A 144,179-nucleotide genomic window follows, 5' to 3' on the forward strand; every position below is an offset into this window, starting at 1 on the left:
ATAGAAGGATCACTGGAGGGGAAACTTTGGCTACAGATCAGACTTAGAATCAGTCTCCAGGGGCAAGGGTTGAAAATCCAAACATTTAACAGGTTCTCCAGATGAGTCAATGTTCTTCCCAGTTTGAAAGCCCTTACTTAGAGGGGTGAGCACCTGGCACCCAGACACTATTCACAACTGTGCTTCCTGGTGTAAATAATGCTGATGGAAGGAAATGCTAATTATTACCCAGAGCTTACCTCCGATGTGGCAGGCTCTTTTCCAAATATTTTACAGGTATTATCTCCTTTAATTCTCCTAACAAACCTGTAAGTCACTACTAATGTTATGAGGAAACTTTCCCACAATCATACCAGTAAGGGCAGTCAATGATACTGCAAAAAAAAAAACTAAATAAACAAACAGCAACAAAAAACTCATAGAAAAAGAGATCATAGTTACCAGAGGTGGGAAATAGGGCAAGTGGGAGCTGGATGAATGAAGGCAGTCAAAAGCTACCAACTTCCAGTTACAAGACACATCAGTACTAAAGTTGTAACCTACACCATGTTTAGTTGCTAAGTCATGTCTGACTCTTTGAGACCCCATAGACAGAAGCCCGCCAGGCTCCTCTGTCCACTGGCATTTCCCAGGCAAGAACACTGGAGGGGGTTGCCATGCCCTCCTCCAGGGGATCTTCCTGACTCAGGGATCAAACCCACATCTCCTGCATTGGCAGGTAGAGTCTTTACTGCTGAGCCACTGGGGAAACCCAGTATGCCAATTATCTCAATAAAACTTGAAGTAAAAAAATAGACAGAAGACTCAGAGTCCTGGAACTGGCCTGATCAAAAGGGGAAATTTTTTCTTTTTAGTCTTGAAATATTTTATAAAGAATACTTTAAATAATTGGTATGATGGTTTAATACTTTAAAAACAATGACAAATTCTTGAAAAACTACTGATTTCCATTATGTACAGCAATTCTAAGGCCCTGTAACACAAAATGTTTGGATAATATCTCTGAGTTGCTATTATAGTCAAATTGTGTTTTTGCTTTCTGAAAGGTTCCATGTGTTTCACTCTTCAAAGGGGAAATTTTTAAAAAATTGGTATTTTCCAAAAAAAATTTTTTGGAACGTCCCGGTGGGCACTTGGGCTGTAGCAGGAGGATGCTGGCAGGTGTCCGGGCCTCTTTGCCACCAGTTTCCCTCCACTGACACCAGCGTGAGTGCCTCCCAGGCAAATCTGCCGCCACGACTCAAATCTCCTGAACTTTTCCCTCTTCAGAGTCTGTCAGACAAAAGTCAGCATCTTTGAAGTGGAAACTTGTTTATAAATTCAAAATGTTTTTTCTTTGCAGAACATTTTTGGGCCTTAGCAGATTATTATTTTAACTTTTTCCCCCAAATATTTTTTCCATATTTGGGCAAGGCAAGAGACCAAGGACTCTTGGTTTGTCTTTTTCATAAGAAACTGCAGTGTCTTGGAGAATGCAGTGGGTTCTTGGGCCTTCTCTCTTTCTCATGGGGGTTTCTGCGCCGAGCCTTCAACTTCCGCTCTGCTGGCCTCTGACAAACTCCGATCTACACACCTTTGCTGGACAAGAAACGTCAGTCCATAAAAATTCCTGGAGGAACACCCCACCCTTAGCTCAAGAGTTCTTTATCTTGGGCGTTTCCTATTCCCTGGAGATAAGGATCTGTTCTTCCACTTCTTGCCAGGTCAGCGCTGAGAGGCCATCAAACCCCTGCCCTGTTTTACAGAGAAGAAACTGAAACATCGGGAGAGGGATGATGTGTTTGCGCCTCGAGAAGAGAATCTTTTTCTTCCAACATGTTCACTTTGAAAAATTTCAAATCTGTAGAAGTGTTTCAAGAAGAGTGCAGTGAATATCTCTACTGACCAGTTGCCGACGTTCACTCCGTTTGTTTTGTCTCTAACTTTCTGTTTCCTTAAATATGTGTGTTTCAGACATCGTGACACTTCGCCCACAGGAATCCAGCATGCGTGTCCCTCTGTGCTGTGTGCTTAGTTGAGTATGACTCTTTGCGACCCCATGGATTGTACCCCGGCAGGCTCCTCTGTCCATGGGGATTCTCCAGGCCAGAATACTGGACTGGGTTGCCATTTCCTCCTCCAGGGGATCTTCCCCACCCAGGGATCGAATCCAGGTCTCCCACATTGTAGGCAGATTCTTTACCGTCTGAGCCACCAGGGAAGCCCATGAATACTGGAGTGGATAGCCTATCCCTTCTCCAGGGGATCTTACCAACCCAGGAATCGAACTGGGGTCTCCTGCATTGCAGGCAGATTCTTTACCATCTGAGCTACTGGGGAAGCCTGTGTCTCCCTCTACAGAACCACAATTCAGGAAATTTATTCTCTGATCAATATCATTATCCAATACACATTCCGTAACTCAAAGTTCTTTCCCTGTCATGCTAACTCCCGTGGTGTTCATTAGAGCCTGTTTTGTTTTTCGGGTTTTGTGTGTGTGTGTCTGTGTGCTTTTGTTTTGCCATCCGCACTCAGCACGCAGGATCCTAGTACCCCGCCCCCCCCCCACCCCGGCAACAGGAAGCCTGTGCCCCTCTCAGTGGGAGCTTGGTGCCTTAACCACTGAACTGCCAGGGAAGTCCCAGAATGTCCTCGTTTTTGCTCAGGAATTCATCAAGGATCACTCAGTTCACTTAGCTGTTGTGTCTCTTTAAAGCTACAGTAATTCTCAGCCTTCTGCTTTTGCCTTTTATGACATTTTCAGAGCATCCAGACCAGTTGGTTTGCAGAAAGTCCCTCAATTTGAATATGTCTGATTGTTTGCTGTAGATTTGACTTCAGTTGGACTTTTTGGTCAGGAAATCCCAAGCTGATGCTGAGCCCTTCCCAGAGCCGTGATGCCAGCAAGCACATGAGGGCAGTCCCTCCCGTATTGGTGACATCAGTGAAAGTGAAAGTCACTCAGTCGTGTCCAACTTTTTGCAATCCCATGGACTCTACAGTCCATGGGATTCTCCAGGCCAGAACACTGGAGTGGGGAGCCTTTCCCTTCTCCAGGGAATCATCCCAACCCAGGAATCGAACTGGGGTCTCTGACATTGCAGGTGGATTCTTTACCAGCTGAGCCACCAGGGAAGCCCCAAATACTGGCGTGGGTAGCCTATCCCTTCTCCAGCAGATCTTCCCGACCCAGGAATCAAACTGGGGTCTCCTGCATTGCAGGTAGATTCTTTACCAGCTGAGCTACCAGGGAAGTCTTATTGGTGACATTAGGTCTTATTATTTTGTTAAGCTGGTGACCTTAGATTTCTTCATTTCTTCCTCCCTAAAAATATTTTACCCTATGGTTTTAACATCTGTTTTTTCTTATTGGCCATGCTGCATAGCTTGTGGGATCTTAGTTCCCTAACCAGACATTGAACCCAGGGCCCTCGACAATGAGAGCTCAGAGTTCTAACCACTGAACCACCAAGAAATTCCCTAATATCTTTTGAGATGATACTTTCTTGAATCACTTATTACCAGGATGGCTGTAAAATAGTGATTTTTGGTTTTGTCATTTCCTCTCCTTTTATTCTCTGGTGTTCTTCTTTGAAGAAGAATTTCCCCTTCTCCTTTAAAACACTTTTTAGGACTTCCCTGATGGTCCAGTGTTTAAGACTCCGTGCTTCCAGTGCAGGGGGTACAAGTTTGATCCCTGGTCAGGGAACTGATTCCACACGTGGCACAGCGCCCCCCGACCCAAAAAAAAAGCCTAAAAATACTTTTGAACGTATCAGTACTCATGGATTTGTATTTTATCCAATGGACTAAATGTGTTGCTTCTATTATTGATTTTGTGCTCAAGTGCCCCTCCCAATCTGGCCATTGGGAGCCATTTCAATATCCTCTGTCCCGTTCCCATCATTCTGCAGGAGCATCATTACTTTCTAGGCTCCTCTGGACTTTCCCTGTCTCAGCCCTGGAGTTGCCATCTCTCCAGAGTCCCCAGTGCCATTCACTGGGGAGTGGAGTTTTGGATCTAGGTAAGTTCCTTGCATCTGGCTGTCTTTACTTCTAGGTCTTCTCAGGAGACAGAGCTCAGGAGTCATTTTGTTACTGGTTCATAACAAAATTACTAATTGAGAACACCACAGAGTTCTACTCTTTCCCCCCACTCCAAATCTCCCTCATCCTGAGGTGAGAACCCAAGTCCTGACAACACCAGTCCCGGGGGGACCCCAAAGTTGCTTCCCAAATGTCCTGCCTCCCACCCCACCACTGCCTGCCTGACAAGCAAGGACCAGAGTCTCTTTGTCCTTAGAGGACTCTCCACCAAGGGATCGCAGGCAGACAAAATCCCGCAGATACAAAATCCCTTTTCTTCAAGTGGTTATGTCATCAATATCATAGATCACTAGTTACTGTTGGGTTCCAATTTACATTTTCCTCCATCCTTTTATTTCTTAAATGTAAAATCTAATATTTAAAGTGTACTGGGAGATGTGCACGATTCCTGACTCTGGAGGGAACCCTATGGTCCAGGTGATGACCCCAAGACTACTGTCAAAAGCCCCGCCACGAAGCAGGCCTTAAAACTCTGCTCCATTCCTTTTGAAACAGCCCTGGGCTGGGTGGGAGGACTCTTGCGCTCCGACAGCCTCGGGCCCACTGGCAGCCTTGGCAAGTCCCTGGCCTCCCCAGACCTTGGCCCTGCACCTATGAACTGAAAGGGTCACACCAGAGGTCTCTGGACAGCTCACACACCCAGGACTTCAAAGTTTCCACGACACCACGTTCACCCGTTAACCTGTTTCACCTTCACAAGAGCCCAGTGAGTGGCACATAGCAGGGTTTCCATAAACAGAATCAAGGGCCTCTTTACAGTGTGGAAACAGGCTCAGAGAGGGGCTGGTTTGCCCTCAAGGTCTCATTAGGTGAGAAACGCCCTGAAAACACCACTCAATCCTCAGTACAAAGCGCTTTGGTCAGGGGATGCGGGGCGGGGGGGGGGGGGCGGGGAGGGGGTGCAGGGTGGGGGGAGGTTCCGTGGGGATGGATTTGTGCCCTGAGCACCTCGGGTCCCGGTGGAGCCCGGGCGGGTTTATGCAAATATCCTGCGAGGAGGCTGAGGATTGGCTGGCTCGGGTCGGGGCGGGGCGTGCCCTTGGCCCAGGGCCGACAGGTGCGCCTGCGGGACAGGCGCGGTCCAAGCTCGCCCCCTGGACCACCGACCCGTCCTGTCGCAGCTTCTCCCAGGCGATGCCTCCGCTCTGGGTCGTGCTGGCGCTGGGCTGCCTACGACTTGGCTCCGGTAAGCGGGGAATGAGAAAGGGCGGGGTGATCTGTGCCCACCGTGGACGGGGCGTGTCCTGCGCCCCCCGATTCTCCTGAAGGATCCTGAGAGGCACCTGGATGGGAACTTGACTTACTCACTCCAGGAATAGGCGTGGGTGCCCTGCTCTGCACCAGGCCCTGTGCAGGCTCTGGGGACCCAGATAGGACTACTAATAGCTAACATTGATTATTAAGCTTTCTCTGATGGGAATTCAAGGGCTCTGTGCTGGCTGTTACACAGGAGCTGCGGGAGAGCAGGGGAGGGTCTGGACTAGATTCATGGTGATGCTTTGACTCGGGAGGGGAGTTACATTTTTAGGTGAAGGAGCAGCACGGGAGGAGGGGGGCTGTCAGGTCTACCCTGGGAACCTCCTGCCCATTGTCCATCGGTGTGGCTGGAGCATGAGGTCAGGGGATGAGCATACAGGTCAGGCTGGGGACCCATGAGGCAAGGCCCAGAGCTTCAGGGCCTCACTGCCCCTCCAGAGAGGCTGGATCGCATTGGAGAGCAGTGGGGAGCCCCTAAGCGGCCCAGCGGGAAGGGGTTGCAGTCAGCTTTGCAGGTCAGAGAGCAGAGGGTGGGGGAGGGCTGGTTACCAGAGTCCAGATGAAGAGGGTGGGCTCAGACCAGAGAGATGCACGGGAGGGGCTGTGGGGTTCTTGGCGACCAAGTGTCTGTTGGGGGGAGCGAGAGGGCAGCAGTTCAGCTGGATTGCCCGGTTTCTGCTCAGGATGGCTGGGCAGGGGGAGGGGAACAGGGACTCTCCCCACGTCTGAGACAGGCTCCTGAGATGGCCTGTGGGGAGAGGGAAACCCAGTGCCTGGCACCAGCAAGTGCGCACTGGCTGCAGGCGTGCACATGTGGGCGTGCAGGTGGCTGCCCGTGGGTGCGGGCAGTCCTGCTGGGGGTCAGCTCCCATCCTCACTGCCTCCTCCAGGTGTGAACCTCCAGCCCCAACTGGCTAGCGTGACCTTTGCCACCAACAACCCCACCCTCACCACAGTGGCCTTGGAGAAGCCCCTCTGCATGTTTGACAGCTCAGCCACCGTGCACGGCACCCACGAGGTCTATCTCTACGTGCTGGCCGACTCGGGTAAGGGTCCTGCTGCCCTCAGGCTGCTCTGAAAGGGGCTTTGACCTGTCTGCGGGGAGGAGCGGGGGAGACAAGGCAAGGGGCACTCCATCCATGCAAACCACCCCAGGCACCTCACTAACACACTCTGGTATCTGCTCTGTGCCAGCCCTGGGCTGGGAACATCTGCCCTGGAGGGACATCGAGTCTAGAGGGGGAAATAACAGCATTGATCACGGAGCACTTAGGTCCTCCTTGGTGCTTTGCAGACCTTAGAACTAATCGTTACAACCTGCCTGAAAGGTGTCTGTTAGGATGCCCATCATAGGGGCAAATAATCGGGGCCCAGAGAGGCAGAGTGACTCGTGGGAGCTCCTGAGCTGGAGAGCAAATCAAAGTCTCTGGTCCTCAAGCTCAAGTCCCTCCCAAGGCTTCCCAAGGTGGTTTGAATCCGTGTTTGGGAGATGTGCTGGCTCTGGGCCAGCCCCACCTATTCACTGGCAGTGATCCTGGGGTCCGAGAGGCGGAGCCCAATGACCGCCTCTTAGCTTTCGGCCATTTACAACAGCTCGTGTAAGGCCCTGATCTTACTGACTGCCTGCCCATGTCCAATCCCAGCCTGTGGGCACGGCAGAGTGTTTCCCTCGCATTTCACAAAGGGTCTAGAGAGATACAGTGAGTAGGCCAAGATCACCCAGCAAGTAAGGAAGAGGTCCCAAGAGCCAGCTCGGCCCTGGTGTAGAGAGGATGCTAAGGGACGTTTGTTGAATGACTGAGTGAGCGGCTCAGCCCGCACTGCCTCCACAGCCAGCCTCAGGAACGCCTCTGTGCAGGACAGCACCAAGACCCCTCTCAGCTCGACATTCCAGCAGGCCAACGGGGGGAGGACCGGGCCCTACAAGGCCGCGGCCTTTGACCTGACCCCGTGTAGCGACTCGCCCAGTTTGGATGCTGTCCGGGATGTGTCCCGGGCCTCGGAGATCCTGAACGCGTACCTGATCAGGGTGGGCGCCAACGGGACCTGCCTGTCGGACCCCAACTTCCAGGGCCTCTGCAACCCACCCCTGTCCGCAGCCACGGAATACAGGTGAGTGTGAGCAGCTGCTGGAAGACGGCACGTGAGCCCCAGCCCCGACTCGGTGTGGGGGAAGAAGGCTGCCTAGAGCTGGGTGAAGCATCAGAGGCCACATTCCTTCAGAGCCTACCACATGCCAGGACCATCCTGGGTACCACAAAGGATTCCTGGCTTCTTGGGCGGGCGACCGTGCACAGGGCCCTGTGCTCAGAGGGACTCCCTCTTGGCTTAACACTCTGCCATCACCATCTTGAAATCCTTAAATGTTTAAACAAGGGGCCACATTTTCCCTTTTGCACTGGGCCCCACAAAGTACACACCTGATCCTGGCCCATCACCCATGTAGCAGTTTGTTTGACAGGGAAGGAACAGTGGTCCAGATGCGGAAGGGGGTCACTTTGAGAAAGTTGGGGCTCAACGTGAAGGCTTCTCCCTGCTCTCCACAGTGTACCCTATCGTGGCCCACCCCAGAACCGAGGGTCCCCGATTTATTTTCACACCTATGTCCTGAGCGTCTTCTCGGGGCCGAGTTGGGGGCTCAGCTGTGACCCGGGTCCGGGGGTCTTACCCAGTGCCAAGCCTTGACTACACCCACTCCAGTGCCCATGGAGACACCTGGATGGGGGTCTCTGTACCCTTGGGGCCACATCTGGACCCAGGATGTCACTTACCTCCATCCTGTCTCACAGCCCTCTCCTCCCCTCACCTCAGCCAGCAGGCAGGACTTGAGTCCTGGATGTCCTTGCCCCCGCCCTCGACTCTTACCTCTGACCTTGTTCTTCATGGGAGAAAACCTCTCCCTCCCACTTGAGCCCACCCTACCTAAGGGACTCATCCCAGCCTCTGGAATTCCCATTTTCAAACCTGTCAAAGCAGGGGATTAAGCAAAATCCTGGATGGTATGAAGATTTTAAGGATCTTCTTTTTTTTTTTAAGTGTCAAACTAGAGGGTGTTGATTTCTCTGATCTCAGAACATTCATCCTTTTTAACTGAAGGTGAAGAAGGCCTAAGGCTCTGGGTATTCTGTACTGGTCACCTGATCTTCCTTTATGATTTGCAACACTTTTTTGGGATTTTCTGCCTATAAACTTAGCCCTTATCAGAGGGCAGCGGGGTTGCAAACAGTTATTATTCCCTTGGTTTGTTTTTTTAAAGTCACTTTTGTGAGACCAAGGACCAGGCTAGGAATAGAGGAAGGCAAAAATGCAAAGAGGACAAATGGGTCAATACTCTGCAAATTAGCTATGAGCGTCATATATGTGACAGAGAAACAGGGGCTCCCAGAGGGCGAGCGTAGGCGCTGAGGGCTTCGTGGAGGAGGTGTCTGAGCTGGGGAAGCAGCCCAGGGGGAAGGTGATGCCAATGCAAAGTCCAGCAGCAGCCTGCTGCCAGAACACCCCCTGCCACCCCACCCCTTGTGGCCACCTAGATTTTCATCTCCCACAAGTCCCGGTTCTGTCCCCAACCCCCCAGTCCCACCCCCTCCCCATGGCCAAGGCTCACAGGATGGATAGAAGTCATCCCCGCTCCACTTCTTTCCAGGTTCAAGTACGTCCTGGTCAACATGTCCTCGGGCTTGGTACAGGACCAGACCCTATGGTCAGACCCCATTCGCACCGACCGCCGTAAGTGGTGGGCCCCGGGTGGGCCGGGGGTGGTCCTCAAGGGGACCTGGGCAAGCAGACTCAAGCTGTCACTCGGAAAATTCTCCCCAGACATGGGCAGGTCACTGGATTAATAATTTTCCCCGAGACCTCATCCTTGCCCGCTCCTTCCCGCCCTTCCTCGAGGGCCAGACCATGTGACACAGGACGGTGGAGGACTTGCGGGTGTTTGGACAGCTGGCTCGGGTGTTATGGGCTTCCCTGGTGGCTCAGGGGTAAAGAATCTGCCTGCCAATGCAGGAGACGTGGGTTCGATCCCTGGGTCAGGAAGATCCCCTGGAGGAGGAAATGGCAACCCACTCCAGTTTTCTTGCCTGGAGAATCCCATGGACAGAGAAGCCTGGTGGGTTACAGTCCATGGGGTCACAAAGAGTCGGACAGGACTGAGCAACTAAGTACACACTGGTTAACTGGACAGGCATTACTGGAGATAGAATCAGCCAGCGTGTTCAGCCCTGATGATGCATTTACCTCCAAAGGGCAGGGAGCTTATCGTGCATTTAGACCCTAACCCGCCCCCTTGTTGAACCCTGCCACGACAACATCATTATCACGTAAGATGGTTCCAGAGGCATCTCAGCCACAGGGGCAGGAACCCTGGAGGCAGCAGGGTGCCATTCTCCTGGAGATCTCTGTGGTTTTTCTAAAGTGGGGCATTTTGCAGGCCCAAGCATCTGCCTCTGGTCCTGCCTGTCTGTCCTCAAACCTCCAGCTGTGTTCTCAACACAGATCTGAGGTTTATGAATTCAGAATCTTATCTGTTGAAGCTTAGGGGAAACAGAAGTGATTTCCCAGTGTAATTTCGACGACCCATGACCCTAATTTTAGACCTCCCCAGGACTTCCCTGGTGGTCCAGTGGTTAGGACTCCGCACTTTCACTGCTGGGGGCCCAGAATCAATCCCTTTTCAGGGAACTAAGATCCCACAGGCTGCATGGCACAACCAAAAAAAATCAAAGAACCCCCCTGCCACTCACAGTGATCTTGTGGGTCAATTAGGGCTCTGCGAGGTCGCCTGAGGTCACAGGGCCAGTGAGAGTGCAGATGGGCAGGCCTGGGTGCGACTGGGTGGTTCCTTCCCATCCTCTGGCGGCACGGCCATGTTCTCTGGTCCCACTGGATCGATACTGACCTGGGACCAAGAGTCCCAAGTTCAATCCTAGCTGCTGAGCCTCACTGCTGTGTGAGCCCTTCAGGATCTCAGTTTTCCCATCTGAGAAATGGGAAGGACTGTCCTTGCCCTGTTTCCCCAGAAGGGCTCCTTTGGGCAGTCCAGATGAAAGCCCCAGGCCTTGCTCTCTAAGGCAGGGCCTAGAGATCAGTCCACGTGGAGAGCGTGCCCTTGGTGACCAGACAGACCTACGGCTTGAGGCTGGAGTCCGAGCCCCGTTGAACAGGCACGCAATCTCCCTAAGCTGCAGTAAGCGATCTGCAAAACAGGGTCTCATGGGATCTACCTGGGACACTGGAAGGGAAGCGGCCAGCTCACAGGAGGACCTATAATGATTTGTCCACTTAGTTCCAATGGGTGACACTGGTCAGAGCAGAGAAAAGCCACGGTCCCCTGGCTCCATTAGATTAGGGACCTTTCAGTTCAGTTCAGTCACTCAGTCATGTCAGACTCTTTGTGATCCCATGAACTGCAGCACGCCAGGCTTCCCTGTCCTTCACTATCTCCCAGAGTTTACTCAAACTCATGTCCATCAAGTCGGTGATGCCATTCAACCATCTCATCCTCTGTCGTCCCCTTCTCCTCCTGCCTTCAATCTTTCCCAGCATCAGGGTCTTTTCAAATGAGTCAGTTCTTCCCATCAGGTGGCCAAAGTATTGGAGTTTCAGCTTCAACATCAGACCTTCCAATGAACACCCAGGATTGACCTCCTTTAGGATGGACTGGTTGGATCTCCTTGCAGTCCAATGGACTCTCAAGAGTCTTCTCCAACACCACAGTTCAAAAGCATCAGTTCTTCAGTGCTCAGCTTTCTTTGCTCCGCCTGTATTTTGTTTGTAATCTGTATCCCATCCGTCTTCACTGGAAGACTTGAGACCGTTTCTCATTTAAAATCATGCAAAAGACAGTGATAAGGGGGCGAGAGTAGACACACGCAGACAAAGCTGGGGAGTGGAATACGACCTCAGGCCCAGGCGGAGGCGCTGACCTGGCCTCGCCTCATCCCTGAGATTGTTGGCCACCCCACCCACCCCCATCCCTGGGAGGAGGCTGGGCGATGCAGTGTCTGGGGAGTGACCGCCTGCCTCCCGCAGTCACCCCGTACTCGGCGATAGACACGTGGCCAGGCCGGCGGAGTGGGGGTATGATCGTCATCACGTCTATCCTGGGCTCCCTGCCCTTCTTCCTGCTCGTCGGCTTTGCTGGCGCCATCGTCCTCAGCCTCGTGTGAGTATCTGCCAGCTGGGGGCTGTGGCCCTTGAGGACACACCCCACGGGAGGCTCTTCTGAGGTGGGGAGAGCCTGGGAGCAAAGCTGCCTTCTGCCCTGGGTGGGGTGGGGGTGTCCAGTGAGGCAGGAGCAGGGTCCCGGGGAGGCCCAGGTCAAGTCTTCAGCTGGGTAAGAGGGGCTCAGCACTGAGGCCCTGTGGGTAGACCCCAGCTCCGACACAGCGGTGGGTCCTGGGCAAGGATCGGGCTGGCCGAAAAGTTGGTTCGGGCTTTTCGTGTCATCTTATGGAAAAACCCAAACAAACTTTTTGGCCAACCTCGTATCTTATGCTTCTGTGCCTCAGTGTCCGCTTCTGGAGAATGGAGACTGGTCAACACTGTCTGCCCCGAGGAGTTGCGAGGGAGACGTGAAATAGTCCCGCTACTGTACGGCCCACTGAGCACTTAGGCAGTTGTTGTTCAGTCACTCAGTCGTGTCCGACTCTCTGTGACCCATGGACGGCAGCACGCCAGGTTTCCCTGTCCTTCATTGACTCCTGGAGTTTGCTCAAATTCATGTCCATTGAGTTGGTGATGCCATCCAACCATCACAGCCTCTGCTGTCCCCTTCTCCTCCTGCCCTCACTCTTTCCCAGCATCAGGGTCTTTTCCAGTGTCAGGACGGAATCCAGGTACTAAAAACAGGTCTTAGCTTTTGTTATCAGGATGGGGACACCGAGGTCTGTGGTGGGAAGAGAGGCCCAAGGTCACAGAACCCATTAAAACGGAGCTGGCCCCAAGCTCCCAAGTCACCTGAGTCCACTGACAACTCTGATGTGCATCTATTTAGGTTAGGACTGGAGGGTTCCCTGGGGTGTCTGGAGCAGCCTACAGAGCTGCCTGATGGGAAGACAGGCATGCAGTCACAGGGTGGAGCAGGGAGTGGATCAAGGCACCCACGGGTGCAGGTGCTGTGGGAATCCGGAGGAGAGCAGTGCAGATCCTCCCTGGAGTATCAGGGTGGCCTTCCTGGAGGAAGGAACAGCAGGAACAAATTCTTATCAGGACTGGGATGAACTGAAAATTCATGTGCGGTGCGCATCTCAGCAAGAGAGGCAGGAGATCCAGGCGGCTTTAAAGAAGGAGAGTGGGGGTGCTTGTCCCAGTGTGGGTGGAGAGGGTGGATAGAAAAGCTTCTTAGAGTGGGTGAAATTAAGTGGAGAAGTAGAAATTAGCCAGGCAGATTTAAAGACATGTGGGGTGGGTGAAGGACAGAGTAGGGAGACGGCAGTGACCTTGGAAATCAGATTGCTCTCTGACATTTAGGTTAATAAAAACAAATAGTAGATGAGATTAGCCACCAAGGGACTGGTCTGTCTGGCCAGATCTGGGAGCAGGTGGGATGTGGTCACGTCCCTCCCTCCCTTTGGGCAGCATCCTAACCACGGTCCTGTTATCTGACCTCAGTCTGGCTCTTCCATTGGTCTCTCCTACCTCCTGTATCCCAGTTCCAGCTGCCCCAGGTCCCCATTCTTGCCCCAGACACACCCCAGTCCTTCCTATCAAATGTCTGCGATGCCTTTCTGTGCCTCCACTCTCTTCCTTTAAGGCCAGACTAACTGCCCCCTCCTCCAGGAAGCCCTCCAGTAGCTTCCCTCCCTGGACTTGTCCACTCTGCCTGGTCATTGTATGCTGTGGTCTGTCTCCCATAGAATCTTAGCTCTCTGGGGACATCTGTCCAGCTCAGTAAAACTTGTAATTTGTCCACCCAGTTCCAAAACAGTGACACTTTCCTTAACTTGGGGCCTGGCACACAGGAAACAGTCCAGAAAGACTGGTCTTTTGAATGAAGGCCGAGAAAGGTCCCAGCCTAGCTGAGAGTGGGGGGTTAGCTCTGCGCCCCTAACCCCAGCTCTGTTCATCTCTGTCAGGGATAGGGGCGATGCTGATGGGGCAACAAGCCACGACTCCCAGATCACGCAGGAGGCTGTCCCCAAGTCCCTGGGGACCTCAGAGCCCTCATACACGTCTGTGAACCGGGGGCCGCCCCTGGACAGGGCCGAGGTGTATGCCAGCAAGCTCCAGGACTGAGCCCGGCACCTCTTCTGGGCAGCCACAGTCCCTCCGAGGGCCTTGCCCGGGGGTCTGCAGGGAACAGTGTTCACACCCGTACCCCACCCAAGGCGAACAAACACAGGCCTGTGGATCCAACTACAGGAAAGCGCTTAACAAAACCTTCCCGAGACTTTGAGTTCAATAAAGATGTACAGAAGGACGGAGTGAGATGCTGAATGAACGAGCGAGTCGCTGCCACTGTGGGGGTCGCACTGTTTCTCCAGGGGGCGGGGGCAGGGCTTTCAGTCAAGGCGATGGTGCAGAGGGTAAGATCAGGGCTGGTGGCACACCCTCTCCTCTGGAAGATGGGAAATCAGCGCCCCCATGGGCTCACGGGAGCTTTAGGGGCCGGCCCTATGGCAGGTTCAAGTACGTCCTGGTCAACATGCCCTCGGGCTTGGTACAGGACCAGACCCTATGGTCGGACCCCATCCGCACCGACCACGGTAAGGGTGGTCCCCAGGTGGGCCAGGGGTGGTCCTCAAGGGAACCTGGGCAAGCAGACTCATGCCGTCACTCAGAAAGTTCCCCCCAGATACAGGCAGTTCACTGGATGAATAGTTTTCCGTGAGACCTCATCCTCGCCCGCTCCCTCCCTCCCTTCCTCGAGGGCCAGATCACGTGACACAGGAAGGTGGAGGACTTGCGGGAGTTTGGCCAGCTGGTGCGAGTGTTACGGGCTTCCCTGGCGGCTCCAGGGTAAAGAATCTGCCTGCCAAGGCAGGAGACGTGGGTTCGATCCCTGGGTCAGGAAGATCCCCTGGAGGAGGAAATGGCAACCCACTCCAGTATTGTTGCCTGGAGAATTCCATGCAGAGGAGCCTGGCGGGCTACAGTCTAAGGGGTCTCAAAGAGTCAGACAGGACTGAGCGACTAAGCATGCACGCACACCAGAGGGGGCCCACGTGTGGTCATTAGATGCTGTTTGGGAATTACTGGCTTTGAGGTCCTGGAAACCAGTCTGGGCCCGGGTGCGACTCTGAGGGCAGCTCGTCCTGTCAGCACGTTCCCCTCTGTCCCCGTCAGCTCTTCATCTCTGGAGCTCAGCTTCCTCATCTGCAAATGGTTGATGCAGACAGTTAAGGGCCATGCACGCCTGGGTCCCTTCACAGCTTTCTCTGAGGACCGCCCCAGAGGTGACACGGGGGAGAGGCACCGAGTCCTCCAGGGGGCCAGACGGGCTCTGCCAGTCCCGGGTCTCCGCTCAGATGACTCAATGCTGTCTTCTGAGCCAGGTAGCAAGACTGATTGCCTTTCTGGGGTGTGCAAAACAAGCCAGCCCCACTTCCCATCACTGAAAGAAGAGGTTGCTCAGGGGACTTCCCTGACAGCCCAGTGGTTAAGACTCCCTGCTTCCGATGCAGCGGGCAGGGTTTGACGCCTAGGCGAGGAACTCAGATCCCACATGCCACGGGGTGGCCAAAAAAGAGAAGAGTTTTGTCATAGCAGGTTTGGTTAAAGCAGGAAACTACCTGACACTGTGAGAAAGCACCCCCGTGGGCTGATGGGCTGCTCTCAGGACACCGGACCGTCCTCCAGGGCCACGGATGCTAGACATGTCCAGAGGCACCAGAGGGGTCCATAGCTGACAAGGCAGGAGGCCCCCGTGGAAAAGGGGTAAACCATCTTTGGGGAGTTGGGGATTGGGGCAGTGAGCTTGGATTCAAGGGCAGAGGTCAAGCATTTGCCAGCTTCCAGCCAGTTCTAATTAATCAGCAGAACAATCCAAGCTGGGGGGTGGGGGTGGGCAGGAGAGGCTGGGCTTGGCTCCTGGGTTCTGGGCTGGACTCAGACTTCCCAGAAACATTTAATGATACATACCCACAGAAGAATGCTCAAACTACCGCACAATTGCACTCATCTCACACGCTAGTAAAGTCATGCTCAAAATTCTCCAAGCCAGGCTTCAGCAGTATGTAAACCGTGAACTCCCAGATGTTCAAGCAGGTTTTAGAAAAGGCAGAGGCACCAGAGATCAAATTGCCAACATCCGCTGGATCATGGAGAAAGCAAGAGAGTTTCAGAAAAACATCTATTTCTGCTTCATTGACTATGCCAAAGCCTTTGACTGTGTGGATCACAATAAACTGCGGAACATTCTGAAAGAGATGGGAATCCCAGACCACCTGACCTGCCTCTTGAGAAACCTGTATGCAGGTCAGGAAGCAACAGTTAGAACCGGTCATGGAACAACAGACTGGTTCCAAATAGGAAAAGGTGTACGTCAAGGTTGTATATTGTCACCTTGCTTATTTAACTTATATGCAGAGTACATCATGAGGAACGCTGGGCTGGAAGAAGCACAAGCTGGAATCAAGATTGCTGGGAGAAATATCAATAACCTCAGATATGCAGATGACACTACCCTTATGGCAGAAAGTGAAGAGGAACTCAAAAGCCTCTTGATGAAAGTGAAAGAGGAGAGTGAAAAGGTTGGCTTGAAGCTCAACATTCAGAAAACAAAGATCATGGCATCTGGTCCCATCACTTCATGGGAAATAGATGGAGAAACAGTGGAAACAGTGTCAGACTTTGTTTTCTTGGGCTCCAAAATCACTGCAGATGCTGATTGCAGCCATGAAATTAAAAGACGCTTGCTCCTTGGAAGGAAAGTTATGACCAACCTTGATAGTATATTAAAAAGCAGAGACATTACTTTGCCGACCAAGGTCCGTCTAGTCAAGGCAATGGTTTTTCCCGTGGTCATGTATGGATGTGAGAGTTGGACTGTGAAGAAAGCTGATCGCCGAAGAATCGATGCTTTTGAACTGTGGTGTTGGAGAAGACTCTTGAGAGTCCCTTATACTGCAAGGAGATCCAACCAGTCCATTCTAAAGGAGATCAACCCTGGATGTTCATTGGAGGGACTGATGCTAAAGCTGAAACTCCAATACTTTGGCCACCTCATGCGACGAGTTGACTCACTGGAAAAGACTCTGATGCTGGGAAAGGTTGGGGGCGGGAGGAGAAGGGGACGACGGAGAATGAGATGGCTGGATGGCATCACCGATTCTGTGGACATGAGTTTGAGTGTACTCCGGGAGTTGGTGATGGACAGGGAGGCCTGGCGTGCTGTGATTCATGGGGTCGCGGAGAGTCGGACACGACTGAGCGACTGAACTGAACTGAACTGAACCCACAGAAGTGATTTTTCTGGCTCATGTCTCAGATTCTGAAGGAGCCCCTCCTCCCACGACTGAGAGACCAGGGCTTCCACGCTGAGTTTTCCACCTCTGCACAGATGTGGCTTCCCCTCCCTCCCATCTCAGGCGTGGTTCATCAACGAGCTGATCACCGTAGATAGGCTGTGTGACCGGGGCACGCACATACCCTCTCTGCGCTTCTCTGACTGCCACTGTGCATAGAGAGTCAGGCTGCTTGGGAAGGTTGCTCCAAAAGAGGTGATTTTTTTCTGAAATATAATCAATCCCAAGGGAATGTCATTCAATTGAATCCACTGAAACCCTGAGTCCCAAACTTAGGAAAACTTGGAGTCACCCATCTGCTCATAATAGAAATGCACAGAGGAGTTGTCAGAGGGGAGACCCTGGACAGAGCATGGTCTGACCTTGGACACACAGGTCAGGTTAGACGTGCTGTAAGAACCAGAGGTAGGATGCCCCTCCCCACCCACCAGGGCAGGCAGAGCCAGGAGGGCTTCTTGGAGGAGGCAGTGCTTTTCTCAATTTCCTACCATTTGTAACCCAGAGCTCCTGAGGCCAGAGGTCATGTTTCATGCCCTGTCCCTGACAGACAGGTTCTCATTAAAGAGTAAAAATTTCCTGGAATGCCCTATATCTTTCTTGTTTCTTCATTTTTAAAGGAATAATTCTAAATTTGGCAACCAGTGCATCATATAGTCTGCTTGACAGAGAGAAGGGCTAAGCCGCTCTTGGACGAGGCTCAGTCGAATCCCCTGCACGTTTCTTGGGAGTGCTTCGTTTCGTCTCCTTCCAGCCCCTCCCCAGAGCCTGTGAAACCACCACCACAATTGAGATGACGGACACACGTACCACCCCGAAAGTCTCCTCCTGTTTCTTTGTACAGCCTCTCTCCTGTCCCTCCTTGCCACTCCCCCACCAACTGATTTTGCGTTCTGACGCTAAAGATTCTATAGCACATTCTAGAATTTCATATCAATGGAACCACATAGAAAGGTCTCTTTTTGTCTGGCTTCACTCCCTTCAGAATAATTATTTTGAAGGACTTCTCTGGGGGTCCCATGGCTGAGACTCCACGCTACCTATGCAGGAGACCTGGGTTCGATCCCTGGTCACGGAACGAGGTCCCACACGCCGCAACTAAGAGTTAGCATGACGCAGCTGGAAGGTCTCACATGCCACAACTAAAAAATGTCACGGCCAAAATAATTAAATAAATACCCCAAACATTATTTTGAGATGCATGATACTGCAGCTTGTACTAGCACAGGTTCTTATTAACTGCTGAGGAGGATTCCCCTATGTGAACATTCTACAGTTTGCAGATCCGTCCTTCACCTGTTGATGTGCCATCTGGTTGTCCCAATTTGGGACTGTTATGACTAAAGCTGTGATGAAGATTCCTGTACAAGTTCCTGCATGGACACATGTTTCACTTCTCCGGGGTAAATCCCTAGGGGTGGAAGCATGAGAAACCTTGTAACTTTGAAACCATTAGAGAGTCACAGGAAGTTGCCCCGAAGCCACAGAAATACAGGGAACCTGTGGCCCCTTCACCCAGTTTTCCCCAGTGTGAGCATCTTGTATAACAATAGCATCATTATATCAAAGCCAGGAAGGTAATATTGGGAAAGTCCACAGAGTTTATTTATAGTCGCCCAGTTTCACAAGCACTTGTGTCTGTGTGTGTGTCTGTGCGATGTTATCCCCGGGGTAGATTTGTGTCACTCACACCACAAGCAGTGTATACTGTTAATACTGTCAATCAGAAAGAAAGTGAAAGTGAAAGCCGCTCAGCCGTGTCCGACTCTTTGCGCCCCATTGGACTGTATAGTCCGTGGGACTCTCCAGGCCAGAACACTGGAGTGGGGAGCCTTCCCCTTCTCCAGAGGATCTTCCCAACCCAGGTCTTGAATCCAGGTCTCCCGCATTGCGGGCGGATTCTTTACCAGCTGAGCCACCAGGGAGGCCCAAGAATACTGGAGTGGGTAACCTATCCCTTCTCCAGCGGATCTTCCCAACCCAGGAATCGAACCGGGGTCTCATGCATTAAAGGTGGATTCTTTACCAACTGAGCTATGAGGGAAGCCCCTATTAGGGGGGTGGGAAAGATACAGAACTTCCTTGGTGGTCCAGAGGTTAAGAATCCACCTGTCAGTGCAGGGTTCAATCCCTGGTCTAGGAAGATCCCACCTGCCTCTGGGCAACTAAACTCAGGGACCACGACTGCTCGCACCCGGGAGCTCGTGCTCTGCAACGAGAGAATTCACCGCAGTGAGACGCCTGAGCACCGCAGCTAGAGAGCAGCCCCTGCTCGCCACCAAGAGAGAAAGCCCACATGCAGCAACGAAGACCCGGCACAGCCAAAAAATAAATACATAAAGTCAATACAATTGTTTAAAAAATAAAAGAAAGAAGATACAAAACTTTTCCATCACCGCAAGACTTCCTCCTGCTACCCCATTCAGAACCTCCCCTAAACCTCTGGTAATCACTGATCTACTCTCTCCAACTCCACAATTTTGTCTTTTAAAAAATACTGTATGAGTGGAATCATACCCTTTTGGAAAATTTTTTTTTTCTTTTTTGCAGCAGCATAATTCCCTTGAGGTCTGTCTAGGTTGTTGCAGGTATAAACAACACACTCCTTTTTATTGCTGAGTACTGATCACTCAAACTGTAAACAGATCACAGTTTGTTCATCTGTTCTCCCACTTGAAGGACAGTTTGTTTGTTTCCAGTTTTTAGTTGTTGTGAATACAGTTGCTCTGAACATTTATGTCATGTTCTTACCTGAACATAATTTTAATTTTTCTGGGATGAAGACCTAAGTGCTGTTGCTGGATTGCATGGGAAAGTGAATGTTTACTTTGAACAGAAATCACCAAACTATCTTCTAGAGAAGCTAGAAACCATTTTACAGTTCCAGCAGCAGTGTATGGGTGACCAGTTTCTGCACATCCTCACCAGCACTTGGTGTTAATATATTTTTAAAATTTTAGCCACTCTGATAGGTGTGCAGTGGCTGTACACCTCCACATTCCCACCCCCTGGTGTGAGAGTTCCTTGGCAGCACTTGGTATGGTCAGGCTTTTAAATGTTGGCTATTCTGTACAAACAGCTCATGGAGCTCAATATCAAAAAAACAAACAACCCAATTAAAAAATGGGCAGAAGATCTAAATCAACATTGCTCCAAAGAAGACATACAGATGGCCAAGAGGCACAAGAAAAGACGCTCAACATCATTAATTATTGAAAGTGAAAGTGCTAGCTGCTCTTTGCAACCCCATGGACTGTAGCCCACCAGGATCCTCTGTCCAGGGAATTCTTCAGGCAAGAATACTGGAATGGGTAGCCAGTCCCTTCTCTATGGGATCTTCCTGACTCAGGGGTTGAACCCAAGTCTCCTGCATTGTAGGCAGATTCTTTACTGTCTGTAATTATTAGAGAAATGCAAATCAAAACTACAAAGCGGTATTATCTCATACCGGTCAGAATGGCCATCATCAAAAAATCTACAAACAATAAAAGCTGGAGAAGGTGCAGAGAAAAGGGAACCCTCACACACTGTTGGTGGGAATGTAAATTGATATGACCACTGTGAACAGTAAGGAAGTTCCTTGAAAACTAAAAGCAGAACTATCTTATGAGCCAGCAATCCCACTTATATCTTGAGAAAATCGTTAATTCAAAATGACATATGCACCCTTATGTTTACAGTATCACTATTTACAATAGATAGGACACGGACACAAGCTAAATGTCCAACGACAGACCAATGGATAAAGAAGGTGTGGCACATATACACAATGGAATATTACTCAGCCAGAAAAAGGAGTGAAACTGGGTCGTTTGTAGACACATGCTTAAACCTTGAGACTGTCATACTGAGCAAAGCATGTCAGAAAAAGAATACTGCATATTAACGCATGTATGTGGCATCTAGAAAAACAGTACAGATGAACCTGCTTCCAGGGCAGGAACAGAGTTGCAGACACAGGGAACAGACATGTGGACGCAGAGGAGGAAGGGGAGGGTGAGACAAAGCTTAGCATTGACAGATACACACTCCCAGGTGTGAAATAGAGAGCTAGTGGGAAGCTGATGTATGGTACGGGGAGCTCAGCTCTGTGATGACCTAGAGGGGTGGGGTGGGGCAAGGGAGGCAGGCCCAAGACGGAGGGGGTGTGTGCGTACACGCGACTGATTCCCTCGACTGTATAGCAGAAACTCATATGCTACACTGTGAAGCAACTTTACTCCCCCCACAAAGTTGCTGGCCTTTTCATCCTGTTCACGGGGTTCTTGAGGCAAGAATGCTGCAGTGGTTTGCCATTCCCTTCCCCAGCAGGCCACGTTTTGGCAGAACTCTCCACTATGACCCGGCCGTCATGGTTGGCCGTAGCCGGCATGGCTCATAGTTTCGCTCAGTTAGACAGGCTGTGGTCCTGGTCACTAGATTTGTTAGTTTCCTGTGATTGTGGTTTTCAGTCTGTCTGGCCTCTGATGGAGAAGGATAAGAGGCTTATGGAAGCTTCCTGATGGGAGAGACTGACTGAGGGAAAACTGGGTCGTGTTCGGATGGGCGGGGCCGTGCTCAGTAAATCTTCTGAGCATTCTGGCCGCGTGCAGTGGTTTCGATTTGCATTTCCCAGTGACAATGTCTAGCCTCTTTAGAAACTGAAAGTGAGGTCGCTCAGTTCAGTTCAGTTCAGTTCAGTCGCTCAGTCGTGTCCGACTCTCCGCGACCCCATGAATCACAGCACGCCAGGCCTCCCTGTCCATCACCAACTCCCAGAGTTCACTCAAACTCATGTCCCCAGAGTCGGTGATGCCATCCAGCCATCTCATTCTCGGTCATCCCCTTCTCCTCCCGCCCCCAACCTTTCCTAGCATTAGAGTCTTTTCCAGTGAGTCAACTCGTCACATGAGGTGGCCAAAGTATTGCAGTTTCAGCTTCAGCATCAGTCCCTCCAATGAACACTCAGGATCGATTTCCCCTAGAATGGACTGGTTGGATCTCCTTGCGGTACAAGGGACTCTCAAGAGTCTTCTCCAACACCACAGTTCAAAAGCATCAATTCTTCTGCGCTCAGCTTTCTTCACAGTCCAACTCTCACATCCATACATGACCACGGGAAAAACCGTAGCCTTGACTAGAAGGACCTTGGTTGGCAAAGTAATGTCTCTGCTTTTTAATATATTATCAAGGTTGGTCATAACTTTCCTTCCAAGAAGTAAGCGTCTTTTAATTTCATGGCTGCAATCAGCATCTGCAGTGATTTTGGAGCCCCAAAAAAATAAAGTCTGACACTGTTTCCACTGTTTTTCCATCTATTTCCCATGAAGTGATAGGACCAGATGCCACGATCTTTGTTTTCTGAATGTTGAGCTTCAAGCCAACCTTTTCACTCTCCTCTTTCGCTTTCATCAAGAGGCTTTTGAGTTCCTCTTCACTTTCTGCCATAAGGGTAGTGTCATCTGCATATCTGAGATTATTGATATTTCTCCCAGCAATCTTGATTCCAGCAGTATGCTACTGGAGATCAGTGACGTCGCTCAGTCATGTCCAACTCTTTGCCATCCCATGGACTGTAGCCCACCAGAGTCCTCTCTCCAGGGTCCCCTGTCCATGGGATTCTCCAGGCAAGAACACTGGAGTGGGTGACCATTTTCTTCCCCAGGGGATCTTCCCGACTCAGGGATCGAACCCCGGTCTCCCGCATTGCGGGCAGACGCTTTACCATCTGAACCACCAGGGAAGCATCTTTGCAGGTCATTATTTGCTGTTCACATATTTTCTTTGATGAAACATATTCAGATCCTTTGCTCAGTTTTAAGTAACTGGGTTGCTTATCTTATTATCGAGTTGCTGCTGCTGCTGCTGCTAAGTCACTTCAGTCGTGTCCGACTCTGTGTGACCCCATAGACGGCAGCCCACCAGGCTCCCCCGTCCCTGGGATTCTCCAGGCAAGAACACTGGAGTGGGTTGCCATTTCCTTCTCCAATGTGTGAAAGTGAAAAGTGAAAGTGAAGTCGCTCAGTCATGCCCGACTCGTAGCGACCCCATGGACTGCAGTCCACCAGGCTCCTCCATCCATGGGATTTTCTAGGCAAGAGTACTGCAGTGGCTTGCCATTGCCTTCTCCGCCCTTAGCATATTCTCGATCGGGCCCTTAGCTGGATGTGTTTCGCAAATTGCTCCTTTTACTCTCATAGTGGTGTCTGTCCCTAACCCAGCTCCCCTTTTCTTTACAGACCCCCACCCCAACTCCGACACGGAGTTTACCACCGGTTTCCCTTCTACATCATCAGCTCCCTGAGGGCAGGGCTGTTTTCCTGATGTGTCCTCAGCTCCTAGGACAGTGGGTGTTCATGCCGGTCACCCTGGCCTTATCATGGCTAGTAGGGGGCAGGGCCCTTGACTGGTGAGTGGGGAGCAGCCTGTTGCAAATCTCCAGGCCTGTGGGGATGAGGCCTGAACTGGAGCCGGGGTACAGTGGGGGAGGATGGAACGGCAGAGAAGGGGTCCAGGGAGACTTCTCCAAGGTGTTTCTGCCAAGCTCCCCTCCTCCCTTCTCCTGCCAGCAAAGCCATCCAGCCAGAGACACATACCCCGCCTGCTGCCCAGGTTGGCATCGCGGTCCTACCTTCCAGACTGCCCAGACATAGGTACAACACCTGTAGCTTCTACAGGAAGCTGGTGTGGGGGAGGGGTGGGGAGGATTCAAAAGGCTTGTGGTTGTTCAGTTGCTAAGTCCTGTCCAACTGTTGGCCTCTTTTCCACTAGAACGTCTACAGCAAGCATGAGTCATAAGGCAATGTGCACCCAGGGTGAGGGTGTGTGCTGTGTTATCTATGCAGGGTGTGGTCCAGAGATACACGATATGCATTGTTTGCTGTTGTTTAGTTGCTAAGTCTTGTCGGACTCTTTGCCACCCATGGGCTGTAGCCCATCAGGTTCCCCGGTCCATGGGATTTCCCATGCAAGAATACTGGAGTGGGTTGCCATTTCCTTCTCCAGCGGATCTTCCCGACCCAGAGATCCAACCCACATCTCCTGCATTGGCAGGCGGATTCTTTACCACCGAGGCACCTGGAGAGCCCATGGGGAGATTAGCATGTGGCTTATGAAAGATGCTTCCCTGGTGGCTCAGTGTGTAATGAATCTGCCTGCAATGCAGGAGATGCAAGTCCCACACTTGCATTGGGAAGATCCCTTGGAGAAGGAAATGGCAGCCCACTTCAGAATTCTTGCCTGAGATAACCCATGGGCAGAGGAGCCTGGCGGGTTATAGTCCATGGGGTCACCAAAGAGTTGGGCACGACTCAGTGACTAAACAACATCAACAATAAACAGTAGTGTACAGTTCAGTTCAGTCGTGTCTGACTCTGCGACTCCATGGACTGCAGCACACCAGGCCTCCCTGTCTATCACCAACTCCCGGAGTTTGCTCAAACTCATGTCCATTGACTCGGTGATGCCATCCAACTGTCTCATCCTCTGTCATCCCTTTCTCCTCCTGCCTTCAATCTTTCCCAACATCAGGGTCTTTTCAAATGAGTCAGTTCTTCGAATCAGGTGGCCAAAATATTGGAGTTTCAGCTTTAGCATCAGACCTTCCAATGAATAGTCAGGACTGATTTCCTTTAGGATGGACTGGTTGGATCTCCTTGCAGTCCAAGGGACTCTCAAGAGTCTTCTCCAGCACCACACTTCAAAAGCATCAGTGCTTTGGCGCTCAGCTTTTTTTATAGTCCAACTCTCACACCCATACATGACTACTAGAAAAACCATAGCTTTGACTAGACTGACCTATGTTGGCAAAGTAATGTTTCTGCTTTTTAATATGCTATCTAGGTTGGTCATAGCTTTTCTTCCAAGGAGCAAGCATCTTTTAATTTTATGGCTTCCGTCACCATCTGCAGTGATTTCGGAGCCCAGAAAAATAAAGTCTGTCACTGTTTCTACTGTTTCCCCATCTATTTGCCATGAAGTGATGGGACCAGACGCCATGATCTTAGTTTTCTGAATGTTGAGCTTTAAGCCAACTTTTTCACTCTCCTCTTTCACTTTCATCAAGCGGCTCTTTAGTTCTTCACTTTCTGCTCTAAGGGTGGTGTCATCTGCATATCTGAGGTTATTGATATTTCTCCCGGAAATCTTGATTCCAGCTTGTGCTTCCTCCAGCCCAGCGTTTGTCATGATGTACTCTGCATATAAGTTAAACAAGCAGGGTGACAATATTCACCTGTTTGGAACCAGTCTGTTGTTCCATGTCCAGTTCTAACTGTTGCTGCTTGACCTGCATACAGATTTCTCAGGAGGCAGGTCAGGTGGTCTGGTGTTCCCATCTCTTAAAGAATCTTCCACAGTTTATTGTGATCCACACAGTCAAAGACTTTGGCATAGTCAATAAAGCAGAAATAGATGTTTTTCTGGAACTCTGTTGCTTTTTCCATGATCCAGCGGATGCTGGCAATTTGATCTCTGGTGCCTCTGCCTTTTCTAAACCCAGCTTGAACGCCCAGAAGCTCCTGGTTCACAGCAGCGTACACACTCACTGAAAGCATGTACACCCCAGGCACGCTGGAGCCACCGCGCAGCCCCTGTGTACCCCGAGAGCGCCTCCCGCACACAGGTGAGCGGGGTCTGTCCGGGGCAGCCGTGGCGTGTGCTTTCACAGGCACATGTGTTCGCGCCTGTGTTCAGCATATGCTGCGTGAGGGAGGCCGGGACGCGGAGTCCTGCATCCTCCAGGCCCACACCACATGACGCAGTCCTCACCCAGCACCGTGCCGGCCCCTTGCCTCCCTGTCCCGTCACTGCCTTATCTGCCCTGAGTGTGGGCAGTGCTGCCAGGCGGCAGGGCCTCCAGGTGATTTTCCACAGCTCGAGAGAAGCTGTGCGTCTCCTGGATATGGGGGAGGGGAGCGGAAGGCAAGGTTCCCAAGGTGTCCCTTCTGCTGGCTTTGTCCTTGTAAGGCTTCTTGTGGCTTCACTGTGACCCCATGTAGCCAGCCAGGCTCCTCTGTCCATGGGATTCTCCAGGCAAAAATATTGGAACTGGAGTGAGTTGCCGTTCCCTTCTTCAGGGAATCTTCCCGACCCAGGGATCATACCCGCATCTCTTGTGTCTCCTGCATGGCTGGCAGACTTTTTACGTGCCAAGCCACTGGGAAGCCAGGTAAGGCGTCCTGGCTGAGTTTTTTGGTGGAGTGTTGAGACTTCCATCCTGTGCCTTGCCTGGAGCTGAAATTATTCCAGCTCTACCACCCTGTCACGCCCTGCCCAGGACCCCAGTGAACCTTGGGTCTGACCTCTGACATACCTAGACCACAGGGCCTGTTCATTAGATCCAAGCTGGGACCTGGGACCTTAAGGGCAGCAGCTGTGCCTTAAGGACAGGGGCATAATCATATAGGGTAGGGGGTCCCTGGAGAAAGAACCAGTTGTGGCTTTCTTGACATAAGAGAAGCCATTTCTGGCTTAAACCTTTTGGGGATCTAAGCCTGGCCCTTGAACAAGTCTCAGTAATCAAGGATCTTAAGAGAAGTGAGGGAACAAAGGAACAAAGGAAAAGCTGTCAAGAAACAATAGTCGGTGATAGAACAGAGTCCCAGCTCCTCCTCGGCTTCCCTTCTGGCTCAGATGATAAAGAATCGGCCTGAAATGTGGGAGATCTGGGTTCCATCCCTGGGTTGGGAAGATCCCCTGGAGAAGGGAATGACTACCTTCTCCAGTATTCTTGCGTGGAGAATTCTATGAGGAGGAATGGTGGGCTACAGTCCATGGGGTCGCAAAGAGTTGGACATGACTAAGCGACTGAACTGAACTCAAGCCCATAATGTCTTTATCATTTGCAGGAACTAAGGACCCTGCCCAGGGGGAGGATGGAAAGATGCTGTTGACCTTCCTGACTTCAATCAACTAAGGACTTGGACTCTGTTGACCTTTGCCCCCATTCAGTGCAGAATTCTCTATCCTAGCCCCTTCTTGAAGATGCCTGTCCCCTTAGCTTAATACTTCACCAATTTTGCTGTTCGGGGAGACACTGCTTTGGAAAGACCCCTGATGGTTTTCCTTATTTGTAGCAAGTGAGAATAAATCCTTCCTTCTCCCACTGTTTGGCTTAGCTGTCTTTTGGCTTGACACCCCCCAAGAGGTGATTCCAGTTTTCAGATAACACGGGTGCTTAGGAACTGAAACACACTGCATCCCTTGTCCAGGGCAGGAGGAGCTGTATGCAGTGACTGTTAAATGTTTCCCATCTGGAACAATAATGTCGGTGACTTCCTTACCTTATTCCTAGGCCTAAAGGAACACAGGAAAGATCTCAGGTAAGTGCAGGCCCCCACGGGAAGCCCACCTCTCCTCTTTCAGTGGCCTGGGTCAGCGGGCCCCACAGTGCTCCGGACTCTGGGGCCCCCAGAGTTCACAGGCTGCTGAAACTCACAAGCAGAACTTCCCCCACAAATGGGAGGCTTCCTGTGTGGGTGGAGACAGGGTGGGGTGTGTTGCTGCTGCTGCTGCTAAGTCGCTTCAGTCGTGTCCGACTCTGTGCGACCCCACAGACGGAAGCCCACCAGGCTCCCCCGTCCCTGGGATTCTCCAGGCAAGAACAGTGGAGTGGTGTGTTAGCCAACTTTAAAATCAGCTAGGGGGTGGGGTGAGGGGGAGCAAAGAAAAAGTGCTACGGAGAGAGGAAATAGCCCTTAGCTCCGGCTGGCCTGGGTGGGGTAGGGAGTGTGGATTCAGGAACCAGGGAAGGCTGGCAAGAGCAAGTGGCTTTGGATCCGGTTAAGTCTTGCTCAGGGCAGGGAAAGGCTTCCAGGGGCAGACAAGGGAGGAGAGGAGTATCAACTGGAGACACGAAATCAGCCAGGCGTGTCCCAGAGACTCATGGACCCGAACCCTAGTCGGTCCCATTCCCGGTCTCCGGGTGAGTGTATTTCTTGATAAGAACACGGGTGGGCTCTCCCTCATTCATGGCGTTTAGGCAGCAGTCGTGTGCCCAGCATCGTTCTAGCTTCTGGTTTCTCAGGTGGAGGATGGTGGAGGGTGAGCTTCCAGGGGTGGACACGGGGAACAAGGTCCCGGCTCCCCCGGGAGGGCTGGGGAGACACAAATAACAACTGAACACAGTTTCGGGGCTGTAAGAACTCTGAAGGAAAAGAACCCAGGGTCATTGGAGCGAACCGGAGATTTTAGCCAGGCAGCGTCTTTGGCAAGCCCAGGACCCGAGATTCACCTGGGTCTGGACCCAACTCAGGTTGAAGAATTGAAGCTGTGCATGAGTGTGGTTTGGGGCCTGGCTGCAGAGAGGTGCCTCCAATCACACTTAATGGTCTCTCAGTTCAGTTCAGTTCAGTCGCTCAGTTGTGTCCGACTCTTGGCGACCCCATGGACTGCAGCATGCCAGGCCTCCCTGTCCATCACCAACTCCCAGAGCTTGCTCAAACTTGTGTCATCAAGTCAGTGATGCCATCCAACCATCTCATCCTCTGTCATCCCCATCTCCTCCTACCTTCAATCTTTCCCAGCATCAGGGTCTTTTCCAATGAGTGGGCTCTTCACATCAGAACTTCAGCTTTGGCATCAGTCCTTCCAATGAACACCCAGGACTGATCTCCTTTAGGATGGACTGGTTGGATCTCCTTGCAGTCCAAGGGACTCTCAAGAGTCTTCTCCAGCACCACAGTTGGTCTCTGTCTCTGCAAAGTGTGCCTGCGCCCATTTTAGAAACTGAGGACACACCATGAGCGCCGGCAGGTGGGGACCAGCCAGAGTCTCAGCTCCACCCGCGCTTATTTCTGCTTTACTGACCACGCCAAAGCCCTTGACTGCGGGCTTTGTTGTGCCTCTGTTGCGCTTCCACAACAAACTCTGGAAAATTCTTAGAGATGGGAACACCAGACCACCTGACCTGCCTCCTGAGACATCTGTATGCAGGTTAGGAAGGAACAGTTAGAACTGGACATGGAACAACAGACTGGTTCCAAACAGGTGAATATTGTCACCCTGCTTGTTTAACTTGTATGCAGAGTACATCATGAGAAACGCTGGGCTGGAGGAAGCACAAGCTGGAATCAAGATTGCTGGGAGAAATATCAATAACCTCAGATATGCAGATGACACCACCCTTAAGGCAGAAAGCAAAGACGAACTTAAAGAGCCTCTTGATGAAAGTGAAAGAGGAGAGTGAAAAAGTTGGCTTAAAGCTCAACGTTCAGAAAACTAAGATCATGGCATCCAGTCCCATCACTTCATGGCAAATGGATGGGGAAACAATGGAAACAGTGGCAGACTTTATTTTTTGGGCTCCAAAATCACTGCAGTCATGAAATTAGAAGACGCTTGCTCCTTGGAAGAAAAGTTATGACCAGCTTAGACAGCATATTAAAAAGCAGAGACATTACTTAGACAACAAAGGTCTGTCTAGTCAAAGCTATGGTTTTTCCAGTAGTCAGGTCCAGATGTGAGAGTTGGACTATAAAGAAAGCTGAGCGGTTAAGAATTGATGCTTTTGAACTGTGGTGTAGGAGAAGACTCTTGAGAGTCCTTTGGACAGCTAGGCGATCCAACCAGTCCATCCTAAAGGAAATCAGTCCTGACTATTCATTAGAAGGGCTGATGCTGAAGCTGGAACTCCAGTACTTTGGCCACCTGATTCGAAGAACTGACTCATTTGAAAAAAGCCTGATGCTGGGAAAGATTGAAGGCAGGAGAAGGGGACGACAGAGGATGAGATGGTTGGATGGCGTCATCGACTCAATGGACATGAGTCTGAGTAAACTCCGGGAGCTGGCGATGGACAGGGGAGGCCTGGCGCGCTGCAGTCCACGAGGTCGGGAAGGGTCGGATACAGAGCGAATAGAACTGAGCCGCGCTCCCGGCGCACTCGACCGCGCCTGCGCCGAAGGCGGGGCGGGGCCTCCGGGGGGCGGGGCCTCCGGGGGGCGGGGCCTCCGGGCGGGGCCTGCGGCTCCGGGGCCGTCGGCTTCGGGGCGGAACCTTCGCGCGGCGGGGGCGGGCGCGCGGGGGAAGGCTTTGCGGCCGAGCTGCGGCCCGCCTCCGCTGGAGTCGCGGCTGAGGGCGGCGCGCCGTCGGTTTCTCCGGCTCAGCCTCCCATTCCGCCTTCGGCTCCGGCTCTGGCGCGCGCGCTGCCGCCTCCCCGCAGACCGCCTTCGACCAGGAGATCCCCGGCGCGAGGCCGCCCGGAGCCCCCTGTGACTTGGGCCCGCTGAGCCTGAGGAGGCGCCGTGCGGTGAGCTGACTGGCGGGGGCTCCCGGGGGTGCCGAGTGGAGAGAGGCCCCCTCGAGCCCCTCAGGACCCGTCCCTGCCTCTGCAGACCCCCCGGCCACTCTCGGGACCCGCGGCCGCCCGAAGGACCCCGACGGACCTCGGTGCCCAGGACCCGCCCCCAACCCTTCTCTCGGAAACCCCAGCCCCGAAGACCCCCGGGATCCGCCCCGGCCCCTCCAGACACCCCTGGCCCCCGAGACCCTGTGGGGGTCGCCGGCCCCTTCTTGCCCTACACTTTTCAGAGGCCTCGCCCGAAACCCTTCAAGACTCTACCCCCCCAGACTCCGAGACCCCCTGAGGCCCTGCCGCCGCTTCAGGGTCCCGAGGATCCTCAGTTCCAGAAACCTCCCCAGATTCCTTCAGGACCCCTGCGACTGTCCCTGACTTTCCCTTCCCCAGGCCTCTTCAGAACCCCCACCCCCCATGCCGTCTCTCCCTAGCCCCCCGGATCCCTAGACTGCCGTCCCCACCCTCTACCTCTTGCCCTTGAGGTTCACTCCCTTTTGGCTCCCTGTCCACGCAGGTCTGGAGGCTGGGCTTCTGTGTGGACCCATTGGGCATCTGTGAAAGAGTTCCCGGGTTTTTGTAAATTCTTAATATAAAAGAAGTAGCGGAGTATAATGAGTCATCTGATGACCTTTTGTGGCCGGGCAGGGGGTGTAGCGCTTGCACTGTGTTGACTGTTGCACTGAGGCCAAAGCAGGACCGTGTTCAACTCTTAATGCCCTTTGCTGAGGCTCATACGGCCCCCAGAAGCACCTGGAGGACAGACGTGCTGTGGAGGGAGGCAGAGCTGAGTAGGTGAGGGGCTTGGGGTGGATCCGGATGCTTTAAGCTTGTGGTGGTGGTGGTGATTTAGTCGCTAAGTTGTGTCTGACTCTTGGCAGCCCCCGGACTAGCCCGCCAGGCTCCTCTGTCTGTGGGATTTCCCAGGCAAGAATACCTGAGTGGTTGGCATTTCCTTCTCCAGGGGATTTTCCCCACCCAGGGGTCGAGCCTGAGCTTGGCAGGCAGGTTCTTTGCCACTGTGCCCCCAGGGAAGCCTCTGACTGGAGGGGTAAGACCTTAATGAACAACGTCCTCAAACAATTAGAATCTGAAGTGGGAAGAATCCAGCTTTGTTCCCTGAGGCCCCATGCCCTTGGCCCTTTCCTCAATTACTGCTTTCACTGTCCCCCTGAGTGTGTTGTGGACCAGCTCAGAGCTGAAGGAAGGTGGGCATTGATCAGTGCAAGAGGAGTGAGGGAGGTGTTTGGAGTAGGGGAGACGGGAATGGAGGAAACTGGGAAGCTTAGAGTGCTATGGGGAGGGGCAGGAAAGACCTGGGCCAAAGGGCTCAGGACCAAAGCAGGAGGATCTGGGGGCTTCCCCGCTGGCTCAGCGGCAAACCTGCCTGCAATGCAGGAGACCCGGCTTCAGTCCTTCGGTCAGAGGATCCCCTGGAGAAGGGAATGGCAACCTACTCCAGTGTTCTTGCCTGGAGAATTCCTTGGACTGAGGAGCCTGGCAGGCAACAGTCCATGGGGTCACAAAGAGTCACACATGATTGAAGCAACTCAGCACAGCAGAGAGTATTTGGTACTGTAAGGGAGTGGGGGCCGTCGAGGGGTTTGAGGAGCAGAGTGAAGATAGATTTTGTGTTTTTGAACAGTCGCTGGGTCTGGTGGGGGAGAATTGGTTGGAGGAAGCAAAACCATGGGAAAGGTGGCAGGTGACCTGGACCAGGGTGTTGCCAGCGAGGACCTCACGCATGGCTGAGCTTCGTAAAGTCTAGACCCAAAGACCAGTCATGCTCTTTCTTGTTCAAGCCCAGTTTTCTGCCTGGGGACTGGCGTTGGGAACTTGTTAGTCTTTTTAGGGGAGGTTTGGTCCTTCTGCCTATCGGTCACCTAGGACTTCATCAGGGTGACTGTCTGTGTGTCAGGGTGAGTCCAGCCTCCACACAGGAGATGGACATGGGGTACAGTGGGTGGGAGGGTGGGGAGGAGAGGCTGGGTCTCACGAGTGGAACCAGATCGCGGATCTGGTTTATTAGCTGGGCTTGGGGGTCCTGAGAGTTCAGATGTCAGAACTGAACAGAAACGTCAGAAACGTCACTTTGGAGGCTGGGACCAGAGGGAGTGAAACTGGAAGCAGGGTGGCTGTCAGAAGTCCAGACGAGTTGGGAGGACCACAAGGCGTGGCAGAGGGTGTGGCTTAGAGAGCGATTCAAAAGCGAAAGGCACACTGCTTTTGTGTGTGGAGGTCTGGACTTGCGTGAGGGGCAGGGAGACTCTCCCAGTATGATAATAGAAGTCTCTGTGATGATGAAGATGTTCTGTGTTCGTGCCTTCCAGTAAATTCGACACATGGGGTTGTGTAGAGTTTAAGAACTTAAAATGAGACTAGTGTCACTGAGGAACTGAATTTAGCTGTTATTTAATTTTAATTGAATAAACCTAGGAAGAATACCCACTGCCTGCATGGGGTGTAGGGGAATCACACTGTCGTAGGCTTTGCTAATTTAAATGTTAGCATTTAACATGTTCCAGCAACCCTAAGATAAAGGAAATACACAGCTCAGAGAGGCTGAGTAACTGACCCCTATTTGAAGTCGTTCAGCTGGTACACTCGGTTGAACAGACTTCTAAGGCTGGACTCTCTGGGTTGGATCCTACTTCCTCCCGCAAAGAGCCCCAAGGTCTCTTTCCCAGGGGAGTGAAGTCCTCTCCAGAGGTGGCTTTGTTTCCTGGCTGAGCCCTCCTTATCTGTCTCTGCTAAAGTTAACACAGACAGTTGTGTGATAAGCCGCAGGCAGGGACCCAACAGAACTCTTGTGAGCTGGTTGTTTTGCCCGAGGCTGCTTCTTGCTGCCTCTCAATCTTCCTGATGGTGGCTGTTCCTTCAGCTTCCTGGAATATGAATGGAGCAGGGAAACAGGTGAACCTGCAGAGCAGCCACGCTGTGTGGTTTGCTGTTTGTAAAGTGGAAGTGTTTGTTGTTCTGTCGTGTCCAACTCTTTGCAGTCCGCCAGGCTCCTCTGTCCATGGCATTCTCCAGGCAAGAACACTGGAGTGGGTTGCCATTTCCTTCTTCGGGGGATCTTCCTGACCCAGGGATCCAACTAGGATCTCCTGCATTGCAGGCAGATTTCTTTACCATCTGAGCCACCAGGGAAGCCCTGATATTTGTAAAGGTTTGGTAGTAAAAAGAGCTACAGATTAGTGCCTTATATGAACTTTTGCGGGTCACAGTGGACCAGGTGGTGCCTGGGATTGTGGCAGGATTATGGGGCTTGGGCCAGGAGTGAGTATAGCTTGTCCCCTGACTTCCTGGGGGAGCTTTACCAAGACACTGTCTCTCAGTCTCAATTTTCACATTTGTAAAGTAGGGTATTTGACATCACAGAACCTTTAAGACTCCTCCAGCTCTTTAGTTTGTAATTTTAGATTTCACTGGAGGTTTACTTTCTATTAATAGAACATCTTTTATTCCTCTTGGGATGGATACATGCTGGTGGTTCAGCATACCTTTAGCCTCTGTTCTGGTACATTTTTACCATTATTGGCTTATTATTGAGTAACATGTCTCTTTGAGTTGTACAGCGTGTCACATCCGATGGACAGACTGTTAGCGAACACTTCAGCTGTTGGCAGTGTTCCTAGTAAAAGGTCAGGTGTATTTGTTTGCCATCTGAGCCACACTGATGTTTGGAGAAAACTGGGACGACTACTTTTATCATGGTGGTTGGCCTCTTGAAAGGATTTAACGTCAGCCTTGGCCAGGTGAGAGGTAATCAAAGCCACGTCACAGGGTCATGGGGAGCTTTGAATGAGATCGTGCTTGTAAGCGCTTAGTGTTTGCCCTTGGATCTAACGGGTGTAGACGGTGTCAATAATTAGAGCTGCTTTTTGAACTAAATGGTGACCTATACATTTTTCGTCAGTGGTGGGTTTTGTTGTTTTCGCAGTTTGAGCAGAAGAGCCCAGGCTACTCTGGAGTTGCTTTCAAGAAGCAAATGGACACGTTTCGATCACTACAGAATAAGGATTTTTTTCCACTGTAGTTTATGTCAACTGAATAAAAAGCGTTTGGTTAAGTAGCGTGTTTTCAAATTGAGGTTTTGTATTTCCTGAAACTTTGGGAAAAAACAGCTCATCCTGGAGACCTCTCATTAGTAATGGCTAGGTCAAGTTGTCAAGTTTCACCAGAGTCCAGGTTAGATGAGTATGTAGTTGTGGAGAAGTAATGTTAAAGTGAAAGGCTGCTGGTGCTGCGGGAGAGAAGCTGGCTGCCCTGGTGTTGACAGCAGTAGATAAACATCTTCAGGTTAAGTGCCTTTCAGGTCCTTGGCTCACTTAAAATCTTCAGGAGAATCCAGTCAGTGATGGGGATGATGGCATTCCCTTTTGACAGATTTGGAAACTGGGGTTCAGAGAGTGCTGGTGCTTCTGGTCTCCAGATCCCGTTTTCTGCACCGTGGCCCCGGCGTTGTGGTTTCAGGCAGGCCTCTCCTTTGCTGTTCTGGAAGCTCGGTTTTTGTCCTTTCGCAGCTCGTTTTCAGCTTGGGTGAACCTAAGTAGGCCAACCAAACTCGCCAGAAATAACCTGGCAGCCAGGTTCCAGATCGTTCGTCGGTGCTTGAAAACTGCCTCTTATCGCCCAGTGCTTTCTGCTTCTGTGGCCCCCTCCCAGGTCAGCTGGGGGAACCAGGTTGCGGCGCAAAAGGCGGTGTGTGGGAATCAGGTTAGACTGATGGGCCTCGAGGAGGGTAACGGCCAGGTGAGGCAGGTGCTCGCCAGCTGCTGACGGGGAGGGCCTGCTTTGTGGCCGGAGGCCTGCAGACCCGCCTGGGTGTAGTCACCGGGTTGGGCCTCCTGTAAGGACAGGGATAATGCTCAGCTGTCATTTCCAGGTCTCCTGTCCCCTGAGGGCAGCAGGTGTAGAAGTCACTCCTCAATGTGGATTCCTTGGGTAACAGGAGCAAGCGGGGATGTTGAGGGTAAGAGCTTGCTGTGTTACCTGTTCAGACCTTCATCTGAATCAAGTTGTTAGTAGTCAAAGGGGCATGACTTTTTCCCACAAATTCTGGGAGTGTCTTATTCCATCGCTCTATGGACTGGGAACATGAGTTCAAAGCCAGCGTTTGGAGCTTTTCATGAATGTCTGCCATGTCCAGTCCCTTGCTGGGTGAGAGGAATGTATTCTGAGCACATGTTTGCCACCTGCCCGCTTATCTCTATGCTCCTTTATGCCGCTCAAGAGCCATGTGATAATTCATTCATAGAAAGAAATTGACTTGTGCTAAGGATATTTGGCGGAGAAGGCAATGGCACCCCACTCCATGGTACTCTTGCCTGGAAAATCCCATGGACGGAGGAGCCTGGTAGGCTCCATGGGGTGGCTAAGAGTCAGCACTTTTCACTTTTTACTTTCATGCATTGGAGAAGGAAATGGCAGCCCACTCCGGTGTTCTTGCCTGGAGAATCTCAGGGATGGGGTAGCCTGGTGGGCTGACATCTATGGGGTCGGACACGACTGAAGTGACTTAGCAGCAGCAGCAAGGATATTTGAACTGCAAGGAGATCCAACCAGTCCATTCTAAAGGAGATCAGTCCTGGGTGTTCATTGGAAGGACTGATGGTAAAGCTGAAGCTCCAATACTTTGGCCACCTCACACGAAGAGTTGACTCACCGGAAAAGACTCTGATGATGGGAGGGATTGGGGTCAGGAGGAGAAGGGGACGACAGAGAATGAGATGGCTGGATGGCGTCACCGACTCGATGGACATGAGTTCGAGTGAACTCCGGGAGTTGGTGATGGACAGGGAGGCCTTGCGTGCTGTGATTCATGGGGTCGCGGAGAGTCGGACACGACTGAGCGACTGAACTGAACTGAAGGATATTTTTCAGGATCCCACAGATTCAAAACTTCTGTTTCATGGTTTGTACTTGAGTGAAGGTGTAATTTGTCACAGAAAGTGATTTAAGTTTTTTATTATGCTACTTGTAATAAAGGGCTTCCCTGGGGGTCAGTGGTAAAGAATCTGCCTGCCAGTGCAGGAGACACAGTTCTGTCTCTGGGCCGGGACGATCCCCTGGAGAATGGAATGGCAACCCACCCCAGAATTCTTGCCTGGAGAATCCCACGGATAGAGGAGCCTGGTGGGCTGCAGTCCATGGGGTCGCAAACTCAGACACGACTGAGCGACTAAAACAACAGCTTGTAATAAAATACTGTTCTTGACAAGCCTTTTCTCCATCCCCCTCAAAACTGTGACTCGCTCGCTCACTGGGCCGTGCTTTGTTTTCGTTTCTCTCTTAATCCTGATGCTCCTGTCTTCTGCCCGTCACTCTTTCTGGTGATGTATGGAGTGGGGTGTGCGGGAGTGACTGTTTCAGGGGTCAGCACCTGGGCCAGGTTCAGCTGCACTCTGGCTGGCCCAGCTGGTCTTGCTCTCCACTGGTAGCTGTCCTGGAGGCTAGACCTGGTTGAACGAGGCTGAGTTCCATGCCAGGAGGCCAGGCTCCAGCGTCAGTGCACTTATCACATACCTGCCTGCTTGTTTGCCAACATCCCGTCGGCCGGAGAAGTCATATGACCAACCCGGCGTCAGTGCGAGGGGCTGACTGTACCAGGGCCAGGGGACCAGGGGCCACAGTGAGGGGAGTGGAGTTAGGGAGCTGGGAAGCGGGGTTTGCTTTGCCAGCTCTAAGGAACTAGTTTGGTGTGTGTAGTTGTGTTTTGCGTTAGACTCAGATGAACGTTTATTTAGGGTGGAACATAGGCATTCAACGAGTAAGGCAGTCTCTGACCACTCTGAAGTTCATTCATAAAATGCTCATAATCTCAAATTTAAGCAGAAAATACCCTATTCAAGCTTCTATTCATGACTTTGGATAAAAAGGACAGGAACTGCTTATACAGATCTGTGTTGGGGCCAGATTTTGCTCTCAGAAAACGCTGTTAGGTCCTTGTAAACAGGAATGGGTTGCTGTGAGGACTGGGCTCTGGGCCTGCAAACTGCGTTGATGCCACAGTCACCAGGGAAACCGAGAGACGCGGCTTCTGAAAGGCCTCTGGAGGCTTTTGTTACCGTCGTTGTCTGGAAACTGATGGGCTTAGAGAATGGCGCTGGGGTTGGGGGTGGAGTGCCAGAGGCTTGCCGTCCTGTGGAGACTTCTAGGATCTGGGTACTCAGTGCTGCAGAGATCTCCTGCTTGGCCCTGGGTTTAAAAACAAGGCGGGATTGGGGTACTTTCTAAAGTCACTGTGGGGTTTGGCTCTGATAATCATGCTGCTGAAAGAACAGGAAATGAGGTAATGTCTTTAAACATGTAGTGTTACAATGAACTGTAAATGTCTAAATATGGGCAGCTATGCAGTTCATCACTGCATAGTTATTGTGTTGAGACTTGATGTGATCGGGTACTTCCTGTGCTGGCGGGTGTGATCCTTAAAGGTTGCCGTCAGCGTTAGAGTCTGGAGGCGCATCTGCCTGGACGTGCTGGGGAGCTGGCTCCTCTAGGAGGAGGACGAGGTTCGAGCACCTCAGCCAGCAGCCGGCTGCCCAGGAGCGCCTGCCCTCACCTGTTAGGTAAGCGCTCAGTGCCCTCAGTCAGCGAGGGCTTGTTCTCTAGGGAAACTTGGAAATCACTTCACTTTGGAGTCCAATCCAGCCCACAGGAGTGTAATCTGTTCACACCCTGTTGCAGACGTGTACATGTAGTACCTAGGTTTTCAGTTTGTATCTGTGAGCATACATGTAAAGGAGCATCTAAAGCAGCTGACCAATAATGAGAGAGATTTCTAAAGTTCTTCACAGTGGCGACAGCTTAGGGCAGTCACTGGCTGCCCAGTGACTGTTCAGACAATATTCTAAACTGCCATGTGGAGCAGGGTGAGATAAAAGACTCCATCCCAGGTGGCCAAGTGGCGTAGATTCATCAGCCGGTGAGCATCTCATATTGACTCCTCTCGTAGGATGGGCGGGAGGGACCCTGAGCTCCCTCCTGAGGGGGGAGGTTGGGAAAGCCTTTACGGTGCCCAAGCTCTCTGACTCCAGAGTTTGACCCCGGAGCACTTTTCCTCTGAGAGGTTCCTGAGCTTGCGAACCTGGTCTGTTAGCAGAGTTTCCTGTTGGGTAGCTAGTAACACTGAGGGTTGGTGAAGGGCTAGGTCAGTCACTAAAATCACCAGGCTGGGGCCCAAGGTTGCTTATACTCAGGATTATAAGGTACAGTGGGAAACTTCAATATTTCTCCTTTCCTTAGAAAATATCTAGCAGAGAAAACGAAAACGAACGACCTGACCTCTGATGACTCGGGAGTATTTAGGGCCCAGCAGCACCCTGGCACAGGGGCGGATGTCACGGGGCAGCACTGAGCTCACCTGCAGGCCCGCCTCAGCATCTGGGGAAGGTCCCTGACACCTCCGGGATGTGACGGCCCCCTGGACCCTCTCCCCTGGGTGGGGGGTTGCCCACAGGCCCCTGCACAGGTCTGTGTCCATTTTCAGGGGATATTCTTATGATCCTCTTTAAAGTCTGACGATGCTCCTAGACTGATTAAGCCTTGTTTCCTTGAAAATCGTTTTTAGTGACCCAGTTCTGAATGAGGGGGGAGGAAAAAAGAATACACATGTGGAAAGATGGTTTTCAGTTAGTACTAGTTGGGCTATGCCCAAGAGGCACTTAGGCATTCTGCTGACCACTTTTCTGGAGAGCATTTTGGCAGCAAGTGCTGAGATATTTTACAGGGTTCATACGCTGTAACTCAGCAATTCTGCTTGTCAGAAATCTCTCCTAAATAAATAATTTCAAAGTAGATAAAAACTTTGTGTGCAAAGGTGGTTGTCATAGAGCTCCAGTGATGTCCTGCCTTGGTGGGGGGTGGGGTGGGGGTGGATGAAGTGCCTGATGGCCTTGCAGTAGGACAGAAGTTCATCCATGTTGCTGTAACACTTGTATTTATGGACAGTTTTTTTTTTTCTTCTTTTTTTTTCCTTTAGTTTTTTCTCTTTATGAATAGTTGAGTAACATAAAGAAATGCTTTTATTAAAATGCATGAAAAAGTAAGATATGACCTATAGTCTCAAATGATGTAAACATTTTAAAGTAGAAAATCTAGAGGGAACTATACAAATGCTAACAGTCATTGCTTGCAGGTAGTAGGATTATGGGCGTTTTAATCTTTATTTTTCTGTATATTTCCTTCTTTACAGTAAATATTAGGTATAGAATTGGTGGAGGCAATATGATTCTGGAAAGGTGGTAGAATACCGAGATTGTTTGGCAGTAGAGACCTAGCTGGTTTGAGAGTCCTGTTTTATGTAAGTTAAGAATTGACCTTGGACTCCGACTCTTCCTTTGGACTGGGTCTCAGTGTGGCGAGGCAGAGGCCTGGCATCTTGGAAGATTTGCTGGTGTGTCCTGATATGTCTCAGTAAACCGCTTGGTGCCTTCGAGAGCGAGGATCATCCTGGGGACCCGTGTGGCTTGCTTTGTTGTCCTCTGGTGTTGTCTTCCCTCCCGTGATAAATTTTACCTGGTGTCCGTGTCCCCAGCAGTGGTCCTGGAGCAGAGTGGTGAAGGGACGGCGCAAACCCCGACCCTGGGCCGCCGCGCCACCTCCTTCCCCCACACTCCCTTCCCTGTCTTCTCCCTCCAGAGTCGGGCTTCGGGGCTCCTAGGCCTAAGGCTCTGCCTGGCCTGATAAGTCACAGGATTAGGAGTGGGGGCTTAGGAACCGTTTTGGATTGTGTTTTTGTATGTGACTGTTTTCAGTAATTCTGATTTAGAGAGCGCTCTGGGACCTTTGATTTTAATTCCAGCCTCATCTCTCTTCCAGGGTACTGATGAAAGGATTTTCACCTGGGAAGTAGAAGTTGCCTCTGAATCTCTTTAGGACTCACAGATGGATTCAGTGGGAAAGACAACAAACAGAAGTGAACAAAAATCAAGGTAAATGACGTCGACTGCGCCTTCACATGGGCGTACAGCCTCCACTGCAGAGCTCCTCATGTGTTACTGAGCACCTGCGGGGCCGGTAATGCTGGGTCAGGAGATGGTCTCAGGGCCTTTGCTTCAGTGTAAGAAACGTCCCAGGAGACAGTTCTCTCTCTGCCCAAGGAAGCCACTGTCACCCGGCCTCCGTGCCAAGCAGCAGGGGACCAGAGGGTCACCTCTAAGGCTGGAGGGTGTTGTGCTTTGCAGGAAAGAAATCTCTGACGATAAATGGGCAGGTGACGCCTCCGTGAAGTAACGCAGGAGGAAGTGCTTGCCGGGAGTGGGTCGTGGAGGACCTGCTTTTTGCCAGGGATTTTCTTTCCTGTCCCTGTAATCAGGGATCATTTATCGTCATTGTTTGTATTTACAAGCTCTTGGCAGTTTTAAAGGAATTTAAATTGCTGAGCTTCTTTGTTTACATACACACATCACTCTTACCAACACCATGGGGGACTCGAGATGGACAAGACAGTACTGTCCCCACGGCCCTTACGGAATTAGGATTGAACCAGTAAGATGGATACCCAGAAAGGGAAATGAATAGGAAGAGCAGTGCACAGGCTCGCCCTGCAGTCAGTGTGGCGGGGATGAGGCGTGTGTGCAGTGCGATTTGTGTTGGACCTGCCGCCTCACGGATGCTTGTGGGCTGCAGCGTCTCCCTCGCGGTGGCCGTGCATCCGTGCTGGCTTTCATTCTTCCCCTCTCTTATTTTTAAGCAGAAAGTTTTTAAAAAGCCTCATCCGGAAACAGCCCCAGGAGCTGCTCCTGGTCATTGGGACAGGCGTCAGCGCGGCAGTGGCCCCGGGCATCCCTGCCCTGTGCTCCTGGAGGAGCTGCATCGAGGCCGTGATTGAGGCCGCCGAGCAACTGGAGGTGCTGCACCCCGGGGACGTGGCCGAGTTCCGCAGAAAGGTGACCAAGGACAGGGACTTGCTGGTGGTCGCCCATGACCTCATCCGGAAGATGTCCCCGGTAAGTGCATTCCAGGTCAGTGCTTCTGGACTCCCTGGGGCAGCTTGGCTCGGGGCCGGGCTGGTGAACTGGGAGTCCGGGGCTTAAATGTCTCCACGAGTTGGGCTCATGAGCCAGAAGTCCTTCAGTTCATCAGAATAACATCCCTTTAAATGGGTGTCCCAGGCACCGTGTGGGCCCCGAAGGCAGTCCATGTCAGATAGAGCCTGGCGAGGGAGCTCATCCCAGGGAAGTCCGCGGGCTGCTCTGGGGACCGGCCCAGTGACCTCGTCCCTGTTCAGCGTGGGGCACGGCTGCCAGCTCTGCTTGGGCTTAAGCAGGCCAGCCGCGACTCCTCACATGACCGGTGCGTCCCCAGAGTGTCAGGGAGAGGACAGAGCGTCTTTGTCTCCTCGGGAAAGGACCCAGCAAGGAAGAGAGGTTGGCATAGGGGTGTGCACTCACTGAGTGGTGCCCGGAGCCAGTTGGGCTGGTGCAGAGGCGGGGGAGCTCCCACAGGGCGCGGCCGGGTCACCCCTGAACAGGTTGCCCTCGGGGTGGAGGACGTGGCTGGGGTCGGATGTCTGAGGCACGTCTCTTCCGTTTCTGAAGAAGTGTAGCGTCACCTCATTTGGGGCAGAGAGATAAAGGAGGAGTCAGAGGAGAAAATGAAACTCGTGCCCAGAGAGAGTGCGCGGCTTGACTCTGATGGCGCGTGCATTCTCACGTGGAAACCTGGGAGGGGCACAGGCTGCCCTGCCCTGCTGCCTGACCGTGCGGCCTCCACCTCGTGCCCAAGGCCGGCTGCCCGGCCTCTGCCTGAGTGACGCGAGTGTTCTGGCGGGGGCGGGGAGAGGGGGGCCGTGTGGCCTTCCTTGCGGGTCTGACGCGCCACAGACCAGTCACGTTGTCACGGCGTCAGCCAGAATTTGCCCTGTGGCCGTAGGTGGCTTTACCAGAGTCTGGGAAGCACTTCAGCTGGGTGATGGTGCCAGGCGTGGGGGCGGTGTTAAACACGGGGCAGCGCACATCATGGGCGGGGTGGCTGCTGCTGGTTTGAGTAAACCAGCTTCTATGTCCATTGACGTATTGTCTACGGCTGTGTTCGTGCTTCCTGACAGCTGCGTACTGGCCGCAGAGCTCGTCACCCACAGAGCCCAAAGTAGTCTGCCATCCCGAGGCCCCTCGGCAGGGAGAGGGCAGGGCTGCAGGGCTGGGACAGGGCTGGGGGGCTGCGGACAGGCCCAGAGCCTCGGGCGAGGGCATCCCCTCATAGAGGGGCAGCTCTGATGTGAAGTTAATCAAGGAGATGAGTGTTTGGGGCTTTATCATTTCTACTCATTTGTGTATTTTTGAGCACTTCCGTAAAGAGTTAAAGTAAGGCCAGTCAGAGTGGTGGTGTTCTCCCGTGTTCATCTGGTTGGGAGCGGGGACGTGGAGTGAGTGGGGAGTCAGTTTTCCCAGGGGTGGAGTTCTGCCTGGGGATTCCAACGGAGCCGGGAAGAGCTGGGAAGTTGCAGGTGTTTTCAGGAGTAATTTCCGGTCGTGACACCCTGTGGAGTCTGAGCCACGTGGTGGGGTAGGCCGGCAGGGGAGTGAGAGATGGGGTTAGTGGTGGTGGGTCCTGGTGAGGCGAAGCCTCCCGGGAGCCAGGGTGCTGAGTCGGGCGGGTGGAGAACTTCTGGAGGGCGGCCGGCTGTTGGTCCTGCTGTGGTTTGGGGTGTGGAGGTCCCTGGAGGAGGTCAGGAGGTGAGCACACACTGTGGTGCAGGAAGGGTCGCTGGACGTGACCCACGTGCGCTGACACGTGCAGCTGCGAGACAGCAGTGAGTGGGGTCCGCCAGGTCTCCACGGGGCAGGAGTGAGGTGCCAGGACGTGGGGGCCGGTTCTCAGGGGAGGAGGGGAACACTCACACGAGTGCGTGAAGGCGTGGGGCTCCTTGAGGGCAGGCCCGTGGAAAGGGGGCAGGGATCAGAGTGCCTGGCAGCAGGAGCCCAAGCTGGGGGACGGGGCAGCCTGGGGGGCTGTGGGTCCTGCGGACGCTTGTGCATGCATGCTGCAGGCCCGGGGCCAGGCCAGCTGGGGTGCCCCGGGGTCACACGGGCCTCCTCGCCCAGCACCCCCACTGCTCCTTAGGGGTCCACCCGCCTCCCTGTGGGCCCTGCCCAGCGGCTCTGCCGAGCAGCTCTGCTCATGGCCCCAGCGACCTCGGCGCTGCATTCCGGGCCCATCCCGCTCCTAACCCTGGGGGCTCTGCAGCACTGGCAGCGTGACACACTGTCCCTCACTGGACGCCTGCCACCAGCCCAGGGCCTCTGTGGCTCCCGAGAAGGGTGAGTCCAGGCTTCCCTGAGGTCTGCGGGACCCGCGGGGTGTCGTTCCGGGTCACCTGTCTGACCTCACCTGTGCCAGGTGCCCTCGCTTACCTCCTGTCAGCTCCTAGCCTTCGTGCCGGCTCATCCCCTGCTGGGCGTGCCCTCTCCAGAGGCGCCTCTTCCTCGGCTCTGGGCTCAAAGTCCTGTATCAATGGCTCTCCCGATGCTCTTTGACCCGGCCGCTCTCTCCCCCACAGGGCTGAGCCCCCTTTCTCTGCTTTGCTTTGATAGCGTTGATTGCCGTTGACATTCACTAGCATATTGGCACAGTCTCCCTCCTCCAGAGTTTTAGTCAACTCTAGAGGTGAGCAGTTTTCTTTCCTCTGTAAAAAGACTACTGTCTCTCTTGTTGTTCAGTTGCTCAGTCGTGTCCGACTCTTTGCAACCCCATGGACTGCAGCATGCCAGGCCTCCCTGTCCATCACCAACTCCTGGAGTTCACTCAAACTCATGTCCATCGAGTCGGTGATGCCATCCAGCCATCTCATCCTCTGTCGTCCCCTTCTCCTCCTGCCCCCAATCCCTCCCAGCATCAGGGTCTTTTTCAGTGAGTCAGTTCTTCCCATCAGGTGGCCAAAGTATTGGAGTTTCAGCTTCAGCATCAGTCCTTCCAGTGAATACCCAGGATTGATCTCCTTTAGGATGGACTGGTTGGATCTCCTTGCAGTCCAAGGGACTCTCGAGAGTCTTCTCCAGCTCCACAGTTTGAAGGCATCAAGTGTCTCTCTGGCACCTAGACTGTTCTCTCGTGCCTGGGGGCTCAGTGGTGGTGGGGAGACAGCGTCGTGTAACCCTGGTCCTCCTCTCCACAGCGCACGGGCGACACCAAGCCCAACTTCTTCCAGGACTGCCTGATGGAGGTCTTCGACGACCTTGAGCGGCACATCCAGAACCCGCTGGTGCTGCAGTGCATCCTGAGGCTGATGGAGCGGGGCACCATGGTCCTCACCACCAACTACGACAACCTGCTGGAGATCTTCGGGCAGCAGCAGAGCAAGCCCATGGAGTCGCTGGACCTGAAGGACAAGGGCAAGGTGCGGGCGGGTGCCCGCGGGCGGGGGTGCCGCGAGTGAGTCACGTGCTGCGATGGCAGCAGTGTCAAGTCTGTGTGTGCGGTTTTTCCTTTACTGTCGAACGGTGAGCGTTTCCCTGTCATGAAGCCGTCTTCAGAAGCATAGTTGTAGATGGAATTTCATTACGAGACGAGGTTATCATTACTGGGAGCATATTGTCACAATTATAAATAATGCTACAATGCAAATTCTTACCCTTTTTATAAGTTCCTAGAAAAATGTTAGGGTCAAAGGGTATGACTGTTTTAAAGACAGATGATATAAATTATCCAAGTGTTCTCCAGAAAGGTTCCTCGCTCACACCCCACAGCTGTGAGAGGGTGATCCATCCTCCTGATCTCAGCAGCCTGTGGCGTTGCTAAGCACCCAGCCCAGGGCATTTCTTCCATTGGCTCAGGCGCCCATGTCATGCTTTGATTCTGTTCTCCCTGCGGTTGGCCATGGTGTCATCACATCAGCTGTGTTTCCAGTGCGCGTGTGCCTGTGGGTCTGCACCACCCCTGCCTGCTCTTCCCGCATTGCGGAGGTCGCAGGGTCAGTCCCAGACCCACCCCTCATGCAGGGGCACCAAGGGCTGCTGGGCCGACGCCTCGTGGTGGGGCTCCGGTTCGCACCCTCCCCCGAATTGTTAGTGACCTGCTCCACGTCTGAGCCACGCAGTCCCGTTGCTGCTCCCTTGGTACCTGGAGCCTCTAGAAATCAGCTGCAAATGGCAAGGAGCCTTCTCTGGCTTCTCTGCCCACGAGTGTCGGTTGGTCTGCAGGGGTTAGTCCGTTTGAGGTGGTCAGTCCAGTGCGCTGACTGAAGGTCCCCGGTGTGAACATAAAAGGGATGTACACGACGTGCAGCTTCTCCAGGACTTTCGTTCTGTATCTTGACATGAAGCCAGTAGAGAGCTACTTGATAACTTTTATTTTTTATGTATGTATACATTTCAGGGTGTAAAATCAGTGTATACCTAACAGTAATTAAAATATAACGTGATTTAGAACAGAAAGCCTTCATAATCTCCCTAAAGTCATGACTCTTAGCCATTTGCTATTATATAAAATGTTAAAGATATTTTCTGTGTAACTGTCTTGGTCTCTAAATGGAGAAGTTGTTTTTAATATGGCAGGACGAGAAAAACAAGCCCTGACAGCTGAGTTTCTCTTAGGTTTAAAGAGATGATGACGCGTCAAAGCGTCTCTCTCACTTCCGCCTCAAGGTGAGTTTGAGAAACCACGAGTCCCTTCAGTGCTGTCCTCTTAGTCTGTGTGTCCTCTGCTTGCGCTTCGCCAGGTCCTTCAGTGGGCACGGGGCAACATCAGGTACGGAGTGCTTCACATCCACGGCTTATACACCGACCCCTGCGGGATGGTGTTGGACCCTTCGGGATATAAAGACGTCACTCAAGACCCAGAGGTCATGGTACGCCCTCCCTGACTTGGCCCTGGTTGTGCCCCTGGGGCTGTGTGGGGGCCGCCAGCCGTGGGTGGACTGGGCAGGGTCCAGGCCTCCTGCCCCTCGGGCACCTTGAACAGAGGCTCCATGAACTCGAGCAAGCCTCTTACCCAGGGACATGGCTCCATTTCCTGAGGGCGACTCACAGGCCCCGCCACGGTCAGAACGCTCTCCTCCCGCTGCTCCTCCCTGCTCCTCTTGTCTGTCCATCCGCGCACCTGCTTTCCTCTCTCTCCTTAGCAGCCTCTTTCAAAACCTTGTTTTCGAATTTCATTCTCTGCAAGGCTTTTGTGCTGTCGCAGACAAAAGGAGGTGTGGCGAAACTGCCTCGTGGCTTTCTGTGAACTCACTTTTTATGCACTTAGAAGCCAAGGGGGTCCTCACTGACTCGCTCTGGAGCTCATGGTCTGGCTGCTGCCCCCGGGCAAGGGGTGGTGACGGGTGTCGGGCTGGGCCTCTCCGCTGCCTTGGGATGGCTGTGGGCGGGCAGGGCAGTCCTGGCCGCCACTGAGCCTCTCTGGGTGTCTGGGTCAGCAGTGTGCCACTGTGCTCCTGCCTGACCCTCTGTGCCCACCCTCGGATGACCGTCACCGCACCCCCTGAGCTCCCTGCCCTCACTACCCAAACCAGGCCCTGCCCTGGGAGTTCCCACGCGCCATTCATTGAGACAGGTCAGTTCCAGAGATTAGGTGTGTGCACATAACTGAACTGAAGGAAAATTCCATGTTCTTATCTTATGTTTTGAACGTTCTAACCCGCGTGTGATTCTGGAGGATTTGAACTGAGAGGCCGCACTGGCTGCAGGGGCGGGGTGGGCGGAGTGGGCAGCACAGCGCTGACGGGGGACCTTGCCGACACGCTGGCTCCAGGACGAGGCCCTCTGCCTTCCTCACTTTGCTCCTCTGCGGCCCTCGGGCACGGCCTGTCAGGGAGCAGCGATGATTCAGCGTCGCACATAGGTAGCTTGATGCCGTGAGAGCTTGCTCACGGTCGGCGAGCCCAGCCCCCTCGCTGGTGCTTTTGCAGGAGGTTCTCCAGAACCTGTACCGCACCAAGTCGTTCCTGTTCATGGGCTGCGGGGAGACGCTGCGCGACCAGATCTTCCAGGCCCTCTTCCTGTACTCGGTGCCCAACAAGGTGGACCTGGAGCATTACATGGTGGTGCTCAAGGAGGGCGAGGACCATTTCTTCAAGCACCAGGCGGACATGCTTCTGCACGGCATCAAAGTCGTGTCCTACGGGGACCGCTTCGACGACTTCCCAGGGTACGTGCAAGACCTCGCCACGCAGATCTGCAAACAGCGGAGTCCAGGTACGGCTTATTCGGTTTGTTTGTTTGCTTTTTCACTTTTCAATGTATAAAACCAATAGGATTCTTCCATCCCCCCCCTTTTTATAGATAAATTACATGCCATAAAATAAAATTGAGAAGTAATTTTACATACCATTAGATTCACCAGTTTTCTACTTTTTTAAAAAAGTTTCTCTGTACTTAAAAGTGGAAGATCGGGGTTATTGGCATGGCAGTAATAGTCTGTAAATTGAGTGTTTTCGTTGAAGTGTGCGTATAGTTGTACACGGCTATTCCTGTCTCAGATGACATGCCCTGCTTCAGATTACCTTAACCGAGAAAGACAGCTGCCCGCCAGCTCCATCAGCTGTGACCCTGACAGCCTGCAGACGCAGCTGTCTCACGCCTTTACCCTGGCACACCGCCTGTTAAACCGTTAAAACCGCTGCAGCACAGAACGGTTCCACGGAGACTTTCTTTTTTCAGATAACATCTTTTCCCTGTTCTGCTGAAGGCAGCACCCCCTTTTAAGTAATTCTCCTCGGCCCTCCTCTGGGGAGCTGATCATCTACCAGGAGTGGCCACGATATGTGAGCGCTTGTTCAGCTGGTCATCTTGCCATCAGGGCAGCTCATGGCTTGGAGTTTGTATCATAAAACATGGATGACGGCAGACCTGGAGAAGGTCTGTGTGGGCTCGCATGTCCTTGTAACGGGAGACCAGACATAGTCACCCACAGGTGGTGGAAGTGGGTTAGCCACAGAGCTGCCTGGGCATGACCAGCTATGAACTTGAAGCCTAGAGAATGCGAAGATCACGCGAACATAATGCATGGATAATCTAGCAGCTTAGTTTCTTCCCACTGGCCCTTTTTGGAATTGATAGTAATTAGCAAAATGGGCCAATTTAAGTTGCATTTCCATTAATGAAAGTGTTATTAGGGTGGCAGTTTGTTATGAAGTGAAGAGCAGGGAGCTGACACTTGCCACGTTGCACTGATGTGAATTTTATGTTCTTGACCTTATTTCATTTTTAGTCACAGTATCCGCTGCTACTGGGCTTCCCTGGTGACTCCACGGTAAAGAATCTCCCTGCCAGTGCAGGAGATGTGGGTTTGATCCCTGGGTCAGGAAGATCTCCTGGAGAAGGAAATGGCAACCCACTCCATTATTCTTGCCTGGGAAATCCCGTGGACAGAGGAATCTCGCAGGGTTTAGTCGCTTGGGTGGCGGAGTCAGACAGGACTGAGTGACTAAACAACAAATCCACTGCTACTAAGGAGATGATTTGAGAGCTGCTGAGACAATCTCAGAGAGGCGACGCAGTTGCCCAGGTGTTTTGAAGCTGCGCTGGGGTCCTGGACCGACAGCAGAGTCGGATGTGCCCTCAGGGTGCCCCACACAGGCCCGCCTGCTGACGCGGGTGGGGGTGGCAGCGGCTCCTGCCTGCCCCCCCACCCCACCTCCAAGGACCTCACCTGGGACTCCCTCCCACATGTGTCTTTCTTGGCAGGGGATTCCTGTCCCCATCCAGGCCCCCTTTCCCAGACTCTAGCAGCGAGTGGCTTTGACAGGCTGCCGGGGGCTGAAGGTCGTTTGGACTTAGAATCTGTGACTGTGTCTTTAAGCACGTGCGTGGGTACAGCCTTGAGGTGTTTCTCCTGTTGGGGGCGGGAGGTGGACTGGTGACAGCAGGGAGGGGGGCAGCTGTGATGGTGCCCGGCTGGCTCGGGGGCGTCGCGTGTCGCGGGTGCAGTCCTCACGTCGGCCCCGGGGTGGAGAGGAGGCTCAGGAGTCAGCCCCAGCTGCCCCGCGTGGTGAGCACGCCTCAGGTTGGGCAAGGCCCCCCACGTCAGAGCCAGCCTCGCCCGGCTCCAGCGCGGCCCGAGGAGGGAGAGCTGTCTGGCGGCTTCCGCTGACTGTTTCCTTTTCTTCTCCAGATGCCGATCGAGTGGACAGCACCACGTTGTTGGGTAAAGCAAATCTCGATTCTCACCCGCCTGGTTTTCTTTACACATTCCGTGGTCTTCCTAGCCTCATTTATAAAATAGTCAGAGAGGTGTCTCTCACGTTAAACACTTAGCCCGTGTTGTGTCAGGACGGCCGCATCAGAGAGGACGAACAGCAGCACCTTCATGAGGGTCCCTGCCACCATGGAGGGGTTAAAGAGAAGCCCTTCAACTGCAGGGCTCAGCTCTGTCAGACAGGGGCCACCTACTGGCGCCAGGAGCAATGTCCTGTCCTAGAGCCCAGAGTCCAGGGGAACTGGAAGAGTCTGTATCATACCATTTGATCTGAGATGTATTAATAATTAATTTTTGACTCATCCTTTTCAGACATTTTAATTGCAGAGGTTCTGAGTGTTCATGTAAATTTTTCTATTTATTTACTACTTGTTTGAAATGTGAATACGCTTCTTACAGGACTCAGCTCTGCCTGTTTATGAATTGACAAGCTATGACTGAATTCGGTGCGCCCCGGCGTCCACCCCTGGGTGAATTTTGTGCCAGGCTGCCCCACCGTGGTCAGTCAGTTGGGTTAGAAGGGGGTTCTCTCTGGTCAGTGGAGCACAGGCCTTGCAGCTTTGGGCTCCTTGCCCATCTCAGCAGGGCCACAGATGCAAGCTGGTTAATGCTGGATGGCTTTGGTTTAGGAATTATTAGACAGTTACACTCAGCTTTCCATTTCTAACTTATTTCTATGTGAAAGGACCCATTTGTTTTAGTTGCTTTCTCTTGATTCCCAGAACCATCCATCTGTTTTGAAAAAAGCAGTAGCTTGATAGACATCTGTATCTAACCACAGGGATTAGTTGGTCAGCACTTCAGTAAAATCAGATTTACAAACCTTGCAGGCAGGGTGAATTCTAGAATAGATAAGTGGTTTGTAAATAAAAATTTTCAATTGAAGTATAGTTGTGACACAATATTATATAAGTTACAGGCGTACAGTATAGTGAATTCATGTTGTTTAAGTTATGCTCCATTTATAGGTATAAAATACTGGCTGTATCCGGTGTCACACATACATCCCTAGTGCTTACTTTGCACCTAACGGTTCGTGCCTCTTCATCCTCTGCTCCTGTCCTTCCCTCCCCCTCCCCACTAGTAACCACTGTGTTTTCCTTTGCATCTGTGAATCTGATTCTTTGTTGTATTACTAGTTGTATTTTTTAAATTCCATGTGATACCATACAGTATTTGTCTGACTTACTTAGCTTACTGCCCTCAAAGTCCATGCATGTTGCTGCAAATAGCAGAATTGTCTTTTTATGGCTGAGCAGCATTCCATTTATGTATGCATGCACACACACACACACACACCAGTCTTTATCTTCATCTGTTGACATTCACTTGCTTTTGTATCTTGGCAACTGAAATCCTGCTGCTGTGAACACTGGGGTGCGAGTACCTTTTCTAATTAGAGAGTTTTGGGAGGTTGTTTTGGATATATACCCAGGAGTGGGATTGCTGGATCACATGATAATCCTATTTTTAGTTTTTCGAGAAAGCTTGATCCAGTTTTCCACAGTGGCTGCACTAGATTAATTCCCACCAACTGTGTGTGAGGTTCCCGTTTCTCTCCATCCTTGCCAGTATTTGCTATTCATGTTCTTTTCGATGATAGCCATTCTTAGATAAGCTTTTTAATAAAAGTTTTCATCTTTCAGGGAATTCATGCCAGGACTGTGCAAAGAGGAAGTTAGAAGAAAATGGAATTGAAGTTTCAAAGAAGCTCAGACAGTCAGATACAGGTACACGGTCTCTCCTTTCTGGGACCCACTGCAGGTGGCCTTGCTTGCAGGTGTTGGCAGTCACCGTGCTCACCGTGCTGTGTGTCCCTTGGCTCTGGGGGGAAGGAGCGATGCGTATGTTGTTCCAGCTGCCCAGAGACCCACTTTAAACGTCTTCTAAGTTAGCGAGTTTCTAAAGAAAAACCCAAGAGAAGGACACAGAGTGTGCGGTCAGCCCCGTGAGTTTTCACAGTGACTGATAAACCCACGACCTGCTCAAATGAAGCATTGTCAAGAGCCTGTCCACCCCACTCTCCCCCGTGTTTAGTCGCCCCTCATCACTCAGGGGCGGCCACTGTCCTGGTTTATGCCACCTTCGTGTCCAGCCCTCCGTGAGTCTTTCCCTGCATCTGGGGCTGCTCGGTCGCCTGCTGGTGTGTAAGAGGGCGGCTGTTCACATCGCTCTGTGGATGCTGCTGCTGTGCATGCAAAGCCCTGCCCCCGCTGGGCCAACCTCTGAGCAGTGGTGTGTGAGCCTGTTGGGCAGCAGAGCACACTGCTTGGTGGGCTTTGCTCAAGAGCGGTGGGCAAGCCAGCTGGTGGGCTCCTTGGGGATGCCACGCCCACACCAGCAGCCTCCTTGCCAGATGGCTCTGTCCGAGTCGAGAATGCCATCTCGTCTTCCTTACGGAGAGCTTTGTCCCGCTGCGTGTGGTGAGACCCAGGTTCATGCTCCCAGAGCTGCAGGCAGCCCCGTCCTGCACACACGCTGCCCTGCCAGTGCGCAGGCTCCCGCTGGATGTGTGCAGAAATTGCCCCTCCTCCAGCCCACTAAGAAGGGGAGTGGCCTTCCTATTCCTGGGTTGAAATTTCCATAGAGCTTTGCAAATCTAATGTCATAACTGACTTTGTCCCCTGATGGTATTTATAAGTCAGAAAGCCATTTTTAGACAGTAGCCACTGTTTCCATTATGGAGGTATTTTCAAAGTCTTTAGCACATAAGAAAACCATAAACAGTTTCTGAAATAGAAATCCCATTGCAAATACTTTTTTAAGATCAGCTTTAATGTGGTATTCCTTTCTTGTTGTTGAAACAGATGACGCTGGAGGGTCTTGAAATCTTTAAAACCAATAAAAGCTGCAACTTGAAAACCAGCCTTCTGTAACCACAGTGCCATCCCCAACGAGGACGAATGTTAAAGAGAACTCCACACAGGCTCTCTCGATCCTAAACCATCAGATACCCCGAGAGCCATGCGGGTATGTGCCCTCGGAAGCTGGGTGAGGGAGTCCACTGTGTGTTGAACTGCTCGTGAGGTGACGCGTGCACACAGCAGGGATCCTGCGTGAGACTGATGAGACAGCTACCTCAGGGACCAAAGCGGTGGGCAGGGACGTACCTGGTATTCCCAACCCCCATGTGACACGCCTGTCTGTCAGGTGGTCTTTTTCCTCTAATAAAAGGGGAAGGGTGAAGACTGTCCAAGCAACAGTAGTTGCCAAAGAGAAAATAAGACACTAGATGCTTACATTTTATAATTTTTGTGTGGAAACATGTTACTGTAGAAAAAAATATTAGAAGTGTGTTTGTTACATTGTTAACTACTGAAGAACGAATGGATGCTGGAGGCACTGAGTCCACTGGTGAGGGTGGTGTTTAAGAATGCCTAGATCTGTATGGCTTCCTTGGAGTTCTGTAATCTTAGTTACCTTGTTTTTTAAAGAAGGGCAAATCTACTTACTGCTAAGTGAAAGTCTCCAAGAGGCAGAAGTTCTTTTCACAAGCACAGGGCAGTGTCCAGGTGCATCATGTTACAGATAACTGACAAATTTAAGTGGAGCACAAGACCAAGTTTTAAACTCTTAAATACCAAGCTCTCCTAGCCTTTATTCTATGGGGTAAGGTCCAGCCTTTCTGTTCTTATCTCCTTAAAATCCTCTCCCCACTGCCCATAGTCAAGGATTTGCACAGTGAAGACTTGGCAAAGACGTGTCAGAACACTAAATGTCAGGGCTCACGAGGGGCAGACGGCGTGCTGGTATCTTGCAGGCTGTGTACTTGTGCCCACCCAGTTGCTCTAACCCTGGCACTGGCCCTGCATGGCTTCTGTGTCGATGCTCCCATGTTACAGCTCCCCACAGGTTTAGAGAAAGGGAGGAACAGGAAACAGCAACTTGGGATGTGTAGGGAGTGAGAGAGAAGCCAGAGAGCTCCTTAAGACCTTCTTTTTCTTCCTTTTTGAAGCATGGAAAACAAATCTTTTATGTTACTCTGGTCAGAAATAAAGTTTTATCTTCAACTGTGTTTGCTCGTCTTTTCTTTAGTTATGACACAATGTGGTATCACGTATTTAATGAGAATTTTTACCTTGAATTGTCACTCAATTGTGAAATTACTTGGGATATTTAAATATTTTTGAAAAGCAAACATCTTAAGTTGGCTTTTAAAAAATTGATACATTTACAAAATGCAACCAGGGCAACATATATGAAAGCTGGTCAGACACAGGGTACAGCAATACTGGGCTTCCCAGGTGGCTTAATGGTAAAGAACCCACCTGCCAACGCAGGAGCTGCGGGGTTCCATCCCTGGGTCTGGGGACCTCCTGGAGAAGGAAATGGCTACCCACTCCAGTGTTCTTGCCTGGAGAATCCCGTGGACAGAGGAGCCTGGTGGGCTAGGCAATGGGGTCAAAAAGAGTTGGGCATGACTTAGCCATTGAGCACACAGCAATATTAAAGCATAGAAATGACATAAAACAGGATGTAAAACTGGAGAAGGGAGAGCCAGCTCAGGATAAGCTTTGAGCACCACACTGAGACTCAGAGGCTGCCTTGTTATAATGAATCAATGTATCTACAGCCAGTTCTGCTGTGATTCTTACTTTAAAATGAAAATTTATCCCAGCATGGTTGCTATATTAGAAGCACTCTAAGCATAACTTGTGCTTCCCTGGTGGCTCAGCACTAAGAAGTCCACCAGCAATGCAGGAGTTGCAGGAGACTCTGGTTTACTCCCTAGGTCGGGAAGATGCCCTGGAAGAGGGCATGGCACCCACTCCAGTATTCTCACCTGGAGCTCCTCACATGGACAGAGGAGCGTGGCGGGTGATAGTCCATCGGGTCGCAGAGACACAACTAAAGCGACTTAGCACAGCTGCACACAAGTGTAACTTTTTTATACTTGGGTCTCTGAGAAAGAATGGGCCAGGGAGTGGCTGAGTACGGCTTTGCTTGCTGCCTCCAGCTAGAATAGTTTTAACATTTTGTGTTAACTATTTAGTGTGTGTAGGCCCAACTATTTATGAAGCTCCTGTCTCTGTATATGGTGGGGGTCTCACTGTGTACTTCTGCACGGCATGAGGGTTTTCAGGAGTACAGGTATACTGCGTTACAACAGAACAGTGATGTACTTTGAAGGATCAGTGACACTCCATGAGTCCAAGTTATGAGAGAGAATAGCCCAGGCAGAGATCGGGGTCTACACTGAGCTCACGTGGCACCAAAGGGGCAGTTCAGTGTTAAGGTGATGTCTCTCATGGGAGAAGGCGGTGGTTTAGATGACATTACCACCACTGAAAAAGGGACAAAGGACACGCATAGTGGCACCTGCTAGCTCCAGTTCTCAGGGACCAGCTGATGGAGGACAGAAAGCAAGTGTTTTGTGACTTGACTTCTTAGGCACAGAGTGCATTTTGTTTACCTGAAATAGAGGTGATTCCATTACTTTAGGGGGCCACTCCTTGATTAAATGGCGCTTGGGGCCAAAGCAGCCTTAAATACAAGACCACCGACCACCAGTACCTTCAGTTCAGTTCAGTTCAGTCGCTCAGTCGTGTCCGACTCTCTGCGACCCCATGAATCACAGCACGCCAGGCCTCCCTGTCCATCACCAACTCCCAGAGTTCACTCAAACTCATGTCCACAGAGTCGGTGATGCCATCCAGCCATCTCATTCTCTATTGTCCCCTTCTCCTCCCGCCCCCAGTCCCTCCCAGCATCAGAGTCTTTTCCTTAGCATTCTTTAATTCCATTTTTAAATGGAAATGAAGTACTATTGAAAACTGCAACTTTCTTTCCTATCCCTAACAGTGCAGAGAGGGTCCGCTGTATCCTTGGGCTACATATCTGTGGACTCAGCCAAACTTGGATTGAAAATAGGAAAGGGAATTTCCTGGTGGTCCAGTGCTTAAGACTGTGCTTCCACTGCAGGGGGCACAGGTTCAATCCCTGATCAGGAGACTAAGATCCCACAAGCCACACCACATGGCCAAAAAAAAGGAAAATAGTTGGGAAAAGAAGATGCTGAAAAGTTCCAAAAAGCAGTACTTGAGTTTGCTGCGTACTGAGAACCAGTTACATAGTATTTCTATTGTATTAAGCATTCTGAATAATAGCAGAGATGATGTGAAGTCTATGACAGGATGTGCATGGGTTATATGCAAATATTATACCAGTCTGTGTAAGGGACTTGAGCATGCTTGGATTTTGATATCCATGATGCCCACAGATAACGGACGACTGCTTCCCTGTGAAGTCAGTGTTAACTGGGAAAGCCTGTATTCTTCAGTGTTTTCCTTAACAGAAATTATAGTCAGAGAAATTTAAATGACACAGAAGCAGACATAATTCAATTTCATCTTAAATTTTTTTGTGTTCCTAAAATTGCAGATTGTACACATTTGAAATTGAGACTTTTTTATTGGCATTTTCAATACTGACTTCAGTTCCTCTGAAATAACTTTCCATGAAACAGATTCAACACCCAATAACTATTTAAAAACCATGAGTTTCCCTTAAAGATTACTTAAACATACAAGGCAAGATCAGAGTAAAGATGATGCAGGATTCAAAATCTTCTGAACGGCTTTCAGAATACAAGTTTAAATTGTGGTGGTTTCTTTGTTAAACTCAATCAAAGTTGACTCTCATGGGACACATTACCTACTGGAGTGGGGCCTGGACACTCCGTGATGGAGGTGAGTTGCAGCGTCTTTGCCTGAAACAGTCAAGCTTTTCCACAAACGGCACACAGGCCGCCGAGCTTTTGCCCCAGAGGCAGTCTGGGTCTGAACTAAATGGACTGGCCTGAGCACTGTGTGCCTGCTCCCAGCGCACGGGCAGTCTAGTCCTCGTGGGGCTTGCGCTGTCTCCGGCTGCTTTCTCTGCCTTCATTATCTGGATACTGAGAAAGATCTAGTGTCAAAACTCGGCTGAACATGCAGTCATCTTGCTGAAATGGAGAAAAGACAGTTAAAAGTCAGTTCCAGTAGAGAGTAAGTGCTGTTAAATGTAAGAGCCATGAGTGAGTCTGGATTTGCATTTTAAAGGAACCTCCTTACAGCCATCTGAGAACGTATTACTTCTGCATTTCCATCAGCTTTATGTTTTGTTTTTGGTCAGGTTACCAGAATATGCCACCCAAAAATATGCCTGTTTTGCATGTGGGTTGTTTTGAGCCAGAGGCTACTGAGAACCAGCAGATACAGGAGAAGCTCTAAAAGCTGAGCACAAGTTTCCCTTTTGTAAAGGAAAATTACATCTATGTAAAAGGTGACATCCTCTCCACTCTGAACTCTTCCTCAGTGGAGAAGGTACTCAATCAGCAGAACAAATCTGACTGAACAGTCCTTGTTTACTGTGCTTTCTCGGGTCATTGTCCTATTGCTTGCCTTCCCTTCCCAGAAGCCCCAAGGCCCTTTTGCTTATTTTAGCCTAGGGTGGGCTACAAGTCCAAGTTCTTGCCCCCTGAGTTACTCACTGCTGGGTGTGCCCACGTGTGCGCACGATACACATGAATGGCCTGTCTGGTGTGAGACCTGGGCTCACCCCTCCAGAGTCCGCCCTCCGCTGCTCTGGTCGTGAGGACTGCCACTCCTCCGGAAGCATGCTTCCAGTGAGCCCGACATTAATTAGGCTCAGGAAGGGAAATTTATTTTTAATCTAAGCTTTTTTTTTCCCCCAGCTTTTTAAAAAATTAATTTTTATTGGCGTACAGTTGTTTTAATTTTTATCTTAAAGGAAAACTCAGGAAGTAAAACCTAATTGTCCAAGAACTGAATGATCTGAATGAGTTGCTCTGCTCCATTAGCTCAGCTAAGTACTTTCAATGGCTTAAGAAACTGATTTACAGAAATTACTATACAACTTGGAACTTTGTCACATTCTTTGTTCTTTCTTTTAGTAGCTTTGGAAGATAAATGGTTCCTTGTTAGTTCTACAACACTGCATTTGTTGTTGCTAAAACATTCAAACATTATAGAAATATGGAAGATAGTATCAACAGTTTACTCTGTGTAAGTTAATGTGCACTATTGTTTTAAAAACAAAATTATACTTATTGTTGTACAGTTTTCTATTTGCTTTTTCACTTAAAATATAACTTAAATTTCTGTGTACTTCCATAGGAAAATATCTAAGTAGTCACTATTAAGTCTCATTTGACTAAAAAAGATTTAGGCCTATATTAATAAACTACAGAAATCAAACAGTATCTATCCTAGGAGCTTGTGGTGTCAGGACACACTATAAGGCGACTTTATCTCTGTTTACTTAGCTTTACCTCTGGATAGATGCCTATGAGTGCATCAGCTTTGGAATAGAACTCCTCTTTCAGGGAGATGACTATCATCTGAAACTGCTCCTGAGTCTGCTCTTTAATATAACTTGACACCTGGAAGGAAACAGAAAGCACATGTTTCATCAGTAAGCAAAGGCCTTCTTTCTGGGGGCTTTGAAGACAGATTCTGCAGGTCTCTGCATCTGCCCATTTTAGGTGATGAGGCACTTAACTTCTCTTCCTGTAAACTTAATAAATCCACTATAGAAATGGAAATAGTTCAGACTGTAAAATAAGAGGTTAGTAAAAATATATATATAAAGCTCATTAAATCTATGATTGAAAACTTAGAAGAATATTTTTAAGAATAAAACTCTAAAGATACCATGATGTGAGTAGGCAATCAATCTTGACAATAAGATAAAACTACAATTCAGATATTTCTAGGGTAAAGGGTGGTATTTAAACTTCCAACTTCCTATATTGCCATCAAAGCCTCAAGATGAGAAAAATATGGCAATTATATATATATTCATAATCCATAATCAACTCATTTGGTTAGAGGGAAACTCAAAGACTTAATTCCAAGGAATGAGAATAAGAACAAGATAGACTGCATAGAAATGGGTCTTGGTGGACAGACTCCACTCAGAACTTGGAAAATTATGAAGAACAATTTGGACTCAAACTACAGTTTAACAAGTTACTTGCCAACACCCTGGATTTCTCTGCAAGCTTACAGTGTGTCTTCTCCTGACTGCACTCAAGATACGAAGGACATATTTTGGAAGCAGGAATGGCAGCTTCAGTTGAAGAATGAGTCAGCAGTTGAGGCCAATGATGAGAGGGAGAAAATGCTTCAGGCTAAGAGGCTGAATTCATGGAAGAACTCCCCCATTAGAGGCAATGGTAGCTACTGTGAGACAGGTCTTTAAAAAGTCTTGGGATATTGGCAGAATGGAAGAGGAGACAGGATGCAAAAATGTAAGGCATGCATTTTGCTAAGAGTCACCTGTGGTAAAGGTTGGGTACCCTGACCACAAGCGGGAGTGGAAGCTCCTTCACAGGTGCTCATATTACAACATGCTCATACTCAATTCAGCAGCTGGGTGCCAGGAATGTAAATCTCAGAGGGAAACTGGAAATTTAAGAGGCTTTTAGCACATAGGATAGGTGCCAATAGAAAAGAGTAATAAGTAAGATCTCGTTCTTGAAGATTCCACTAATACAAACATCTAAATTTTGCTAGAAGATATGGATACCTTGGGCTTCCCTGGTGACTTAGCAGTAAAAAATCTGCCTGCCAATGCAGGAGATGCGGGTTTGATCCCTGGTTCTGGAAGATCCTGGAGAAGGAAATGGCAACCTATTCCAGTATTCTTCTTTGGAAAATCCCAAGAACAGAGGAGTCTGGTAGGCTACAGTCCATGGGGTCACAAGAGTCAGACACAAGTGAGTGACTAAACAACAATGGAATACACTTCAGTTCCCCTTCAAAGAGCAGGGGAAAGTCCAAAGTCCACAATGATAGAGCCACCACCGCCCCCCCCCCCACACAAAGGATATGGGATACAAAGTGCTAAAATTAACCTCCTGAGGGGAAATTCTCCCAAATGAGTCAGTCCTTGGAGTCCAATTGGCTGATGCAGATTGGCTGGCACTCCAGAGATGAATCAAGACTTTTATTCCTGTGTTTCCTTCTCCCGTCATCTTGACATCTGCAGCAGGGCACAGAACGTGGCTCTGGCCTGTTCTCTACAAGGTTCAGGGGACTCTGGATTTAGTTCCTAACTTCTGTGGGTGTGGCATCAATGTGCTATTCTTATATATGCCGTGACATGTTCAAAGAGCAAGGCCCTAGAGAGATTTGGGTTAGATGAATACAGCCTGGGAAATGCTGGAAGATGACAATGTTGCCACCAGAAGTTACCCCGGGCTGTAGCTCCTGGAAAGTCCCTGCATCTCCCAGACATCACACGAGGCTCAACAGAAAGAAATCAAGGGAGGCCAACTTCAGAGGCGCAGGGTGGTGCCCAAGACTCAATACACCTCTCAGGGCTGGACCCATTAACCAAGTTTAGAAGACTAAAGTATAACCCAGAATGCCAACTTAACAAATTACTAGAGACCGTCTCTGTCAGCATGACCAGAGCTGCTGCTGCTGCTAAGTCGCTTCAGTCGTGTCCGACTCTGTGCGACCCCATAGACGGCAGCCTACCAGGCTCCTCTGTGCGTGGGATTTTCCAGGCAAGAATACTGGAGTGGGTTGCCATTTCCTTCTGCAATGCATGCATGCATGCTAAGTCGCTTCAGTCATGTCCGACTCTGTGCGACCCTATGAACAGCAGCCCACCAGGCTCCTCTGTCCACAGGATTCTCTAGGCAAGAATACTGGAGTCGGTTGCCATTTCCTTCTCCAATGACCAGAGCAGCCTCCTTATAAACAGCTATAAATGCAAAGTCCAGTCATTTCTGGAAAGCTGATGAACCTAGAATCAAAACCAGGAGTTTAATTCATCTCCTTCCAGAAATGAATGGCTCTGGCAATAGGACCATGGGCCAGGGTCTCTGCAGGATGGGGCCGCCCCAGTCTGGGCAGTGATAGGGCTGCCAGCGTTTGCCTCCATCCTGTGGTCACCTTCCAGTCAACCCCATTCTCATGTCCAAAATTTACAGTCAAAATGTGTGAGATGTCTGAGAGTCTGTCACAGGCAGCTTTGTCCCTCTAGGTACTGATCTTTAAGGCTGATTTTCAGTTGTGTCCTTAGTTCCCTCATGGTCTCAAATACTGAAAACAGGATTATGTGCAAATGCACTAATTGATTGGAGACATTTTAATAAATGAAGGGGAGCAAAATTTTGAACTTTAATTCCTTTGGAATTTTATTTACATATGTTATTTTGGACTTTATTAAACAACTAATTTGGTCCTATTTGCCATGTGGTCTACTTTTAAGGACCCTCTAGGTCCCAATACCTAGGTTTGGGGAAAAGCAAGTCACCCAGCAGCAGTGCTGTGGATCCAGCACAGTGATCCTTACTTGAGTCCCCTAAACCCTGAGTGGAAAGTACTACCCTGAATCATCTTATGTTTAGATGTTTAACTTAGGTTTTGCTTTTATACGGCAACTATCACACTATGTCTGTTCAGGGTAAATCACCTTCTGACTGCATCCTGATCCTTGAATTGTAAACACTGGACTGGAAGTTAAATCAGAAAGGAACTTACTTTGCCAATGTTAGTATTGTCCAGGGCTGCATCGACTTCATCTAAGACAAAGAATGGAGCAGGCCGAAAACTAGAAAAAAATCACAATCAAGTCAGTTACAACTTTGTTTTACAAGACTTGGAGGACAGGACTGAGGATATTCAGAATAAATAAAACGTGTCCTTTCGGATGCCTTTGTCTAGGTCACCAGTGGCCTCTATGTCAATAAATACAGTGCTCAATTCCCAGTCTACATCCCTTCAAACGAAGGTGGATGGAGCCAGGGTGGTCCTCCCCAACTTCCTCTGACGTCAAGGACACCATGGTCCACTCCCCGCCCCACCCACTGCTCCAGGCCCCAGTCTCTTCTGCCAGCTCCTCCACAATCTCTTCTTGACACTGGTGCCTTTGGGGCTCAGTGATCAGAGCACTCGTCTATCTAACTAGCTTCTTTGATGATTTCATCTGCTCTCAAGGTTTTAAGTATCATTCATAGATGGAATGTTCTCACGCTTCTACTGACAGTTCTGACCTCTCAAACCCTTGCCTCACTGGTCCAATGGCTTACTCAGCTCCACGTGAGTGTCTGCTCAAACTCAAGGGAAATCACACTTTTCACCCACCCTCAAACCCAGCCCTCCTGTGCTCCTCCTCCAGGTCAGTTAATGGAAGCTCTTATCCCTCTAGCTGAGTAGGCTCCCTCCTACCCCACGCCTCGTCTGCTCCCACGCTGGTACGAACCACCATCATCCTCCACCCTGATTGCTACAACAGCTCCCTAACTAACCCCGCGCCTGCTGCTGCTGCAGACACAGGCCGTTCTCTACAGGCACCAGGCTCACTCTGGCCTCAGCGCCTTTGCACTCATTTCTTACGTCTAGAATATTCATCCCTTAGAACTCTCCTCTAGAACACCCACGTGACTTGCTCCCTTAATTTCTTCAAATCTTTGCTCAAATATTACCCTTTCACAAAGCCCTTCCCAGAAGCCTTGTTAATATTGCAAACCCTTCCCTGTTACTATTGCCATTGCCTCCTTTGTCTCTATAGTATCTGTCATTTTCTGATAGTCTCTATATTAGAGAATTAGTTTACTAATACACCTTATTTACACCTTATTTATCATCTGTCTTCCCCAACTAAAATTAAGTCTCTTTGAGGCAAGGTATTTGTTTTCTTCACTGCGGTCTCTCCAATGCCCATTAACACCACTCGACACAGTAAATATTTAATAAGTATCTGTTGAATAAATGGAGGTGACACCCAGTAATAGTTGTATTCTGCTAAGATTCACTCCACACAGGCTCCTGTTTAAGTCCCTGCCGCCTCCTTTTCTCAAAGTCTTCCTGCATTAATGGCATCTTCTTTCCCTTTCCTATTATTACCAATTCTTTTTCTTTCTTGAAACCAGTAACAAACAGCTGTAAAACTTCTGTGTTGATCTTTCTGATCATGAAAATAGAAAGGCTCTGTTATCTGTTATACCATAGTTCTTCATCTAATGCTTTGAACATTGAAAAGTTAAGTGCTTTAATTTTAGCTAACATTTTTCCTGTGATTTATTTCACAAACACAAGTGTCACCATCATCAGTGGAAATGAGGAGGTTAAACTTTTTTTTTCCAGAAGAAATACTTTGCTTACCATTCCTTACTAAATAGCAGATCTCTGAATATGGACTGGAAAAATAACATAAAAGTTACGTGTTTTTATTTTGTTTGGATTTGTTGTTGGAATTTTTTTTGGCAATCTTGAATTCAAATCTGGCCATTTGATACCCCCTTTTCTCCTTTCTTTTCGATTAAGCTGGACATTAGTAGCTTTTGATAATAACAAATTGAATAAAAATCTGTCAAAGACTGAATTCTCTCTTAAATTTGCTGTCTTAAATTATTACAGGCCTATAGCATAACCTGAATTGTCTGGCTGAAAAAAATGGTTTTGTATCACATACGTTGCATAAAGACAAGTAATTAGTAGATCTTCTGTAGGAAGGGCCATTTGGTCTCTGCCCTGATGCAAAATCAGAGGGCTCACTGTGACCGTACCTGTGCACAGCGAACAGGAGTGCCAATGCTGCCACGCACTTCTCTCCCCCTGACAAGTTATCCATCGGCATGAACCGTTTGCCTGGGGCCACACAGTTATAGCTAATTCCCTCCAAGTAAGGCTCTTCTGGGTTCTCTGGGCTAAGAAATGCCTGAAACACATGTTATTTCTTTAGCAGTATCAAGAAAGCTATTAGTAAAGTTCAACTTGGAACTGCAAAATACTATTGGTTTTATTTTTCTCCATTTGATGGAAAAATATACCAATACTTATAAATAATGTATTCAGCTCTACTTGTAATCAGAGATAACAAGGTTCACTGGATAGGGAGTACAGGGAAAACATTCTAACACACGTAAAAGATCAGATCTTCCGATCAGTCTGCTGTTGAGAGCTCAGAAGCATATGCTGCAGTCTTACTAAAACAGCCTTCATTCAATTCTTCCACTGGTCCTTTCTTCAGATCTTTACTGAACACCTATTATGGGTCAAGTTCTATAGAAACAGAGATGAATTCTGCCCTCAAGGAGTGAATCGGTTTCTTCTAGTCTTACTTTATAAAAAATAAGGTAACTTTTGGAATAAAGATCTAAGACCAGAAACTATAAAACTCCTAGAGGAAAACATAGGCAAAACACTCTCTGACATAAATCACAGCAGGATCCTCTATGACCCACCTCCCAGAGTAATGGAAACAAAAGCAAAAATAAACAAATGGGACCAAATTAAACTTAAAAGCTTTTGCACAGTGAAGGAAACTAAAAGCAAGGTGAAAAGACAGCCTTCAGAATGGGAGAAAAGAATAGCAAACGAAGCAACTGACAAAGAATTAATCTCAAAAATATACAAACAGCCCATGCAGCTCAATACCAGAAAAATAAACAATCCAATCAAAAAATGGGCCAAGAACTAAACAGACATTTCTCCAAAGAAGACATATAGATGGCTAACAGACACATGAAAAGATGCTTAACATCACTCATTATAAGAGAAATGCAAATCAAAACCACAATTAGGTACCATTTCACGCCAGCCAGAATGGCTGTTATCCAAAAGTCTACAAGTAATAAATGTTGGAGAAGGTGTGGAGAAAAGGGAACCCTCTTACACTGTTGGTGGGAATGCAAACTAGTACAGCCACTATGGAGAACAGTGTGGAGATTTCTTAAAAAACTGGAAATAGAACTGTCATATGACCCAGCAATCCCACTGCTGGGCACACACATCATGGAAACCAGAATTGAAAGAGACACGTGTACCCCAATGTTCATCACAGCACTGTTTACAATAGCTAGGACATGGAAGCAATCTAGATGTCCATCGGCAGACGAATGGATAAGAAAGCTGTGGTACATATACACAATGGAAAATTATTACTCAGCTATTAAAAAGAACACATATGAATCAATTCTAATGAGGTGGATGAAACTGGAGCCTATTATACAGAGTGAAGTAAGTCAGAAAGAAAAACACCAATACAATATGAAAGTGAAAGTGAAGTCGCTCAGTCATGTCTGATTCTTTGAGACCCTATGGACTATGGCCTACCAGGCTCCTCCGTCCATGGGATTTTCCAGGCAAGAGTATTGGAGTGGGTTGCCATTTCCTTCTCCAGAGTATCCTCCCGATCAGGGATCGAACCCAGGTCTCCCGCATTGTAAGCAAGACGCTTTACCGTCTGAGCCACCAGGGAAGTCACACATATATATGAAATTTAGAAAGATGGTATCGATGCCCCTATATGTGAGACAGCAAAAGAGACACAGACATAAAGAAAAGACTGTTGGATTCTGTGGGAGAAGGCGAGGGTGGGATGATCTGAAAGAATAGCATTGCAACATGTACATTACCATATGTGAAACAGATCGCCAGTCCAAGTTCAAGGCATGAAACAGGGCACTCAAAGCTAGTGCACTGGGACAACCCTGAGGGATGGGATGGGGAGGGACGTGGAAGGGGGGTTCAGGATGGGGTACACATGTACACCTGTGGCTGATTCATGTCAATGTATGGCAAAAACCACTACAATATTGTAAATTTGCCTCCATTAAAATTAAATTAATTAATTAAAAACACCACCACCACCACCACCACAAAGTTATTCTTGGTTCAAATTCTAAGTATGTGATTCAAGATTACTTCAGTCATAACAGAATACCGTGAGAAACAGGGAAACTCAAATATACATGACCTGGTCTACATCTTTTGTCCATATCCAACTGCACAGTATTTGCTGTGGATACTGATCATGGAATGGAAAGACCAACACGACAAGGGGCGTGTCTAGACTTGACCCCTGCCTCTAGTTCCTTCCCTCTCCACAGACCCCACCCACATCAACCTCTTTCTGCTGCTGCTGCTGCTAAGTCACTTCAGTCGTGTCCGACTCTGTGTGACCCCATAGACGGCAGCCAACCAGGCTCCCCCGTCCCTGGGATTCTCCAGGCAAGAACACTGGAGTGGGTTGCCATTTCCTTCTCTTTCTGCTACATTACCCTAACTCTATTGCAGAGACCACTGACAGCTCTACAAAGTCAAATCAGTACAGATCACAGAATTCCAGAACTGAAAGAGAACTTGGAAACCAGATGATCTAACCCACTCATTGTGCAGATGAAGAAGCAGGACCAGAGATTCTGACTTGCCAGGCTGACTAGAGCTAGAACACAGGTCACTGTGATAACCAGTTTTCATGAGCTGACTTTACCCAGTAAGTGGTAAAGAGAGACTGATGGTGATTTACCACCATTAAAGAAAAACAATACAAATAACAAAGTTCCTACTCATATTTGAGGATGAGAAATACATACTTGGGCACTGTTGTTTCTGCAGAGCTTCTTGTAGATTTGATCAATTGAGATTGAGATGTGCTCAAAACACTGGTTGAAAAGATCGTATCTCCTTTTTTTCACCTGTTCAAACTCTTGCCTACATATTCTGGCTTCCTTTCTGCTGGCCTCAAAAGCTAAGAGAGAATCAATGTTTTTTATTTTGGAGATCACTGAGGGCTTTTCTTATTTTAACTTTAAAGCATAAAACATTTTTTAAGCTAGGTTTTGAGTTTGGCCATCTTGAATTAAATCTACCTTCAAAACATCTCAGCTATTATTAAGTCCAAGAAAATGACTATTAAAATTGATGAGCCCCTTTTCTGGGTAGATCTGATTTTTAAATAATAATAACAAATTCCAATAGAGTATCTAATACGCCTCTTGTGCTGGTATGAAATAACACATTGTTCAAAAATAACCAATACACCTGTTTTTAAATTAAAGCAAAACTCTTTTCAAAAAAGGAATAAATTAATAATTCAGCATTAAAAGTACATTACTATAAGATAACAGAAGAAAAAATATATACATAATCAAAACAAAGGTACAGTTCAGGGGGGATTATTGGTAATTGTTACAGAAATCAAAACCCCTAATACCAATGAATATGATCTTGCTATCAACTAAAGTTTAATTTCACCGTCTGTGGACTCCTGAAACTTGTCTCTGACAGTCTTCAGGTTCTCCACGGCTCTTAGGTTTGGGGCTGCTGTCTTCAACAGGATATCTTCTTGGGATGCTACTTGTTGTAGGAGGAGTCTAAGTTGGGCCTCAATTTCTTTATCAGATTGTAGAGCCTATTATTGGCAAAGAACAGCAATGATTAGCATGCCACTTAGACCCAAACTGCTGAGGTAAGTAGGCACAGGGCCCTTCAGGGTATGGGCCCTATTTCCCTCCCTCTGCATCCAGCCCTGCCAGCCCTCTCTGAGCCTGCAGTGCAGTTTGGGGCACTACTGTGGCTTCCTGGGTTGGCTGTGCCCTTTCATAGCTCAGGCGTCATGGATGCTGCCCTCTTGGAACACGTTTCACCTTCGAATTTCTTAACCTGGCTAAAAAAGTAAACAATTCACGTTATCGCTTCTTTAAAATTTTTAAATTGGAGGATAACTGCTTTATAATACTGTGTTGGTTTCTGCCATATGTCAACCTGAGTCAGCCACAGGTATTCATATGTCCCCTCTCTCTTGAGCCTCCTTCCCATCTCTCCCCATCCCACCCCTCTAGGCTGTCACAGAGCACAGTGTCACAGAGCAAATTCTCACAGGCCATCTATTTTATGTATGGTAATGTGTATGTTTCCATGCTATTCTCTCAAGTCCTTCCACCTTCTTCTTCCCCCACTGTGTCCACAAGTCTTTTCTCCATGTCTGCGTCTCCACTGCTGCCCGGAAAAAAATATTCATCAGTACTGTTTTTAGATTTCATATGTAGGCATTAATATACAATATTTGTCCTTTTCTTCAACTTATTTCACTCTGTATAATAGGCTCTAGCTTCATCCAACTCATTAGGACTGACTCAAATGTGTTCTTTTTAATAGCAGAGTAATATTCTATTGTATATATGTACCACAATTTCTGTATCCATTCATCTGTCAATGGACATATACTGGTTCATTAAAAAATACTGATCATCTACTATGTATGAGGATTCAATGATGAAAACTACTCTGTCCTTGCCCTTAAAGAGCTAACAGGGAAGTCAGACATGCAAACTGGCATTGATAATAGTATGAAGCCCTCCACCAGGTAAGGGTGAGTACTACGGGGCAGCAGAAGGGATCCAGCCCATCTGGTTGTTGCTGTTCAGTCACTAAGTCATGTCCAACTCTGCGACCCCGTGAACTGCAGCACACCAGGCTTCCCTGTCTTTCACTGTTTCCTGGAGTTTGCTCAAACTCATGTCCATTGAGTCCATGATGCCATCCAACCATCTCATTCTCTGTCGTGCCCTCTCCTCCTGCCCTTAATCTTTCCCAGCATCAGGGTCTTTTCCAATGAGTCAGCTCTTGGCATCAGGTGGCCAAAGTATTGGAGTTTCAGTATCAGTTCTTCTAGCGAATATTCAGGGTTGATTTCCTTTAGATTGATTGGTTTGATGTCCTTGCAGTCCAAAGGACTCTCAAGAGTGTTCTTCAGCACCACAATTTGAAAGCATCAATTTTTCGGTGTTCAGCCTTATTTATGGTCCAACTTGCACATCCATACATCGTTACTGGAAAAACCATAGCTTTGACTATATAAACCTTTGTTGGCAAAGTGTTGTCTCTGCTTTTTAATATTCTAAGCTTTTTATAGCTTTTTCTTTTTTCAAGGAGCAAGCAACTTTTAATTTCATGGCTGCAGTCACCATTCACAGTGATTTTGGAGACAAGAAAAGAAAATCTGTCACTGTTTCCACTTTTCCCCCTTCTATTTGCCATGAAGTGATGGGACCAGACGCCATGATCTTAGTTTTCTGAAAGTTGAGTTTTATGCCTGCTTTTTCACTCTCCTCTTTCACCTTCATCAAGAGGCTCTTGAGTTTGTCTTCACTTTCTGCCATAAGAGTGGTATCACCTGCATATCTGAGGTTGATATTTCTCCTAGCAATCCTGATTCCAGCTTGTGATTCATCCAGCCTGACATTTCACATGATATACTCTACATAGAAGTTAAATAAGCAGAGTGGCAATATACAGCCTTGACGTACTCCTTTCCCAATTTCGAACCAGTCCATTGTTCCACTGCTGGTTCTACCTGTTGCTTCTTGTCCCAAATACAGGTTTCTCAGGAGAAAAGTAAGGTGGTCTGGTATTTCCATCTCTTTAAAATTGTTTCAAAGTTTGTTGTGATCCACACAGTCAAAGGCTTTATCATAGTCAATGAAGCAGAAGTAGGTGTTTTTCTGGAATTCCCTTGCCTTTCCTATGATCCAATCAGTCAGTCAGTTCAATCGCTCAGTCATGTCTGACTCTTTGCGACCCACGGACGGCAGCATGCCAGGCCTCCCTGTCCATCACCAACTCCCGGAGTTTACTCACACTCATGTCCATTGAGTTGGTAGTACCATCCAACCATCTCATTCTCTGTCTTCCCCTTCTCCTCCTGGCTTCAATCTTTCCCAGCATCAGGGTCTTTTCCAATGAGTCAGTTCTTCACATCAGGTGGCCAAAGTATTGGAGTTTCAGCTTCAGCATCAGTCCTTCCAATGAATATTCAGGACTAATTTCCTTTAGGATGGACTGGTTGGATCTCCTTGCAGTCCCAGGGTCTCAAGAATCTTCTCCAACATCACAGTTCAAAAGCATCAATTCTTCGGTGCTCAGCTTTCTTTATAGTCCAACTCTCACATCCATACATGACTACTGGAAAAACCATAGCCTTGACTAGATGGACCTTTGTTGGCCAAGTAATGTCTCTGCTTTTTAATATGCTGTCTAGGTTGGTCATAACTTTTCTTCCAAGGAGCAAGTGTCTTTTAATTTCATGGCTGCAATCAGCATCCACAGTGATTTTGGAGCCCCCAAAATAATGTCTCTCATTATTTCCACTGTTTCCCCATCTATTTGTCATGAAGTGATGGGACCAGATGCCATCTTAGTTTTCTGAATGTTGAGTTTTAAGCCAACTTTTTCACTCTCCTCTTTCACTTTCTTCAAGAAGCTCTTTAATTCTTTGCTTTCTGCCATAAGGGTGGTGTCATCTGCATATCTGAGGTTATTGATATTTCTTCCGGCAATCTTGATTCCAGCTTGTGCTTCATCCAGCCCAGCATTTCGGATAATGTACTCTGCATATAAGTTAAATAAGCAGGGTGACAATATACAGCCTTGACGTACTCCTTCCCCTATTTGGAACCAGGCTGCTGTTCCATGTCCAGTTCTAACTGTTGCTTCCTGACCTGCATACAGATTTCTCAAAAGGCAGGTCAGGTGGTCTGGTATTTCCATCTCTTTAAGAATTTTCTAGTTTATTGTGATCCACACAGTCAAAGGCTCTGGCAGAGTCAATAAAGCAGAAGTAGATGTTTATCTGGAACTCTCTTGCTTTGATTATCCAGCAGATGTTGGCAATTTGATCTCTGGTTCCTCTGCCTTTTCTAAATTCAGCTTGAACATCTGGAAGTTCACAGTTCACATAGTGTTGAAGCCTGGCTTGAAGAATTTTGAGCATTATTTTACTAGTGTGTGAGATGAGTGCAGTTGTGTGGTAGTTTGAACATTCTTTGGCATTGCCTTTCTTTGGGATTGGAATAAAAACTGACCTCTTCCAGTCCGGTGGCCACTGATGAGTTTTCCAAATTTGCTGGCATATTGAGTGCAGCACTTTCACAACATCACCTTTTAGGATTTGAAATAGCTCAACTGGAATTCCATCACCTCCACTAGCTTTGTTCGTAGTGATGCTTCCTAAGGCCCACTTGACTTCACATTCCAGGATGTCTGGCTCTAGGTGAGTGATCGTACCATTGTGATTATCTGGCTAATGAAGATCTTTTTTTGTATAGTTCTTCTGTGTATTCTTGCCACCTCTTCTTAATATTTTCACGTGCTTCTGAAGCCTAGCTTGAAGGATTTTGAGTGTTACTTTGCTAGCAGGTGAAATGAGCACAGTTGTATGGTCGTTTGTACATTCTTTGGCATTACCTTCCCTTGGGATTGGAATGAAAACTGATCTTTTCCAATCCTGTGACCATTGCTGAGCTTTCCAAATTTGCTAACATATTGAGTGCAGCACTTTAACAGCAACATCTTTTAGGATTTTAAATAGCTTAGTTGGAGGTAACACTTAAACCAGAACCTAAACCATGAGCAGAACTAACTTGAGTAAGGAGAGAAGGGAAAAAGCGGGGCAGGCATTACCTTCCAGGAAAACTTTCTTGACCCTGTAGAGGCATTATTTAATATCTGATAAAGGTGTGTTTTAAATCATTGGAGGAAAGAATTTTTTAGAAGATTCTGAGTAAACTGGTTAACTTATGTACCTTTTAAGAAACAGATTCTTACCTCATACTATATATAAAAATAAATTTCAGATAAATAGGAAAAGAAAAAATCATTAACAGGAAGAGAATATTTATAAATAGTTAGTAATGTTGTAGGGAAGGACTTATTAAATATGAAAGCACTGAATAGACTATAAAATAGATAAGAGGTTATTGTCTCATTTCCCAAAGTACCACAATTAACAATAAAAGAGCCTAATAAATCTAACAAAATATATTAATATTAAAAACATGAAATAAAAAGATGTGGTAGTTATTGCTACTTGACATCCATTCTCCATTTCTTCCTTTCTAACAGAGCCCATGTTTGGCCATGTCTCCCTTCTAGGGCCGATGAACCCTGCTTTGCCTAAGCTAAGTCCAACCTACTCCAACAGTGACTAGTCAGGAGTGAACATGTGACCCAGTTCAGGACACTGTGATGGGAGGACAACTGCTGGACCTCTGTGGAAAAGCCTTTCTTCAATCTTAAGAACAGCACCACTACAAAAGGCACTCTTTCTTCTCTGAGGGTTGTGGTTGTGTTGGCTGGAAGGCAAGAAAGGCCAGAGTCATTTTGCCCTCATAAAAGCAGCAGCTTCAGGACAAAACCAAAACACAAAACAACATATGGCTACAGGGGTAACAGAAACAGAGTCAGAGCTATTAAATTAAAGAGACCATGAAACTGGATTTCTGGTCTGTGCTCCGCCACTATGAAGAACTTGTCACTTCCTGAGATACTGCACTGAGATGCCGACAGGGTGATTCAGGATGCTGGAGTGTGTTGGCTACTTTTGTGTGTTTCAGGACTTTTCAATGACTTTTTTATTCATTGTGAATCTTCAAGAAGGGAACAGCCTTTCAAAATACTGGCAGAAACTTTTCTTCTTCGACAAGATCTTTCATGGTATTGGTATTCTTCAGACTACAGAGTGAGAAATGCTGATATAAACACTTTAAATGTTTCAAGCATTTTATATGTAACCTGTTTACACTATTTCTTTAAAAACTATTAGGAAATCTACTTTCCCTCCTAAACTATGCTCTATCATCTAAAAATTATTCCGTAGGATTTAAATATTCAATAGTACCATAAGTTAGTCATAAACTACAGAAATCTCTGTTACCTTCAAATCCTCTCTTAGGGAGCTGTAGTCCACCTCAATGGCTGCTTCTTTCTCATATATATCAGTCGTTGCCTGGGTACTTTCTGCTTCAGCTCCCAACTGAAAAACACACGAGGCCCTTTCCTTGTCGTCTGAGAACGGTGCTCTCCACTCATGCGTCCGCCCCAAGCCCTCCAGGTGATGGCCACCTCACTCAGATTAGAAGACAAGAGCCTTGAGTAGGCCTGCAAGGCCACAGCGATCTGGCCTCGGCTTCCCCTTTAACACTTCGCTCTGTCTTAGTCTCCCTGCTCCAACCAACCTGGGCTCCTTGCACAGACCGTGCACACATCCACTCAGGGCTGGCAAAACGCCCTCTGCCCGGACACCCTTCCTCCACACATCTGTGTCTTCATCTTTTCCGCATCTACTAGCCAGGGCATCCGAGGCCTCGGCATCAGATTCTCTTACCTCCCTCCCTGCTTTATATTCTCTTTAGCCTGTGTCACTACCAAACACGTAAGTATTTCACTTGTCTGCCACGTTGTCTCTGGCCTGTCTCTCCCCGAGGAGAGCGCGAAGGGAGGGATCTGGGGCGGTCACATGCACTGCTGTAGTCAGTGCCTACTGCACTGCTGGAGACATGCATTTCAGTTTCAATACGTGTCACTCTCTGAATGAAGAAGGGAGGAAAGAAGGAACAAATAAAGAAGCACTTATTCAGCTGCAGGCCGGCCTTTGGTGTAATGCTGACGGCAAAAGCAAGACCTACAAATTAAGAGAAAACCGCTTTCTCACTCTTTTACAGATGTTCTCACCTGAAACAAACCAAAAAACTACTTTTGGAAGTAAGTCCACATGTTATATATTTACACTAAAACGGTTCATGCAGAAGGGGTATATTAACACAAAGGGTAACACTGAACCCCCAATCTCACAACTACTATTTATATGATTCAACACTGTACTTAGTATTAAGCTTCTATATGAGTTACCTAATGCCTTGCTATTTGAAGTGTGATCAGTGGGCCGGCAAGAGCGGGCCTCACCTGGGAAACAAGGTTCCCAGGGGCTTCATGTGCACAGTAGGGTTTGGGAATCAGTGATCTGGTACAGTCTTTCCCACAACATAAGAATTTCCTATGAGAATTCTGGCAGATGTAGGTAACTCATCCCGTGTTTGAACACGTCCCATGGAAGGGAAATCTCAGTTCTACCTTACAATAGTTGTAAGATGATTCCTACAACTGCCTAAGACAATTAATTCTATCTGGTGATCCGTGTCCAGCCTTCTGGAAAGAGGCAATTTACACCCAATGCCTTTTCTGTTTTGGGATCTAGATGACCTTGTACAGCACCCTCATTACATGGCTGCTGTCCATGAGGCCGCAAAAGAGTTGGACACGACTTAGCAACTAAATAAACAACAACTAGATGTCCTTGTAAAATTTCAAGCGGGGAACTCACCACTAGAGGCCTTCCCTCTTTCTAGTAGGAAGTGTCCCCTAGTAGAAGAAATCTGACCCTGTGTCCTCCATCCCCAACCCCAGTGTCCCCCTGAGGATTAGAAAGATCAAGTATGTTCTGTCTTCTGTGACAGACCTTATTCTACTGAAGGGGAATAACCATATTCCCCAAGACTTCTCTTCCCAGCATGACACAGTCTGGGTCTTTTCACTATCGTGGACACTTTACTCTCAGAAAAACATCTTGCTTTAGAAAGTAAATGCAATATTCCAATGTGGTTTGACTAGCACAAAGCAGAGCAGAACTATCACCTTTTAGATAATGATTCAGTACTAATCCAGCTTAAGGTATTAATACCTGCTTTGAAATAACCCACTATGAATATCAAAGTTATTCACCCTAATAAACAAGTAAATAATTTCACATTCATGGTGGGCACACATGTTGGAGAATAATTCTGAAAGTTCACTAACTGAAAAAACAGTAGGACCAAAGCAGCAGCAGGAATACTTGACCAGCAGCATTTACTTAGATGTCGGTCATTAAAGCTGCTGCTGCTTCTACACCATTCAATGACAAACCTCTTCCAAAATTACAGCCTTTTAAATAGACTTTCCATTTCTCTATTATTGTGAGTACTGCTTTTCTGCTTCCATCCACTTCTTCTGTTACAGACCCTCCCTTCCCTCTTTCTGCACGCTTAAGCATGGACACATGACCCAGAATGAACCAGTCAGAGTTCTTCCTCAGGATTTTTCTAACTGAGGGCAGAAGAGAGGTGTCTTCCCGCTCTGGTCAAAGCTGGTGGTTACAGCTGCAGCAACGTGAGGAAAGCTGATCTGAACAAATAGTCAATACACACTAAATTCTCCACGGTGTTCAAATTCCTGGACCACGTTACAGGGGAGGCAGCCTCCACTTCAGTCCTGTCCCCTTACCTCCCATTCCCCCTTTAAAGCCATCTGAGTGGGGCTCATGACATTTGTGGCCACTAAAGTGGCTTCTCCTTTCCTTCCATCTGGGATGTAATCTCTGCTAAAACAGAGAAAAAAGACTCTTTTTTAGGCTGAGTCGTGCAGCTTACAGGATATTGGTTCTCTGACCGGAGATCGAACTGGGGGCCCTGGCGGTGAGACTGCCAGGGGATCTCCCCGCTTCCCCCAGCAAAAGACTTTTGAGTATAATATAATACCAGAATTATGCTATAAGAAGTAGTCAAAATCAGCAAGAGAAAAACTGTTTCGCAGTTGCTTCATACTGAAGAAACCAAAGGACTGAACGCCTCTTCTGGAGTAGAAACTGGAGGGAAATGCATGGATTTCTGACTGGTGGCAAAGCAGAAAGGGGAGGACAGGTGGAAGGGGGACTACAGGGAAGAGATCACTAAAGATTTAAAAGATAATTTGAGAGGTAAAAGAACTATGTTCACCATCCTCTGCATTAGCTAATAGTAAGATACTCTTCTTGAACTATGTCATCATATCTTTCCTAACATGAGCAGCAGAACAAAGGGTATATAAGTGTCCCGCCGACCTCAAGAGTATTGTGTAGTATGAATGGACAAGCAAAGGAGGCTAACAGAAAAATGCCCACCATGAGGAGCCTTCAGTCTCATCTTCTGATTCCCTGGGTATCTATTATCACCTCCCCCACACTCTCATCACCTGGACAGACTCAGTGAGGCATGTTTCTATTGAAAAGGACCTCAAGTTCTTGGTGAAGGTGCAGAACAAGACCCCTCCACACACCACCGACAGTGTTCCCAGAGCACAGCACTGCTCATGCTATCAGGCATGTGCCCCTGCCTGCAACAGACTGTGGCTACCCCACCTTCCCACATGCCCCTGAACTCCCATGGCTGCAGTTCTCTGACTCCTCTTGGGTGTCTATATACAGGTAAGAAACTGGTCCTATGGGGTGAAAAGGATATGGACTAGCAAGAGAAATAAGAGAGCTATACAAAGTACCCAGTCTTCTGGAATGAGGATCATTTTGCCCTTTTCCCCTCCCAGACGAGATGTTTTTTCTGCTCCTAATAAAGCTTTAGAACAAGACTAAGAATCTGCATGGCTACAACTTCACTAAACAGACAAAGGCCTACATAAAGTCCACACAACTGCACATATTTTAAAATCACTTGCTAGAGTACCTCCACTTCAATGATGTCATCCAGCGACCCCAACAAAAGAACTATTTCAATGTCTTGAACTTTGCAGTCAAGCAACATGTTATGCTTCTCTAACCGATTGTGTTCCAGAGAACTCTGAAGGATCACAACTTCTTTTTGCCATTTTCCCACTTCCCTGCAAAAACACAGATATGAAAAAGTGATTATATTTTACTAATTAAATAAAATTCCATCAAGGAAGAAAAACATGTTTATAAACTTACATGAAAAAAATATTTTTTCTTTCAAGTGCTGTTAAGTTGCAGAGTTAGCCCATGAATGCTTGTAATTTAAACTTTAACACTCCTGACAAAGGCCATGAATATAATTATTTAATCCAAGGAACATTTCCAGTAATAAACATTATTAATCAGGCTAGCAACAATACAGTGCTCTCCAAGTTACCTTATTTTTACATCTGTACAATTTTCAAGCTGTATCTCTCTCAATATAAGTTCTACGTTTTAGAACCTCACACCAAGAGAAAGCATCTGTTAGCAAGATAAATGTCTTACCAATTAAGTCATTACACACCTAATAGTCTAAACTTTATTACTACCATCACCACCACTAATGTAAGGCCTTCTATCTTAATGAGGGCTTAGGAGTTTTACCAGTTGAAACAAAAGAGGGGACTTTAAAGAGTACCCAGAAGACTAAAAATAAAAGAAACTAAATTAAGAATTATATGGTTTTCAAGAATCTGATGATAGAGATGTGGTTCTATTTAAATTAAATGTGAGCCAAAAAAATCATGCATAAACAAACTTAATTCCACTCAAAAATCTTAGACAAAGAATTTTCTGGCAGGATCTTGAAATACCAAGACTTTGAACATTGTGACATATTCAAGTTTGAGCAAAAACAGAACTTACTGCACCTGTTCACTTAAGGTTGTATCAATCACACTCAGGAGAGCAGATATCACTGGTTCAACAGGCCAGTGGACTCAAAAGTGCTACTGATCATCATCACAGCAAAGACATGCTCATCACATGCAAGGTACTGGTCTAAGTCCCATATGAACTCATTTAATCCTTACAACTGTTCTATGACGTAGGCACTATTACCATCCCCACTTTACTGATAAGAAAATGAAGGCACCACAGACAAGCAGCACAGCTGGGACCTGGAACCATGCAGTATGGCTCCAGATTCTACACCTCACTCGCAATGCTCTGTCACACAGACTAGCAGGGTCTTCCTAACAGGAAAGGACCGGTGTCAAGGAGATTTATGGTAAGGAAGCTGAACCTCCAATCTGGCCACCTGATGCGAAGAACTGACTCATTTGAAAAGACCCTGATGCTGGGAAAGATTGGAGGCGGGAGGAGAAGGGGATGACAGAGGATGAGATGGTTGGATGGCATCACCGACTCAATGGGCATGAGTTTGAGTAAACTCCAGGAGTTGGTGATGGACGACAGGGAGGCCTGGCATGATGCAGTTCGTGAGGTCGCAAAGAGTCAGACATGACCGAGCGACTGAACTGAACTGAACTCTTTGTATAGGTCTGTTTTTACTCATTTAAAAGTGCTATTCACTCTAAACAACTAACCACCTCTCTTGTTTTTACCCCTAAGTTGTAATGCTTGATAGATGCAATAGGAGACCAAAAGCCACATAAAGGTACATATTCAAATAATAAAACTTCTATAATAAACTTCAAATTGATGGTAAACATTTTTTAAACTCCGATAAACTTTTTAGTCACCTATCAATGGCCAAAAACTTCTTTCGTTCCTCTTCAATCTGAGCTTGGACTTTCTCAACGTTGGTAGTCTGAGTGACAAATTCATCCTTAAGTTGCTGCTGTTTTTCCATGAGTTCATCCACAATTTTCAGACAATTTTCTTCAACCTGTATGGAGATGACTTACATTATAGGTTTACCACCTTTTACATTAATAAGGCCAACAGGTCATCTTATTATTAATACAACCATACCAGTCATTCCAAGATAAACCCTGTCCTGCATGCTGCCAGAGCCTCCACTGTAGAATGTGACCCACTCCTGTTTACACTCCCAGGTAATCACTACCTACCTTTCTCTTTCACTTTGGATTCATTTCCCAGCTTGCTGCCATCTGACTTCTGTTTCCACTGTCCAGTGAAAACATTCCTCCTCCCAGACTTTACCTTCTTGGCTTTAACTTTAGTCTTTTCACTTTAACTTTGCTCACTTCCTTTCTCCTCACACCCTGGGGATCACGGCTCTCTTCATAACCAAGGCAACCACTTCTTCCGGAACTCCATCCCTGCTCCACTGCTCTTCGCGGCCTACTCTCTGAATTTACACAATGGATTCAATCTACTCCCACAGACCAGTCTGGACTTCTCCTGTTATACACATGCTTGCTAACGACCTGTCGGAAACTGCTTTTTAGATGTCACACAGGGAAGTCATGCTCCACAGGTCCACAATTTTCTCTCCTTAATCTCTCCTCCTATCCACCAATCACCCAAGTGAGAATTGAGGACCATCCTCTCAACATCTAGTAATTCATGAAGCTGAGCAGATTTTACATCAAGTATTTCTCAAATCTGTACCCCTCCCCCAACCTTCTATCACTATTAGAGCTTTTCAGGAACTCAACAAATGCTTAGTCATCAAGGAAAGTCATCATTTTAATGACACTCTGGTCATGCATCATTAATTACCTTCTTTAGGTTATCAATGTCTTCTCTACCTTTCTGGATAGTTTCTTTTAATGTGTTAATCTTATTCAGTTTCTTCTTCAGCTGATTGCGACTATATTCAAGTTGAATATTAAGCCGAGTTTTTTGTTTCTCAAATTCTAATCTAGTATAATAAAGTCAAACATTACAAGTGGTAAACAGAGTCCTTTAACTTTTAAAAATTTTTTTGGTTTTTATTATGGAAAACTTCAAACAAATACAAACATAAAAAAAAGAACACTACAATGGATTCCCATACAGCTATTAGCCAACTCTAATAAGTAATTCATAGTCGATCTTGTTTTACCTATAATCCCACTTATTACTCCTTCCCATCACTAATTTAAAGCAAATTTCAGGCATCATGTAATTTTTCATCAATAAATATTTTAATATGTTTCTCTGAAAGTGAAGTGACTTTTAATACGTAATCATAAACTTCTATTATAGGTAGAAATGGTAACATCCTTAATATCAAAGTGCTATCTTTGCCAAATTTCCTGATTCTCATTAATTAAAAAAACTGGTTTGTTTGAATCAGGATTCATACACTGCATATGAATGTGTTTCTTAAATCCTTGACAATCTATAGTTTCCTTATCTTTTCCTTTAAGTTACACTTCATATGCTTATTCTGTTTAGTCAATTAATCTTTTCAAACAGTAGTTCATTCATAAACTCCAAACTTGGGAGTTCAAGAACATGTTCTTTCCTGATGTACTTTCTTACTGTGTGAGCTTCATAAACTCCCCATAAAGAAGCCCAGTATCAAAAAGACAGTTTCTTCAGTAAGTGGTGCTGGGAAAACTGGACTTCTTTTATATGTAAAGAAGAAAATTAGAACATCCTCTAACACCATATACAAAAATAAACTCAAAATGGATTAAAGGCCAGAATGCAGGATGAGAAACCATAAAACTCCTAGAGGAAAACATAGGCCGAACACTGACATAAACTGTAGCCACATTTTTTTGAATCTGTCTCCTAAAGCAAAGGAAATAAAAGCAAAAATAAACAAATGGTACCTAATTAAACTTGTAAGCTTTTGTACAGCAAAGGAGACCATTGATAAAAGGAAAAGACAACCTACCAAATGTGAGAAAATATTTGCAAATGATATAACTGCTAAGGTGTTAATATCCAAAATATACAATCAGCTCAAACGACTCAAAACCAAACAAACAACCGATGAAAAAATGGGCAGAAGATCTGAGTAGACAAATTTCCAAAGAGGAAACACAGATGGCCAACAGATAAACGAAAAGATACTCAACACTGTTAATCAACAGGGAAATACAAATCAAAGTCACCTCACACCTGTCAGAATGGCTATTGTTAAAAAGAACACAAATAACAAATGCTGGCAAGGATTTAGAGAAAAAGGAACCCTGGTACACTGTTGGCAGGGATGTAAATTGGTACAGCCACTATGGAAAACAATATGGAGATTTCTAAAAATAAAAAAATTAAAAATAGAACTACCATTATGACCCAGCACTTGCACTTCTGGGTACATAAAAAAAAACTGAATGTAAATAAAAAATATTTACATTCTAAATAAAAAAGATACATGCACCCCACTGTTCATAGCAGCATTATTTACAACTGCCAAGATAAGGAAGCAAATGAAGTGTCCATCAACAAATGAATGGATAAAGATGTATACACACAGTGGAATACTATTCAGCTATAAAATAGAACAAAATTTTGCCATTTGCAACGTGGATGGACTTGAAGGGTATTATGCTAAGTGAAGTAAGTCAGACAAATACTATATGCTATAACTAATATGTGGAATCCAAAAAATTACAACAAACTGGTGAATATAACAAAAAAGAAGCAGACACAGAAAATAAACTAGTGGCTATCAATGAGGAGAGGGATGGAGAAAGGAGCAACATAGCGGGAGGGGATTCAGAGGTGCAAATTAGTGGGTATACAATAAACTACAATGATATACTGAATAACACAGGGAATATAATCAGTATTTTATGATAACAATGGAGTTTATTCTTTGAAAACTATGAATCATTACACTGTACACCTGTAACTATATAATACTGCATATCAACTATAAATCAATAAAAGTCATATCTTAAAAAGAAGAATTCCAAGGATGAACTGTAGCTCATCCTTTCTCCATCTACCCTCCCTCACACAACCTGCTAATAGAATCATTCATATAAGAAACATTTTAAAGCACTAATTGTATCCAACACTGTGCTAAATACTACTAATACAAAGGCAACAACAGCAGTAATGACAAAAGAAGAGTAATATTTAATGTGTTGTTCACTGCTAAGTCATGTCCAACTCTTTGCAACACTATGGGGTGTACACGTCCAGGCTTCCCTGTACTTTAGCATCTCCCAGAGTTTGCTTAAACTCCTGTCCATTGAGTCAGTGATGCTGTCCAACCATCTCATCCTCTGTTGCCCCCTTCTTCTCCTGCCCTCAGTCTTTCCCAACATCAGAGGTTTTTTCCAATGAGTCAGCTCTTCACATCAGGTGGCCAAAGTACTGGAGCTTCAGGATCAGTCCTTCCAATGAATATTCAGGTTTGATCTCCCTGCAGTGCAAGAGACACTCAGGAGTCTTCTCCAATATCACAGTTCAAAAGCATCAATTCTTTGGTGCTCACCTTCTTTATGGTCCAACTCACACATCCATACATGACTACTGGAAAACCATAGCTTTCAGTCTATGGACCTTTGTCAGCAAAGTGATGTCTCTGCTTTTTAATATGCTGCCTAGGTTTGTCATGGCTGTCCTTCCAAGGAGCATACATCTTTTAATCTCATGGCTGCAGTCACCATCACAGTGATTTTTTGAGCCCATAAAACCTGTCACTGTTTCAACTTTTTCCCTTGCTATTTTTCCATGAAGTGATGAGACCAGAAGCCATTATCTTACTTTTTGAATGCTGAATCCTAGGCCAGCTTTTTCACCCTCCTGTTTTCACTTTCATCAAGAGGCTCTCTAGTTCCTCTTCATTTTCTTCCATTAGAGTGGTATGATCTGCATATTGATATTGTCATTGATATTACTTCTGGCACTCTTGATTCCAGCTTGTTATTCATCCAGCCTGGCATTTTGCATGATGTACTCTGCATGTAAGTTAAATAAGCAGAGTGACAATATACAGCCTTGACAGACTCCTTTCCCAATTTGGAACCACTCTGTTGTTCCATGTCTGGTTCTTATTATTGCTTCTTGTCCTGTATACAGGTTTCTTAGGAGACAGATAAGGTGGCGTCTGGTTGTCCCATCTCTTTTAAGAATTTTCCACAGTTTGTTGCGATCCACACAATCAAAGGCTTTAGTATAGTCAGTGAAGCAGAAGTACATGTTTTTCTGGAATTATATTGCTTTCTCTATGATCCAACTAATGTAGGCAATTTGATCTCTGGTTCGTCTTTTCTAAATCCAGCATGTACATCAGCAAGGTCTCAGTTCATGTACTGCTGAAGCCTAGTTTGAAGGATTTTGAGCATGGCCTTGCTAGCACGTGAAATGAGTGCAACTGGATGGTAGTTTGCACATTCTTTGGCAATGCCTTCCCTTGGGATTGGAATGAGAACTGACCCTTTTCCAGTTCTGTGGCCACTGCTGAATTTTCCAAATTTTTGACATATTGAGTGCAGTACTTTAACAGTACCATCTTTAAGGATTTGAAATAGCTCAGCTGGAATTCTATCACCTCCACAAGCTTTGTTGGCAGTAATGCTTCCTAAGGCCCCTTGACTTCACACTCCAGGATGTCTGGTTCTAGGTGAGTGACCATACCATCATGGTTATCTAGATCATTAGACCTTTTTTGTATAGTTCTTCTGTGTATTTTTGCCATCTCTTCTGTTTCTGTTACGTCCATACCATTTCTGTCCTTTACTGTGCCCATCCTTGCATTAAATGTTCCATTGATATTTCCAGTTTTCTTGAAGAAATCTGTCATCTTTCCCATTCTGTTGTTTTCCTCTATTTCTCTGCACTGTTCACTTGAGAAGGCTTTCTCATCTCTCCTTTCTAATCTCTGGAATTCTGCACTCAGTTGGGTCTATCTTTCCCTAGGTTTTCACCTCTCTTCTTTTCTCAGCTATTTGTAAAGCCTTCTGAGACAACCACTTTGCCTTGTTGCATTTCTTTTTCTGTAGGATGGTCCAGGTCACTGCCTCCCGTACAGTGTTATGAATTTCCATCCAGAGTTCTTCAGGCACTCTATCAGATCTAATCTCTTGAATCCATTTGTCACCTGTACCATACAATCATGAGGGATTTGACTCAGGTCATACCTGAATGGCCTAGTGGTTTTCCCTACTTTCTCAATTTGAGAAATTGAATTTCGCAAAAAGGAGCTCATGATCTGAGTCGCAGTCAACTCCAGGTTGCTTTTGCTTACTGTATAGAGCTTCTCCACCTTTGGTTACAAAAAATATAATCAATCTGATTTCAGTATTGACCATCTGGTGATGTCCATGTGTAGTCACCTCGTGTTGTTGGAAGAGGGTGTTTGCTATGACCAGTGTGTTCTCTTGACAAAACTCTATTAGCCTTTGTCCTGCTTCATTTTGTACTCCAAGGCCAAATTTACCTGTTACTCCAGGGATCTCTTGACTTCCTACTTTTGCATTCCAATCCCCTATGATGAAAAGGACATCTTTTTCTGTTGTTAGTTCTAGAAAGTCTTGTAGGGCTTCATAGAATCAGTCAATTTCAGGTTCTTCGGCATTACTGGTTGGGGCATAGACTTGGATTACTGTGATATTGAATGGTTTGCCTTGGAAACGACCGAGATCATTCTGTTGCTTTTGAGACTGCCCCAAGTACTGCATTTTGGGCTCTTTTGTTGACTATGAGGACTACTCCATTTCTTCTAAGGGATTCTTGCCCACAGTAGTAGATGGTCATCTGAATTAAATTCACCCTTTATTGTTCATTTTAGTTCACTGATTCCTAAAATGTCATTGTTCACTCTTGCCATCTCCTGCTAGACCACGTCCAATTTACCTTGATTCATCGACCTAATACTCCACGTTCCTATACAATACTGTTCTTTAGAGCATTGGACTTTCTCTTACCACCAGATACATCCACAGCTGAGTGTTGATTCCACTTTGGCCCAGCCTCTTCATTCTTTCTGGAGCAGGGATTAATTCCTCAAAAAGACATAATGATCCCAAACATGAATGTACCTAATCACAAAAATTTTAAAATCATGAAATATAAACTGAGAAAACTGGAAGAAGAGAATGACAGATCCAAAAGTACTTGGAAATTTCAAAACTCCTCTCTTAGGGAACACTAGACCAATTAGACAAGAGTTGGTAAGTACACAAAAGACACCAATCAACTTGACTTAAAAGCTACTCAGAAAATACTCTACCCGATAGAACAATGTATATTCGTTTCAAGAGCACACAGAATATTTATTAAGATATAATACATGCCATACTATCAAATAAGCATCAATCAACTTAAAAGGATTTAAATAATGCAAAATATATTCCTTATCACAATAAAAATCAGTAACAGAAACATATCTAAATCCTCCCCATCACAACAATTTCTGTTAAACAGTACTTCTAAACACCCCATAGATCACAGAACAAAACCACAAAGAATACTAACAAACATTTTAAATGGAATGAAAATGAAATAAAACATACCAGCAGCAGGATAGACCTTAAGCAGTGCTTAAAGGAAAATAAACAGCTTAAATACTTATATTATAAATGAAGAAAAGCATCAAATACATAACAAGCTTCTATCTTAAAAAGTAAGAAAAAAGAGAAGTAAATTAAACCCAAAATAAGTAGCAGCAAGGAAATAAAGACATTAAGAACAGAAGTCAACTACATAGAAACAGATAAACTATAGAGAAAAATCAATGAAGCCAACAGCTGGTCTTAGAAAGGACCATAAAACTGATACAACTCTAGCTAGACATCAAGAAGAAAAGACAAATTAGCAATATCAGGAATGAAAGGGGCATCAATCCAGATCCTATGAAACTGAAAAGGATGAAAGGGGAAATGTTAACAACTTTATACTAATAAATTTGACAACTCAGATGAAACACACAAATATTATTTTCAATACAGAAGCTACCAAAGCTCACTCAAGAAAAAAGATGTCCTGAATGGCCTTATATCTAATAAGGAAACTGAATTTGTGATTTTAAAATATTGCCATAAAGAAAAGTTGGTAGCCAGTGGCTTCACTTGCAAAATTTACCAAACTTTTAGGAAAAAAATAATAAAATTCTACAAAAACTCTCCATGAAAAACAGAGGAGAGAATAATTTCTGACTCATTTTATAAGTCTGGCATTACCTGATACAAAAATGTAAAAAAGAATATTTGCAAGAAAAATAAACTATAGACCAATACTCTTATGAATATAGATATAAAAATCCACACCAAAATTTTAACGAGTCAATCCAAAAATATTTGAAAATAATAATACATGACTCAGTGGGGTTCACCTTAGATATGCTAAGTTGGTTTAATATTCTAAAAAATTAATCACTGTAATTTAGTATATTAATAAGCCACCTCCCCCCAAACTCCAACAGTATTATTATCCCAATAGAGACCAGAAAAAGTATTTGACAAAATTTAACACTCACTCATAACAAAAGAAATTTTAGCAAGCTAGAAACAGAAAGGAATATCCTCCTCTTTTCTGGCAAGTGGCCTGAGGCTGTTTATTTATAGAAAGGTTATACAACTTTATCTACATATGTGGATATTTACAGAGAACTAGAGAATGAGATGGCTGGATGGCATCACCAACTTGATGGACATGAGTTTGAGTGAACTCCGGGAGTTGGTGATGGACAGGGAGGCCTGGCGTGCTGTGATTCATAGGGTCGCAAAGAGTTGGACACGACTGAACGACTAACCTGAACATTTTAATAACCACTGTGTGTGTAATTATTTCCCCATTCTCTTATTGTATATATTTGTGCTTTTTCTCTTTAAAAATTGTGGAATAAAAGAATTAGACCTCTTTATAAAAACAGCAATGTTTATAGCTATTTCTTGATGAACTTAAAGACCACCTCAGGCATAATTCCTTTAAATTATGAAATAATAGTTACATTTATATATAAATAATTGCTTACCAACATCTTTTAATAAAAATACCTTTTTTGGTCAGCCTCCTGTTGCTGTTTAATATGCTTGTTCTCAAATTCACGAATATTTTCTACACCGATTTCTTCACAGAAGTGTTGAAAAATATCATCTTCCACCTTTTAAATTATTTTAAAACCAAATGGTTTTAACAATCAATTTTGCAAAAATATATAGACAATCTTTAAATCTATGTTCTTCCCACCAAGATTTTCTGGATTAGGACAGACTATTTCCGACAAGCATCACTACTCTGTAAAGTTGGTGCTTTCTCTTTAATTAACTACACTTACCTATCTTCAAAGTTCTTATTCTAAAAACGAAATAAGAAAGTTCACGGTGGCCTTTTAAGTGCTTTGGCTTTATGAAGTGTTTAATACAAAATTGGAATGTTTACTTCAGCCAAACCAAAACATAACATTCTACATAAATACAGAAAATATTCTTTATGAGTAATACTATAGATTCTTAAATAATATAAAACCAAGAGGACTAAAGCATGGAATTAACACTCAGAAAATTTGGAAAAACTAGAATAAGCCAAATCCAACAAAGTAACATTTAACATTAATATTTTAAGAGTTTCTCTGGTGGCTCAGAAGGCAAAGAATCTGCCTGCAATGCAGGAGACCTGGGTTCAGTCCCTGGGTTGGGAAGATCCCCTGGAGAAGGGAATGGCTACCCACTTCAGTATTTTGGTCTGGAGAATTAATTCCATGGACAGCGGAGCCTGGAAGGCTAGCAAAGATTTTTAAAGCCCGGCATTTATGCACAATTATAGGATAAGAGAGACCTGTTTTAGCACCAGGACATGTAAAAAAGTTTCAGACTTCAGTTGAACGTAAATTAAATATGAAAGTGATATGACTACTGCAACAGTAATCTATAATTTGTATAAGGAGATAATCCAAGTCATATAAAGTTATGTTTCTGTGTGCAGAGTTTCAGGGTACTCTATATTGGTCAGAGAGTATTTTCATATTATTTTTCGTTCTAGGCATTGACAACAGAGTACCCAAAGGCTGGTTACAAGAATTGGTCTTAAATCCATAGTAAATATAAATAAATAAGTAATTAGGGATACTTAACCTGGAAAAGAGATAATTAAGGGGAAACATAAGGGTAGTTTCAAATCATGTGGTAAAAGGCAGAACTAGAGGCAATGGGTGAAAGTTACTGAGTGATGGTGTGACAAACAATTTTTTAAGGGTTAAAGATAAGCAACAGTGGAATGAATTAAGCCAGAAAGTTCCTGTTACTTTAAAAGCAGAGGCTAGATGATCATATTTTTGATACCCCAGAGCCAAGCAGCTGTGCCTGGCATATAATAAATGTTCAAGATAAAATTACTGAGTGAATACACAACCTTAAAAGATGAGACAAGGGACAAAGTTCTTTCCTTCTTAGGCAGTGGAAGAAAGAAAACGACTGCAAACTTTACAATGGACAAGGAGAGGCTGGACAGCTGAAGAGAATAACCATGTAATAGTAGTCATCGTCTCTTGAGATGAGCAATAGTGGGTCTCAAGAAATACAAGGAATACAAGGAAATTAATACAACACAAGGAAATTAATCTGGCAAACCAAGAAAACTTAGCATTTATCAAACTTTGCTTTAGCACATACTGAAGAAGCCTTAAATTTGGCATCTGGTCTAGAACCAAGCCACATGCCATTCAGTAATAAATATATCACTCATAACCTTATCTATCTTTCGTTGAAATTCTTTAATTCTTTGTTGTCGTTCTTTGATTCCTTCACTCAACATGGCACACTGAGATTCAATATTTAGTAGTTCACTTTGTAGCTGAGATTGTTCCTGATTATAAAAAAGAAAAAATGTCTTTTTAACACGACTATTTTAGCTTTATATAGTAAAGCCAAAAACATGATAGGTATCTTTCAGAAAAAAAAGAGAATCTGTGAGATAAGGTAAATTCAGGTACAACTGGATAACAACATTAAAATAAAGTCATAAAAATAAAGTAACTTAAAGGACTATAAATTACCTCAATCACAAGGGAAAGTATAAAGATTACACGGTACTTTATAAATGTAATTCCTGAAATTCTATGTCTTGGTCCGAATTTCCATCAAATTTTATGGAAATCTACATTACCCGGTAAAAAGCAGCAAGGTGCTTCTTTTTAATGATTTCTAGTTCACTTTGTGCATATTTGAGTCGTGTAGTAGTTCCTTGTATTAGAGCCTGTATTTGTTTCAAATCTGCTTCCTTGCGCACTATCTTCATTAAATCCTGAAAAGAAAGGGAAATATAATAACATCTTATAATAGACAACACGTTCACTTTTCACAGTACTTTCATAGATCATACATCACTGCTTTTCACATGTAACCATATCCACAACTCTACTTTCCCTTCTTCTGATAAAAGCCTGGGTAACTAAGTGCATAAGTCACCTGGAGTAACCAAGACGCCATACAGCCTCCTCATGTCCTCACAGGAAACAGGCATGACATGAAGAATGGGGAGTGCATGTTCTCCCAAGGCAGACAAACAGCGTGAAGGAGACCACGCGATCTTCGCTGCCTTTCTTCAGTGCGTCCTTGGCTTGCCTCATGCATTTCCTTCTCTCTTCACCTGTCCTACTGCTCAACCAAATAAGCTGCCTCATCTGTGCTCTTCTGTATTTTTACTTCAAGCCTGTATATGAAAACGTGTGTATGCGTGCTCGCCTGTATGCTTTTCTCCGTCTTGGTCTGCGATTTTGAATCACATTAGACACGCGTTTCTACCTCCTGCTTCACTCATTCAGTTACTCACAGAAGTCAGCTGCTAAAGCTCTAAATTAGTTCTTTCTACGGTTGTGTATAATTCCAGTGTGACTGTAACAAAATTATTTCACTCTTCTCTTAATGATGGGCATTCATTTTGTTTCCAGGTTTTTGCCACCACAAGCAGCGCTGCAGTAACACACTTCCGTGTGTACCTTTAAATACTGCTGTTTTTATTTCCATGCAATAGATTCCCCAGCGTGAGATCAATGGGTCAAAGGTGTTCATGTTCTTATTATACTAGCTGGTACTAACTGCTCTTCCAAAGCTTTCACCATTCATATTTCTATAAGGGATGTATGAGTATGTGTTTCTTTACAAGTCTACTAGCATATATATATTCACCAACTCTTACTGACATGCATGAAGTAACCCTGAGTACTATATTCTATATTGAACATTTTTTCAGGTTTACTGGCCACATGGATTTCTTCTATGAACTGCCTAAACCCTTCCTTTGCCTAGACGTTTCTATCGTGGCTTTTTCAAATCAATTTATAGAACTCTTTGATACTATAGAACCAACAGTCTTCATTTAAAACTTTAAAAAAGTTTATACAATGGCTTTTATCCTCATTTAAAATACTACTTTTAATTTAAGCTTTCAATCTATCCATAATTTATTTTTATATGTCATAATATGGAGCACAAAATTAACTTTCCCTAGATGTGCCAATGAAAATGAAAGTCGTTCACTTATTTCTGACTCTGCGACCCCATGGATTGTACAGTCCAAGGAATTCTCCAGGCCAGAATCCTGGAGTGGGTAGTCTTTCCCGTCTCCAGGGGATCTTCCCAATCCAGGGATCAAACCCAGGTCTCCCACATTGCAGGCGGATTCTTTACCAGCTGAGCCACAAGGGAAGCCCAATACCATTTACTAAATAATCTCTTCCTCGCCAAACTAAAATATCATTTTGCGCTGTGCTCTGTCATTCTGTCGTGTCCGACTCTGTGACCCCATGGACTGTATCCCGCCAGGCTCCTCTGTCCATGGGGATTCTCCAGGCAAGAATACTGGAGTGGGATGCCATGCCCTCCTCCAGGGGATTGTCCCAACCCAAGGATGGTACTGAGGTCTCCCGCATTGTAGGTGAATTCTTTACTGTCCGAGCCACCAGGGAAGCCCAAAATATCATCCCAGTTGTATGTTAAATTGTCAAATATAACTGGGCCCTATTTCTGAAGTTCCTGTTCTTTCTCAATTAATCTGTCCATTAGAACTTCCAATAAAAGTTCTACCACACTCTTTTGTTACATATTTTTTGACTAGTCTCAGGAAATTCATTTGTAAGAATTAGAGAATCACTTTATCAAATAAAAAATCCTTGCTAATATTTTACTTGAACTTGCATTCAAATTATATTAATTGGAGAACTTCTAACCCAAGAATATAGTAAGTCTTTTCTTTGGTGTTGTCTTATCTTTCAATAAGATTTAGTTTTCTAATAGTTACATGTCTTTATACTTACATTTATTTCTGTTGTGAGTAGAATATTTTCCCCATTTTAGATGCTCTTTTATGGTATAGAGAAAAACTAGAGTTTTGTTTCTTTATGTAGCCCTCTCATTACCTTATTAAATCTAGTAGTTTTTAAACTACAATCTTATCAGCAAAAGGTTAGTTTTTCTCCTTCTCAAAAATGTATATAAATTATTTCATTTTGTGCCTAAATATAATTAATATAACTTCCAAGACTATGTTAAAAATAACAGTGATAGCAGATATCTGTTTACTTCCTGATTTTAACTAAAATAATTTTTATGTTTCACCATTTAATCAATTATTTCTGTTGTTTTGGGTGAGAGATATTTATTTTTTTTAAGTAATTTTCACAAATTACTCTTTTACTTAGAACTTTAATTAGGACCAGCTGCTGTATCACATGACTTTTCTCCTGCCTTTAATTCGTAAATGTAATAGATTATATTGACTGATGGCAACACTGAAACACCCATGTATTCTTAGAACAAATCTATTAAATAGATGTATTTTTCTTTCACTACATTGCTAAATACTCAGTAGTGATATTTAATTTAGAAATTACACATTATGCTCACAAGGGAAGTCGGTCTTTAGTTTTATTTTTGTGGTTATCTTTATAATATTTGATATTAAAGTTATACTACCTATATTAAATAAACTGAGACTTTCCATCTTTTTCTATGATCTAGAATGGCTTACATGAGAATTATATTAGAACTCAGCTGTAAACCCATATGATCCTAATCTCTTTTGTGGCAAAATATATATTCAATTAATCATCTTTGTCATTTTACAGTGTACAGTTCAACAGTACTTAAGTACATTCACATTGTTGTGCAACCAACTTTCAGAACTCTTTTTTTTTTTTAATTTATTTGAATTTGCTCAGTCGTGTCCAACTCTTCGCGACCCCATGGACTGCAGCCCGCCAGGCTCCTCTGTCTATGGGGATCTTCCAGGCAAGAATACTGGAGTGGGTTGCCATTTCCTTCTCCATAAAAAATTTATTTAATTTTATTAAAATTATTAAAATTTATTTAATTGGAGGCTAATTAATTTACAATATTGTGGTGGTTTTTGCCATACATTGATATGAATCAGCCATGGGTGTACATGTGTTCCCATTCTGAACCCCCGTCCACCTCCCTCTCCATCCCATCCCTCAGGGTCATCCCAGTGCACGAGCCCTGAGCACCCTGTCTCATGCATCGAACCTAGACTGGTGATCTGTTTCACATATGATAACATACATGTTTCAATTCTAGAACTCATTTTATCTTATAAAACTGAACCCATACCCATGAAACAAGCTTCCATTCTACTCTCCAGGCCCTGGCAACTGTCCTCTACTTTTCTGCCTCTATGAACTTGGCTAATCTAGGGACCTCATACAAGTAGTAGTTTCATACAATATTTGCCTTTTTGTAACTTGCTTATTTCATGTGCTTCCCTGGTAGCTCAGCTGGTAAAGAATCTGCCTGCAATGCAGGAGAACCCAGTTTGATTTCTGGGTCAGGAAGATCCACTGGAGAAGGGACAGGCTACCCACTCCAGTATTCTTGGGCTTCCCTTGTGGCTCAGCTAGTAAAGAATCCACCCACAATGGAGGAGACCTGGGTTCAATCCCTGCGTTGGGAGAATCCCCTTGAAAAGGGAAAGGCTACCCACTCCAGTATTTGGCCTGGAGTATTCCATGGACTATACAGTCCATGGAGTCGCCAAGAGTCGGACACGACTGAGAGACTTTCACTTTCACATTCTATTTCATGTAGCATAACATCTTGAAAATTCACCCATTTTTGTAGCATGTGTTAGTTTTCTCCCTTTTAAAGGCTGACTAATATTCCATTATATGTACAGACCATATTCTGTTCATCTGTTCATCTACTGAACACTTGGGCTGCTTCTACTTTTTGGCTATTGTAAATAATGTTTTATGAACATGCTACTATGTTATGAATAATACTGTTATTATTTAATACTATTAACTAGTATTACCTAGACCCTGCTTTCAATTCCTTAGGGTATATACTCAGATGGAGAATTGCTGGATCATCTGATAATTCTATTTTTAATTTCTTGTGAGTTGCCACACTCTTCCATAGCTGCCTCATTAGTTTGCATTTTTGGTCTGTTTTCAATGGGAGATCATTCAACTAACAGTGAGTGGCTTAAAAAAAACGTGGATTTATTTTTCTCACACAAAAGCTACAATGATGCAGTTCCTCAACAATGGCATCTAACTTTCAGCTCTTTTTTTTTTTTTTTTACACTTTTTATTTTGTATTGGGGTATGGTGGGTGGTAGTTTAATTGCTGAGTCATGTCAGACTCTTGCAACCTCATGGACTGTAAGCCCGTCAGGCTCCTCTGTCCATCGGATTTCCCAGGCAAGAATACTGGAGTGAGTGGCCATTTCCTTCTCTAGGGGATCTTCCAGACCCAGGGATCAAACCTGTGGCTCCCACACTGCAGGCATATTCTTTACCACAGGGAAGCCCATATTGAGCTTTAAACAAACAATGTTGACTTCCTAATACACTGGCTTTCATACTCAAGCTTGCTCTCTTGGTACAAAACTGCTGCTCCACCTCCAGCCCTCTTGACTACATTCCAGTCAGGAAGGGAAAAATGCAAAGAACAATATGAACATTCCCATTTATATTGCCAAAACTGTCACATGGCCACTACTAGCTACAAGAAAACTTCAGAAATCAAATTTAGTCTTATGATTCTATAATATATGCAAGCAAGGAAGGAAAAGGTTACGGATAGGTATTGGGCCAGCCAACTACACCACTCCCTGCCACTGTCTAATTTTTCAAATATTCCACTTTTTTCCAGATCAATCTTGGCAATTTATATTTTTCTGAACATCATCCATACAAATTTTCAATTTTTTAACTATATAACTATTTGCTTATAAGATTCTCTTAAAATCTTCCCTATTTTCCCATTAATCTGTATATGATTACTTCTAACTTTTCTTCCCTTCATTAGAGTTGCAGGGTTTATCTATTTTATTAGTCTTTCAAAATAACAAGTTTTTAGATACATTTACCCTTTTTTATTTGGAGTTTTCTATTTAACTGTAGCTTTAAAAATTTTTGTTGTTTTGGTTGTTTATTTTGTGGTTCAAATTTCTTAAAGTAATAAATTCCCTTATATTTCATTTTTCTTCTTTAATAATGTATTTTCCTCTTGATATAGCCTTCTGTTCCATTCTGTTCAGTCACTCAGTTGTGTCCGACTCTTTGCGACCCCGTGGACTGTAGCCTACCAGGCTTCTCCGTCCATGGGATTCTCCAGGCAAGAATACTGGAGTGGGTTACCATTTCCTTCTCCAGGGGATCTTCCCGACCCAGGGATCGAACCCAGATCTCCCGCACTGGAGGCAGACGCTTTAACCTCTGAGCCACCAGGGAAGCCCTGATAAAGCTTTACTGTAACTCAAAGATTTTGTGTTCACCATTTTTGAGACATTTTGTAATTTTCCTCTTGATTACTTGTTTGATCCCCAAACTATTGACAGGTACATTTCTTAATTTCTATGTAGACAAAAAAAAGTTTGGTCACTATCTCTATTTCATTAAATTATGACCAAAATGATCTATAAAAATCTCAAAAAAACTACTGAGGTTTCCATTGTGGACATATGATCAGTTGTTAGTGTTTCAAAGCTAATTTAAACAACATCTCAAATTTATTGAGCACGTGATTTGTAAAGTTTATATTAACCTATTTAATCCTCTTAGCAATGCTATGAAATAGTACTATTACTATACTCATTATTATTGATGAGAAAATTAAAGCATTACAGAATTTAAGTAACTTACTCAGAGCCACATTGCTAGTGTTAGAAACAGAATCTGGATTTAAGCTTCCTGACTGAATTACCGATTCCTCTAAGCTATTGTTTTTTCTACTTCAGTTCAGTTCACTTCAGCTGCTTGGTCGTGTCCGACCCTTTGCGACCCCATGAATCACAGCACGCCAGGCCTCCCTGTCCATCACCAACTCCCGGAGTTCACTCAAACTCATGTCCATCGAGCCGGTGATGCCATCCAGCCATCTCATCCTCTGTCGTCCCCTTCTCCTCCTGCCCCTAATCCCTCCCAGCATCAGTCTTTTCCAGTGAGTCAACTCTTTGCATGAGGTGGCCAAAGTACTGGAGTTTCAGTGATGTGTCCAATTTTGAAAGACATACATACAGTGAAATGCTTCATTATAATTTCATTTCTGTTAACTAGCCTTGTTTTAAACATTTAGGTAGTATGTGCTGCAAAGAGGTTTAAAATGGAGATCTTATTTTTTAATACATAATATCCTTCTCATGGGGTGGGAAAGAGTTGGACACGACTGAGCGACTGAACTGAACTCAATATCCTTCTTTACTCACTTTACTCAATGCTTATTGGAAGCCGACTATATAGTTGAAGGTTTTCAACCTTAAAGCTCACAGTGTCTGATACTGTCACTCCTGTTCTGGTCTGCTTACATTTGCCAGGTGCTCATCCGTCATTTTCAACACTCGATTTTAAGACAATTTCTCACAAATGACATTTAGCTGAGTTTTGCCTCTTAAGCTATGATGATCTTGGTCTTTTATTTATTAACATATAAATTTTTATTTATATATTTATTTTTGGCTACACTGGGTCTTCGTTGCTGTGTGCAGGCTCTCACTAGTTGTGGGGCACAGGCTTGCCACTGAGGTGGCTTCTCTTGCTGTGGAGCGCGGGCACAAGGGCTTTAGTAGTTGCAGCACATGGGCTCAGCAGTGGTGGCGCACTGGCTGAGTTGCTCCACAGCAAGTGGGATCAGAATTCCTGGACCAGGGATCAAACCTGTGTCCCCTGCATTAGCAGGCAGATTCATAGCCACTGGACCACCAGGGAAGTCCGATCTTGGTCTTTTAATGGGAAACTTAAATCTACTCATGTTTACTGTAATGACTGAGAAGCAAAAATTTTATTTCCCCCATCTTACTTTTTATCCTTTATTCTTTTCTTGCATTACTCTTCCTATTTGTTCCCATGTTAATTGAGTGTACTTTTAAACACTCTGGTCCCACCCAACTTCCTCCACCCACCAAGATACAATCTTCAGAATATTCTTCATCTCCTCACAGGTAAGATCTCTGGGACATACTCGTTTCTCTCTCCATGTCTAGTTCCCAGGTTTTGCTGAGTTAGGTTAGCACTGTTCATTTATTACAATTAAGTCTGTTCTAACACACGTGCTGCTGAGAGCACTTTCTCTGGTGTGTTTTCATGTGGAGCATGTGGATGACATCATCTTTGAATCTGCTTATCTGCAGGTTCCTGAAATGTTCTTGGGATGTAGTGCTTTTCCCTTGATTGCCTACAGCTCTTACTCTAGTCAACTAGTTTTATAGTCTGATACAAGCTTGATTTTTTTTAATGAATAAGGATGCTGATTGCAGCCATGAAATTAAAAGACACTTACTCCTTGGAAGGAAAGTTATGACCAGCCTAGATAGCATATTAAAAAGCAGAGACATTACTTTGCCAACAAAGGTCCGTCTAGTCAAGGCTATGGTTTTTCCCGTGATCATGTATGGATGCGAGAGTTGGACTGTGAAGAAAGCTGATCACCGAAGAATTGATGCTTTTGAACTGTGGTGCTGGAGAAGACTCTTGAGAGTCCCTTGGACTGCAAGGAGATCCAACCAGTCCATTCTAAAGGAGATCAGTCCTGGGTGTTCATTGGAAGGACTGATGCTAAAGCTGAAACTGCAATACTTTGGCCACCTCATGCGAAGAGTTGACTCACTGGAAAAGACTCTGATGCTGGGAAAGGTTGGGGGTGGGAGAAGGGGACGACAGAGGATGAGATGGCTGGATGGCATCACCGACTCGATGGACATAAGTTTGAGTGAACTCCAGGAGTTGGTGATGGACAGGGAGGCCTGGTGTGCTGTGATTCATGGGGTCGCAAAGAGTTGGACATGACTGAGCGACTGAACTGAACTGAACTGACTGAATCTTTCTGAAGGAGGGTGACGTATTTGAGCATTGCCTCTATAACCTAGGACTTAGGGAATTACGACTACATCTGTGTTAATGCGTGCCTTTTCTTATTAATCCTACATGGGGCTGTGCGTGTCCTTTCAGTTGGTAAATTAAGGTGGATCCTCAGTTTAAGAGACATTTTCTAAACATTACTTCTCCTCTGTGCTCCTTTTCCAATTTCTGAAAATTTTATTATTCTCATACCAAGACTCCTGAGTCTACCTAAGTTTCTATTTTTCTCACTATTTTCTTATCTTTGCAATTTTTCCCCATCACTGAGATACTATTTCACTTGTCTTCCAGGTTATTAATGTGGATTTCAACAACGGCGATCCTATCCTTCAATCCATCTACTGCATTCCATAGTTTAGAAACACATATTTCTTTTCTTGTGAAAATATTCTTGTGTGTGGGGTTACAGAGAGGGTCAACATTACACTGTATCTCCTTGTGTGTGTTAGTCGCTCAGTCATGTCTGACTCTTTGTGACCCCATGGACTGTAGCCACCACCAGGCTGCTCTGTCCATGGGATTCTCCAGGCAAGAAAACGGGAGTGGGTTGCCATTCCCTTCTCCAGGGGATCTTCCCTACCCAGGGATTGAACCCAGACCTCCCACACTGCAGGCAGATTCTTTACCGGCTGAGCTAGCAGGGAAGACTCCGTATCTCTTTAGTGCTTCTATTTCTTTTGTTCAAATGCTGATGGCTCCTGGAACACCTTAAATGCATTTATGCATTTTTTTGCCTATTTGAGGTTCAGGTCTGGGAATTGAAGCACCCCTAGTGACAGATGCCCCAGAGATACTCTCTACGCCCAAAGGCCAGCAAATACTAGTGCCCCACTCAGAGATGGAGGAAAAGATGTCTCTCTGGTCTCCCTAGACTCCCAAAAACTCAGGAATGGGGGGGGGGCCATAACCTACTAATATTTAGCTTCATGGGGGTCAAGACTAAGCACATTCATATGGGACAAATATATAACCTTCCTCCAGGACTCCCCTGTCTTCCCTGGTGGCTCAGATGGTAAAGCATCTGCCTAAAATGCAGATCAAACCCGGGTTCGATCCCTGGGTTGGGAAGATCCCCTGGAGAAGGAAATGGCAACCCACTCTATTATTCTTGCCTGGAAAATTCCATGGATAGAGGAGCCTGGTAGGCTACAGTGCATGGGGTTGCAAAGAGTTGGACACAACTGAGCTTTCTTTCTTTTCTTTCAGGACTCCCCTATGCCCTGATTCTTCTCCCAGCTCTCTTCAAAGATCAAAAGAGAAGCCCTGCCTCAGCTTTTCCTGGTGGCCTTTCCTAGAACCCAAGATCTCATTCACACCCAACTCTCCACTAGGGTCAGGTGAGAGACACACAGGTGGGAACCTAGTATAAACATGGATAGGAAACCAGACTCATTCAAGCTGCCACCTTCCTGAAACTTCCCCTGTGCCTAGGCCTAAATTTGTAAAATCTTTAAAAGTTGAATTTTTGTATACCTTAAAGCATAGTTTGTGGTCTCATGTTTATAGAAAAAGATTAAAATTAGCTAAGTGACTTTGCCAGAACACCTCCTCGAATCAAAAATCGATCATTTGTATACACAAAAGAAGAAAGCTAAATAGGAAAAATAAATAAATATTCTAAAAGCATTTTCCTGTATCTCTTAAAGTTTACATTTCAAGTAAATTTGTGTGTGGGATTATAATATTCAAATAAATGATACTTTGGGTGGAAGCATTATTGAATTTCTTCTGTCATTTTCAGAAAGAATAATGTCTTTCTGAGCATGACATTGAAATCCAGAAGTTATAAAAGATTAATAAATTTGGTTACATAAAGATTAAAAATAAGTCTGTGACAAAACAAAGTTAAATGTCAAATAGTTGCTGAATGGTAAAAAGGAATCAACTTTTGATACACACAACATGAATTTCAAAAGCATTAGGTTAAATGAAGAAAGCATAAAACAGAAGACTATTATTGTATGATTATTCCATTTATATGAAATTCTAAGTGAGAAAAAGCTACAATGATAGAAAGTAGACTGAGCTGCCAGGTCCAGAGGTTCTATGGCGTCCAGGGGAAGGGACTGACTACAAAGGAGCCCAAAGGAACTGTGTGTGTGTGGGTATGGAAATGTTGTATATCAGGATTTTGGTGGTGAATACATACACTTAAAATTGGTGACTGTTATTGTATATAAATTATACTTCAATATAGCCAACAAAAAAAGCTGAATAGAAAGTATATTTACAACACACATGGTAAGAAGTAATTTGCTTATTATACAAATAATTCTTAAGGTAGCTAATAAGACAAACAGCCTAATAATAATAAGTTCACAGAATAAAAATTAATACATGAGTAAATAAACAAATGATAAATATATGAGTAAATGCTCAACCTCAGTTATAAGAAATGCATATTCAAACAATTAGATTATATTTTTTTCTTTACCAGATTGGCAAAGATTAAAATACTTGCTAGTATCTAGTGTTGAAATCTAGGGACATACACACTCTACTACAGGTTTTCTTTCAATGGGAATTTAGCAGCATCTATCAACTTTTTAAATACACACATCCTCAGACCCAAAAATCCCACATGTGTGAAATCATCTTAGAGATGTAAGTAAAGGTATACTAACAACAAATACTTCTATAGTGCTTACATTTTTGTCAGGCATTAAGCATTTTATCTCGAATAGCTGATTTAATCTTTAAGGTAACTCTAAAAGGCTCAAGGTACGAAAGGGATAGGGAACTTGCCCAAGGTCATACTGCTGGTAAGTGGGCAAGTCAGGATTCAAACTCAGGCAGTGTGGCCACAGGGTTTATACTATCAGGCACTGTGTCACTTTCTCTTTCCAAAGGAAGTTGAATGCTGCCTCATTTGTAATGAAAACCAAAGTGACACTAGTTAAAATCTATATAATAGCAGGAAGGACTCATTAAAAAACAAAGTAGCTCTCTATATGCTAAATGAAAACACTGTCCATGGTGTGATGCTAAGTAAAAAGCTTGTTGCAAACACAATCAATAGCGAAAGACTATTATAAAACACATCAGGAAAATAATACATAGATTTGCATATACTGAGAAAATTTCTGGAGTATATGCATCAAACTATGTTTAACAAATACCACTGAGATGTAAGGATGGGCATGGGAAAGATTTTTAGTTTTTACTTTACTCCATTCTGCATAATTTGACTTCTTTAAACTAAACGCATGGTACTTTTATTACCTAAGAAATTACCTTAAAAACACAATTACTCTATTTAGTATTCTACAATTTTTACAACATGGATTTACCTTTAATTCTTGGATTAGCTGGGTTCTCCTGTCTCTTAAATTCTTTAACTCTTTCTCATCCCAGCATCTAGCCTTGGATTTTAAGTCACTTGACCCTCCAGAGATCACTCCAGATTTTAAAAATAATGTTCCATCAAGAGCTACTGTCTGTAAAATTAAAAATATTTTACCTTGGAGAAATGTACATGAAGAAGATAAAAACAGACTATAACAAAACAATTTATACAGCTAAGAATATGGAGTTAAGAAAAACTATTTACTGAACTCTATTATAAGACAACTAGCTTATGAGGGACACCAGCCAACAAACTCAAATACCCAACTGTGTTTTCTATTTCAGGCACAAATGAGCAGCAATATAAAAAGTTCAAAATAATATTATATTTTAGTTCCAAACATATTCAGTATTGAGAAGAAAAAAACCAAGAGTGTTTGTATTTAATATCTCATACTTTGCATTATATAACACTGTATTTTAAAGACTCTGACATCACATGTCAAAGACATTCTTTGAAAACAGCCTTAGTTACTTTAGAATGTCAAAAATATCATGTACTCTAAAATGAATATGAAATTGGACCCCAAATTTTAACTGAGTCAAATTTATAAAACAGCTTGAAATTTATAGTCTTGCTTTATGGAACAAATGAAAGCAATTCTCAGTGTTTTAAAATGTTTCTAATTAGCTAGTCAAAGCAGAGGAGACAGCCTGTGGAGGACTAAAGCCACATAATCTAAACTAATTTTAAAAAAAGCCAACAGGAGCCTCATTCATTCCTAGATTCAGACACTCTGTGTGACTGCTGTGTTTGAGACATTCTATACTGGGACCTGGAGTGATCAAAAGAGAGTCCAATATGGCACTGACCCTTATAAGTCATACTAGTAAGGAAAAGAAACATATAAACATATCATTACAATGTAAAGTATGAGACAACAGAAACAGAGTAATCTGGAAGCATAAAACTGGGGTGTTCCAACCCAGCCTAGAAGGTTCGCAGAAGGCTTCCAGAGGCAGTGAAGGCTTCCACTGTGTCTTATCAAAAGTATGAGTTAGAATTAGATTAATTATATTTAACAGAAAACTTAGTTTATCTCTTTTGCAATTAGAGGTAAACATTCTAGCGTATGTATGGTGGTTGCATAGTTAACCCACACTCCTGTAATACTACTCTCCCACCCTTAGTATTTTACTTGGATTACCCCTCAGAGGAGACAGGTCTTTTATTTTCTGGAAGGCACTGGGGGCTCCCTTCCCTCCCAACTGTTAGCTTGGCAACGAGTTTTCTCATCAGGTCTGAACTCAGGAAGGACACTAGATCTCTACCAGATACCAACAGCAATGGCATGGAAACTGAACTCCTGTAGGTGGTATCTGGTCCAAAGGAAGTTTCCCTGACTAGGAAGGCCACTGTTGCATGATCACGTTACTCCTCTGACCTCTCCATGAAAGCTTCCCTCTCCTGGAACACTTTTAGCTCATGCCATTTCTGCCCAGCAAAGCACACCTATACAGAATGAAAGCTGATGAACTACACAGGCTCCACTGCTCGCTCCTCTGCCTTTCAGCTGTTCTCAATAAAGTTTACTTTTACATCCACACTGCATGTCACTAGTGATGTGTTAAGCGTCTCTTATTTGACCACCTTCAAAGTTATTTTGTAGTCCAAGATGACTCCTAGAGCTCTAGCTATTGTGTCTGTATTTCAGGAAAGAAAGAAAGAGTGAGGCTGCTAGACAGGGCAGATCACAGAGCTCTTTGTATGTCATCACAGGAAGAATGTGGATCAAACACAGCTGAGGACTGACGGGTGTGTGGAGGGGCTGGACATCAGCACTGTCTGATAGCAAATGAGAGAGATGGTGAGATGTGAACTTTAAACAGACCACTCTGGCAACCATATAGAAAATGGACTGACTGGTCCATGTGAAGCCAGAGGTGATGGTATGAAATCAGCCAATAATATCTAGGGGAAAGAAAGGGGAAAAGATTTTGAGATATATTTAGGTGGTATAATTATAAAAGTATGGGAACTGCAGAGGTTATAAGGAGATCCATGAGTAAAAACCAGAATTTCACTTGGTTAGAAGAGTGGTACTAAGAATTGAGATCAAGATTTAGAAAGAAGATGAGTTTAGTTTTATACTTGATAATTTTACACTGTCTGTGGGCTAACATTTTACCTATTGATAATGTATATCGTGACTATTTCCTAAAAGAAATTCTTTTATAGATTAAAATAAAGATTATTGTTCAGTTCAGTCGCTCAGTCATGTCCGACTCTTTGCGACCCCATGAACCACAGCACGCCAGGCCTCCCTGTCCATCACCAACTCCCGGAGTTCACTCAATTTCATGTCCATAGAGTCGGAGATGCCATCCAGCCATCTCATTCTCTGTCGTCCCCTTCTCCTCCCACCCCCAATCCTTCCCAGTATCAGAGTCTTTTACACAATAAGATAGCCACAAATAAGAGATAACAAATTAAACTAAATGAAAAAAGAAATAATTTAGACTATGATGAGAAGTCAATAAATTCAGTCAAAAAGTAGAAAAATAAAAATTATTAAATATATTGGGATAGATAATGACCCATTTGGGGGGGGAAGCTAATATTTACATCTAATAATATATATTAAAATTAATTCTAGATTAAAATTAAAATATAGAAGTGATATCATTAAAAAATATAGTAAATACGTACTTGATCTCATGGTAAAGACCCAATTATACATATATAAATATCTACAAAGGTTAAGAGTAATATAGCTGACTATCAAATATCTGGCACATATACCACAATACTCACTAGATCTTTCAAGAGTATGGTTGCCAGACTTAGCAAAGAGGAATACAGGATGCCCAGTTAAATCTGAACTTCCGATTAACAACAAATAACTTTTAAAGTTATGTCCAAATATTTGATTTGGCAACTCTATAGAACATGTTAGGGATGTTTTTCATATTCCTTTATTATGGGCGGGGGTCCACCACGTAGCATGTGGGATCTCAGTTCCCCACCAGGGATTGAACCCATGTCTCCTGCACTGGAAGTGTGGAGTCTTAACCACTGGACCACCACGGAAGTCCCGATTTTCCTTTTTGAGCTCTATTTTCCAAACTGAACATTTATTAACTTGTTTTTGAAGGTGTAAAAGTCAAATGTGACATACACACACAAGTCCATGGGCTGGCTTGGTGAGAAGAGAGAGAAGTGTATCAAGAACTTTGAATTAAGAATCTGTCATAACACATATGCTGTTCTATGCCAGCTCTCTCTTTCCAGGCATCACACTTGGCCAAGTCAACTTCCCCTCTTAGAGCAGTGGGTACTCACAATTTTCTGAGATTCTTTTCATTTTATTACTTTGTTGGCTGCTGCTGTCATTACTGTAACTATTTATCATACTGTGCTTGATATAGTGCATATATGCTATTCAATTCTATGTTTGCACCCCTTGAATAAATATGATTTCCATCTCATAGTCTGGGGCTTACAGATACTAAGAAGCTTGTCTAAAGCCATCTGTTGTTGTCTAGTTGCTAAGTCATGTTCAATTCTTTGCGACCCCATGGGCTGTAGCACACCAGACTTTTCTGTCCTTCACTATCTCTTGGAGTTTGCTCAAATTCCTGTCCATAGAATCAGTGATGCTTTCTAACCATCTCATCCTCTGCTGTCCTCTTCTTTTGCCTTCAATCTTTCCCAGCATCAGGGTCTTCTCCAATGAGTCGGCTCTTCACATCCCATGGCAGAAGTACTGGAGCTTCACTTCAGCATCAGTCTTTCCAATGAATATTGGAATATTCCTAAAGAATTCCATGGACTATTCCATGGGGTCACAGAGAGTTGGATACGACTGAGCAACTTTCACTTTCACTCAAATCCAGACTATATGGACCTTTGTCAGCAAAGTGATGTCTTTGCTTTTTAACATGCTGTCTAGGTTTGTCATAGCTTTCCTTCCAAGGAGCAAGTGTCTTTAATTTCACAACTACAGTCACTGTCCATAGGGCAGCTCAGGAAAACAGAATTTGTCACTGCTTCTACTTTTTCCCTTCTATTTGCCATGAAGTGATGGGACTGATGCCATGATTTTAGTTTTCTGAATGCTGAGTTTTAAGCCAGCTTTTTCACTCTCCTCTTTAACTTTCATCAAGAGGCTCTTCAGTTCCTCTTCACTTTCTGCTATCAGAGTGGTAAATCATCTGCAAATCTGAGGTTGATATTTCTCCTGGAAATCTTGATTCCAGCTTATGATTCATCCATTTTACATGATGTACTCTGCACAAAGCTAAATGAACAGAGTAACAATATACAGCCTTGACATACTCCTTTCCCACGACTGAACCAGTCAGTTGTTCCACGTAAGGTTTTAACTGTTGCTTCTTGACGTGCATACAGGTTTTTCAGGAGACAGGTAAGGAGGTATGGTATTCCCATCTCTTTAAGACAGGGACTAAAATCCCTAAATTAAAATTGATCAAACATCTATGTCCATGTTCTTAATAATCACCATGTTATAGACCTCCTTTAATTCTAAAAATGAAACAGGCAGCAATTCGCAGAATTATAGGGCTTTTAAAAATAGTTTCTGGGTTTACTAATTTATTTCTTTAAAAAGTAAACTTAGTATCAAACAACCTATTTTCATTTGATTGACAGTCAAAGCTATTCTGGAAGGACTACAATTTCTATTTCGAGCCTACAAATTCCTTAATTTATAGTTTACAATGGTTGCTCAGTGCAGTCATCCTATGCCTGTTTGGGGGCTTGCATTCCCAAAAAAATACCTTGGATGGCACAACTGGGATCTCATATAAAATAAGGAGTTGGAGGAATTTTTAAATATTAGTAGCATTAAATAAAAGTTCCAGAGTCCAGCTTAGGAAAAGGAGGATTTCTTTGGCATTAAAAATTCATTCGGAGGTATATCCGATCATTCCACTGAACCAAATTCAACTGTCTCAAGAATTCTGTTTCAGTGTTATACGCTGCTAAAGCAGATCCTCTGTAACTTTTGTGTTACACAGGTTATATGCATTTTTAAGCTGTCTTTCACAGGTATGGAAAATAATAAACTTCAATATTTCCTTGTATTTTTGAATGGGTAAGATATTCACATAGTTCAAAGTCCAAAAGATATAGGGCACAGAGTAAAATATTTCCCTGGCATTGCTAGCCCCCACCACCCAGTTACCCTCCCCAGAGATAATCAATGCTGTCAATTTCTTATGTATTCTTCCAGAAATATTTTTGTATAAACAAATATACATCTCCTTTTCTCATGTTTTACACAAATGGTAACATAATAAACACTAGTCTACTTACTACTTTTTAAAAAACTGACTATATCTTGGAGCAGTCATGTAAAGATTTAAGAGTTGGACTATAAAGAAAGCTGATCACTGAAGAATTGATGCTTTTTAACTGTGGTGTTGGAGAAGACTCTTGAGAGTCTCTTAAACAGCAAGGAGATCCAACCAGTCCATTCTAAAGGAGATCAGTCCTGAATATTCATTGGAAGGACTGATGCTGAAGCTGAAGCTCCAATACTTTGGCCACCTGATGCGAAGAGCTGACTCATTGGAAAAGACCCTGATGCTGGGAAAGATTGAAGGCAGGAGGAGAAGGGGACGACAGAGGATGAGATGGCTGGATGGCATCACTGACTCAATGGACATGAGTTTGAGTGAACTCCGGGAGTTGGTGATGTACAGGGAGGCCTGGCATGCCACAGTTCATGGGGTCGCAAAGAGTCAGACACAACTGAGCAAGTGAACTGAAATCTTGGAGATTATCTGACACTTGTACATAAAGAGCTTCATTCCCTCTATTTAAGGTTATATAGTGTCCCATTTTATAAATGCATTATAATTTAACTGAACAGACTTGTGCAAATTGTTTCCAAATTTCTTACTACACACAATGGTTCAATAACTAAATCTTGTATATATATAATTTCATACACATATGAGTTTATGTGTATGTAAAGTTCTGAAGAAGTACAACTGCTAGACTTGCCCTTCACAGAGCTGGCACAAATTTACATGCCCAGAGCAGTGAATCCAAGGATCTCTTTCCCCATAAAGTGTTATCAAACTTTTTGAAGTTGATCAATTTGACAACTGAAAACAGTATTTTGGTGTAGTTTTAATGGGAATTGCCAGTATTTTGAGTGAGGGTTAGTTTTCATATTTAACAGCAATTATATTTCCTTTTATGAACCTAAGTTTGCTCCTCTCCTTTGTCTATTTTTCAACTTTATTTCTGTTCTTTACCTGATTGATTTGTAGCAAATTTTCTTTTTTATGAGTAGAAAATATTTTCTCTGGTTTGCCATGTCTTTTGATTTTGCTTATAATAGTCTTTTCTATGCAGAAATGTTTATGTGTATGTAAATTTATCCATAGCCATTAATAATGGCTAACCACTCCAGTATTCTTCCCTGGAGAATGCCATGGACAGGAGCCTGGCAGGCTACAGTCCACGGGGTCACAAAGAGTTGGATATGACTAAGTGACTAACACTTTCACTTTTTCCTGGGCACTATAAAAGCACCTTGCATGTTATTACTTATTTAATCCTATAACTATGAAATAAGTACTATTATTTCTGCCACTTTAGATGAACAAACTAAAAGGTTTAGAAACTTGCCTAAATTTACATAATTAATTACTAAGTAGTATCACTGGTCTTTTTTTTTTTTTGCAAGTCACTCAGTCATGTCCAACTCTTTGCAACCCCATGGACTGTATATACAGTCCATGGAATTCTCTAGGCCAGAATACCGGAGTGGGTAGCCTTTTCCTTCTCCTGTGGTTCTTCCCAACCCAGGAATCTTCCCAGCCCAGGGATCAAACCCAGGTCTCTAGCACTGCAGGTCGATTCTTCACCAGCTGAGCCACAAGGGAAGCCTAAGAATACTGGAGTGGGTAACCTATCCCTTCTCCAGTGGATCTTCCCAATGCAGGAATCGACTGGGGTCTCCTGCATTGCAGGCAGATTCTTTACCAACTATCAGGGTATCTTTACCAGCTATCAGGGAACTGGTCTTACTCCATAGTTAATGCCCTTAGGCACTATGTTATCACAAAGTAGTTTTTTAAAAAAGACTATATCAGATCATTTGAATAATTTTACACTAATTAATTAAATACAAACTCTATTTCAATTGAGAAGAAAACAATATTTTTAAAACCTAAATTATTTGAGAGACTAATATTTAGTAACCTCATTTCAACTGTGCTATTATTTCTATATAACTTTAAATGTGTTAAAACCTTGAATGTGTAAAAGGACAGTTGGTATCTTCATTAAACTATAGAAGAATAACCGAGAATGTAAAATAAGCACCTAAATTCTTTCCTGGTATTCAGAAATGTATGTATTATATATGTAAATACAGGGAAAATCTGAGATCCAACAGGGACATTTATTGTATATATAGTTAAAAAATTAACAGCTTTAGGATATCACTACAATAAATCTAACTTCTAAAATATGATTCTGATTTGGGGAAATATTAGAGGAATTAATTTTTTGAATACTTAACATTATAAAAACTACTGCAGTCATGAACATCTTAGGTTCTGTTAGTCTCCCTCACATAGGAGAACATATGAAAGCATATATAAATATTTGTATATGCAATATATTAGTCTTACAAATACTGCTTTAAATTATCCAAAACTGTAATTTAAATCTCTTACTTTCCGTCTTTCAGGTCCAGCGAAGGCAATATGCCTTGCTTCTTCCAGAGTCTCACAGACAAGGCCGTTTCCACACACAAACTGAATTACTTTCTTCAGCTGAGGAAACTGAGTCTTTATGACATCAATCACCATTTTACAGCCTTTAATCTCCCTTAATCTTTCATTGATTGGTTTGATCTAAAAGGTTTAAATACTTGATATATTAGGTGTATTAAAATATAAACCAAATACTCAGTACATTCTTTCTCAAAGAACATATATAAACATGACGGTAAGTGATTAGTAGTATGCACTTATACACAATAAAAGTTTGATGAGAATCTGATGAACAAAACCCCTGACTTCATTTAATATTTTTTAAAAATACACTTCATCAAATGCCAGAAGATATAATTTCCAGATTATATTTTATCACTAACTAGTTGGGATTATGGAGAAGGAAATGGCAACCCACTCCAGTGTTCTTGCCTGGAGAATCCCAGGGACGGGGGAGCCTGGTGGGCTTCCGTCTATGGGGTCACACAGAGTTGGACACGACTGAACTGCAGCAGCAGCAGTTGGGATTAAGCAATAACTGAGAAACCCTTCCTGCTCTCAAAATTATAAAATCTAGTGGGAGAAAATACCTATTTATATACTTTCAAAAGAGTGGCACAATAGTATGGAACTCAGAAAACCATTTTAGGCTTAAATATCAGGAAAGCTTGTAGATCCCCTTTGACATGACTTAAGTTGGGTTGATAAAGAGATCAAAAGATATTTGCAATGTGTTACCGAAAACCAGCAAGTATAATTTCATTTTCATAAAACAAAAACCCTATATATAACCAAAATATGTGTGCACATATAAATATTATGTAAATTTTAGATACTCTTAAGACCTTTCAATACATACCTCAAAGCTCAAAATTTAGCTTGCTCCACCAAGAGCTGACACATATTTACTGGACCACACATTTACAACTGAAACTCTGGGTTAGCATTTCACTGACAGAACATACGTTTCATCCTTCTCCAACATACTATGCTATAGGAGAAAATAAATTGCTGGCTAGTGGTGCACTGCTACAGCAATGTGCTCAAAATCATTAACGTAAATCATGGCAAAACTAGATTAGGAAGAAACGATATGAAGGCAAGAAAGACAGCTGCCACTGCTGCTGTCGCTTCAGTCATGTCTGACCCTGTGCGACCCCACAGACGGCAGCCCACCAGGCTCCACTGTCCCTGGGATTCTCCAGGCAAGAACACTGGAGTGGGTTGCCATTTCCTTCTCTGGCACATGAAAGTGAAAGTGAAAGTGAAGTCGCTCAGTCGTGTCCGACCCTTAGCGACCCCATGGACTGCAGCCTACCAGGCTCCTCCATCCATGGGATTTTCTAGGCAAGAGTACTGGAGTGGCTTGCCATTGCCTTCTCTGGCACATGAAAGTGAAATGTAAAAGTGAAGTCGCTCAGCTCTGTCCAACTCTTCGCAACCCCATCGACTGCAGCCTACCAGGCTCCTCCGCCCATTGGAGTTTCCAGGCAAGGGTACTGGAGTGGGCTGCCATCACCTTCTCCGGATACTATTCTTAGCCTGTCACTATATTAATATCAGCCATTTGAATGACTAACTGGCATCCAATCAATGACTTTGTAAATTACTACCAGTCTCAGGCAATAAAGACATACTTTAAAAGACAGAATTTTATCCCTATTAAATACTAAGGATTACAAATTTCTTACATCAAGGTAATCTAGTGCAAGGAACGTCTCAGGTTCAGCTCTTTCCTCCTTCAGAAATCGAATACAATCTTTTGCTACCTTTTCAGAAGCTACAACAATGGCAACCATGTACCGACCAAAAAGTTTAGTAACAGCCAGCTGGTATTTCTTATGAATAGGATGACACAGGTCAAGTAGTCTTCCAAACTTAGCAGGTTTCAAAAAGGAGAGAAAAACAAACACATTAATGAGACATGTATAATTCATCATTTTTTAATGCAACAAAGCAGCACAGACCAAAACTAATTTTACAAAATTATAAACATCATAATTTAACAGTCTCAAATGGAAAATGGAAATAAATTTCTGGTGGCTCAGACAGTAAAGAATCCGCCTGCAATGTGGGAGACCTGGTTTCGATCCCTGGGTTGGGAAGACTTCCTAGAGGAGGGCATGGCAACCAACCCACTCCACTATTCTTGCCTGGAGAATCCCCAGGGGCAGTGGAACCTGGTGGGCTACAGTCCATGGGGTTGCAAAGAGTCAGACACGACTGAGCAACTAAGTACAACAGAGCACATTTCATTTAACAAAAGACTAATGAGGAGACTAGTCATACCAAGGTATTCCTTTACAAAGCTAGTAATTAAATAGTATCCATTCCTGACCTTATTCATCAAGTAAGAATCTGCGAGGCATGTACCGCATGCAGGTGCTGAGCCAGACGCTGGGAAAACTCGCCTGAACAAAACAGGTCCTCTCTAACCTCAGAGAGCTCTCAGATTAGTAGGGGAAGAAAATAAGCAATAACTACATGCATGAGCAGAGCAGAGGTAAAACAGACACTGTGACTAAGCACAGAGTGCTCGCCGAGAATACGTGACAGGGACCAGGCTGACCTGACCACAGAGAAGGGTTTCTGAGGATCTGAGGACTGGTCAAGAATCAGACTGAAGCTCAAAAAGTCTACAAAACATCAGAAAGCCAGCCGTCCTGTATCAGTGCTCCCTAGAAAGTCTTGCAGATTCAATTTTACATCTTTAGACTCTTCATTCGCTAGGTTCTACCTCAGAAATACCAATTTTTTTATGATAGATCATCGTCTTTAATATTTATTATCTTGCTTTTTCTTCTCAATTCAGTTATGATTAACTCAAATCTGACTTCTAGGTCAGTAATTTGATTTTTAGCTATATAACCCATTTCTTGCTATTTGCAATTTATTAGTTCAGTAATGTTTGTTTTTGTTTTCTTAGCTCTACAGTTTTTTTTTTATTCTGATATTTGAATTTGATTTTGTGAATTCAAGCTCTTATTAAATTGTCTACAGCACAAAATACTTGTGGGGATTTTGTTCTGTAACTTTCTCCCACAAGGCTCTTTGGCTTCTAAATGCCTTTCATTCTTTTTTTTTATAATCTATGTACCTATGCTGTCATACAGCTTCTCTTCACCTTTCCTATATTTAATGTGGGCAGCTCTGTGTAAACGTTTTATTTTCTGTGATGGATAACTTTTTTTGATTGTCTCACCTAAAACTGAAATGGTTATCTCCACTGAGCAACAAATGATGGATCAAGTATTTTCTGTTCTATATTCTAACGATTTTCTGATTGCCCATCACCCAAGGACTTGAACTGGAGTGGGTTACCATACCCTCCTCTAGGGGATCTTCCCGACCCTGGAATTGAATTGGGGTCTCCTGCATTGCAGGAAGATTCTTTATCAGCTGAGCTACCAGGGAGGTCCAAGGGCTTGAAAAGCAAGGGTAAATGAGAGCTGTGCTAAAGCTATGCACATATTTTACTTGAATAACTGAGTTTTGTTCTTTCTTCAATTAATATCCCATACTAAGGTTTTTCTTCTTGGGGGAAAGAGAACAAATCCCATTTTGGGGGAGAGGGCTTTGAATTGGCTTCTCAATTTAATGAAGAGCTCTAGAGCCTTCACTTCCATCTAAGAGAAGCAGAGGTCCATATTCTCCAATTCTATTTGAGTGCTAGTTTTCTACTCAGAAGGAAACAAACAAAAGTTTGCTTCTTGCTAGATTAAGGGATACTAAGTGAGAATTCTCAGGAATTAATTTATCAGTTTGCCTTCTGCAGAATTAAGAATCAGCAATGCTATAGTTTAATCTTTAAAAAGAAATCCTGGACTATTACTATTTTCTGAAGGTTACTAGAGCATGATGTATGAGCCCCTTTCTGCTTTTGGTTGTTGAACTAGTTTTTCACTAGTTTTTGTGATTTTCCTTGGTACTGGGGAAGAATTCTATGACCCAACCTTATTCTTCTATCATTATCTAGAAACGAAGAGAGTCAGAAAAGCAAAAAGGATGCTATAAACGAAATGAAGATGGGTGACCAGAGAAATAGGAAAATCAACAGAGTGTGGTATCAAGGAGGCCGACAAACAAGTGTTTCAAAAAGTGCGAGTGACTAACAGTGTCAAGGAGCACACAGTGTATACTGGTGTTAGTGACAAGAGAGTGAGATGACAGACCCCAATACCAAGAGAAATAATTCTATGAAGTGGGTACCTCACATAACAGGTTAGATATTGCTGCACTGGGGCTAATGAAACACACTAGTTATACTGGATGGACAGTCAGGTTTAAAGAATAAATTCACTGTTCAAAAGGATGCCGACAACATCCACTGAAGAAAGTACTTTTTAAAAAAACCGAAATCATGAAGAAAATGAGGTTTGAGGCTATGTGTCTACAGGACGACAGACTATTTCATATACCCATATCCTCTGGGGATATCTGGACTCTCTGGGTAATGTGTTCATATCAATGTTTCTCCCCAATAATTACTTACCTATAGACATTACTGGGGATTTTACACATTTTACCCCAGTTACTATTATGCCTTAAATATAAACAATAAAACACAAAATTTATAGGTTTCTGAAATAATAATACTTCCTAATAATTTCAAAATTTTAATCACAAATAAGAAAGCTTAGCCTTTTTATTTCAATTACCACTGAATCTGGGTAAAGTCTCTTAAGGTGTTCCAGAATCTCTGCTCTCTTTTGCTGACGTTTTCCTTCATGGGTATCAATTCCAGCATTCTGCAATTCACTTCTAATAAGATTCAACTCTTCATTAACTTCAGACATTCTTGATTTTGTTTTTTCTATTTCATTCACTAAGTTTTCCTCTTGCTCTTTTTTTTCTTTCAAGCAATTCCTATATGACAATAACAATAATACATTATACAGCAAAAACAAAAACCAAAATTTAGGAACTGCAATACACTAGCCTGGCATCGCAGGGGAATGGGATAGTGCTCTATCTATTTCAAATGGTGAAAAATACAATATAATAAACCTAACACCAAACATGAGCAAAAGATATTTTAATCATTCTTGAGTCAAAAGATACATATTTCTGGATTCGGAGAAAAAAGAATAGATCACTCACTATAACCAGAGCAATCATCATGAGCTTAACAGCAAGTAAATGTCAATTAAAAAGAAATTGTTAGTGACAGAATACTTAGATGCTGATAGTTTTCATGACATACTTTTATTATAAAATATCAATACCAAAGGAGAGTTTTAAGTTTCACCACTGTTGAAATTTACATTTTCAAAATCTCAACCTTAAGTGGTTAACTATAATTTTAAATTATCTACAATGAAGTAAAAAAACAATGGGAGAGTGAGAACATTATGATACAGGGGAAGCATTCACCACAAATATACAAGCCCCCAGAGACACAAGAAAGCTGCAAGCAACTTTATATTTACTATACCTACGTGCATGTTTTTGTATACTCCTCCAACTTCTCTATTCGCTTTTTATGATCTTCTATTTGTTCCTTTATCTGTCTTATATTTTCCTAAAATAGGAAATGAAATCTGAAATCAATTATAGCAACTCCAGTTTTTCACTAGATGCCTAGAACTTGTAACAGCATGCGTGTGTGCATGCTAAGTCACTTCAGTCACGTCCAATTCTTTTGTGACCCAATGGACCTTAGCCAACCAGGGTCCTCTGTCCATAGGATTCTCTAGGCAGGAATACTGAAGTGGGCTGCCACGCCCTCTTCCAGGGGATCTTTCCGATCCAGGGATTGAACCCGCGTTCTCCTGCTGCTCCTGCCCTGCAGGCAGATTCTTTATTGCTGAGCCACTGGGGAAGCCTATGATAGCTTAAGTTGTTCTAAATTTGAAATATACATAATATTGTTCTAAATTTGAAATATATAGATAACCATATGAAAATTCTCAGGAGAGCAAATTTTAATTTTGAAAAGAGAGTATGGTAAAGAGTTTTGAGGTTTCAGGAATCAAGGTTCAAACCCTGGCTCCATCATTTACTAGATATCTATCTTTAGGAAGTTTACTCTGGTAACTTTAAACCCCAAGGGGATTATTTTCAAATATTTATATACAGTCCTATCTCTCTCAAACTAACCCATTCAATAAATATTTATTCACAGCCTACCATGTACTAGAAACTACAGATACTATAAGGAACAAGACAGAGTCTCTGCTCTCAAGGACCAAGGTTTGGTGGGAGAAACAGACAAGTAATTCCACTAGAGTGGCTCAATACTGTAACTGTATAGGAATCTAAAAGGCAACTACAGGCTTGTGGAAGGAGGACTTCACAAGTCTTGCTCCATTCACTTTATCACTAAGTCCAAGGATTGTGGTAGTCTCTAATGTGTTCATCTTTAACCTTTTCCCTGCCTAATTCATCCTAAGTGTTACAGCAAGATTAAACTGTTTTCAGTTTCATCGCTCAGCTGTGTCTGACTTTTTGCGAACCCATGAACCGCAGCACAACAGGCCTCCCTGTCCATCACCAACTCCGAGTCCACCCAAACCCATGTCCATCAAGCCGGTGATGCCATCTAACCATCTCATCCTCTGTCGTCCCCCTCTCCTCCTGCCCTCAATCTTTTCAAGCATCAGGGTCTTTTCAGCTATTCGCATCAGGTGGCCAAAGTATTGGAGCTTCAGCTTCAACAACAGTCCTACCAATGAACACCCAGGACTGATCTTTAGGATGGACTGGTTGGATCTCCTTGCAGTCCAAGGGACTCTCAAGAGTCTTCTCCAACACCACACTTCAAAATCAATTCTTCGGTGCTCAGCTTTCTTTATAGTACAACTCTCACAACCATCCATGACCACTGGAAAAGCCATAGCCTTGACGACACAGACCTTTGTGGACAAAGTAATGTCTCTGGTTTTTAATATGCTGTCTAGGTTGGTCATAACTTTCCTTCCAAGGAGTAAGTGTCTTTTTATTTCATGGCTGCAATCACCATCTGCAGTGATTTTGGAGCCCAGAAAAATAAAGTCAGCCACTGTTTCCCCATCTATTTGCCAAGAAGTGATGGGACCGGATGCCATGATCTTAGTTTTCTGAATGTTGAGCTTTAAGCCAACTTTTTCACTCTCCTCTTTCACTTTCATCAAGAGGCTCTAGTTCTTCTTTGCTTTCTGCCATAACGGTGGTGCCATCTGCTTATCTGAGGTTATTAATATTTCTCCCGGCAATCTTGTTTCAAGTTTGTGCTTCAGCCCAGCATTTCTCATGCTGTACTCTGCACAGAAGTTAAATAAGCAGGGTGTGTACAGCCTTGACATACTCTTTTTTCCTATTTGGAAACCGGTCTGTTGTTCCATGTCCAGTTCTAACTGTTGCTTCCTGACCTGTATACAGGTTTCTCAAGAGGCAGGTCAGGTGGCCTGGTATTCCCATCTCTCTCAGAATTTTCCACGGTTTATTGTGATCCACACAGTCAAAGGCTTTGGCATAGTCAATAAATAATCTGTCTTACGCCTTTACGAAGTGATCTAGAACCAGGAGTTGCCACAAAGCAAGTTGCAATAAATTTAAGAAAACTAAAACCATATCAAGCATGCTTTCTGACCACAACCAAGGGTAGAAATCAAACAGAAGGAAAAAACTGCCAGAAAACAAATATGTGGAGACTAACAATTATTAAACAACCAATGGATCACTGAAGAAATCAAAGAAGAAATTTTTTTAAAACACCTAGAGACAAAATACAATGATCCAAAACCTATGGAATGCAGCAAAAGTAGTAAGAGGGAAGCTTATAGTGATTTAAGCTGAAGTTGCAGCTCTAACGGAGAAGGCAGTGGCAACCCACTCCCGTACTCTTGCCTGGAGAATCCCAGGGACAGTGGAGCCTGGTGGGCTGCCGTCTATGGGGTCACACAGAGTTGGACCCGACTGAAGCAACTTAGCAGTAGCAGCAGCAGCAACAGCTCTGAATGGGAGAGGTTTGCAAACACTACACATGGTAAGCGGTTCACATCCAAAATGTACAAAGAACTCATACAGCTCAACATAAAAACAAGAAGTAACTAAAATATGGGCAGGTTATCTGAACAGACATTTTTCCAAGGAAGACATACAGATAACAGGTGCATGAAAAGATGCTCAACATCATCAGAGAAATGCAAGTCAAAATCACAATGAGATATCATCTCACCCCTGCCAGAATGGCTGTTATCAAGAAGAAAATTACTGGCAAGGATATGGAGAAATGCGAATTTCCATGAACTACTGGTGAGGATATAAATTGGTGCAGTTACTATGGAAACCAGTATGGAGATTCCTCACAAAATAAAAATAGAACTACCATGTGATCCAGCAATACCAAGCCTAGATATTTTTGTGAAGAAAAGAAAAAAAGTAATTAGAAAAGATATGCACTCCCATGTTCACTGCAGTACTATTTACAATAGTCAAGATATGGAAGCAACCTAAATGTCCATCAATAGATGAATGGATAAAGAAGATGTGGTATATTATATATATAATGGAATATTACTCAGCCATAAAAAAGACAAAAGACCCCAAAAAGACATTGTACAAATGAATAAATCAAAGTTCAAAGAAGTGAAATGATTTAGCTGCACCAACGCAGTCAGTGACAGGACAAGACTGGATGGAAGCCAAGTCTCTCTTACTCTAAGGCAGAATAGTATAATGCTGTCTTGATGGTTACCTCTCATAGAGTATTAAGCTCCTCTTGGGCTATGTCCTTAATGTTTTCAAATGACCTTTCACTTATGCTATTTGTTTTTTTTCCTTTAGTTATACCCCTCCTAACCTCAATGGACTAACCTACATGTAAGAACAGACAATAGCATCTGCCCGTGCCTATCATTGTGTTGTTGTTCAGTCGCTAAGTTATGTCTGACACTTTGTGACCCCATGGACTGCAGCACACCAGGCTTCCTTGACCTTCACTATCTCCCAGAGTTTGCTTAAACTCCTGTCCGTTGAGTCGGTGATGCCATCCGACCACCTTATGTTCTGTCGCCCCCTTCTACTCCTCCCCTCAGTCTTTTCCAGCATCAGGGTATTTTCCAATGAGACAGGTCTTCACATCAGGTAGTCAAAGTATTGGAGCTTCAGCATCAGTCCCTCCAATGAATATTTAGAGTTGATTTCCTTTAGGATTGGCTGATTTGATCTCCTTGCTGTCCAAGGGACTCTCACGAGTCTTCTCCAGCACCACAGTTCAAAAGCATCAATTCTTTGGAACTCAGCCTTCTTTATGGTCCAAATTTCACATCTGTACATGACTACTGGAAAAACCATAGCTTTGACTATATGGTCCTCTGCTAGTAAAGTGATGTCTCTGCTTTTTAATATGCTATCTAGGTTTGTCAAAGCTTTCCTTCCAAGGAGTAAGCATCTTTTAATTTCAAGGCTGCAGTCACCATCCACAGTGATTTTGGAGCCCAAGAAAATAAAATCTGCCACGGTTTCCACTTTTCCCCTTCTATTTGCCATGAAGTGATGGGACTGGATGCTATGATCTTAGTTTTTTGAATGTTGAGTTTTAAGCCAGTTTTTTCATTCTCCTCTTTCACCTTTGTCAAGAAGCTCTTTAGTTCCTCTTTGCTTTCTGCCTATCATTATACAAGTATGCATAAAATGCTTACTGACTATATGAAGGAAGACACTATTTTTATATGTTATTTTTATCAATTTCTTTACACTTTTTATTTTACTTATTTGGCTATGCTCAGTCTTCGCTGAGGCACATGGGCTTCTCTCTTAAATTTGGTGCACGGGCTTAGTTGCCTCACAGCATGTGGGATCTTAGTTCCTCAACCTGGGATTGAACCTGCATCCCCTGCATTGGAAGGCAGAGTCTTAACCACTGGACCACCAGGGAAGTCCCTATACTGTCTATATCTTAGACTATGAAAGAGCACCTAAATGGTACTAAGCAGTCTAACAGGTAATCCAGAAATTTTAATTAATTCCTTATATCTGATGTAAAACCATTTATATACTGAAAAACAAATATAAAAAGGGAATAAGATTCCATGAAAAGTGATTCTAAACCATTTACTGCACAAACCAAGGTACCTGAACTTCCCCATGCCTCCTCTTTTCAAATGCCCGTCTTTCTTCGTCAGATCTCTGTTCCCACTGCAGCTTTTCCAACTGTTGGGTCATTATAGCCACTTTCTTTCTTACCTGTTCCTTAAGTTCTTTATATTGAACCAGCTGTACAAGAGCATTTAAACATTGATAATTCATTTAAAGAAGTGTGAGAGGAAATTCTTTCTGTGATATTCTTTACTAGCAGATAATTAAACTTATCAAAAATGTTTTATATAAATTATACCATAATTAGCCATCTTCTCCAGCTAAGATAGCATGAACACAAAATGAACATCTTATTTAAAACTGTTTACATAGATCAACAAGTTATTCAAAATCAACTCTATAAGGTCTCTGTAAGAAATTCTGTAAAAGAAAGCACATTAAAACTTATTAATGGTCCAGAAGTAAGAGGAGTTCAGAGAAAATTATGTATTTTTCTATTTATACAGTCACAATTATTTTAGCCTATATATTGTGAAATAAAGTTATCATAAAATTAATGAAAGAGATAAAAGAAATTTAGTTGAAAGAATGTTTGAAAACTCTGAATTATAAATTTCTGGATATTACTGACATATCTTATATACTAAATTGGATATCCATTAATCACTTAACATTTTAAACAATCTTAACCAATTTCCCTCCTGTCAATTAAATGATCATGTCTCTTCAAGACCATATATAATCTGACTTTTAAGTTTTTAAAATATTCATGAGGAAAAAATAATTACCTTAAAAACATATGAATATAATTCAATAAAATGAACCATGTAATCTTGCTGGAGTATTTTCTATGACTTTAGCTAACTCACAAATGTTATGATGTCACCTACTTTTATAAAGGAAAAATAGGCTAGTGTAAAGATTAAATTCAGATTCTCCACATAGGCTGAAAAATCGAAATCCCTATAATTTAAATTCTGCGGACAATCCCTTAAAATAATCAGAAAGAGAAGTCATCCTTTAAATTCTAAAAGAAGCTGAAACAATTGAAACAAGTGATTTCCCACATGCCAACGTTTTCACCTGACCAGCCTCTAGTTCAACGTCTCGCCCTTTACGTAACATTTCTTCCTCAATCTGCTTTTCAAAACTTCTCCATGCACCATCTAAATCAACCAGCTCCGTCTCTAAGGCTTTTATGTCATCTTCCTGTTTAGAACGTTGTTTTTCACTGTCCTTTATTGATTTTTTAGCCACATCTAATTTCTTGAGGTGGTGAGAAGTGTTTTCTTTAGCTTTAATGTATTGAGGCCTCTTCTGATTTAACTGTGCTTCAAGAGATCTAAAAAAAAAATAAACTTTGCTTTAAAGGAAAATTTTATATAAAGGCAAGAGGCTCTTCTGATCAAATTATAAATACTGACTTTCAGAGACTGTAAGCAGATCAGTGTATGATACCTGCAGTGATGGACTTATGACATCATGCATTTGTCAAAACCTAAAGAAATTTACAGCTCCAAGAGTGAACTTTAATGTACAAATTTTTTAAGAATTCACTTAGAAGGCGAGGGATCCCAGATAAAATATAGAAAGTGACAAAAGAATCTAACTGTAGTACAAATGTATGAAACAACCTTACTGAAGAGGGTAAGGGGAAATGTGTTAACCTAAGTGGTTCCATCACTTCATGGGAAATAGATGGGGAAACAGTGGAAACAGTGTCAGACTTTATTTTTTTGGGCTCCAAAATCACTGCGGATGCTGACTGCAGCCATGAAATTAAAAGACGCTTACTTCTTGGAAGGAAAGTTATGACCAACCTAGATAGCATATTAAAAGGCAGAGATATTACTTTGCCAACCAAGGTGCGTCTAGTCAAGGCTATGGTTTTTCCAGAGGTCATGTATGGATGTGAGAGCTGGACTGTGAAGACAGCTGATCGCCGAAGAATTGATGCTTTTGAAGTGCGGTGTTGGAGAAGACTCTTTGAGAGTCCCTTGGACTGCAAGGAGATCCAACCAGTCCATTCTAAAGGTGACCAGTCCTGGGTGTTCATTGGAAGGACTGATGCTAAAGCTGAAACTGCAATACTTTGGCCACCTCATGCAAAGAGTTGACTCACTAGAAAAGACTCTGACGCTGGGAGGGATTGGGGGCAGGAGAAGGGGACAACAGAGAATGAGATGGCTGGATGGCATCACCGACTTGATGGAGGTGAGTTTGAGTGAACTCAAACTCCGGGAGTTGGTGAGGGACAGGGAGGCCTGGCGTGATATGATTCATGGGGTCGCAAAGAGTCGGACACGACTGAGCGACTGAACTGAACTGAAGTAATGCTGGAAATGAGCAGAGTCCATAAAATTAAAAGCAAAAATAATTATACACAAGCCTTGTATTCTAGTTGATAAATCTGCTTCCCACAAGGGCATGGTTTAATAATTCTGGTACTGCCATACATAATTACTGAAACTGAACAATTAAGCAAATGGATATAATGTGGGACTAATGGATATAATGTGGAACTTCCCTCATAGTCCAGTGGTTAAGACTCCACGCTCCCTCTGCAGGAGGCACAGGTTCAATCCCTGGTCAGGGAATTAAGATTCCATATGCTATGTGGCACAGCCAAAAAGCCCCCCCAAAACCATCAATAATGATGGCGGGCTGATACTATATTAGATAGATGATTTAATAATAAAACACATATATTTTAAAAATTTATGGTAGAGTCACTTTATTTATTTACTGGCCACACCATGTGGCTTGTGGGATTTTAGTTCCCCAACCAGAGCTTGACCCCTGGCCCTCAGCAACAAGAACACAGAGTCCTAACCACTGGACCACCAGAGAATTCCCTGTATATGATACGTTGACATTCCTGATGTATTATGATAATAATGGCATTTTACCTCTGTGGTCTTCTTCCCCAAAACCCATAAACTTGTCTAATTATGAGAAAAGTAACTAATTGAGATACAGTCTACAAAAAGCTTGACCAATGCTTCTTAAAACTGTAAAGAACACCGATAACAAGGTTTAAGTCTGAAACTGTCACAACCACGAGGACCTTAAGGAGACATGATGACTAAATATAGTATGGCACACTGGATCAGAAAGAGAACATTAAGTAAAACATTAAAAATGAATCAAGTATGGAATTTAGTTAATAATAATGAATAAATATGGGTTAATTAATTCTGACAAGTGTAGCGTACTAATAATGTAAGATGTTATTTGTTGTTCAGTCACTAAGTCATGTCTGACTCTTTGCGACCCCATGGACTGCAGCACGCCAGGCTTCCCTGTCCTTCACTATCTCTGGGAGTTTGCTCAAGCTCATTTCCATTGAGTCGGTGATGCCATCCAACCATCTCATCCTCTGTAGGCCCCTCCTCCTCCCCTCCTCCTGCTACAAATGAGAGAAATTGAGTGTGGGGAATATGGGAACTCTCTATACCATCTTTAACTTTTTTATATATCTAAAAGTATCCCAAAGTAAAAAATCTATTTAAAAAATCAGTTTTCAAAGCATCACTTAATATTTCTGTCAATCTAAATAAAATCCAACTGTTACTAATGATTTTGAAAACTCACTTTAATTCTTTTTCTGTTTGTTGTAGTTGTCTGCTCAACATTCCATGTTCCTTTTTCTTGGCTTTAACTATATTCTCATGATGAGAAAGAGACTCTTTTGTGACACTCAAACTCTTATTCACACGCTCTAACTCAGTGTATAAAAAATTATTTTTTTTCTCATTGTGATACAGTCGGAAAAGCTGCAGTTGTATCTTGTTAATTTTCAGTTCTTCAAGGAGATTCTGGTAGCGGTCTGCCTGCAACAGTGAAATCCAACAACAGTTAAGAGGGAGTATATTTTACACTGACTTTCATAAACTCAGCTAGAGCACTAATAAATGATCTCTAATGAATTTTCATTTATGTCATTAACAAATGATATTCTTGCCCAAAGTAACATTACTGGGAGAAGGCTTCTGCATATACTTCTGTAATAAACCAGTAAAGGATTTTATATTCATGCACACAGTGGTATGGTGGTAAGAACCATTTGTTAGTCACTCAGTCATGTCCGACTCTTTACGACCCCATGGACTATAAGCCCACAAGGCTCCTTTGTCCATGGGATTCTCCAGGCAAGAATACTGGAGTGGGTTGCCATTTCCATCTCCAAAAGAACTATCTGGGGCACCCGCTAACTGAGTCCTGTCCCACTTCTGTCTTGACCTCAGAAGTTTGGCAAGCAAGTCTGACACCAGCTTTCCCATTTGTAAACTAAAGGAAGTAATATCACTTTTATAAAATTTCTAGCCATTTTCAATTCAAAGATTTCAGGTAAAATTTCTTCTATAGAATGTAATTTTTTCTATGAATAGAACTAATAGGACTGTTAAAGTTCTCAATTATATGTGAGATGGGAGAATTTCCTGAGTATTTGTACCATTATGTTCTACCTTAAGAAGAAAGCTCTTAATCAATGAAATATTTCAAGTAACAGGTAAACAGCAATCTGCCAGGATGTTGTTAAAAATAATCATGAAGTTGGACTATTCTATCCTTATAATGTTTAAAGTTCTGCAATTCTACTCTGCTATAAGCTTTTTTAGTATATCACAAATACCATAGTTTGACTTGCACTTACACCACCATCCCTTTCTACTGACAAAAACAAGAACACACACACACTTATAAAAATCTGAAGAAACAGAGAAATATCACTAATAAGGAACACATCTACCTTTCATTTATTTTTTCCAATATTTATTAACTGGCTATTGTGTGCTGTGAAATATGGTAGGGAATAAGGAAGAAACAGTCTCTGCTCTTTTTAGATTACAAGCAAGTTATCCTAGTGGGACAGGGAGGGAAGCAGAGTCGGAGAATAAATAAGCAATAAATAATACACAAGATAATTTCATACAGCAAAATATGCTATAAAAGAAACAAAATAGGGTAATGCAATAGTACCAGGGAAGGGATGCTAATTTAGATTGGGAGAGTGGACAGCAAATGTATGCCTGAGAAAATGGCTTCTTTATGAAAACTTGAATGAGAGTATTAGCCATGTAAAAATCAGGCACACAATTAAAAGGCAGAGGAAACAGAGAAAGCTCTAGGACACAAGAGAACGTGGTATTTTCAATAAATGATAAAGGTCAGTGTGGTTGAAGAGTAGAGTAAGTTAAAGTTTCAGAGGTGAACAAGAGGCAGATCAGCAGGCTGGGAAGGGAGACTAGATTCTCAGTGCAGTGGAAAGTATTGCTCCAAAAGAGGTTTTATGCAAACGATGACAAAATCTGCTTTGCATTTGATAAAAGAATACTCTAAAGGCAAACAATAATCAACAATTTACAAGGCACGACACCAGGCACTGTGAAGGGCACCAAGAAATACCACAGAATAGCATTTACAAAGTGTGACCATGGCCTCCTAGAGTTCCCCAACACCCTTTCATGGAGCCCCTTAAATCAAAACTATTTTCATAATAATACTCAGACTTCATTTGTCTTTTTCACCGTGCTGACATTTGCACCAACAGTGTAAAAGCCAAAGGAGGGTAAAGTTCCTAGGTCTTAGCACAGGTTCAACACAGAAACAGATATGAGAATTCAGTTTTCTATTAAGTCAGATATTCATGAAATTATAAAAAGGTAAAACAATACCACCCTTCTAACTATTTGGTTTTATAAAACTCAGTTTATTTTTCATAAAAATATACTATTTATGTTAACATGCAATGAGTTTATTATTGGTATTTTTATAACAATAAATCATCAAAATATAATTTTTAAATGTCTCAGTTTTAATTTCAAATACAATAAATATTGATAGATAACTCTTTGGGGTCCTCAATAATTTTTAAAGTATAAAAGGATAAGATCCAAAAATCTGAGGGCCTCTGCCATATGGGATATAAATCCCTCAAGTTTAATTTTAGTTGGGAAAATCAGACACCTTTGCAGCTCAAGTTGTCCTGCCTATTTCGGAGAAAGAAATCCAAACTAGAAAATATACCAAAAAGTTTATCTTTGATGAATAACGGGCTTTATTTATTAAAATAATTTTTTTAGTAACCCTCAACCAATACTTATAATTCTAACACAGGTTTTGTATGCAACACTTAATTGGTTACATCATGACATCTTACCTCTTCTTTCTCTAATTTTGCATGTTTGCGCTCTGCAGCTACATTTTTTTTCTTATTAAAATTAAATTGTGCATCTTCTTCGGCTTTCTGTAACTTTCTTTTCTTTTCCTCATATTCTCCTATAAGCTCTCCTGAAGTGCTGATTTCCTCAAAAAACTGGGTTCTTTCTTTGGGTTTTTTCATTGAAATTGACTCCACAGTTCCCTTTCAAAAATAGTTAAGCACACCAACATATAAAATATACATTTTCAAAATCATGATTAAAATAAAATACTATCACTACTTACCTGAAAAACTAGACAGTTCCGAGCTTTGACTATTATGCCTATTTTTTCCAGCTCTGTGATATAAGCAGAACGACTCATAGGATTATCATTAAAACGATATTCTGAGCATCCTCCTAAAATAAAAGAACAAACACTATTATGGGAAGTATAAATACCAGATACGTATCAACAACTATTGAAATGGCCAGTTACAGCAGTAATATACACGTTAAAAATGCATTTAATCAATCAACAAACGCTGAGTGTCTACTACATGCCAAGTAGTATTCTACAGTAGTGAACATAACAGACAAAAGTCTGATCTCAAGCTTAGATCCTAGTAATGGAGGCAGACAAAAATGAGATAGGTAAGTAAAATAAATATCATGTAGTAAAGCGTTAAGTGCTGAGTAAAATGGAGGTAGGAAAGGGATATGGAAGTCTCTGTGTAGGAGAAAGAGGCATCACTATTTTAAAAAGATCGTTTAATGGTCTAAATGTTTGTGTCTCCACTGAATTCATGCAATGAAATCCTAACCCCAAAAGTGATGGTGTTAGAGGCTGAGGTCTTTAGGAGGTGATTAGATTATGATAGTGGAGCCCTCATGAATAGTATTAGGGTGTTTATAAAATAAAAAGATCCTACAAGGCTCCCAAGTCCCATCTACAATGGTAAGTCTGCAACTGGGAGAGCGTTCATCCAACCATGCTGGTACCCTCAGCTTGGACTTGTAAAAAACAAAACCAAGAGGCATCTATTTACAGAAGCCCAGTAAAATCCTAGCATAAATAGAAATAGATATATATATATATATAAAACTCTGAATCTTACTCAGGAAATACAAGGATTTGTGAATAAATCCTGACAAAATAAAAATCCAAATATTTCATGCAATTTGCTTTTTGGTGGTAGGAAAAACTTTCTATACAAACCAGAAATATGCATTTATAGTTACTTCATCACTAGGAAAACTAGACAAAGATACATAAAGAATCTCAGGAAGGACTTTTATGATATCACCACCTTTGAGGCAAACTCCCTCTTTTATTTTAACCTAATAACCAGGGAGAAAAACCACTATCTGATAGTAGGGGAATCTGAATAAACATGTCTGCTTAAAGAAAAGTCCAGTGGAGAATCAAATAGGTTCTATTATTTGCTTCTGCTATCTGCTATCCCAAGAAAAAAATACCTCGGATAGTCCTTGCAAATGTCTTCTCTTCTCCACTTTCTTCCAAATATACAATTTTTACACTTGCAGAAGAAGAAACAGGTTTTCCAATGTGTGCTCCATGAATGAGTTCTTGAATATTTTTCACTCTTAAATTAGCTATTTTTTCTCCCATTACAAAACTAAGTGCATCCATTACATTAGATTTCCCTGGGGAAGGGAAGACAGGAAAAAAAGTTATTTATTTTTAATGATAAAAAGTCTTGCCCAGTGTGCCAGGCTACTAAGGAAAGTGAAATACAACCAATGCGCTACTGCTAAGTCACTTTTGGTCGTGTCCAACTCTCTGAGACCCAGTGGATGGCAGCCCACCAGGCTCCTCTGTTCATGGGATTCTCCAGACAAGAATACTTGAATGGGTTGCCATTTCCTTCTCCAAGGGATCTTCCTGATCCAGGGATGGAACCCGCATCTCTTATGTCTCCTGCACTGGCAGGCAGGTTCTTTACCGCCAGTGCCACCTAGGAAGCCCGATACAGCCGATACACATGTCTGTTTTTTCCGTATTCAAAAGGCATGTGACTGAACAATTTTATGTAGATAACTGGTTTCTATGGCAGAATATTAAGTGATATAAATGTAAAGATCTATATCAGATCTAAGTCTCAGCTCTCTCCCACCATCAAGTATTACACCATGGAAAATCATTTAACTTCTCTGAATTTCAGTTATCTCCACCTTAGAAAGTTTGTGTCACATTTTTTAAAAAGGATATCTTCAGGATTTTTCTAAGGGCTAGACTAGGGATGCTAGAATATTTATGGTTGGTTTGTGTTGGATAGTGTAGATCAGTTACATAGCATGTCCAAGGCTGTTATCCTCTGAAAGAAATGCTTACAAGGTTAGCAGGTATCGTGGGATTAGGATTTCGATTCTGTGAGGATTTCCACCACTTTCTTTTTTCGGTCCACACACCATGGCTTGTGGGATCTTGGTTCCTCACCAGGAAGTGAACCCGTGCCCCCTGCAGTGGAAGCAGCATGGAGTCTTAACCCTTGGACCGCCAGGGAAGTCCCTCCACCACTTCAGAATGTATCACTGTGCCTAAACTGTTTGTATAAACAATATGATCTAGGCTGAACACTTGCTTTCTTTCTTGGAGTCTGGGATTTGGGGGAATGGAGGTGCTTACGTGACAATTCCCTAATATGAACCTTCAGAGTTGAGTCTTTAATGAGTTTTTGGTTAACAACATCTCATATATGTGGTCACAACTTGTTGCTGGAAGAATTAAGCCTGTCCTGTGAGACGTCACTGGGGGAGGATTCGTGGAACCTTGCAACTGGTTTCCTAGAGTTCCTCATGTGCCTTTTCCCTTTGCTGAGTTTTCCTTGTGTCCTTTCACTGTTATGAGTAACAGTCCTGGGTACAACTATATGCTGAGTCCTATGAGTCCTCCCAGTGAATCACCAAAACTGGCGGTAGTTTTGGTGACTCCCAACTCAAATGGCAAACTATTCTACAACCATGAGCATATAGCACAAAACAACTTCCAAGGTGCAATGTCATTTCAACTACAACTATCTCTGTTTAATGTTTTTTCTTTTTCACATTCATTCCCTCATATCCACAAGCAATTTAAATTTCTAGTGCCAAAAGCAGAAAAGTAACATAGAGGAATATTGCAAATCACTGGAAATATGGCTTAGTTTATAAGTTCATTGTCTTTTTTAAAAGAACTAGAAGTGGTTAAAAATGCTGCAAATATATTTAGCTAAGTTTCAGTTAACTAACAGATATGAAACATGGCTTTTTGGGGGGTTAATCGATTATCTGCAGATTGAAAGCTATTGTAAAATGGTTATATATATATATAGAAAGTGAAAGTTGCTCAGTCATGTGTGACTCTTTGCAACCCCGTGGACTATTCAGTCCATGAAATTCTCTAGGCCAGAATACTAGAGGGGTAGCCTTTCCTTTCTCCAGGGGATCTTCCCAACCCAGGGATCAAACCCAAGTCTCCCACATTGCAGGTGGATTCTTTACCATCTGAGCCACAAGGGAAGTCCAAGAATACTGGAGTGGGTAGCCTATCCCTTCTCCAGGGGATCTTTCCCACCCAGGAATTGAACAGGGGTTTCCTGCATTGCAGATGGATTCTTTACCACCTGAGCATATGTAGGTTACATATACAGAACATTAACTGAAGTTATTAAGTCTGATGATAACATAATTAAACAGAAATTAGTTTTACCAATCCTTATTTAAAATCTGCCTAAAATAAATACCTCCCCACCCAGCCAAGGTCAGGAGCAGTGGCTGTGCTCCGCTGGAGCAGCCGTGAAGAGATACCCCACGTCCAAGGTAAGAGAAACCCAGTAAGACAGTAGGCACTGAGAGAGGTCGTCAGAGGGCAGACAGACGGAAACCATAATCACAGACAGCTAGCTAATCTGATCACACGGACCACAGTTCGTATAACTCAGTGAAACTAAGCCATGCCGTGTGGGGCCACCCAAGATGGCCTGGTCATGGTGGAGAGTCTGACAGAATGTGGTCCACGGAGAAGAGAATGGCAAACCACTTCAGTATTCTTGCCTTGAGAACCCCATGAACAGCATGAAAAGGCAAAAAGATAGGACACTGAAAGATGAACTCCCCAGGTTGGTAGGTGCCCAATATGCTACTGGAGATCAGTGGAGAAATAAATCCAGAAAGAATGAAGGGACGGAACCAAAGCAAAAACACCACCCAGTTGTGGATGGGACTGGTGATAGAAGCAAGGTTCGATGCTGTAAAGAGCAATATTGCATAGGAACCTGGAATGTTAGGTCCATGAATCAAGGCAAATTGGAAGTGGTCAAACAAGAGACGGCAAGAGTGAACATCGACATTCTAGGAATCAGCGAACTAAGATGGACTGGAATGGGTGAATTTAACTCAGATGACCATTATATCTACTACTGTGGGCAGGAATCCCTTAGAAGAAATGGAGTAGCCATCACAGTCAACAAGAGTCCGAAATGCAGTACTTGGATGCAATCTCAAAAACGACAGAATGATCTCTGTTCGTTTCCAAGGCAAACCATTCAATATCACGGTAATCCAAGTCTATGCCCCGACCAGTAATGCTGCAGAAGCTGAACAGTTCTACGAAGCCCTACAAGACCTTTTAGAACTAACACCCAAAAAAGATGTCCTTTTCATCACAGGGGACTGGTATGCAAAAGTAGAAGTCTAGAAACACCTGGAGTAACAGTTTAATTTGGCTTTGGAGTATGGAATGAAGCAGGGCAAAGGCTAATAGAGTTTTGACAAGAGAACACACTCTTCATAGCAAACACCCTCTTCCAACAACAAGAGAGAAGACTCTACACATGGACATCACCAGATGGTCAACACCGAAATTAGATTGATTATATTCTTTGCAGCCAAAGATGGAGAAGCTCTATACAGTCAGCAAAAACAAGACCGGGAGCTGACTGTGGCTCAGATCATGAACTCCTTATTGCCAAATTCAGACTTAAATGAAGAAAGTGGGGAAAACCACTAGACCATTCAGCTATGACCCAAATCAAATTCCTTATGATTATACAGTGGAAGTGAGAAATAGATTCAAGGGACTAGATCTAATATACAGAGTGCCTGATGAACTATGGACGGATGTTCATGACATTGTACAGGAGACAGGGAGCAAGACCATCCCCAACAAAAAGAAATGCAAAAAAGCAAAATGGCTGGCTAAGGAGGCCTTACAAATAGCTGTGAGAAGAAGACAAGAAAAAAGCAAAGGAAAAAGGAACAATATACCCAACTGAATGCAGAGTTCCAAAGAATAGCAAGGAGAGATAAGAAAGCCTTCCTCAGTGATCAGAGTAAAGAAACAGAGGAAAACAACAGAATGGGAAAGACAAGATATCTCTTCAAGAAAATCAGAGATACCAAGGGAACACTTCATGCAAAGATGGGCTTAATAAAGGACAGAAATGGTATAGACCTAACAGAAGCAGAAGATATTAAGAAGTGGCAAGAATATACAGAAGAACTGTACAAAAAAGATCTTCACGACCCAGATAATCACGATGGTGTGATCACTCACCTGGAGCCAGACATCCTGGAATGTGAAGTCAAGTAGGCCTTAGGAAGCATCATTATGAACAAAGCTAGTGGAGGTGATAGAATTCCAGTGGAACTATTTCAAATCCTAAAAGATGATGCTGTGAAAGTGCTGCACTCAATATGCCAGCAAATTTGGAAAACTCAGCAGTGGCCAAGGGACTGGAAAAGGTCAGTTTTCATTCCAATCCCAAAGAAAGACAATGCCAAAGAATGCTCAAACTACCGCACAACTGCACTCATCTAACAAGCTAGTCCGTCTAGTCAAGGCTATGGTTTTTCCAGTGGTCATGTATGGATGTGAGAGTTGGACTGTGAAGAAAGCTGATCGCCGAAGAATTGAAGCTTTTGAACTGTGGTGCTGGAGAAGACTCTTGAGAGTCCCTTGGACTGCAAGGAGATCCAACCAGTCCATTCTAAAGGAGATCAGTCCTGGGTGTTCATTGGAAGGACTGATGCTAAAGCTGAAACTGCAATACTTTGGCCACCTGATGCGAAGAGTTGACTCACTGGAAAAGACTCTGATGCTGGGAAGGATTGGGGGCAGGAGGAGAAGGGGACGACAGAGAATGAGATGGCTGGATGGCATCACCGATTCGATGGACATGAGTTTGAGTGAACTCTGGGAGTTGGTGATGGACAGGGAGGCCTGGCATGCTGTGATTCATGGGGTCGCAAAGAGTCAGACACAACTGAGCGACTGAACTGAACTGAACAAGCTAGTAATGTTCAAAATTCGCCAAGCCAGGCTTCAGCATTACATGAAATGTGAACTTCCAGATGTTCAAGCTGGTTTTAGAAAAGGCAGAGGCACCAGAGATCAATTTGCCAACATCTGCTGAATCATCGAAAAAGCAAGAGAGTTCCAGAAAAACATCTATTACTGCTTTAATGACTATGCCAAAGCCTTTGAGTGTGTGGATCACAATAAACTGTGGAAAATTCTGAAAGAGATGGGAATACCAGACCATCTGACGTGCCTCTTGGGAAACCTGTATGCAGGTCAGGAAGCAACAGTTAGAAATGGATGTGGAACAACAGACTGGTTCCAAATAGGAAAAGGAGTATGTCAAGGCTGTGTATTGTCACCCTGCTTACCTAGCTTATATGCAGAGTTCATCATGAGAAACTCTGGGCTGGATGAAGCAGAAGCTAGAAACAAGATTGCCAGGAGAAATATCAATAACCTCAGATATGCAGATGACACCACCCTTATGGCAGAAAGCAAAGAAGAACTAAAGAACCTCTTGATGAAAGTGAAAGAGGAGAGTGAAAAAGTTGGCTTGAAGCTCAACATTCAGAAAACGAAGATCATGGCATCTGGTCCCATCACTTCATGGCAAATAGATGGTGAAAGAATGGAAACAGTGGCTGACTTTATTTTTTTGGGCTCCAAAATCACTGCAGATAATGACCGCAGTCATAAAATTAAAAGACACTTACTCCTTAGAAGGAAAGTTATGACCAACCTAGACAGCATATTAAAAAGCAGAGACATTACTTTGTCCACAAAGGTCCGTCTAGTCAAGGCTATGGTTTTTCCAGTAGTCATGTATGGATGTGAGAGTTAGACTGTGAAGAAAGCTGAGTGCAAAGAATTGATGCTTTTGAAGTGTAGTGTTGGAGAAGACTCTTGAGAGTCCTTTGGACTGCAAGGAGATCAAACCAGTCCATCCTAAAGGAGATCAGTCCCGGGTGTTTATTGGAAGGACTGATGTTGAAGCCGAAATTCCAACACTTTGGCCACCTGATGTGAAGAGCTGACTCATATGAAAAGACCCTGATGCTCGGAAAAACTGAGGGCGGGAGGAGACGGGGACGACAGAGGATGAGATGGTTGGATGGCATCACCGACTCAATGGACATGAGTTTGGGTAAACTCCGGGAGTTGGTGATGGACAGGGTGGCCTGGTGTGCTGCGGTTCATGGGGTCGCTAAGAGTCGGACACGACTGAGCAACTAAACTGAACTGAATCCAAATTCAATCATTACATTAATTCTTTTGTGTGCTAGGTCATAAGGATACAGTAAAAGAACAAGAGAAATAACAACCCTGTCTAACAAATGTTATAATCTACTAAAAGGTCAAACAATAAACAAACAGGAATTATATTTATAGTAAGTATTAGTGAGGAAACAAACTGAGGGATGAAACAGAGGTTAACTGGAAGAGGTAACTTCTGATAGGATCAAGAAACATTTATTATCCCTGGTGGGTCATTTAGTAAAGAATCTGCCTGCAATACAGGAGACCACGTATTACTAACCACCTATTGACAAAAATGAATGAATGAATGAACCAACTAAGTTAAGTTGTGTAATGGTCAGAGCAGGAACCTCCGCTATAAATAACTCAAAATCAACATCAGGAAAATAATTCTGGAAGAGTAATATTTTAGACTATCATCATTTGATGAAGATGAACCCAGTATTCAAAGATATAAAAATTACAATATCATTCTCCCATCTCAAAAACCTCAATTTTTGCACACATCTGCCTTCTTACCAACAGCTGCTAAGTCCCTTCTGATTTCAACTCTGCATATCTCTTCCATTCTTCTCCTTCCTTACCATTCTTCTAGTTTTTCAAGCCCCCCTTATTTTCAGAAGACTCTTAGCTGGACTCAACATTCACTTTCTTGCCTCTTCAAATTCATTCCTTCATTCTATAAACATTTATGGAACACCTATTAATCAGGCATTCTAATTCCTGAGGCTAAAAAGAAATAGTATGTAGGATTTCCCCCTAAGGTGCTTACAGTGGGGAATATTATCAATTTTTATTGAACCTCATTTCATAAATAAAAAAGCAGATGCTCAAACAATCATATTTTGGAGTTAGGTGTCTAATTCCAAAATCTATACTCTTCCCACTCAAAGCAGGAAATTAGAGCTTACTACAATAAGCTCTAAGCTAACATTAACACACAAAGAACTATGAAGCACTGAAGAGCAGCACTAACTACTGGAGACTGAGTAGGCTTCACAGGAGGCACTTCTGGGCTGAATGTTAAAGAGGAAGTAGAAGTTTGGGGAAGCGATGCTGAAGGCAAACATAACCATTACAGGAAAAGAGAATAGCCTGAGCACTGGTACAACCGCGAAAGCAAGGTACCATCCTATTAAGAATGGACTTCCCAGGTGGTAAAGAACCCACCTGCCAGTGCAGGAGACATAAGAAACTCTGGTTTGATCCCTGGGTTGGGAAGGTCCCCCATGGCTATCCACTCCAGTGTTCTTGCCTGGAGAATCCCATGAACAGAGGAGCTTGGCAGGTTACAGTCCGTAGGATTGCAGAGAGTCAGACAGGTTGAAGCAGCACATTCTAGTAAGAAAAGGGTAAGTAACAATACAGTCCCTTGGACTCCAAGATCAAACCAGTCAATCCTAAAGGAAATCAGTCCTGAATATTCATTGGAAGGACTGATGCTGAAGCTGAAATTCCAATACTTTGGCCACCTGATGTGAAGAACTGACTCATTTGAAAAGACCCTGATGCTGGGAAAGATTGAAGGCAGGAGGAGAAGGGGACAACAGAGGATGAGATGGTTGGATGGCATCACTGACTTCAATGGGCATGAGTTTGAGCAAGCTCCAGAGTTGGTGATGGACAGGGAAGCCTGGCAAGCTGCAGTCCATAGGGTCGCAAAGAGTCGGACACAACTGAGCAGCTGAACAGAACTAAACTGAATATACAGAGATGGAGCAAAGCTTGCAAGGTCGGGAATGATAAGAGAGAAACTAATCTTGATGCTGAAGATAACAGGAAGCTACGAAGGATTTCAGGAATAGCAGTGACTTTTTCAGATATGTTTTGGAAAGATTTCTAAGACAACCCACCAGAAAAATGGGCAAAGAACATAAAAGGGCAACTCAGAGAATCAGTTCAGTTCAGTTCAACTCAGAGAATGAGAAATACAAAAGACCCTTAACCATATGAAAAGACACTTGAGCTCAGTTCAAGTGTACTGAGTGGAGTTCAAGACTTTGTACAAACACTCATTCCAAGTATCACAGCACTGGAGATGCAAAACGGAAGTGAGCAACTCTTCACATAACCATTAGTTAAAAGGTAAAAATCACCTGGTGGTGGGCTCAGTAACTTCCTGATAAATGAGTGGAGTCAGCACAACAATGCAGGAGTGATTACAATAATCATTTTTTCAATGTTTTCTGATAACAGTGTAAAGGGAAAATGAGAAAATACATTACAGAGAAGGGGCAGACAGTAAAGTATCTGCCTGTAATGCGGGAGACCTGGGTTCAATCTCTGGGTCAGGAAGATCCCCTGGAGGAGGGCATAGCAACCCACTCCAGTTTCTTGCCTGGAGAATTCCCATGAACAGAGGAGCCTGGTGGGCTACAGTCCATGGGGTCGCAAAGATACGGACTGAGTAACAGCACATTCTTTCACATATACTAAGTGCAAAAGAAAACTTTAAACAACAGCCATTTTTAAAATGCAACAGAAATTTCACAACCCTTCCACAATAATAATATTTCAGATTTGGTGTGCCCAGAAAGCACACATTTAAGTGTCCTATTCGTGTCTGTCATATAAATTAATTTACTGAGGCAAAGGTCTCTTTCAACTCAAAAAAGGTTTCTGAGCTAAGAAAGGAAATCTGGACTGAGAAAGCCAAATCGGAGTCTCCAGATTCGGGAAAAATCTCAAGGTCACTATTGTTTCAGAGCTTACTCCCACCTGCTTTGGGTCATTAACCCAGTCTTTCCAATCATGGAGCCAAGGTGAACCTGCTGCTACTGCTGCTGCTAAGTCACTTCAGCCGTGTCCAACTCTGTGTGACCCCATAGACGGAAGCCCACCAGACTCCCCCTTCCCTGGGATTCTCCAGGCAAGAACACTGGAGTGGGTTACCATTTCCTTCTCCAATGTGTGAAAGTGAAAAGTGAAAGTGAAGTGGCTCAGTCGTGTCCGACCCTCAGCGACCCCACGGACTGCAGCCTACCAGGCTCCTCCATCCATGGGATTTTCTAGGCAAGAGTACTGGAGTGGCTTGCTATTGCCTTCTCCGAAGGTGAACCTGGCCAGGCCCCAATTCCAGTCCAGACTCTGCCACTTACTGGGCAATCTTGGAAAGTCATCTGGACCCTCTGAACCTCAGTTTCCTCCACTGTAAAATGGAAATTATATGCATTTGTGAGGATTAAACAAAAAGAAGAGTACCAGGAATTTGGGGAAAGCTCAATTATCACAGTCATTTCCATAATATTCCTGCGAAGGTTCCTTGGATCCAAATGGTTGTTCAAACCCGTTGAAACCAATGACTTCCTCCTGATCTCGCCCCCATTATGTCTTTTTAGATGAGAAAGGCAAGGGGATGGAGAGGAGAGCAACCACGGCTAAGGGCAAGAGGAGGAACCCACAGGGCAGAGAAGCAGGGGTGGAGGAGAGTCCAGGGTGGAACGCTCGGGCTGGGGATACAGGGCAGGGGTCTGGTCTGGGTGCAGTCTGAGGGTCAGGGAGCTGGGGCAAGGGTGAGGCCCCTGGGAGTGCAGTCTGAGGGTAGGGGAGCTGGGGCGGGGGTGCGGTCTGAGGGTCAGGGAGCTGGGGCAGAGGGTGAGGGTCAGGCCCCTGGGGGTGCGGTCTGAGGGTCCGGGAGCTGGGGCGAGGGTGAGGGTCAGGCCCCTGGGGGTGTGGTCTGAGGGTAAGGGAGCTGGGGCGAGGGTGAGGGTCAGGCCCCTGGGGGTGCGGTCTGAGGGTAGGGGAGCTGGGGAGAGGGTTAGGCCCCTGGGAGTGCGGTCTGAGGGTAGGGGAGCTGGGGAGAGGGTCAGGCCCCTGGGCGTGCGGTCTGACGGTCGGGGAGCTGGGGCAGAGGGTGAGGGTCAGGCCCCTGGGGGTGCGGTCTGAGGGTAGGGGAGCTGGGGAGAGGGTTAGGCCCCTGGGAGTGCGGTCTGAGGGTAGGGGAGCTGGGGAGAGGGTCAGGCCCCTGGGCGTGCGGTCTGACGGTCGGGGAGCTGGGGCAGAGGGTGAGGGTCAGGCCCCTGGGGGTGCGGTCTGAGGGTCAGTGAGCTAGGGTGAGGGTCAGGCCCCTGGGGGTGCGGTCTGAGGGTAGGGGAGCTGGGGAGAGGGTCAGGCCCCTGGGGGTGCGGTCTGAGGGTAGGGGAGCTGGGGAGAGGGTCAGGCCCCTGGGGGTGCGGTCTGAGGGTAGGGGAGCTGGGGCGAGGGTGAGGGTCAGGCCCCTGGGAGTGCGGTCGAGGGTCAGGGAGCTGGGGCAGAGGGTGAGGGTCAGGCCCCTGGGGGTGCGGTCTGAGGGTAGGGGAGCTGGGGCGAGGATGAGGGTCAGGCCCCTGGGGGTGCGGTCTGTGGGTAGGGGAGCTGGGGAAAGGGTCAGGCCCCTGGGCGTGTGGTCTGATGGTCGGGGAGCTGGGGCGAGGGTGAGAATCAGGCCCCTGGGCGTGCGGTCTGAGGGTAGGGGAGCTGGAGTGAGGGTGAGGCCCCTGGGGGTGCGGTCTGAGGGTAGGGGAGCTGGGGCGAGGGTGAGGGTCAGGGCCCTGGGGATGCGGTCTGAGGGTAGGGGAGCTGGGGAGAGGGTCAGGCCCCTGGGCATGCGGTCTGACGGTCGGGGAGCTGGGGCGAGGGTGAGGGTCAGGCCCCTGGGGGTGCGGTCTGAGGATAGGGGAGCTGGGGAGAGGGTCAGGCCCCTGGGGGTGCGGTCTGAGGGTCAGTGAGCTAGGGTGAGGGTCAGGCCCCTGGGGGTGCGGTCTGAGGGTCAGTGAGCTAGGGTGAGGGTCAGGCCCCTGGGGGTGCGGTCTGAGGGTAGGGGAGCTGGGGCGAGGGTGAGGGTCAGGCCCCTGGGAGTGCGGTCGAGGGTCAGGGAGCTGGGGCAGAGGGTGAGGGTCAGGCCCCTGGGGGTGCGGTCTGAGGGTAGGGGAGCTGGGGCGAGGGTGAGGGTGAGGCCCCTGGGGGTGCGGTCTGAGGGTCCGGGAGCTGGGGCGAGGGTGAGAGTCAGGCTCCACGGAGTGCAGTCTGGGGGGCCAGGGCAGAGGGTGACGACGGTTGGCCGGGGTGGACGGCAAGAGGAGGCTCCCTGCCACTTCCAACCCGCCCTGCACGGCGTCTGAGGGTCGCTTCCCACCCCATTCTCCATCCCACCCCGTCCCTGAGGTGGGTGGCGAGGGTCGAGCCTGAGTCCAGGCCTTGAGGCCTCCCTCACTTTTCCTCAGACAAGAAGCGGCTCAGCCGACTGCGGCGGGAGAAGACATTCTAGGTCCCGAGTTACCGGAGCCATTGGGGCCGATGATGCAGGTGAACCTCTTGAAGGGGCCAATGACCTGGCGGCCCCGCCACGACTTAAAGTTCTCCACAAGCAGCACTTCCAAACGGCTCATGGCTGCGCCCTCCGCGCCTCAGCTGCGTCCTCACACGCTGGCGGGAAAAGCGCGGGAAGCGTCTCGTGCGGTCTCGCGAGAGGAAAGCGAGAACACCGGGGAGGGCTGAGCTGTTTCTTAGCAACCGGAGTTGTTTACGTTTCCTAGGAAACCGAGATTCCATGCCTCTGGTGCAGTGAGGGAAGGCCGATTGAAAGCCTCTTGGGCAGGCTCACATCCCACCTGCCCGGACTCCTAGGGAGCCAGCCTTGCTGGGCTTGAGCTTGTTTTATTTTTGTTGTCTTTTCTTTTAATCTCTTATGTTTTTGAAACCTCTTAGAATTTCTTAGCAATTCGCAGTCATGGAGGTAGCGCAGCCCAAGGACCTGCAGGAGGACTTTGTCCTGGCCAAAAGAAGATGCGCGGAGCTGGGCAGGCAGAGACGGATTTTCAACGCCAGGAACAGGATCATTGGGGTGAGACCCTCCGGATCGCAAGGGAGAGGAGCCAGGAGGGAATGGCGGGGGAGAGGAGGGGCACAAGCGGGCGGGGGAAACGAGAGGCCAGCAGCGAGCGACAAGAGGAGATGAACCATTGGAATGAAACTTTGGATCCAGGCACAGCGGCGGACGGCTCCGAGGTTTGCCGCGAAGAATTGTTCCACGTACTGAGTTTGCGGAGGATGAGGGATACCTCATAACAGCCCGCAAAATGCTCCCTGTCACTTGCCTGTAGACAGGCAAATTGAGTTCTGCCGCGGGGAGCGAGCTTACCTGGAGTTAGTGGCCAGAGACTGGAAAGCGGTTCTTCTCTCTCTGAGCCAGACTTTCTACATTGCCAGGAATTTCCTCCAGTCCATTCAACAGACAAATGCCAGTAGAGAGAGTTCTTATTTTGTGGCAAAACTGAGACAGGCCTTGGAAATGAGGAATAAGACGATCCTTGGGGAAAGGTTGGGGGCGGGAGGAGAAGGGGACGACAGAGAATGAGATGGCTGGATGGCATCACCGACTCTGTGGACATGAGTTTGAGTTGGTGATGGACAGGGAGGCCTGGCGTGCTGTGATTCATGGGGTCGCGGAGAGTCCAACACGACTGAGAGACTGAATTGAACTGAACTGAACTGACTGTGAAGTTGCTAGCCCAGTGGATGAGGCAGGCGTTAAAATGGTCACATTGTAATGCAGGGAAGTCAGTGCTCTGTGTGTATGTGTGTGTGTGTGTGTGTGGAGGTTGTGAACCACAAGGTGCCAGGGAGCATCAACAGGCCTGGGGGAGCAAAGCAGAGAGGGCTTCCCGGAGGAGCTGATGCTTAAGTAGTGTTCTGAGGATGAGGGCCTACTGACTAAGGAAGAGAGAAGGAAGCTCTGGGAAAAGCTAAGACAGGCTAAAGAACCAACAGAGGCACGCAAGGGCGTTCGGGTATGATGATTTGGTTATAAAAAGATATGTAGGATTGTTATCAGCTGAATAAAATGTTCTGGCTCTTCTTCTCTCCCATTGTTTTCCTTTCCCAGGGAGACACCACGGCCTGGGACGCTCAGGTTTCTGACCGGAACATAAAAGCAGCAACTGGAAAAGCGAGAGAGGAGACCTTTGGTGAGCCTTCTCTGAATGGCCATTGAGTGGTTCAGGGCTATGTGCCTTTAGAACCAGGTCACATTCCTCACATGTGTAAAGCTGTGTCATTTTCACGCTCTTCTTCCTTTTAAACTTTCACAGTTTCTTGTGCTCAGTTAGCGCACTGATTCTTCCACACTTGAAAATTAGTTATTGAATTCTGTATGCACAGGAAATATATTGTGAGCAGACATGTATATTTTTTTCTTTCTTTAAAAGCTAGATATGAAAAACCCCATACACACACATATTCTCTGCCAAAAGCTCAAGACCGTCTACCAGGGACAGCTGGTAATAGTAGACAACACACACTCTTTTTTTTTTAAATTTTATTTATTTATTTTTAAATTAATTAATTTATTCTTTATTGGAGGCTAATTATTTTACAATATTATATTGGTTGGTTTTGCCATACATTGACATGAATCCACCCTGGTGTACATGAGTTCCCCCTCCTGAACCCCCCTCCCACTTCCCTCCTCCCTTTATCCTCCCTCTGGGTCATCCCCGCACACCAGCCCCGAGCATCCTGTAACATGCATCAACCCTGAACTGGTGATTCGTTTCACATATGACAACATACATGTTTCAGTGCCATTCTCCCAAATCATCCCACCCTCACCCTCTTCCACAGAGTCCCAAAGACTTGTTCTATACATCTGTGTCTCTTTTGCTGTCTTGTATACAGGGTTATCATTTGCATCTTTCTAAATTCCATATATATGCATTAGTATACTATATTGGTGTTTTTATTTCTGGCTTACTTCACTCTGTATAATAGGCTCCAGTTTCATCCACCTCATTAGAACTGATTCAAATGTATTCTTTTTAATGGCTGAGTAATACTCCATTGTGTATATGTACCAAAGCTTTCTTATCCATTCGTCTGAAGATGGACATCTAGGTTGCTTCCATGTCCTGGCTATTATAAACAGTGCAGCAATGAACATTGGAGTTCATGTGTCTCTTTTAATTCTGGTTTCCTCAGTGTGTATGCCCAGGAGTGCGATTGCTGGATCATATGGCAGTTCTATTTCCAGTTTTTTGAGCAATCTCCATACTGTTCTCCATAGTGGCTGTACTAGTCTGCATTCCCACCAACAGTGTAAGAGGGTTCCCTTCTCTCCACACCCTCTCCAGCATTTATTGCATGTAGACTTTTGGATAGCAGCCATTCTGACTGGTGTGAAATGGTATCTCATTGTGGTTTTGATTTGCATTTCTCTGATTATGAGGGATGTTGAGCATTTTTTCATGTGTTTGCTAGCCATCTGTATGTCTTCTTTGGAGAAATGTCCATTTAGTTCTTGTTCCCATTTTTTGAATGGGTCATTTATTTTTCTGGAATTGAGTTTCAGGAGCTGCTTGTATATTTTGGAGATTAATCCTTTATCAGTTGCTTCATTTGCTATTATTTTCTCCCATTCTGAAGGCTGTCTTTTCACCTTACTTATAGTTTCCTTTGCTATGCAGAAGCTTTTGATTTTAATTAGGTCCCATTTGTTAATTTTTGCTTTTATTTCCAATATTCTGGGAGGTGGATCTTGGAGGATCCTGAGGTGATTTATGTTGGAGAGTGTTTTGCCTACGTTCTCCTCTAGGAGTTTTATAGTTTCTGGTCTTACATTTAGCTCTCTAATCCATTTTGAGTTTATTTTGGTGTATGGTGTTAGGAAGTGTTCTAGTTTCATTCTTTTACAAGTGGCTGGCCAGTTTTCCCAACACCACTTGTTAAAGAGACTGTCTTTTCTCCATTTTATATTCTTGCCTCCTTTGCCAAAGATAAGGTGTCCATAGGTGCATGAATTTATCTCTGGGCTTTCTATTTTGTTCCATTGATCTATATTTCTGTCTTTATGCCAGTATCATACTGTCTTGATGACTGTGGCTTTGTAGTAGAGCCTGAAGTCCGGCAGGTTGATTCCCCCAGTTTCATTCTTCTTCCTCAAGATTGCTTTGGCTATTCGAGGTTTTTTGTATTTCCATACAAATTGTGAGATTATTTGTTCTAGTTCTGTGAAAAATATCGTTGGTAGCTTGATAGGGATTGCATTGAATGTATAAATTACTTTGGGTAGTATACTCATTTTTACAATATTTATTCTTCCAATCCACAAACACGGTATATTTCTCCATCTACTAGTGTCCTCTTTGATTACTTTCAGTAGTGTTTTATAGTTTTCTATGTACAAGTCTTTTGTTTCCTTAGGTAGATATATTCCCAAGTATTTAATTCTTTTCGTTGCAACAGTGAATGGAATAGTTTCCTTAATTTCTCTTTCTATTTTCTCATTATTGGTGTATTGGAATGCAAGGGATTTCTGTGGACAACACACACTCTTGAGCCCACACCCCAGAGCTGACTCAGAACCAGCCATGGTTCAAATAACAGTGTTCTGGCTTATGGATCAGATTCTCAAATAGTATTCATTTCTGCCCCCGTCATGTCTAACAATGTCTTTTAAAGCACCGTAAGGATTTTTTGAATAGAAATAAAGGATACAAAATTATACGTACAATGGGTTATCAATTAAGTTTAAATATATAAATATATATAAGTTAAAATATATGAAAATGTTTAGAAAAAGACACAAAGAAACTATACCAAAATATGAGCAGTGGTAAATTTGGAGTGATGGCATGATGAGTGAAGTTTACGTTCTTCTGTATCAGCTCAGTTCAGTCGCTCAGTCATGTCTGACTCTGTGACCTCCGGACTGCAGCACGATAGGCTTCCCTGTCCTTCACTATCTCCCAGAGTTTGCTCAAACTCATGTCCATTGAGTCAGTGATGCCATCCAAACATCTCATCCTCTGTCACTCCCCTCTCTTTCTGCTCTCAATCTTTCCCAGCATCAGGGTCTTTTCTTCTTTATAGTGTTTCATATTTTCTTTCAAAATTGCAGTGTAAAAGTAATTGCAACCTGTGATAAGCCATAATGGAAAATATGAAAAAGAATATATATATATATGTATAACTGAATCACTTTGCTGTACAGCAGAAATTAACACAGCATTATAAGTCAATTATACTTCAATAAAATTTTTTACAAAAGTAATTCAAACCTACAAAAATGATGTGACAGACATACATATACCCACCACCAGACTAGATGTGAACATTTTGCCAACCTGGCTTTAGCTATCTTATATTAAGAATGATTTTTGAGAATTAAATGTTACACAGAAGTAGCTAAAGCTCTCCTCCATCTTACCATTTTCCTCTTCTTCCCTCCTCAGAGGTGTGATATTCCTATGCGTGTTTCTGTACTTGTACCCTTCATGTATGTTTATCCATGATAATATAAAATTTGTGTGTGGGTTTTATATTTTTACATAAAAGATATATTGAATGTATCCTTTTGCAACATTTAAGAAACTCAACAACCTATTTTATGGATTTATAGGTGATCTCCATACAGAATATTCATTTTAATTGCTTTATTATATTTTCTTATGTGAATTTTAACCACAGTTTCTTTATTCCTCTGCTGGTGGCTGATTTAGATTTTTTCCAGTTTTTTAAATAATTGCAAACAATGTTAATGACTCTCCTGCACTGTGTGCCAATGTTCATCTTCCTGGTGGACTGGAAGTGGAATTGACAGGTCATAGGACGTGCACGTTTTCAGTTTTAGGGGATGTTGGCAAATTGCTTTCCATGGTTATGAAAGTATCAAGTTACGCTTTCACAAGCAGTAAATGAGAAATCTCTACGTTTCTCCAAGTCTATTAATACCTGCTATTTTTAGCGTATTAAAATGTTTCTTCAGTTCATTGGATGTTTCCCGTCTTGAATGGTTGGTGATCTTTTCACAAGCTTATTGATCATTCAGGTTTCTCTGTAGTGATTTGCCTTTTCCCTGCCTTTGCCCCTTTTGCGGTTAGGTTTTTGTTTTTAACTTGATTTGTAGGTGCTTTTTTACATTCAGAATTCGATGCTGGGAGGGATTGAGGAGGAGAAGGGGACGGCAGAGAATGAGATGGCTGGATGGCATCACCGACTCGATGGACATGAGTTTGAGTGAACTCCGGGAGTTCATGATAGACAGGGAGGCCTGGCCTGCTGTGATTCATGGGGTCGCAAAGAGTCGGACGCGACTGAGCGACTGAACTGAACTGAACTGAATGGTTGTGTTAACCTTTGGGAGAGTTGGATGACTTTTAGAATCACTAAAATTTGGGGTAGATTCAAATTTCTTTCTTTCCTCTGAATCTTTCGCTAATGAATATGCTGTATCTTTTCTAGCTGCTGAAATGAGACAAAATGACAAGATCGCATGCATATCAGAAAATCGGGAAAGGAGAGATAGGAAAAATCTCTGTAAAGCTATCAATGATTTCCAACAGTGCTTTCAGAGGCCAGAAACGCGCCGTGAATTTGACCTCTCTGACCCCCTAGCCCTTAAGAAAGATCGTCCAGCCCGGCAGTCAGATTATGATGCTTGGAATACAATATCAGGAATGCAGAAATTCATGGGAGAGGATTTAAACTTCCATCTGAGGAAGAAATTCCAAGAGGAACAAAACAGGGAATGGTCCCTGCAACAGCAAAAGGAATGGATGATTGGCCGGGAGAACCAAAAATGTGCAGGTAACAGAACAAAAAAGACAAGTGGGTCTCAGTACTTTGTTTAACAAATCAGCCCCAGTTTGTTTTTTTTTCTCTTGTTTCATTTTTGTCTCTTCAGTTCAGTTCAGTTTAGTTGCTCAGTCGTGTCCGACTCTTTGCGACCCCATGAACCACAGCACGCCAGGCCTCCCTGTCCATCACCAACTCCCGGAGTTCACTCAAACTCATGTCCATCGGAAGTCTCACTAATACGCTACTTTAGCCACAGGGCCAAACAAAGAGACATCAGAACCCGTGTTTCAGGATTTGGATGTCTTTAGTCACACATCCATCATGCAGGAAACACTTTCCGAGCCTGTGGTCTGTCAGGGCGCCCGTGGGATCCTGGAGCCCAGGGTAACTCAGCATCGGTCTGGCCCTCACTGTGCTCACAGCCTGCTGGGAAGACAGTGGGAAAGACATAGGTCTAGCCTATGTCAGTCCGTGCCCAGTAAGACACTTGGATCATCCCCCGAACCTGACCATCCACCTCCATCGATGGGAGCTCTGCTCTTTCTGTTGCTCCGGCCCAAACCAAGTCATGTTGACTCCTTCCTCTCTCTCAGATGCCGCACGCACTCCCGCAGCAAGTCATCCCAAGTTCCGACCACCATCACTACCTCCACCGCTGCCACTAGACTCAAAGGCCAGCACATCCCAACTGGACCACCACAGTAACCTCTAACTGGCCTCCCAGCTTCTGCCCTTGTCTCCCTACACTCTCTTCCCAGCCCAATAGCCAGACTGACCCTGTGAAAAAGCGAAACTGCTGAGGGACTTCCCTCGTAGTCCAGTGGTTGAGGATCTGGCATCAAGTGCAGGGGACGCAGGTTTGACCCCTGGTGGGGAACCTAGGACCCTACGCGCCATGGCACAGCTAAGCCTGTGGGGCGACTGCTGAGCCTGCGAGCTCCAGAGCAAAGACCCCACGTGCCAGGCAAATATACATGTACATATATATGTAAAGCTGCTACTTCCCTGGTGGTCCAGTGGTTTAGATTCCATGTTCCCAATGCAGGGGCCATGGCTTAAATCCCTGACGGGGAACTAAGATTCCAGATGACTCACAGCATGACGAAAAATAAAAAATTAAGTGGGATCCTTTGTTCAAAACCAATAGCTTCTTACTTTACTCATTAACGATCATCTCAGTTGGTAAAGAATATGCCTGCAATCTGGAAGACCCAGGTTTGATCCTTGGGTCAGGAAGATCCCCTGGAGAAGGGCATGGCAACCCACTCCAGTATTCTTGCCTGGAGAACTCCGTGGACAGAGGAGCCTGATGGGCTATAGTCCACAGGGTCACAGAGACACGATTGAGCGACTAACACACTTACTCAATAAAAACCAAATTTATTTCAAGTACCAGCAAGGCCTTCACAGTCTAACCTTATCTCCTACTACACTGCCCCCTAAGCTCTTCTCCCTTGGTACCACAGATAAGTGTGCTCAGTCGTGTCCGTAGACGTTACCAGGCCACAGTGATGATTGCTAACGCTGCCAGGCACTTGTCTAAGAGCTTGGCTTGAGTTAACTCATCTGCATCTCCCATGAGCCTTCCATTGCACCCCCCTTCTTCTGATGGGCGTGTGATAAGAAGTGGACGCAGAAACAACGCTCCGCAGGGCGCTCTGCGCATCTGGGAAGGGGCCCTGGGCATGCACACAAGCTTTGACTGTATTTTTCTTCCTTTCAGAGGATCTCTACTTGAAGACAAGGCTGCAGTTTGACGAGACAGCCAAGCACTTACAGAATCTGGAAACTGCCACCAGGAAGGCGGTTTGTGCAACTGTGAAAGAATTCAACAAGAACCAGGTGTATACCTCAGGCCTGTCTGGAGGGGAGGGAAGACACACAGTCACCTCCCTGGGTGTCCCAGCATTCTCAACTCATCAGTGATAGCCAGGGTTATTTTACTTATTTATTTTTTTGGCCACACCACATGGCTTGCAGGATCTCAGTTACCTGACCAGGGACTAAACCCAGACGATGGCAGTGAAAGCCCAGAAATCTCAACCACTATGCCACTGGTGGACTCCCAGAATGTGTTTTTTTTTTTTAAATCTCTACAACAATTATCTGATCTTATTAGTCACTGTGTTCAACAGCCCTGTCAGAGAGGCACCATGAACTCAATTGATCAAGAAACAGGCTCAGAGGCAGGAATTGACTTTCTTAGAGACAGCTGAGTACTAATCTGATTTGCTTTGGCAGATGTAAACACTGGACTTCCAGATATTAGAAGTCCTGTATTCATATCAGACCTGTCCAATCATAGGGCATGCACTTATGTAATGTAGTCAGGCTGGCCTCCTTGTTAGCACCTGCTACGTGAGGGCACCTAGCAAAGTGCCCCATCTGTCTAGTATTAAAGAGAACTGGTTTCATCCTTCTCTTGACTTGATGGAGAAAT

General features: G+C 44.8%; 4 protein-coding genes across 14 annotated transcripts in view; 3 read left to right on the forward strand and 1 right to left on the reverse strand.

The window, feature by feature from the left end:
- Positions 1-5,140: 5,140 nt before the first annotated feature.
- UPK3A (uroplakin 3A) lies at positions 5,141-13,756 on the forward strand. Its single transcript, XM_055395917.2, has 6 exons — positions 5,141-5,272; positions 6,234-6,389; positions 7,176-7,455; positions 8,987-9,069; positions 11,374-11,506; positions 13,419-13,756. Exons 1-6 carry the CDS (start codon positions 5,221-5,223, stop codon positions 13,576-13,578), a joined length of 864 nt encoding a protein of 287 aa, XP_055251892.2. The 5' UTR covers positions 5,141-5,220; the 3' UTR covers positions 13,579-13,756.
- Positions 13,757-27,687: 13,931 nt separating this feature from the next.
- SIRAL2 (SIR2 antiphage like 2) lies at positions 27,688-53,230 on the forward strand. Of its 11 annotated transcripts, none has more exons than XM_055395375.2 (11): positions 29,791-30,033; positions 30,119-30,873; positions 39,901-40,013; positions 40,775-41,030; positions 44,198-44,419; positions 45,740-45,868; positions 46,928-47,213; positions 48,705-48,822; positions 49,132-49,164; positions 50,862-50,945; positions 52,023-53,230. In XM_055395375.2, exons 3-10 carry the CDS (start codon positions 39,967-39,969, stop codon positions 50,911-50,913), a joined length of 1,143 nt encoding a protein of 380 aa, XP_055251350.1. In that variant the 5' UTR covers positions 29,791-30,033; positions 30,119-30,873; positions 39,901-39,966; the 3' UTR covers positions 50,914-50,945; positions 52,023-53,230. The 11 variants fall into 11 exon arrangements, 10 of the variants coding, with proteins under 10 accessions (XP_088693692.1, XP_088693691.1, XP_055251350.1 ...); XM_055395378.2 differs by having other exon boundaries at positions 40,778-41,030; XM_088837566.1 differs by lacking the exons at positions 29,791-30,033; positions 30,119-30,873 and adding an exon at positions 27,688-27,708 and having other exon boundaries at positions 40,778-41,030.
- Positions 53,231-55,751: 2,521 nt separating this feature from the next.
- SMC1B (structural maintenance of chromosomes 1B) lies at positions 55,752-72,181 on the reverse strand. The gene is made up of 8 exons (XM_088836773.1): positions 71,972-72,181; positions 71,671-71,769; positions 66,213-66,369; positions 65,552-65,706; positions 62,741-62,892; positions 60,714-60,783; positions 57,488-57,598; positions 55,752-56,158 (listed from the first exon to the last, which is right to left on the reverse strand). The coding sequence occupies exons 1-8, from the start codon at positions 71,999-72,001 to the stop codon at positions 56,051-56,053; spliced, it is 882 nt and encodes a 293-aa protein (XP_088692899.1). The 5' UTR covers positions 72,002-72,181; the 3' UTR covers positions 55,752-56,050.
- A 63,532-nt stretch (positions 72,182-135,713) lies between these two features.
- RIBC2 (RIB43A domain with coiled-coils 2) overlaps positions 135,714-144,179 on the forward strand; it is a 13,334-nt gene continuing 4,868 nt past the window's right edge. Inside the window, exons 1-4 of the mRNA XM_055395617.2 lie at positions 135,714-136,010; positions 137,052-137,133; positions 141,404-141,748; positions 143,463-143,581. Of these exons, the coding sequence (XP_055251592.2) occupies positions 135,897-136,010; positions 137,052-137,133; positions 141,404-141,748; positions 143,463-143,581 (660 nt within the window). The 5' untranslated portion in view covers positions 135,714-135,896. The remainder of the gene's footprint in view (positions 136,011-137,051; positions 137,134-141,403; positions 141,749-143,462; positions 143,582-144,179) is intronic.

Source organism: Moschus berezovskii, chromosome 6 (genome assembly GCF_049115385.1).
Source record: "Moschus berezovskii isolate FMDL1 chromosome 6, NW_MosBer_1.0, whole genome shotgun sequence".
Lineage (NCBI taxonomy): Eukaryota > Metazoa > Chordata > Mammalia > Artiodactyla > Moschidae > Moschus > Moschus berezovskii.

Bases quoted from the DNA above. Each gene is read 5' to 3' on its own strand.
- UPK3A (XM_055395917.2), top strand. From the start codon at position 5,221: ATGCCTCCGCTCTGGGTCGTGCTGGCGCTGGGCTGCCTACGACTTGGC. The intron at 7,456-8,986 runs GTGAGTGTGAGC...ACTTCTTTCCAG, and splicing joins TCCGCAGCCACGGAATACAG to GTTCAAGTACGTCCTGGTCA. The intron at 11,507-13,418 runs GTGAGTATCTGC...CATCTCTGTCAG, and splicing joins GCCATCGTCCTCAGCCTCGT to GGATAGGGGCGATGCTGATG.
- SIRAL2 (XM_088837565.1), top strand. From the start codon at position 39,967: ATGGATTCAGTGGGAAAGACAACAAACAGAAGTGAACAAAAATCAAG. The intron at 44,420-45,739 runs GTGCGGGCGGGT...GCGCTTCGCCAG, and splicing joins ACCTGAAGGACAAGGGCAAG to GTCCTTCAGTGGGCACGGGG. The intron at 48,823-49,131 runs GTGCGTGGGTAC...TTTCTTCTCCAG, and splicing joins GTGACTGTGTCTTTAAGCAC to ATGCCGATCGAGTGGACAGC.
- SMC1B (XM_088836773.1), bottom strand. From the start codon at position 72,001: ATGTGTGCACGGTCTGTGCAAGGAGCCCAG. The intron at 65,707-66,212 runs GTGAAATTAAAC...ATTCTCTCTTAG, and splicing joins GTTTCAGGAGTCCACAGACG to CTTTTGAGGCCAGCAGAAAG. The intron at 62,893-65,551 runs GTATGTATTTCT...CATGTGTTTCAG, and splicing joins GCAGAAACAACAGTGCCCAA to GCATTTCTTAGCCCAGAGAA.